The sequence below is a fragment of the Dasypus novemcinctus genome, chromosome 17, assembly GCF_030445035.2.
Source record: "Dasypus novemcinctus isolate mDasNov1 chromosome 17, mDasNov1.1.hap2, whole genome shotgun sequence".
In the NCBI taxonomy this organism is placed as follows: Eukaryota; Metazoa; Chordata; class Mammalia; order Cingulata; family Dasypodidae; genus Dasypus; species Dasypus novemcinctus.
Window position 1 is genome coordinate 68,173,824 of NC_080689.1, and position 143,371 is coordinate 68,317,194.

The 143,371-nt window shown below is 48.0% G+C and overlaps 1 protein-coding gene across 3 annotated transcripts; it reads left to right on the top strand.

The window, feature by feature from the left end:
- The first annotated feature begins 26,957 nt into the window (after positions 1–26,957).
- HK2 (hexokinase 2) lies at positions 26,958–95,855 on the top strand. Of its 3 annotated transcripts, none has more exons than XM_004464337.4 (18): positions 26,958–27,487; positions 48,160–48,322; positions 61,437–61,585; positions 70,465–70,584; positions 70,923–71,018; positions 71,661–71,760; positions 72,116–72,299; positions 76,063–76,218; positions 77,863–78,096; positions 79,715–80,019; positions 81,534–81,682; positions 81,839–81,958; positions 86,252–86,347; positions 86,816–86,915; positions 87,002–87,185; positions 88,739–88,894; positions 90,426–90,659; positions 93,376–95,855. In XM_004464337.4, exons 1-18 carry the CDS (start codon positions 27,425–27,427, stop codon positions 93,518–93,520), a joined length of 2,754 nt encoding a protein of 917 aa, XP_004464394.1. In that variant the 5' UTR covers positions 26,958–27,424; the 3' UTR covers positions 93,521–95,855. The 3 variants fall into 3 exon arrangements, with proteins under 3 accessions (XP_004464394.1, XP_071065038.1, XP_071065037.1); XM_071208937.1 differs by lacking the exon at positions 26,958–27,487 and adding an exon at positions 38,133–38,229; XM_071208936.1 differs by lacking the exon at positions 26,958–27,487 and adding an exon at positions 38,479–38,552.
- The last annotated feature ends 47,516 nt before the right edge of the window (positions 95,856–143,371 follow it).

Below are 143,371 nucleotides of genomic sequence, written 5' to 3' on the forward strand. Positions count from 1 at the left end.
AATCTCCTACCACCTGTCACCTCAGCCACTCTCAAGCCCCAATTTTCAACCCTTCCTCCTTACCCTTTTGTTCCAACTGCTCTGCCAGTCTCCACCTCTCGATCAGCCTAGCCAATGACTGCCTTCACTGCTATACTTCATTTCAAATATTTATTGAGCCATGTGATGAGAGCATAAGGATGATAAGACTCAGTTCTTGTCCCTCAAGGAGCCCAAAGCCTTTTAGAGGGACGTAGACAAATATACTACAAGTGATGAGTACAATGATGAAGTGAGTATTGCAGGTAAGCAGTGTTTGCTCTATTTGCAGATACGAGATTTGATACGGATCTCTTAAATCCACCATGAGATCAAGGACTTTCAATCTGGATATAGAGGGGATCGACCTCATTGTTGAAGTTGTCCAGGATAACACAAAACATGGGTTGGACAAAAAGTTGACAACGGAACTGCGTTTTAAAGAATAAATAGTCATTAGGGAGGTGATGTTGGGAGAAGCGGACAGGCTGTTCCAAGTTGGAGTGTGGGTTGACAGGGCAGCCTGTGGGGTGAGTCAAGAATCGGCGAAGGCCTGGTGCATCAGGAATTTTTGTTACTCAGGTGGAAAGGTGAGGAAAGCAGCATGAGAGATTCTGGAGTTCCATGAAGCAACATGTATCCATCTACTATTTCCAGGTACTGAAGGTGTGTGAGTGTTGGGGGAGAGAGGAGTGAACAGGTGGGTGGGACACACACACACACACACAGTGGGGATCTCCATGGGCTGGGCGGATCGTAGATGGTTTTGTCAGTCGTAGTTATACAGACCTCTGTGTTGGGGGTTGGAGACCAGGGTGGAAAGAAAGGATAGCAGAGAGAAAGGTGTGGTCATAGCGTAAACAAAGTTTCAAAGAAGGCTCTTAGGAGCTGGAGGTTTCCACTACACTGGGAAGAGATTTTGTGTTGGGAAGGAGACACAGGGAGAGAGATGAGCACAAACTAAAGTATTGTGCTCTTGGTCTTGGGAACACTGAGGCCTGGTAAGAGCAGTCTCTCATGTGTGTGGATAGGAGATACGGGTGTAAGGACAGAAGGTGGAATGTAGAGCTCCAAAGGGTGGGGGGAGGAGCAGGGAATGATACAATAGTAGGAAGGGCTTTGAAGTTTATCATTCAGACTAGTGCATTTCAAAAAAGTTTCAAAAAATAATCTTCCCAGAAGCCCCATATATCAAACATATAAAAGTGACCTTCAGGTTGGCCCCATTTGAAAGCCCCTGCTGAAGGCCATGGGGATCCAAGGAAGTTTTGAACTCTGAGGGCCACGTAGGATATGAACTGGAGGGAGAAGATGGAGGCTGGGAGCAGGATTAGATTTCTACCACGTGTTGAAGCAAAATGGCAGGTGACATCTGAGGGTTCAGCCTTCCTCTTCCTCTTAAAGCTCCATGGGCCCAGCTGCTTCTGATCTCAGCTGTAGGCTGGAGGGTTCATTTCTTTCCAGGCTCAGCTACTCTGGTCTCTTCACAAGGTCAGCTATAGACCATCAGGCTCATTTCTCTTCCCTGGGCCACAAGATCGAAGTACATTCCCTTCTGTGTCTGTGGCTCTCTCTCTCTTCCTCTGTGTGTATCTTATTCTGTGTTCTCCTTGAGTGATTGCCTGTTCATATAGCCCACAAAAAGGGGTGGGCACTCATACTGAGTTGCCCTAATGATGTGAATGAATCAAAGCCCTAATCTTGAGTTAATAAAAAAGTGAAACCTCTGAATTTAATACAAAGGTTATCACGCCCAGGGGAACACACCAGTTTGCAAACATAATCAATATGTCTTTTTTGGAATTCATAAATAATATCAAACTGCCACAAGGAACTTTGGGTTGTCTCTATGTGGCTAGTTTAATGACCCTTTACTGATCAAATCTTCAAGCAACTTTAAATTCTTAACTCAAAATCTTCGAGTCCCTTATTAGCTTGAAATTTTGTAACACTGGACCAATGCTATTTACTTGAATTCAAATTCTGAACTTAAGAAGCGTATGGGGGAAAAAAAAAAGAAATAATAAAGAGGTGCATGAGGGCATTCAGAAACTCTCCTAAAGAAAGTTCTCAAGTTTGAGAAAAATAAATGGCAAACAAATTGCTTTGCAGAAAGGAGTTGTAAAATGTGGCAACCTGGACTGAAGGGTTACACTCTGGTCCCTTCATATGAGGATAAGTTGTCACAGCAGCCATGAAGGCAGGGCCAGGAACTTAGTTCCTTCCAGCTAGTACTCTAAAGAGGGGTCTACCTTGAGATCCTTTAAGGGATCTCAAGTGGATGCTGCATGTTGTTGCATTGACCCAGCCCTGAACTTGAGTGAAACTAACCTTGTTTCCATTATAATGAATGATTTAAGCAGAGATCATTACCCCTACCAAAGGCAACTGGTACAGACTGGACATTATGGAGCCCAATTCATTGTGAGGCGGCTTGGAGAGAAACTTAGCTTAGTACACGGAACCCACATTGGATGAGACAAACAAGCCCAACCAAATCCTCTCTTTTGGGGAGTATAAATATCAGATCCACAGAGAGATGTTGGCACATCTTCAGCAAACAAAGCTGTTATTGTTTCGGTTCTTCTTGAGAAGAACTATCCAAATCCAGGATACACTGAGAACCAGACAAGTTGCAGAATAGAAGAGTAAACAGGTCCTGCATGCTCTCACATTTCTTCATTCCAATTTATCCTTGAAATATTGTCAAGTGACATTATTAGGCCCTAGAACAATTCAAAGGCCCTTCAAATGAAGTGCTAACAGTCCCAGTGTTAGAGATAAAAAGCTGGAGAAGGAATCGAGGGTTCCCACATGCGGTAGAGCCGAGATCTTTGGAGAAGAGTCACTGTGCTCTAGCCCAGGACATCACATATAGTAAGTTGGTCAAACATCCACTGGGAAGGACAGAAAGTGAGCTTCACTCTCTACTGCCAAAGACAGAGGGGAAGACTTGCTCCCAGCAACTCCAGAAAAAACATTATTTGGTGTGGTCCACAATGTCTGAGAGATTTGCAAAATTTTAAGCACTTTAGAAACTAAAGCTTCTTTCTCCACATTCCTTCACAAGGTGATCGCATTCTTTCCTATTGCTTTAAATACAACCTCTTTGCTGACGATTCCTAAGTTTTATCTCCGCCAGATTTCTGATATGAACAAAAAGCCATATATCCAGCTGCCTACTTGTCATCTCCACTTGGATTATCCTAGGGATTTCAATTTACCAGGTCTAAAATGGAACTACAGATCTACCCACTTAACCAATTCATCCCTGAATTCCCCTGTTCCAATAAATGATACTGTTTATTTATTTAAGCCAGAAACCTGGAGTCATTCTTCTTCGCCCCTCACATCCAATCTACCAACAAGTGCTGTCAGTTCTCTCTCCAAATTGTGTCTTGATTTCATGATTTAAGAAAAAAATACATTGGACTCACCCTCTTAGTGCCCTTCAGAGTCTTCCAATTGGACTTTATTAGAATAAAAAGCTCCCCCTTCCTCTTACGGATGTCCAGATTCTGCACGAATCTGTGCCTCAGTTCATGCCCACTTCTCCTTGTGCTGTCCCTTCTCTGTCCTCAGTCGCTGGTCTCGTGCAAGAGTCTTCCTGTCCCGGTGCCTTCGGCACACTCTTCTCTCAGAAGGCTCCTTGGGCCCCTGCTCTGCCTGGCTGGCATCTGGGGACGCCTTCTGCATTGTTTCACATGGGTAATGGCCCTGGAGCCGTGCATCAATGCAGTCCTCTTTCACGACTACACAACCTAAAATAGGCTACGGCAGGCCTCTCTCGCTCAGACCACAACATTTATTTTTTTCTCCCTCAGAGCATGTTTCAAAAATTTTATTACTTATTTATATGGGTTTTTACTTTTTAAATGTCTGTCTCCTGCTTAGACGGTAAGCTCCATGAAGGTAAGGTGGTGTTTGTCTCGTTAACCACTGTACCTCTGGGCCTGATACCGCGCTGGGCATACGAGGTACTTGATACATTCCTGTTGGATGAATGAATGAATGCATGAATGAGTGAATGAATGCATAAATGTGTGAATGAATGACTATCTACAAGGCGAGGGCAGCAGTCTTTCCCTTCACTTCTGTAAACGACAGGGTTGGCCGAGGAGGAATTAAGCAGCAGGACACCAATACAGAAAGAAGGAAAGGCCGGTGGGCACCGCACATCCGGTGCTTCTTTGAGCTTCTCTTCTATCCAGGCTCTTAGAACAGAAGGTGGGTCGTTTTCTAACGGCGGATAAACATCAACACACTGAAATTACCCCAGTATGAGCTCAGCCTGTGCAGTGCTTGCTGAAAGCCTGATCTCTTCATATGGTCACCAGACACAAACTGAGGAGAGAGGGTGTTCTCGCCCGCCACGCTGAACCCCTGCTTTTCTCTCTCCTCCCACCCTCGCTCCACATCCAGGAGTTCTTTGCCCTTTCAAGCTGCCTCTGCCTGGAATAGTCCATGGCTCCCTCCCTCCATGCTGCCGCTACCTTCCGGGCCCATCCCTTCCGCTAGAGCTCCCCAGCCTCCTGGGGGGGGGCCCTCCTCTGTGCTGTTGCCCACGCTCCACCTCTACTGTGCCTCCCCCCGCACCCCCCCCCCCCCCGCCCCGTCCTGGCACAGGCCGGGCACAGAATAGCTGTACCATCAGTGCTCATTGAAGAAAGGAGAAGAAATGCTGCACCCGGCTTTGGGGCTGCATGGGTCCCCCTGGGCTCATTTTATTTATTTTGGGGTTCCCTTCTCTAGGCCCATAAGTCAGCCCTTCCTCTTTCTCCTAAGCTCCAGTGTGCCTGCTGGGTCGGCAGCCCTCCGCTCGGGCTGTCCTTCCGGTCCCGTTGACGGCCTGGCTGCAGAGCTCACCCCTTGCCTGCCTCCAGCCCAGGCTCTCACTGCCGCCCGGTCATCCTGGGACCTGCCGCCCAGTCTCTGAGGCTATCTGTAGCTCAACTCGAAGCAGAGCCATTTCTCCTGCTGTGGTTGGAGAAGGGAGGCATTACTCCATCACGAGGTAGCTGGAAAAGCCCTATCTCAGGCTGAAAACAGACTCCTTTCTCTATAGTCTCTTTCAACTTCCTTTTTAAACTTCCACCTTTACTGGGTGTTTGCACATACAGGCAACAGAAATGAAAATTATAGTTCGGTGGGTACCAAAGTTACTGCTGGAAAAACTATGATAGCATTTTATGTATTCATTGTTATGATTTTAAATTTTATTATATTATGTAATGATGCACATGCTATAAAATTCAGTGGGTACAAAAGGTACACAGGAAATGTTAAGTCTCTCTCCCATGCCCCCATTGTCCCCACTTCCTCTCTCTAGGCGGAGGTTCTTGTAGATCCTTCTGAAGGATCTTCGATATATTTACAAATGTGTATACATTTTTACCTCCGTTTTCCTTGCCCAGCTCTTCCATTGTTCTGTACCTTGTCCTTTTCTCTGAACAATAGGTTCAGTATCAATAACCAAAAAGCTTTCTGATTTTTTATGGCCATGTAGTATTCCATTATTTGGACAAATCAGAATCTACATAAATAAAACGACATATGTAATTTCATGTCTATGCAAAGTATGCTTGTGAATAGATTTCGAGAAATAAAGGAATTTCGCAGAGATTGTCAAAATTGCCCCCTGCAGTAATTTATGAGCGTGTGTGTTTGCATACATCTGTGTTAGTATAGTTTATAAAAACTTTTGATCCTTGTCAACTTGTGAGTTTAAAAATTAGGTGTCATTGCAATTTTAATTTGCCTATTTCTTATGATGAGCAATCTCAAGTGTATTTTCATATGTTTAGAATATTTGTATTTCCTTTTCTATGAACTCCTCTTATTCTTTTCCATTTTGAATGGGGTGATGCTCTTTTTTAAATTGATTTGTAAAAGTCTTATATTATTATTTATATTTGTTTATCATAGGTTTTTGTCTTGAGGAATTAAAAAATTAATGTAGCAAAAGTCATCCTTCCTTTAAGGCATTGGATTTTTGTGTTATGCTTAAAAAGATTTTCTCAGAGGTTACTACAAAAATCATCCTATGGGTTTTTTTTCCTAATAATTAAAAAATTTTTTACAAGTAAATTTTGTTATAAGTAGTAAGATAAGAATCCAAATTAATATTTCTTCCCAGATGGTCATGCTGATGTTCCATCATCATGTACTGGTTAATCCCACTTTTCCACCTTCAACATATACTAAACACTTATCTGTCTCTGGGTCAGTTTCTGGGCTTTTTACTCTGCCCCATTGGTATGTCTAATTAGGTCTGGCTGCATGTTTTAAACTCTTTAACTTCTTCCATCGTTATGTCAAAAGGGTTACAACAGTACTTTTGGCTAGTGTTGGTGCTATTGGTATATGGCAAAGCTAACTGGACCATATGGTGACTGATTTCTTAACTCTGGTTTAGATAACCCTTCATTCAGCCCAGGGCCAATTACTCCCAAACAGGCTCTGACACTGAAGGACCACTCGGTCAGGCAGTCTAGAATCCTGCTATCATTTAAGCCCCACAACCATTCTATGAGATAGTCTGTTCCTTGGGCTATTTTCAAACAGAGACTCATAGAGGTTGGTTCAAATAAGGGGCATATTGTATTCCTGCATCATTAGAGGAGTTATTAATCTCAGCCACCTTGTCAAGATAAGTATATATATAAATAACAGCTTGAAGCTTTTTGTGGATGCTTTTGGACCTAATCCATTCCTGTGGCTGTGGGACCCTTTGATTGGATTGGATGCAATTGGGGGGCCTTTGATTAGATTGCTTCAGTGAGGCGTGACCCAGGATGGGTCTTGGTCCTCTTGCTGAAGTCCTTTATAAAAGGAGGACTGAAAGCAGAGACACAGAGGAACCCTGAGAGGCTGAGAGAGAGGTCCCAGAGGCCAGAGGCTGGAATCAGTGGAGCACAGAGGCACAGGGAGAGGCCCTGGAGAGGCTGAGAGGGAGACCTGGAAGAGAGGGGAGAGATGAGTCACGTGTCTGAGTGCCTACAGCCAACCTCTGTTGAAACAGCATTTCTGATGGTTCTTTGATTTGGACAGTTTCACAGACTCAGAAATGTAAGCTTTTAAGCTAATAATTTCTTATTATAAAATCCAACACACTTCTGGTATATTGCTTCCAGCAGTTTTTACCAACTAAAACAGTATATTGCATATCACATCATTTATGTAACATACGCATAGGAAAGTAATTTTACAAGGTTGAAGGCATGCATCTTTAAGGACCTATATCAAACATGTTAGAGTACTGACCTTTGATAAGCATGCAGGTATGATGGATTGAATTGTGGCCCCCAAAAGATATGTTGAAGTCCTCACCTTCAGTACATGTGAACTTATTTGGAAATAGGGACTTTGCAGATGTAATCAAGTTAAAAGAGCTCATACTGAATTAGGGTAGGTCCTAATCCAGTATGACTGGTATTCTTAAAAGCAAAGAAGAGACACCACAAGACTTTGGAGGCATAGAATGGAGTGATGCATCTATAAGCCAGGGAAAGCCAAAGATTCCTGGGGCCACCAGAAGCTGGAAAAAGCAAGGAAGGTTTCTTCCCTAGAGCCTTTGTTGAGAGCATGATCCCATCCAATTTTCTGATTTTGGGCTTCAGACCTCCAGAACTGTGTGTGAATGAATTTTTATTTGAGGTCATCCAGTTTGTGGCGATTTGTTATGGCAGCTCTAGCAAACTAATACAAAGGGTAAAATAAAAAAAATGAAGAGTAATTGAAAAACCAGGTGGCATACTTGGCCCAGTGGTTAGGGCGTCCATCTACCACATGGGAGGTCTGCGGTTCAAACCCCGGGCCTCCTTGACCCATGCGGAGCTGGCCCATGTGCAGTGCTGATGCGCGCAAGGAGTGCCCTGCCACGCAGGGGTGTCCCCCATGTAGGGAAGCCCCACGCACAAAGAGTGCACCCATAAGGAGAGCCGCCCAGCACGAAAGAAAGTGCAGCCTGCCCAGGAATGGTGCTGCACACACGGAGAGCTGACACAACAAGATGATGCAACAAAAAGAAACACAGATTCCCATGCCGCTGACAACAACAGAAGTGGACAAAGAAGAAGATGCAGCAAATAGACACAGAGAACAGACAACCGGGGCATGGGGGCGGGGGAGAAGGAGAGAAAAATAAATATATAAAACTTAAAAAAAAAAAAAAAGGAAAACCAATAGGGGGGCCTTATGGGCCAGATGTGTACCAGAATCTGCTTTTAAACAAGATCCCCAGGTGATCTGAATAAACACACATTACAATTTGAGAAGCTCTGCTCTGGAACATAGTTTGGAAGTGAAGGTTGCTTAGGATCCCTGCAGTTCACCTTTCTCAGCTGGCTCTTTGGTGTTCCACAGCAGAAGTTTGTGATTCCCATTCTGATTCTCTACCTTTAACATAACTTAGTTTTTTCCTTTTGTCTCTCCTTCTCACCATGTGTTTCCACTTTGCCTCTGCTATACTAACTGCCTGACCCCCTCTTTGTAACTACCCAGAAGGCATATATATATATATGCAAGTGTGAAGCTTTGGGTAGAGGTCTGGGGTCCTTGATTATAGATAATGGTGGAAACCCTGATACTAGATCAGATCATCGGAAGAATATGTTAGGTGAGAAAAGTCAGGACTGAGGCTTGGGAGAATACCAAGATTCTGGAAGTCTCCCCTTGAAGAAGACAAGGAAATGCCAGCAAAGTGGAAGAAGTATAGGGGGTTGGATATCTGGAAGCCAAGGGTGAAAGAGTTTCATGAAGGAAGGGCTGCTTGACAAGGGAGTGTAGACTTGAGGGTATTTGTGTGTTTGATATTATTTGAACTAGAATAAAGCTCTAAGGAATCAAGGAGCTTTTGTCTCATTCATTGCTATGTTTCTAGCACTTGATAAATACCTGCTAAATGGTGGATGCATAAATGACTGAATGAATGTTAAATGTAGGAAAGAGGACTGAGAACGTCCAATGGATTTGTTGAGGTGTTCATTAGTTATGGTCATCTCAGTGAGAGCAGTTCCATGGAGCGATGAGGGTAAAGGTTAAATTCAGAGTGCAGCTGGTAGAGGAGACAGTACCAGGCAGGAAGTGAAGTTTGAATACACCTCTTAGTTATTTTTGTAAGGATAGGAGAGATTTGAGTAAGTTTGTGGAGTAAAGGGAAGGAAGGAGTCAGTAGAGAGGGAGTGAAGAGTATAAGAAAGTGAGTGGTAACTGATAGTGTAAGATCTGAGAGTTGGTTGGAAAGGAAAGGATCAAGAGGCTGCTCTTTGGAAAGCAGGAAGGCTCTCTCTTCCTCTTCTATGTGACTCTAAGTCACACGATGAGCAGTGTTGGTCTTGTTTTCCACCACATCCTTGGCACCCAGCTTAGTTTGCTAAGGGCTGCCCATGTAATATACCAGAAATGTGTTGGCTTTTATAATGGGAATTTATTAGTTAAAAGCTTGCAGTTCTGAGGCTGTGAAGGTGTCCAAATCAAGGTATCATCAAGAGATGTTGTCTCAACAAGTTGTAGCTGTAGGCAATCGGGCACATGGTGATGCCATCTAAAGATGCTTTCTCTGGGAGCTACAGCTGTGGGGATAAAGCACATGCCAGGGCACAATGCCTGTCCACTCATCTCTCCCCTATCATTTCGTTAGTCTTGAGCTTCTCTGTGGGGGCCTCTTTTGAGGGCCTCTTTTCATACCTTTGTGCTCCACTGATTCCAGGCAGGCTTCTTTCAGTGCCTCTTCTACTTTTTTCCTGTGTGTCTGTGCTTTCAGTCCTCTCTTTATAAAGGATGCCGGCGAGAGGGCCAAGACCCACCCTGGGTCAGTCCTCACTGAGGCAATCCAATTAAAGTCCCCCAACTGAATCCAATCCAATCAAAGGGTCCCACACTCACAGGAATGGGTTAGTTCCAAGAATATGATCCTTTCTGGGATCCACAAAAAGCCCCAAATTGTCACAGCACCCACAGTAGATGCTCAATAATGTTTGTTGAATGAATGAACTCAAAGACAGGAGAAAAAGAAGTGAGGATATATATGGATGCAGACATTTTAGGGGATGGGTGGGAGATTACAGGAGTTCATATCTATTGGCCTCAATTTTCTAAATAGGGTTGAAGGCAAAACTGCTGAGAGTAGGAGGTCAAGAGTTGGGAGATGAGTGAAGGTATTGAAGAGAGTTGTAGATGATTGGATAGTTCCTGTGGGTAATAGGAGAGGAAGCTGACCAAACACAAGGAATATTGATGGGCATTGCTGTGGGCCCTATCAAAAAGAGCCAATTAAGTTACCCATTAGGCACAATGAGTGCCATGATACTCTTAGGGACCCATAAAAATGTCTTAATTACTTTTAAATCATAAGAAAAAAATGAATTTACTCAATATTGGATTGCACTCATTTGTATATCAATGTAGTCATAAAATATATTTTTAATATGTTCTTATGGAGGAAGGGACCCATAAAGGCAAAATGCCTAGGGCCCATGGAAAGCCTCATGCAGCACTTTGACCAAGGAGGAAGACTGTGAATTTGGCAACTAATTTTCCCCCTTAGATTCAGTAGAGGGATAGAGGTTCATAGGAACTGAGGGTGCTTGTTAACCATAGGTCCAAGCAGCATCTATGGGCTCCAGGTTGGGAAATGAGACGAAAGACTTAACAGAAGCAGGCTTAAGGTTGGGAAAAGGTGAGTGTGGTCAAGGACTGGAGGTCTGCCTGAGGTGGAAAGCAGTTGTCATGGGAGAAAGATCATGTCCGAGCTGGAAGAGAGGAGGCAGTGGTCATCAGAGCTTAGACTGCAAAAGGGAAGCAGTTCTGAGTGGCCAAAAAGTACAAGATGCAGCCTTAGAGAGGGTGATCAGAGCCCAAAGAAGGTGAAGGTCACTGGATTTGAGAGGGCCAGGAAGCCATGAGGCCAGGGTGTTTTGGTTGTCCATAGGGTCACTGAAGTCTCCCAGGATTCAGTAGGATTCAGAAAAGATAGGACAACTATGATCCAGGTGCCCAAGTCTGCAGGAGAAGAGGAGGCATGACCAGTATGTCACTCAAATGGGGAGCCTCAGGTGACTGGATGGAGGGCATGGGTCTTAAGGAGGTGGGGATTCTACTCAAGGAGAGAAGGAGTGTCAGGCACAGGAATGGCAATCTCACCTCCTGGCCCTCAGGTCCGACGTGTGTGGGAGGGGAAACCTCTGCGGGAGAGTCAAGTTGAGGACAGGCCAAGAGGTGAAGGACACATTCTGTGGAGGAGACGGGGATGCAGAGAACTCCTTGACACAAAAAAATGGGGCTCCAGAAGGCACACCGTAGATACTGGAATTGAAATAGGGAAGTAGAAAATTAGGTAAAGGAGAAGAAATCCGGGAGCAATATTGGGAAGAGAGGTAGGAGGAAACATGACTGGAGGGGAGCCAGGATTTTGGATATTGTATCAGTCAGGATAAGAGAGATTATTCTGCAGTATCAAATGACCCCCCCCCCCCCAAGTCTCAGTGATTTAAAACCCTGAAGTTATTTCTTGCTTATACTGCTTGTCTATTACAGGATGATGGGGACTCGTCTATGTTATCATCACTCAGGGAACCGGGTGAAGAAGGCTCTGTCTCTGTGCTTCCATGATATCCAGGCTCGATTTTAAAAAAATGCACTGGCTCAAATTTTCACTGGCCAAAGCAAGTCAGATGACCACATCTAACTTTAAAGGGACAAGCTTATGCAATCTAACCATGAACTCAGAGGAAGAACTGGAAATATCTGGTGCATAGAACTAATGATTACCACAGGAAGTGACTACAGCTTGTAGAGATGTGAGCCATAGAATGAATTAACTGACTTAAAGTTTTAGAACAGAACTCTGGGATAAAATCATGTTGGAATGGAATCCAACTGATGCCCACAGGGGATGACAGAATCCTGATGATACTAGTGGCCTACATCTGTTACGTAAGCTCGAGTTGGTCCTCAACACCCGTTTAAAGGTTTAGCAATTAGAGATGTGCACGTACATGCATGATTCCTTGGAAGCATGTGAACAAAACTCTTTGCCCTAAAAAATTGGTCTTTGTAGTTAATGGTTTTGTTTTCAGGCCAAAGAGATACTGGGTAAAGAACTGTCTCAGCAAAAGACAAAAAACAGGGGTGTATTGTTATTCTGGAAGTTTTAACTGATACTTTAAACCTAACTCTCCAAACTCCCATGTCTCCTTGAGATAATCACCCAATGTTGCAAATGGGAGCAGACAACTCCACATTTCCCTGAAGGCTAAAATCCTACCAATTGTAATGTCACTCACCGATAAAGATTTGGAGAAGCAATTTTGTAATGCTCTTGGACTGACCCATTTGTCCATTGCCATGTTGAATGCCAGGCTTCTAGTTCTGCAGAACTATAAATATTAAATAATGTTGGCGTTACTGGGTTCTGGGACTATAGGTCCGTACACAAAATTGCGATCAGACCACCAGTCTTTCAATTCCCCATCTGGGTTACCCTGCAGGAGGCAGATACTGGACGCCAACTTCAGTGAAATAACAACGTAGTGGCATTGTTGGCTGCCTACCACATTCCTTCTTCTTCCTAAATAAACATGATTTTGCTGGGGAATCCACCAAATGACTGAGGGGAAGGTGGCCCTGTCCTCAGCTCCAGCGGTAGGCTCTGTTTAGTCTAGGCCAGATTATCTCAGTCCTGGCATTATTGACATTTTGGGTTGGATAATTCTTTGTTGTCGGGGACTGATCTGTGCATTGTAGCACATTTACCAGCATCCCCGGCCTCGACCCACTAGATGTTGGTAGCATCTCGCCAGTTGTAACAACCGACATTATCTCCAGATAGCGCCGATGTCTCCTGGGAGGCAAAGTCAACCCTGAATGAGAACCACTAGTGGAAGCCAACCACAAGAATCTATTCCTCTTCCCAGGTAAGTGATTGAAGAACGGGCAGGTGACAATGTGGTTGAGACTGAAGGGAGATAAAGTTGCTGGGGAATTTCAGGAAAAGTTTTTATTCCTCACAAGAAAAAGACCCAGGAGAAGACAGTCTCTTTCTCCTTCCTTGGACTTTGTTGTTTGTAGATGAAACCTGGACGTGCTGTAGCCGTCTTGCCACCAGCTGGAAGACAAGGCCAACTCGGGGAGTAAAACAGAGCCAAGTTATTCTCAGAGAGGTAGGGCTGGAGCCCCAATGTGCTGGCCTGGAGCCTGGCCCACTGTTGGGCTGCTTTTTATTTGAAACAACAAATACCCTTATTGTTAGAGCCAGAGTATTCTGTTACTTGCATGTGAAACCATCCTAACTGAAGTCACAGGGAGAGAGTGGCACAAAGAGAGATAGATCCGGGCTGCCAGAGTGGCCACAAGCAGGGCCTTTACTCATTTTTGTGGGGACAAGTATTGCTGCTGTCCCTTCTCATCCTCTTCCTATTTCTTTGTTAAAAATAAACTTTATTTTTGGAACAGTTTTAGGTATACAGAAAAATTTCACAGAAAGTAAAAAGAGTTCCCATATAACTTGTCCCCTACACTCATAGTTCCCCATCTATCTATCTATCTATCTATCTATCTATCTATCTATCTATCTATCTATCTATCTATCTATCTTTCTGTCTATCTAATAAAGCTCCTCTGGGCTATTCTTCATATCCCCCATTTAGCACATTCTCTCATTCTCTCTCTCTCACCAGTCCCAACAGGTTTTATTTTTCTCTCTTTCTTTTTTTATTAGAGAAGTTGTAGGTTTATAGAAAAGTCATGCATAAAATATTTAAAATACAGAGTTCCCATATGCCACTCCTATAATTTAACACCTTGCATTAGTGTGAAATATTTATTACAATTCATGAAAGAACATATTTATAATTGTACTATTAATTACAGTCCTTCGTTTACAGTCGGGTTCACTGTGTTGTACAGTCCTATGGTTTTTTAAAAAATTTTTATTCCAGTAACATGTACATTGTAAAATTTCTCCACTTAACCACATTCACATATATAATTCAGTGGTGTTAATTTTATTCACAATATTGTGCTTCCATCACCAACATCCATTACCAAAATTTTACGATCAATCCAAATAGAAACACCCCATTCCCTGGTAACCTATACTCCAGATTCTGACTCTAAGAGTTTGCTTGTTTTAATTATTTTATATCAGTGAGATCATATAATATTTGTCCCTTTGTGTTTGGCTTATTTCACTTGATACGATGTCATCCACGTCGTATTTATCAGAAAGGCTTCCTTTTTTGAGCTGAATGTTACATTGTACATATAATCCCCATTTTATTTATCCATTCATCATTTGGATGGATACAGGTTCCATCTTTTGGTAATTGTGAATTATGTCACTATGAACATCAGTGTGCAAATATCTGTTCAAGTCCCTGTTTTAAATTATTTTGGGTACTGTTTTAGTTTGCCAAAAGACTGCTGATGCAAGGTACAAGAAATCTGTTGGCTTTTATAAAGGGCATTTATTTGGGGCAAAAGCTTACAGCTCCAAGGGCATAAACAGTCCAAACTGAGGCACCATAAGAGGTGCTTTCTCACCAAAGTCATCTGCCACGTATTGAAGCAAGATGGCGGGCGATCTCTGTCTGGTCTCTGCCTTCCCTGCTTGGCTTCTTCTCTCAGGCTCAGCTGCCCCACTTTCTTCCCAATTTCAGCTTCAAGCTGGCCTAGGGCTTGTCTGTTTCCAGGCCTTCTATATCAGTCTCAGCTGTTCTGCTCTCTTCCCAGGTTCAGCGGGAAGCCATCAGGCACACAGTAGGACTGGTCTCCTCTCCCTGCTCCATGGCCCAGCCTACTGGGGGGCTTTGTGCTTAAGGAATCATCTCTCTCACATTGCTTATCAAACAATCCTAGCTCCCTTTTCCCTCTTGTCTTCCTGCCCCTGTGAACTCACTTACATCAGACCCAGCAAGGGGGTGGGGACTCAACCTGAGTCTGCCTCACTGACTGAACCCAATCAAAAGCCCTAAAGCAATCTTATCAAGTAATCTAATCAAAGGCCCCTCAACTGAATTTAATACAATCAAAGGGTATCACACCCAGAGGAATAAATTAGTTTACAAACATAATCTTCCTTTTTTGGTATTCATAAAATAATCTCAAACTGCCACAGGTATATACCTAGAAGTGGGATTGAGAGATCATGTGGTAAATCTATACTCAACTTTCTGAGGAACTGCCAAACTGTCTTCCACAGTGGTTGCACCATTTTACTTTCCCACCAGCAATGAACAGTGTCCCTATTTCTCCACACCCTCTTCAACACTTGTCCTTTTCTATTGAAAAAAAAAAAAATGCCATTCTAGTGGGTATGAAATGGTATCTCATTGTGGTTTTGATTTGAATTTCCCTAATAACTAAAGATGCTGCACATCTTTTCATAAGGTTTTGGCCATTTGTATATCATCTTAGGAGACATCTCTATTCAAGTCTTTTGCCCATTTTTAAAATTTGGGTCATTTGTCTTTTTATTATTGAGTTGTAGGATTTCTTTATATGTTTTGGGTATTAAACACTTTTTGGATATGTGGTTTCCAAATATTTTCTCCCATTCAGTAGGTTGTCTTTTCATTTCCATGATAAAGTCCTTTCAGATGCAAAAATGTTTAATTTTTATGAGATCCCATTTATCTATTTTTATTCTTTTGCTACTTGTGCTTTGGGTATAAAGTCTAAGAAACCATTGCCTAACACGAAATCCTGAAGATGCTTCTCTATGTTTTCTTCTAGGCTTTTTAGAGTTCTGGTTCTTATATTTAGGTCTTTGATCCATTTTGAATTAATATTTATATATGGTGTGAGAAAGGGATTCCCCTTTCATTCTTTTGCATAAGCATATCCTGTTCTTCCAGCACCACTTGTTAAAGAGACTAATCTTTCCCAATTGAGTTGGCCTGGCAACCTTGTCAAAAATCAATGGGCCAGGAGTGGGTATAGCTCAGTGGTTAAGTGCCTTCTTCTGTGTACGAGGTCCCAGGTTCAATCCCTGGACCTCATTAGAAAAATCAACTGGCTGTAGATGTGAAGGTCTCTTTCTGACCTCTCAATTTAATCCCATTGGTCTATATATCTGTTCTTGTGATGGTACCACATTGTTTTGACTACTGTAGTTTTGCAATAAGTTAAAGACAGGACCTGTGGGTACTCTAACTTTGTTCTTCTTTTTCCAAATGTTTGGATATTCTGGGCCCCTTACCCTTCCAAGTAAATTTGATGATTTGCATTTCCATTTTTGCAAAAAAGGCTGTTGGAATTTTGATTAGGATTGCAGTGAATCTGTAAATCACTTTGGGTAGAATCAACATCCCAACAATATTTAGTCTTCCAATCCATGAGCATGGAATGTCTTTCATTTATTTAGGTCTTCTTTGATTTTTTTTTGGCAGTTTTGTAGTTTTCCATGCATAAACCCTTTATATCTGTGATGGTTAGGCTAATTTGTCAAGTCAGCCAGGTAATGGTACCCAGTTGTTTGGTCAAGCAAGCACTGGCTTAATTGAAAGACAAGAGCATTTCATGGACTTTAATCATCAATAAGTTGATTGCATAGATGACTGATTACATCTACAATCAGCTGAGGAGATCACCATCAGCAATGAGTGACTTTTCATCCCATCAATTGGAGGTCTTAAAAGGAGAAGTGATTTCAGCATCTAGAGAGAGAATTCCCATATCTACTTCAGACAGCCAGTGTCTCCTGGGGAACTCAGTCAGGACCTTTATCAGAGTCCCTGGCTTGCAGCCTGACTTATGGAATTTGAACTTATGTATCCTCATGGTCGCCAGAGAAAATTTTATAAAATCTCATACTATTTATAATTATCTCCTGCCAGTTCTGTTTCCCTAAGGAACCCAGACAAATACTGCATCCTTGGTTAAATTTATTCCTAGATATTTGATTCTTTTAATTGTATAATAAATGGAATTTTTTCTTGATTTCTTCCTCAGATTGTTCATTACTAGTGTATAGATTTACTACTAACTTTTGTGTGTTGATCTTGTATGCCACCACTTTGCTGGCTAGAACTTCTAGTACAATGTTGAATAACAGTGGTGACAGTGGGCATCTTTGTCTTGTTCCACATATTAGAGGCAAAACTTTAAGTTTTTTACCATTGCGTATAATGTTAGCAGTGGATTTCTCCTATTATTAACATCTTGCATTCTTGTGGTTACATTTGCTATAATTGATGAATGAGTATTGATATTTTACTAGAAACTAAAGTCCATAGTTTAAGATTCACTCTTTCTGTTGTACACTTCTGTGGTTTTGCTTTTAACATTTTATTTTGAAATAATTTCAAACTTACAGGACAGTTGCAAAAATAATACAAACCCCATGCAGAGAACACCAACAGACCCCACCCCCAGATATCCAGATCCACTAATTTTAATATTTTTCCTCCCTTTTCTGTATCATTTGCTCTCTTTTCCTCTGTCACACACACTCTCTCCCTTTCTTTCTCTTTTTCTACCTACCTACTACTTACTTACCTATCTATCTTCTGAACATTTGGGAGCATGATGCACACATCAGATTCCTTGAATGCATAATTCTTCCATGTCCATTTCCTATGAACAAGGATATTCACTTATGTAATCACTTTAAGCACAGTTATCAGATAAGTTCAAGAAGTTTAACATTGATATAAAATGCACATTTTACATTCCAGTTTTTCCATGTCTCAATAATGTCCTTTTGATCTTTTTCTCATTCATTCTTAGATCCCATCCAGTATCATGTATTGCATTTAATTGTCATTATCACTTTAATTTCTTTTTATTTTTTAAATTGTGGAACCTTATATACAATATATTCAAACACACATAAGATAAATCTTCCCATTTCAGCCCCTTTCAAGCATACCATTCAGTGAGACTGATCACCTTCACAGGATTACCTATCCTTACCACCATCAATTACTATAATTTTCCCTTCCCCTCAAACAGAAACTTATTACTCATTTTGCATTAATTCCCCATTACCCCTGCCCTCCACCCCTGGTAACCTATATTCTACTTTCTGTCTCTATGAGTTTGTGTAGTCTCTGATATTTACTTTGTGGTGACCATGGCACTTTAACACTCTAAATCTATAACAATCTCATTTGTTTTGATATCAACTTAACAACTCAAGAGCATACATGTTATTATACTCCTCCATGCCCTGTCTTTGTATAGTTCTCTCTCTCTCTTTCCCTCTCTCTCTCCCCCCTTCCCCTCCCCCACCCTGGTTGTCTGTTCTGTGTGTCTATTTGTTGTGTCTTCTTCTTTGTCTGCTTCTGTTGTTGTCAGCGGAACAGGAATCTGTGTTTCCTTTTTTGCTGCGTCATCTTGCTGCGTCAGCTCTCTGTGTGTGCGGCGCCATTCCTGGGCAGGCAGCACCTTCCTTTGCGCTGGGCGGCTCTCCTTATGGGGCGCACTCCTTGCGCGTGGGGCTCCCCTATGTGGGGGACACGCCTGCGTGGCTCAGCACTCCTTGCGCGCATCAGCACTGCACATGGGCCAGCTCCACATGGGTCAAGGAGGCCAGGGGTTTGAACCGTGGACCTCCCATGTGGTAGATGGACGCCCTAACCACTGGGCCAAGTCCGCCTCCTTTGTATAGTTCTTGTCACAAATTTCATATTGATATATTATGGGCCCCAAATTATTAATTTATCATTACATTTTATGCCTTTGCCTTTTTGATCCTGGAGGAAGCAAAAAGTGGAATTACAAACTAAAAGTACAATAGTACTTGAATTCATATTTACCATGTCATTCTTTATAAGAGATCCTTATTTCTCCATGTAGTGTCAGTCAATTGTCTAGTGCCCTTTCCTTTCAACCTATAGAATTCCATTTCTTGTAGGGCCAGTCTAGTGGTGATAAAGTCCACCAGGTTTTGTTTATCTGGGATTATCTTCATTCCTCCCTCATTTTTGAATAATGTTTTTGCCAGATACAGAATTTTTGGTTGGAAATTCTTTGCTTTCAAGTACTTTAAATATGTCTTCCCACTGACTACTAGCTTCCATGGTTACTGATAAGAAATCAGCACTTCATCTCATTGAGTCTCCCTTCTATATAACATGTTGTTTCTCCCTTACAGCTTTCAGAGTTCTCTCTTTATCTTGGAATTTAACAGTATGATTATAACATCATGTGTAATGGGTTTATTTGGGTTGTTGAGTGTCTTGGCTGTGTATATTCATGTCTTTCATTAAATTTGGGAAGTTTTCAGCCATATTTCTTTGTATATTCTCTCTGCCCCTTTCTCTCTTTTTTCTTTTTGCTTTTTCTGGGACTCCCACAACACAAATATTGATATGCTTGATGGAATCTCACAGGTTCTTCAGGCTCTGATCACTTTTCTTCATTCCTTCATCTTTCCACTCCTCAGACAGGGTACTTTCAATAGTCATCTCTTCAAGTTCACTGATTCTTTCTTTGGCCAGCTCTAGTCTGTTGCTGAACCCCCAGGGAATTTTAAATTTCTATTATTGCCAGCTGGGGCACCCTGCTTTTTTTTTTTTTTTTTAATTTCCAAAGTTTTTTCTTCCTTTTTTTTTTTTTTTTAAAATCTAGTTGTATCATTGTCTTTTTGGTGCATCACTCACCACACAGGAACCTGTGCCTCTCCGTGCTCTATGGGGGCCTCCATGCAGGTCTGGGATGCCTTTTTTCTTTCCTTTTTTAATCAGAAGTTCCCAGGGATCAAACCTGGGTCCTCCATATGGTAAATGGGGGCTCAACTGCTTGAGCCACAGCTGCTTCCCCAAAGTTTTTTTTTTTTTAACTTTATTTTGTACATTTAATAATTGAGAATATAAACAATTAAAAACTAAAAAGAAAGCAGTTGAATAAAAACATACACTTCTCAATTAAATGTCCTGGATATGTATACATTTTTTAATCATACAATATGTTACATGATATATTTGGTTCATAGTAATGCAATCATACAGAATTTGTCCTTTTGTGTCTGGCTTTTCTTGCTCAACATACTGTCCTCCAGGGTCATCCATGTTGTCTTATGCTTTATGACTTCATTTCTTCTTACAGCTGCATAGTATTCCATCATGAGAATACACCACAGTTTGTTTATCCATTCATCTGTTGATGGACACCTGGGCTATTTCCAATTTTTGGCAGTTATAAATAATGTTACTGTGAACATCTGTGTGCAGATGTCTGTTCGTGTCACTGCTCTCAGCTCTTCTGGGTATATACCCAGTAGTGGTATTGCAGAGTTATGTGGCAAATCTATATTTAGCTTCTTTAGGAAGTGCCAAACAGTCCTCCGCAGTGGCTGTACCATTCTGCATTCCCACCCACAGTGAAGAAGTGTTCCTATCTCTCCACATCCTCTCCGACACTTGTAGTTCTCTGTCTTTTTAGTAGTGGCCATTCTGATAGGCGCAAGACTGCTTTTAAGTGACTTTTTTCTTGATTTAGCACTTGACCTGTTACATTGTATGGATATGGTATAATTTATCTAATCAATCCTCAAATGTTAGGTTTTAGGTTGGTTGTGATCTTGCTATGACAAATGATACCACAGTGAGTAATCTTACTGAATAATTGTACTGGGTATACCTTACACAAGCAGTGGGTATCCCTGTAAGATAAACGAGATTGCTGGGTCGAAGGGCCATTGTTCATGGAATTGATGTATACTGCCATATTGGCCTCAAGGATGGTGTGTTCTCTTCCCAACGATGTGGTGGTAGAAAGATGGCCCTAGTAATGTGAGTTAACATTGCTTGATTTTTACCAAACTGATGGGTGAAAAAAGGTGTATCCATATATTTTAAATGTGCGTTTTCCCTTATTCTGAAAGAGGTTAATCATCTTTTCATGTATCATATAGCCATTTGTTCCTTTCTTATAAACTCTCTGTCTGTATCCTTTCCCTGAAGGTGGCTGGACTTTCTTTTTCTTATTAGTTTGAGGAAGCTCTTTATGTCGGAAAAAAAAAAAAAACTAGCCTCTTACATCTGATATATATTTTTGGCTAGGTTGACTTTTGACTTTGCTTAATATACTTTTATTTATTTTATGACATTTAAGTTTTTAGTCTTTCTTAGAAAGGGCTTACCAGTCTGATATTAAAACAGCAAATAAAAAGCCTTTTACTGGGGAGTAGAAGTTGCTCAAGCTGTTTAGCACCTGCTTCCCACATGAGAGGTCCTGGGTTTGGTCCCCTGTGCCTCCTAAAAACAAACAATATGCAAACAAGTGAAAACACCAACTCTGTGGAGATGATGTGGCTCAGTGGTTGAGCACTGGTTTTCCACATAAGAGGTTCCGGCTTCAGTCCCCAGCCTGGTACCTTAGAAAAACAACAACTTTTACATAGAATTGGCATGTTTATTTTTTAAAACCCTTTATTTTTAATTGGTTTTGCATTTAAAGTTTATAGAAGTTTAACCCAAGAAGAACTGAAATTCATGAAGCAAATCCCCCTAACACATTGCAGTCTTCTTTGGAGTTCATTGGTCACTTAAGTTCCTAGGCATTTTGTCTTTTTTTGGTCTCTATTATTGTGGAGGAAAAATACCACTAATGTTTGTTGATTATTTATATGGCATCAGGAATTTTGAAAGTCCTGCAGGTGATTCTGAAACAGTGGATATACAAAGGGCAGGAAGGGGAGTGCAGTGGGGGTGATTTGGTGTAATATAGGAAGGAGTATTTTGTCAGACATGGTTTAGAATTGCCTGCCCATGGTGATATGGAAAAAGCAGAGGTTTTATTATTGTTTATAAATTCTCTACAGTGAGGCATCCCCTTGTTTTCTGCCTCTGGGGCCAGCTGCCCCATCCCTTAGTACACCGCCATGTCTAAGGACCTTTTTATTTTTATTTTTTCTTTGCTCATTGTCTGCTCATTGTTTTTGCTTATTGTCTGTTTTGTTTTCTCTTTAGGAGGCACTGGGAACCAAACCTTGGACCTCCCATGTGGGAGGCAGGCTTTCAACTGCTTGAGCCACATGCGCTCCCCTAAGGGCTTTTTAAACTTTGCAATGCAGCACATTCAGTGACTGTTGGGTGTGATAGGGTCGGTCAAACTTTGAGACTGCCCAGTCCCTTTGAGCACCCTTCTTATGTTTTAGGGAATTCTCCATGTGATGACTCTTGACTTCCCAGACCCACTTGCTCGGCATCCCTTGCAGCTAGGGCATAGGCACGTGACCCAGGCTCTGCTAACCTGCCACAAGATGCAGTATGGAAGCAAACGCTGTGAAGAGGAGGTGCAGTGCAGAATTCCTTCAGGCAGCGGTGCCGAGAGGATCCAGTTGTCAGTGGCAACTGCAGCATGTCCTGGCTGTGGCATCTCATGCCTAGCATTGTGACTGTGGGCTAAGACACCTGAGCCTGTGATTTGGGCAACAGCGTCTCCACTGGCACAGTCTGATGGTCTAACCTGGGCATCATTCTTGACTGGTTAGCCTCTGAGGCTGATTCTCCAGCCCTCCTGGAGATCCTCCCACCAACCTAACATTCTTCAATAAACCCCTTTTCTGCTTAAACTAGTTGGGTGAGTTCTGTTTGCAGCTCAGAACTCTGATAAAATGGGGTGGCTGTGTATCCTCATGGCTTCCATTTTTCTATTTTAACTGCTTTTTCATGGTTTTCTTTTTCAGTTCCTCCCAATTCATACACTATCATGGCACTGTGAAGCACAAAAGATTCTCTAGACCATTATGGTCCAATACTAAGGACAACTGAGAGCCAAGGTATGGTGGGTTCAAGCTGTATGGACCCAGAAAACATGTTCCTAAGTCTAGTCCATTCCTGTGCTTGTGAACCTGTTGTAAGTAGGACTTTTTGATGGTTACTTTAGTTAAGGTGTGTCCCACCTCAATTAGGATGGGTCTTAATCCTGTTACTGGAGTCCTTTATAAACAGAATGAGTAGAGAGAGAGAGAGAGAGAGAGAGAGACAGACAGACAGACAGACAGACAGACAGAACCAAGAAGCTGAAATTAATGAAGCCCAGAAGAGAAGGGAGAGACCACCAGGTGCTGCCACGCGCTTTGCCTTGGTGACAGGGAGCCGAGGCTCTCCGGCAGCCCATCTCCTGGGAGAAAGCATCACCTTGATAATGGCTTGATATGGATATTTTCTCAGCCCCAAAGCTATTAAGCAGATTCATTCCCATTGTTCAAGCCGAACCATTTCATGGTATTTGCTTTAAGCAGCCTGAGAAACTGAAACACAAGGGGTTGTAAGTATTTCCATTCCGGGCAGGCCCGCCACAGCCTTATCATCATTCCATCACTTATGCTGGAAAATTTGATTAATCCTAAGGAGGAAAAGGAGTGTTTGGCAGAGGAGGTATTTCACAGCAGCGGGCTCTTCCCAGGACAGCTTTGTGAAGCCTAACGGCCAGCCTCAGGTCAGTCCTACCTGGGACGGTGCCAGCCTGATGTCAGATGCGAAGGCTGGCGTTTGCACCCGCCAGACACCCCTTGACAGAGCCCTGACCTGCAGCTGTCTCCTCCAAAATGCCGTTGTGCATCTTGACACAGACAGACTTGCCCTTTAATTACAGACTTTCCTACTCTGTAATAATTGTGTGACGTGTTGGTTTTATATCTCTTACTAAATGGTTAATCCCTGAGGGGCAACCGCCCCATCTTGAGTTTCTTTCACATTTCTCATGGCACAGAGCAGAGCGCCCTGAATCTGATAAGCTTTTAACAAATATTTGTTGATTGATTCCTCCCTGGAAGCTGTGGCGTGGAAACCAGGCGGAATGTCTCATCCCTCTTCAACGTGTGTGTGTGTGTGTGAGAGAGAAAGAGATAGAGAGCCATCTGAGATACACATTAAAGTCCAGAGCATGGAGTTCGGAGCCAGAAAAGTTGAAGAACGAGTTTCAGCCTTTTGTGGTAATCTGCGCTTGGTTTGTCTAGAATAATCGGGGTTTATGAAAATATCTCCTCCAAGCCCACAGGAGATAACACGTCCTTCAAGCACCTTGTGGGTATTGCTGGTCCACATGAAATTGACGGGAAGACGTGCAGAGCAGGAGACAGTCCTAAAATAGTGTGTGGAGAGGGGACTACAGCTGACATGCCCTGCTGGTTCTGGTCCTGCCTGCTGGGGCCCCGGGGGTTGGGTAGCAATTGCTACTGGGTTTCCAAGTGTTTCCGGGCAGCAGGCATGCTCACCTTCACCCCACCCCTGGCCAATCCCATCAACCCCACTTCAGACCTCCATAAATCTCATGAACCCATGGCCAGACCCGCTGGCCTTCTCTCCCCTTCGTTCAGGTCCTCACCTCATCATCCAGCTTCTGCCTCTCCCTGCAGGCCCATTTCTTTCCCCTTTTCCTTTCCTTTCTTCCCTGCTCTTCTGTTCTCTTCACTTCTCTTCCTTCTCTGACCTCTTCCCCACCCACTACATGGAAAGCAGTTATTGCCTGAAAGAAAAGTAAATCTGATCACATAACTTCTACCTGTAAAGAACCTCTGTTGATCCAGCATCCATTGGAATCTAAGCCCCCTCTTGATATAGATGTGGAGTGGACACAACCATTCCAGGGTCCGCAGGATGGAGGAATAGAGTATGGATTAGAGTGGACTTACTGATATTCTATTCATGAACTATTGTGATTAGTAATAGAAGAAAAAGTGGCATTGGTGTGGAGAAAGTGGCCATGGTAGCTGCTGGGTTAGGGAGTGGGAAGAAGAGATGACATATGGGGGCATTTTCAGGACTTGGAGTTGTCCTGGGTGGTGCTGGGGGGACAGTTACCGGTCATTGTATGTCCTCCCATGCCCACTGGGTGGACTGTGGGAGAGCGTGGGCTATGGTGTGGACCATTGACTATGAGGTGCAGCGGTGCTCAGAAATGTATTCACCAAGTGCAATGAATGTCTCATGATGATGGAGGAGGTTGTTATGGGGGGAGGAGTGGGGTGAGGGGGTTGGGGGAGTATATCGGGACCTCCTATTTTTTTAATGTAACATTAAAAAAACAAATAAAGACAAAAAATTAAAAAAAAAAGAACCTCTGTTGGATACCTAAATCTATATATTGATGGCATAACTATACTGAAAGAGGGGAGACCAGCTAGGAGGCTGTTGTGCTTAATATTTAAGCTCTCCTGCGTTTTTCTAGTACTACAGACATGCTGTGGACATGGAGAGAAGTGGTGCAGATACAGGGCTGCTTTATGGGTAGAACTGACTGCTTGCTGGCGGGCCGACCGGACATGAGGGTGAGTGGGTAGAAGGAATCAAAGATGACAGGGTGGTGGCTGGGGATGCCACTTTGCTGAGATGGCTGGGAAAGGACGAGATGTGGGAAAAAGGTCAGGTTCCATTTTGGACATGGGAAGTGTGAGATGCTGGTTACTTCCCAGCAGTTGGAGATGGAAGTCCGGAGCTCCAGGAGAGCTCCTCCCTATAGATTTACTTTGGCGAGTCATCGAGTCAGTGGTGAATGGATGATATAACAGTCACGGGGCTGGGAAGGGTCATGCAGGGAAGGGAGTGTAAATAGGTGAGAGATGAGGGTGGAGGATGGCTTGAGGCTAATCCAGCACTCAGGAGGGAGGTTAGAGGGAAGCCAGGAGAGTGGGGCTTCCTGAGAGCTGGAGTAAGGCAAGAGCAGAGGAAATCAGAGGAGAATACAGGGCGTGGCAATATGGCAGTCACTGTGGTGACCAGGACAAAAGCAGTCTGGGGCGCAAGCTTGACTGGAGCCAGGGAAGGAGGGCTGAGCATGTGTAGGTGGCGAGGGTGCATAGCTTTCAAGCGGTGCCAAGAGCCTGGATCATGGGTTTTGACACTGTTTCTTCTGTTTACCTCTATATTCTTATTTTCCAACAAGGAGCTTGTGGAATAATAGTAAAATCCATACACACTGCAGACAGCACCCCACTGATTATGAGATAAAGATGCACTGCTCAGGAGAACAGATCTGTATCTTCTCTTTGTGGCCACTCCAACGCCGGGCTTGTCCTTGGGCACAGTGCACCAGTCCTGTGCCTGCTGGAGTCATTTTGTTATTCTTGACAGCTTCCACCACATATATAAATTTGGAGTCTAGTGCCAGGCACTAGCTGTGGTTGGGCCCCACTCCTCTCCCTAGGCCACCCTGCCCCATCCCACACATATCCGGAAACACACACTTACATGCTTCTCCATCCAGTTTCACTCACGCGTCTGTCCTACAAGCCGCAGCCAATGCTTCTTTCCCGCCCTCTGTTTCCCTGGCCCCGAGAGAGGCAGGATAGGATAATGGGAAGGACTGCGCCTCTAAGGCAAAGGGACCTGGGTTCCTCTCCCCATCTGCCACTTAAATGTGTGACCATGGGCAAGTCTGTTCGTGGCTCTGTGCCTCAGTTTCCTTATCTGCAAGATGGGGTTAATCAAACCCCTTCGCATCAGTGTTGTGAGGGTTGGATGGGCCGAGGGTCGTCACGCCCAGTATAGATTCAGCAGCAGCTACCGCGGCTCACTTTGCATCAACGGACCCGCAGAGCCCAAAGAGGTGAGAACGAGGATGCTTCAGCAGTGGGGGGCCCCCCTCACAGGAACCGGGCATGCGCGACATCGTCTCTCTCCCCGTCCAGGGCGTCCGCTGGGCCAGTCACCTGCCTTTCCAGTTTCCCCACCCCCGGAGTCCGTGCTCACGCGCCCCCCACCCATGGCGGAGCCTGACGCGGCGGTCGCTCACGCGCCTTTCCGCCCCGGCCGCCCGCCACGGACCACACGTCCCATCTCCGCCGCCCGGCCCCGCCTCCCGCCCCCGGCGCGCCCCTCCAGCCGGCCGGCTCGGGTGTCTGGGCGGCCGCACCCGCGGGCTGTGCGCGCCCATTGGCTGTGCGGCGGCGGCGGGCCGCCCGCGGGCGCACACACCCTCCCGGCGCAGCCAATGGGCGCGCGCGCGTCACCCGCCGGGCGGCCCGCGAGCCGGCGGCCCCTCAATAAGCCACATTGTTGCACGAAACTCCAGCTCAGGAGAGTCCCCGGGCCGCTGCAGTCACAGTCGTAAGCACCGCCGTGTGGCCCAGCCGAGAAGATCCGTGGGTGAGAGCATCGCGCGTGGACCAAGAGCCCGAGAAGCCCGATCGCCGCAGCGGAGCCGAGCTGCGGTTCTTCCCAAGTTGAGCCTCAGTGATCCAGTGTCTCAAGTTACGAGCCTTGACCGTGGGGCAGCCGGACACGTCTCCCGGAGTGATATTGGGCTCCTACTCCCAGAAACCAGTTTCTAGAAACCCGAGGGCCCCCCAGCCGGGCGCGCCATCACCGTTAGTCTTCTTTGTGCGCTGCCGGGAACTCCCCGCTCCGGGCCGGGCCTCCGGAGTCGCGGTCCCCGAGCGGTTCCACCACGCCGCAGGCTTCCCCAGCACACGCTCCAGCTCCGGTTTCCCCACTGGGCGCCGTCGGGCAGCGGCAGCATGATCGCCTCGCATCTCCTCGCCTACTTCTTCACCGAGCTCAACCACGACCAAGTGCAGAAGGTAAAGGAGCGCGGGCGGGCGCGGCGGCTCGCCTCGGACCCGGCTGCCCCGGCCTCCCGGCGGGGACCGGCCGCGGGGACCCGCCTTTTCCCCACTGCTGGGCCGGGGGCACGGAAAGCGTTTGAGCTGCGGGGAACCCCTTTAGCGTGAGAAGCCACGTCCGCTCGCAGGCGTGTGCGCGCGGGGCTTGCGCGCCGCCGGGCTCCCAACCTCGCTTGTCACCCTGCGCGCTCCCTTTTTTTTTTTTTTTCCCCCCCAGGAGGGGCGGGTCACCCGGCACGTAGTCAGTGACTGCCGGGCCCACGTGGGAGAGGCTCCTCTCCCGCAGCCGAGTTCCGGAGAGAGCACGTGGGGAGAATCGTGGCTGGGGGAGGGGGCTCGGCTGCCGCGTGGGGGCTGCCCGGGGCCTCCCACGCCTCCGGGCCGCAGTTCCGAGATGTGCGGGTCCCCTGGAGATTGCTCGCGGCCTTGGGGAGGTGGGCTGGGGTGGGGTGGGGGTGGGGAAGCGGGCCCGGGAAGGAGCCGCGGAGGGACGCCAGGACGCCGCGCACCGCACGCCTTCCCCGGAACGGAGGCGCCGCGCGGGGCGAACTTCTCCCTGCAACCCCGCCTGCGCTCGCCCAGCCTGGCGTCCCGGGGGACCCCAGCACCCCAAGCTGGGGGCGGGTTTGGGGCATTACTTTCTGGTTTGCTTCTAAAAGTTACACGGGGAGGACACCAATTTCCCCTTTCCCTTCCCGGATTCTTTGAAAATTTCGTTCCGAAAACGAGCTTCTGCCTGCCCTAGGCCTCGACTGGTGTGCTCACCTCGCTCTCGGCAGGCGCCCTGCGGCCGGGTCTTTTACACAAGAAAGAGCCTCGGCCGGGGCCGGGGCCGGGGGCGTCCCCCGCGGGGGTCTCCGGGGGTGGGGGTGGGGCCCGGCCGCTCCGGGGAGAATTGGATTTCGGGATTGGCTCCTAGCCGGGGAGCCGCGGCTTGGATTTGAGGGGGGCGGGTAACGCTTGGCAATGACTGCGGGGTTGCTCAGTTACATTCTTGAAATTGCAGTGTCTTGTGGGAACGCATTTTGGGGGTAATGTCTAGACGTCGTTCGGTGGGGCGACCTGCTCCGACTGCCACGCCGGGGTCCTGAGAGCAAAAAGGAAATGGGGAAGACGGTCATCTCTTGGCAAGTCCTAAAAACAACGTGCGAGGGCTCTGACTCTAGGGGAGCTCTTGTCAGTTGGCCTGCCCGGGACGTTTTCACTCGTTTACAAATTTACTCTCCCGGAGTCTGGAGGAAGGAGGGCGGGACAGGAACCGTGCAATGGAATGAGGGCTGTCTCTCTGGTCCTGCTGTGGGAAGAAAATTCCTTAGCCAGGGTATCTGGAGATGAGTTCGAATCCCTGTCCAGTCGTTTCTTAGCCGCCAGACCCTGGGTAAGCCACTTTTTGCCTCTGCAGACCCAGGATTTCTGCCTTAGAAAGTGTGACGATTAAGGGTATCAATGCTTACACCTCTTTCCTATACGCTTTTCATCTCTACACTTGGAGCCCCAGTTCTTCTGTGAAGGTCTGGGGGACATTTGGGTGTATTTCCTCTAAACTACCCATGGGGGCAGAATTGAATCAGGCCTTTGATTCTAGGCTTAGGTGAGCGCCGCTCGATGCCATTTGCAGTTACCTGGGAGAGATTCAGAAAGGGGAGTATCTTGGAAGCACCTTTTCCAAGGACGGCAGGAGAGGAGGGTGATGCATGTGCTTAATTGTGGAGTCATAAGGAAAGACCTGGTCTGAACTCCTGAAGTGCCTGGTGGTGGTGTCGCCTGGGCTGTGTTCTGGGCCTGGAAGGCTTAGCCCCATGGGGATGGCTTGTCACCTGAGGGACAGGGCCCCTCTTTGGTGCCATTAGCATGAGCCCATAGACACTTTGGAACTCGAGCAAACACAGGTAGCACCTACTGTGTACCAGGCACTGTTCTAAGCTGTTCACATTCTATTAGCTCATTGACCTTTGCAACAACTCTATGAAGTAGATACAGTTATCGTCAGTGTTTTACAGGTAAAGAAACCGAGGCACCGAGAAGCCCAAGGCTTTTCTGTTGCAGTTGGAAATTGAAACCACACCATGCTCTTGACCGCACACCTTTTGGGAACATTGGTGGGCTCCATCCAGGCCGGTGGGTGGGTCCGCGTGTGCATTGGCAGCACCCCACACCCAGAAATGGAACTGGCCCCCCTCTTGGCCAGATTAACGGCACTAGCATATTCTGGTCATTCTGGCTGGGCGCCCTAGACTCGCCCTGACGTACCCCAGACGGCTCCGAACAGGTTTTCCTGTTTCCTGTCTCTGTCTGGAGCCGTGTTGGATCATTTTAGAAGCCTCAAAGCTCTGCATTGGCCACTGACCGGCCCTAAACCAAACCCCACATCTCAGCCTCATCTTCCTTACTCCATCCTTTCATCCCCCTAGATGTCACACTTGCTCACACTGTGTCCTTTTGCCCCTGTCCCTTTTCGTGATCCTGCACACACTCTCTGGTTCTTTCAGCCGAAAGGCCGCCGCCTCTCTCCAGCTTTCGTCTGCCTCCTCTCTGCCTCTTTGTGCCCCCATTACGGTGCTTGACCTTCCATGGCATTTGTTTCATTCTGCTGTCCGGAAGAGTTTTCAGTTTTCAATTTGGGCTCTATTTTAGGTTCCTAGGCTGCTCAAAACAATACCATGAAATGGTCCGGCTTAAGCAATAGGAGTTTATTTGTTCATGGGTAGAGTCCAGGAAAATGTCCAAATCATGGCGATGCTTTCTCCCCAAAGACTGGCTGCTGGAGATCCTTGTCTCCTCTGCCACATGACACCTTGTCTCCTCTGCCACATGACAAGGCATGTGGTGGCGTCTGCTCGTCTCTCCCTTCTCTTCCTGGTTTCATTGATTTCAGTTTCTTGGTTTCCATGGCCTCTTCTGTATTCATCGCATTTATAAAGGACTCCAGTAAGTGGATGAAGAACCGTCATGAATGAGCTGGGTCACACCTTAACTGAAGTACCTTCATCAAAAGGTCCTACTTACAAGGGGTTTGCGTCCACAGGAATGGGTTAGATTTGAGAACCTGCTTTTCTGGGATACATCCAGCTCCCGCCACCACAGGCTCTTCCTCAGGGGGCGGGGGGGCGGGGCTGTCCCATTCACTTCTGTAACCGTGATTTCTGACCACTGGTGAGTTGCTCAGTGAGAGCAAAATTGAAGGCGAGGAACCTTCTGGATAAAGCAGCAGAGCAAGGGCTGCAGGGAGTGGGGGAGGGTGGGAGGCAGCTGGGGGGAGGGTGAATTCTGGGCTGAAGGAATGGATGGACAGACGAATGGACGCTGAGAGGAGAAAGCCAGTGAGCCAGCCTGTCCTCCAGCTGTCTCGATGCTTTACGACCTGGACCTGCGTGTGGAGAGACAGAGACTCTTTTCATGAATTACAGTGTAATTCACACACGAGGTAGAGGAGTTTTGTCTCAGGGATGAAATTGAAATATCAGGGTTAGTCGTAGATATGAAGTGTACACCCCTTCTTTTAGCCCTAGACCAAATTGCTTGAACACACGTAGACTAGTGGTATTTTCCCTTCCATCCTAGCAGGCTGATTACCCCCTTAGGCATAGGGTCCCTGAGAGTCAAGATAGACAAGAATTTAAATGCTTTTTGAGAACCTGCTGTGGGTACAAGGCTGGCTGGGTTCTAGTGGAAAATGGAAAGAGGCCTTTCACTTGTCTGGGGAGATAAGGTGCCTGAGAAAAGGTAATTTACAGACACTAGAGTGGTATATAATTAACCTGGTCTGTAGCAGTCAAAAGAAGGCATGTCACCATGGGTTGGTGGGGAGCTAGGGGCCTGATGGGAGCTTGATTGATAATGTTTCTAGTACTGATGTTTTGAGGGCTATGTACTCTAATTAAGAATTTAAGTTCCTGAAATAAACTACAGATTAACACGTAAGTAAGATTAGCTTTGATGGGATTGGTTTTCCCTGGGTTAGCTGGCAATTGGTGGGAACAACTTGTCTCATTTGTTTAGCGCGTAAGGTCTTAGTCCCTTTTCTGCTCAGAAATGACAACTGAGGAGGGGCGGGGGTGGCTCAGTGCTTGAGTGTAGGCTTTCCATGTGAGAGGTCCGGGGTTCAACCCCCGAGCCCCCCCGCCCGCCCCCGTACCTCCAAAAAAATAAAGACAACCGATGGTGGGAACATTCTGTAGCTTTTGCTAACCATCCAGTTGTTTTATATAGCCAATTTCAGGGCACACTAAAGAAGCACTTTACCCCTGATTGAATTAGAATTCTCTCAGAGACTCAGCCAAAGCCAACTTTAACTTTTTTTTTTTAAACATCACTTTTCGGGGTGGAACTTTTCCAGAGCCCTGGAACTTTTCCGTGGGCCCTTGTCCAGGGACGATCAGAGCAACACAAACCACAATTTTCACACAAAAAAATCTGGCTTCTGAGTAAGGAGATTGATGTACTACTGAAAGAACTCAGGAGCCCTAGAAAACTGGCCTCCTTTGTTCATGGACTTCGGGTTTGAAAGCTCTTGATAAGAGGTTCCTCATTATCACTGTTTGGTTTGTTTTCCAGCCCTGTGTTGTCTGCCTTTGCCTGGCCAGGGCAGGGGGTGGGGTGGGGACTCAATCCCCCCCAAGTTCACAGTGTGCGTCTTAACACCCCCCTCCACACTTCTTGCCTTTGCTGGCTTCTAAAGCAGGGTTTCTCAACGCGCCGCTATTGACATTTTGACATATTGATCATTCTTTGTGAGGGGCTAGTCTCAGCTTATCACGAAGAGCAAGAATTTCCACCCTATCCAAGTTTACAAGGGCAAAGTCTCTTTTTAAATATTCCTTTGGCTATCAGCCGGGTGCGATTTGGCCCCCCACAGTGGAATTTGGCATTGCCTGGAGGTGTTTTTTTTTTTGGCGGTACAGGGGATTGAACCTGGGACCTCGTACCTGGGAAGCAGGCGCTCAACCACTGAGCTACACCCGCTCTGCTGGAGGCATTTTTGATTGTCACAAGGAGGGTGGGGGGGTTTGCCAACAGCATCTAGTGGGGGAGTCTGGGGGTGCTGCTAAATATCCTCCAGTGCACAGGACAGAACCACATTCCGCCCCGCTTCCAACAGCAACAAGGAATTGTAGAAGTAGTGCAGAAGTTGAGAAACCCTGCTTTAGAAAAACACGGTCCCCCTTTCCCCACCCCCAGAAGTCAAGGGCTCATGGTCTGACAGCTGGTTTGTAGCCACATCAGGGGACAGCCCTGGTGAGATGGCCTTTTACAGAAGAGCCGTTTGAGGCAAGGTCTCCCTAATATCCTGCAGGCACCAGAGTCTCAGCCCGTGGTCTCTGAAGGAAGGGCCGGTTTCCAGGGGCAGGAGCCAGTTGCTCTTTTTTTCTCTGTCCTAAACCAAAAAAAAAAAAAAAATGTGGGCAGTGCCCGCTGCCCAGGAGACCAGTGGGAGAGAAGTCTGCTCAGTTGTCCCCGGAGGCTCTTTCCTTGGCCGTGCTGGGGTTTCCACGGAGGCCGGCATCAGCCTGGCTTCTGATCGAGGCTGGTGTGGAAGCTGGGGAGAGGAGAGGAGCCGGTGACACCCCCGAGGGACGGTGCCGCAGGCCATGGACAGGCTGCGTGGCTGCGGGGGCGGCGAGCATGCCGGCTTTAGAGCCAGCCCCCCTCGGCTTGAACCCCGGCTTGCCACGTACGGAGCCATCCAAACACGGGCCAGTTACTTAGCCTCAGCTTCTCCCTCTTGTGAAACATGGAGAAATGTTCAGATAACACCTTAGTAGGATGGTTGTCAGGATTAAAGAGAAAGAGTTACTGTATGTGCAGCTCTTGGAGCTGTGTCTGGCACAGAGTCCATGTTTTATGTGTTCAATAGGACTCTGCAGAAAGGAGGGCGCATCCTTAGAGGTCCTGTCGCAGTCGCCAGCTGGACTTGGACCTGGATAACTTCCAGGGGCTTCTTTTCGGGCATGTGTGTTCAGGCCCGCTGGTGCTCTCTGTCTTGTCGGGAGGGTTTAGATCAGAGGAGAAGAGAGCTCCTGAAGCTGGGGGAGAAGGATGTGTGCTCGCTGCCCTCGCCAGCTTCTCACACTTTCTCTCCCCTGCACGTAGGAAACCCCCCCTTGAGCTCTCCCTCCACCTCGTTATCCCTTTGGCCCTCCAAGCAGCCTGATGGTTTGCCAGGCACCGTGACAAGTACTGGCCTGAACGACAACAAGGTATTGGCCACACGGTTTCAGAGGCTAAAAATCCAAGTCAAGGCGTCGGCAGGGCCATTCTCTCTCCCGGAAGTCTAGGGTCTGGCCCTGGCTTGCCCACAGCCCTTGGGGTTCCGAGGCTAGTCCCTACCTCCCGTCCTGGCCCTTTCTCCTCCTGTCTGCTCTTTCGGTTCTGCTGACTTCCCGGCGTCTGGACCCTCTCTTGACTTTCTCTCCCTTCCTAAAGCTTCCGGCCCTAGGGATCCAGGCCCATTCTGATGGTCGGGCCACACCACAATAGGATCTTCCAAGATTCTGCCCAAAAACGAGCCCTCACCCTAACTGCCCGGCCTCTCCCTAGGGCGTTCGCGCCCACGGGAAGGAGGGGGAAGAGGAAGAACGGGCCTTTGTTGGGGCACCTACTTGGGTCTCCCTGTTGTACCTAGTGCACGCTGAGCCCTGAGAGACCCAGCTGCACGGGACGATCACCATGAGTCCCACCCAACTCGCTGTCACCCGAGAAGCTGCCACACCCCCTCCCCGGTGGGTTTGGTTCCCATTTACTTCTGGAGTTTCCCGTGAAGGGACCTGGCCCTTCTGAGCAGGTCGAATGCTTCTCCCGTCCCCCCGTTCCTTTGCCACACCGGGTGGAGGTTCCCCAGCCATCCTGGGCCCCAGCAGAGAGTTCTTTGTCCCTCCTCCGCCGGCCCTGGGCTCTGCGTGGTCCTCCCTGCTGACACGGGGGTGCCCGGGGCTCTTGACAAAGTCACAGGGCAGGGGGGTGAGGGCAGGTAGCGCAGTGGTTGAGCACCTGCTTCCCATGTATGAGGGCCTGGCTTCCATCCCTGGGACCCCCTTAAAAAAAAAGCCTGAAAGCCTCATCCCAGTGGAACCCCCACTTTCCCCCTCCAGGTGCTCAGCCCGCCTCGGCTTATCTACACCAAGTCAGGAGGGGGGACTGGAGCCAGGTGGAGTCACGTGCCTTGAATTGCTGCGGTAGATTAGGGCAGTCCTGCGCTAGGTGCTTTTGTCCACATAGTTCCCTGCCATTCTCTCCCGGGAGGGACCGATCTTGATAATAACTTTTTTTTTTAAAAGGCTTATTTATTTATTTATATATTTATAACCCCCCCCCCCCCGCCCCGCCTGTTGTCTGCTTCTCTGTGTCCATTTGCTGTGTGTTCTTCTGTGACCGCTTCCATTCTTATCAGCGGCACGGGAATCTGTGTTTCTTTTCGTTGTGTCATCTTGTTGTGTCAGCTCTCCGTGTGTGCAGCACCATTCCTGGGCAGGCTGCACTTTCTTTCGTGCTGGGCGGCTCTCCTTGCGGGGCGCACTCCTTGCGCGTGGGGCTCCCCTACGCAAGGGAGACCCCTGCGTGGCACGGCACTCCTTGCGCGCATCAGCACTGCGCATGGGCCAGCTCCACACGGGTCAAGGAGGCCCAGGGTTTGAACCCTGGACCTCCCATGTGGTAGGCGGGCGCTCTATCGGTTGGGCCAAGTCCGCTTCCCGATAATAACTTTTTTTAATCTCAGAGTTAAGGAGAAGAGTGAATCAGAGCTCTGGTGAGAACCTGACCCTGGGGAAGCTTGCCCCACCCCCCAGCCTTCCTGCCTCTTCTCACCCAGGCCCAGCATTCCTGGCCTGGAGGTGGTGGCCACTGTCCTTAAAAGGCTGGATTCCCGACCTCTTCCTCCTGGCATCCCCCGTCATCTGATAAAGGGAGGAATGAGGCCAGATAAGCCACACCAGCCACTGTAATTAGGGTGAAGTGAAGGCATTCACTGCTGCCCATGTTCCTTCTTTCCTATTCCAGAGACTTCCTCCTCCTCTTCCTGTTTCCTCCCCCAATTTCCCGTGACCCCGCCCCCTCCACGAAGCCCTGCAGCCGTGCCCCATCAGCTCCTTCTCCCCCTCGCCTCCCAAGGGGCCTCCCAAACGGGCACAGGACTAAGTGCCGTCCGTTCTTGGTTTCATGCTGTACCTAGAGTAAGTCAGGTCAGCCTCAAGCAGCCCTCCGGGGTAGGCTCACTTATTACTATCCGTTGTTCAGAGGAGGACGCTGAGGCACAGAAGCGGTCAGGGACTTGCCCGTGGGCACATGTCAGCAAGTGGCAGAGCCAGGATTCAGAGCCGGGCAGTCTGGCTCCAGGGTCCGTACCCCGACCCTGGCAGGGGAGATGGCCAGGCTCATGGGGTCGTGAGCCACGTGCCAGAGCTGGAAGGGACCTTTGTGATCACCTGTCCAAACCCTTCGTTTGACAGACGAGGAGACCAGATGCTTTGTGCTCAGGGACCCCAGCCCAAGGGGGCTTCTGCTCCCAAGCTGGATGCCAGGTTCCTGGATTCTCTCCCCCTCCAGGGTCCCTCACCATTCAGCTGTGGGTTGCCCAGGAACAAAGGCAGGATTGGCTCTGCGGCCTGTGCGTAGGAAGACACTGTAATTTATCATCGGAACTTGCGACATCTCTCAGAGTGAAAGGAGCGCTGTCAATGGTTACACTGCCAGGAGTGGGTGTAGCTCAGCGGTTGAGCACCTGCTTCACATGTACAGGGTCCCAAGTTCAATCCCCCGTGCCTCCTAAAGAATCAAAGTTACACCGCCTCCATGGGTGTACACGGAGGTCTTCCAGGGCAAACTGGGACACGTGGTCGTCCTGCCGATGGTGACGGCACAGGCCTGGGGTGTTGGCTGCGGGGTGGGTGGGGCAGGGAAGAGCTGGGGCTCAATGTGGTGCAGAGGCACAGGCCACAGGGCTTGGTTCAGGGGTGGATGGTTGGCGGTCGACAGACGACAGATGTGGGGTAGTTCAGGTGCCACTGTGGGGCAAGAGGCCGAGGGACAGGTCGTGCTCCCTGGCATGGGGCTCTCCAGGAGATGGTGGAGCCTGACCCCCAGGGACCTTGGGTAGTAGGCAAGGGCACCCAGGTGGATGGCGAGGAGGCCGCACAGCTGCCAGGACCCCGGCCGTGGGGGCGCGCCTCTGAAGAGCAAGGCTAGAGGTGGAGCACCTGGTCAGTCTGGAGTAGCCAGCTCTTCCCCTTCACTCGCCCCACGCGTCACTGTGGCCCTCCCGTAACCCCTTACATGTAACCATGAGGCGACAATTCTTGAGTACTGAGAGAGCTGCTGGCATTACAAAATTAAGACAGGTGTCTGAAGCAGGTGGCTTTAGTTCTCTAGGACCAGAGGGAACAAGTGATGCAAGGTGTCATAAGTGCATCAGTGGGAAGTGGATGTGGCTCAAGTGTTTGGGCTCCCACCTACCACATGGGAGGGCCCGGGTTTGGCTTTATGGTGCCTCCTAAGAAGATGAGCAAGACAGCGAGCTGATGCGACAGGCTGGCGTGGCGAGCGGATGCAACAAGATGACTCAACAAGAGACACAAGGAGGAAAACATAATGAGAGACTCAACAAAGCAGGGAGTGGAGGTGGCTCAAGCAATTTGGCACCTCCTTCTTGCATGTGATGTCTCTGGTGCCTCCTAAAAGGAAGATGAGCACACAATGAACAGACACAGAGAGGGCAAACAATGGGTGGGGAGAGAGATAAGCAAATAAATAAAATAAATCTTAAAGAAAAACAATTGCATCGGCATCACTGGCTGGGAGATTTGGGGATGGCATCTGGGGAAAGGGTTTTTGTGCTGGGCCCTGAAGGGTGGGTGGGAATTTGGTAAGCCAGAGAACGAGAACATTCTAGGCTGGCAGATGGCTGGTAAGCTTACAGCTTTCTAACAATTTCAAACCCAACAACCCTCATCAGATTTGTCCTGCACTGAGGTGCGGTTTAAGTGCTTGTCAGTCTGTATTTTATTACGCTCTGCCCTTACCCTCAGTTTGTGACACTCGCTGCCATAGTCGAGCCCCTTGCGGGCAAAGACTGGCACCTCCTCTCTCCCAGCATCCTCAGCGCCTCGTCCTGGCACCCAGTCGGTGCTCAGTCAAGTTCTGTTGGCAAATGAGCTGTGCCAGGGTCCCCACAGCTGGGACATAGCATTCCTCCGCCCTGCCGTGCCACCGTCGGCACTGACTGTCTGAGGACACCCGTGTACCAAGTGCCTGTCTCCTGGGCCCTGACAGGTGCTGCTGCCCGAGGTCTGTCTAGCTGTAACTCGATGCAGCTGTAAGCGAGAACTGGACGAACAGGAAACCCCGTGACTCACAACGGGGCAACCGGATCCGGAGCGGTGGCCACGGGCCTCCCTGGCTGGTGCCACGCCCACCTGGCCTCAGCGACGAGCGGCCGTGAGGACACTGCGCCTCCGAGCTGAATTCCCCGGAGTGGGGGGGCTGCACGGGAGGGGTCGCCTGTCCCGCTGGGGCAAGCCTTGGGGGGGATCTGTTGTTTTGGGCCAGGATCGCTGATCTGCACTGTGATTTCCTCCCCGACTCTTTTTTATCAGAAACATCTGGCCTCGCCTTGGCAACTTGACCGGATATTGCTGCTTTCCACAGGCCTGGGCCCTCCCAGGTGGAGTCTGTGAGGGTGTAGCTATGGATGAGGTCACCGGCCGCAGGTAACCGGCTTCCCCAGGTGCAGCACACCTGCGCCTCAGGTCTGGGCATCCGGCCGGCCACCGGATGTTGTGGGTCCTGCCAGGGCACAAGTCTGTGGTTCGGGGAAGCGTCTCCAAGCCTCTGTCGCCTCGCTGGAGATCTGCGGCCCCACGAGGGCAAACGAATAATGCAAACGCATGAAGTCCTCTGGACCCTGGTGCAAGCCCGTGTCGGTCCATGGAGTCCCCGGTGGGCTGCGTGTGGCTGATCATAAATCAGGGAGGATTGCCCCTTCGGGTTTTCACCTCTTTCTGACCATGCCTCGTGGGTAGACTAGGGCCGGGTAAGTCCTGCCTTCTTTTCCCTACATTAAAAACAAAACAAAACTGCAGTGTCATGCAAATACAAAACTGAACACCACTCAGATCCAATACCGGGCTGTCCCCAGCACCAGCGGCACTTTGGGCACAAACAGCCCCCCAGCCCCCTGCCCACTGTCCTGACGCGCCACAGCACCGATCAGCGCAGTCTGTTTTTGTACTTACTGTAAAAGACCTCGTTTTTGTCTGGCTCCTTGCATCACACTGTGAGATTCATCCATGTTGTGGTACCTGGTGGTAGCATCCCCCCCACCTTGTTTTTTATTTATTTTTTTAAATTTATTCCCCCCCCCAGTTGTCTGCTCTGTGTCCATTCACTGTGTGTTCTTCTGTGACCACTTCTATTCTTATCAGCGGCACCAGAAATCTGTATCTCTTTTTGCTGTGCCATCTTGGGTTGCGTCAGCTCTCCGTGTGTGTGGTGCCACTCCTGGGCAGGCTGCACTTTCTTTCGCGCTGGGCGGCTCTCCTTATGGGGCACACTCCTTGCGTGTGGGGCTCCCCTTGCGGGGACACCCCTGCGTGGCACGGCACTCCTTGCACGCATCAGCACTGCCCATGGACCAGCTCCACACGGGTCAAGGAGTGCCAGGATTTGAACCGGGGACCTCCCATGTGGTAGGTGGACGCCCTATCCATTGGGCCAAGTCCCCTTCCCTCCCCCACCTTGTTTTGATGCCACTTTTATTAACAGAACAGATGAGACAGTTGTCTGTCAAGACCTTTGCTTCAAGAGGGCACGGTGCTTCCTAAGTGACTTTTGAGGAGGCCTGTTTGGAACCTTGGACTAATACATGGGTGGCCTGATTGTGTCTTCAGGATAAGAACATGAGGGTGAAGACAGCTGAAATTCAATCACATGGTCTGCTTGGGGTCTGGAATAAGCTATTAGTAAAAGGATGAAAAGATGAGCTAGTGTCTCTCCAGCGCTGCCCTGGAATGTGTTCTAGACATTAAATCAGACCTATCCAAAGACTGGAGAAAGTGAACCTGGCTGAGCCTCCTGTATCCTTGGCCCTGATTCTTACTTTTTCTTATCTGGTTTCGTCACTTGAATTGACCTCTTCACCAGGTTGGTATGTCTTATACCAGGTGAGGATTTGCTCATTCATGTTTGTTGTTCATTTCCTGCCTGCTTACTAAAGGGATTTGGCGATTTTATTCAGCTTTCAGTAAAAAGGTTTCTAGGACAAGAGTCATGGATTGGGCAAGGATGGTTACCAGAAAACTTTGACTCAGGATAGCTAATAGGAGTTGAGTACAGAACTCTGAGCTTCCTGGTAGCCAAGGCAAAAAAGGAAGCACTCCATGAATCATTCATCTTAATCTCATTGACCTGTAGCAAAAAGCACAGGGTGTCTGGGCTGCCAGACTTTTCTTCTGGCACTAAATGCTACAAGAAATTGGCCGGCTACAGAAGGGTCAGTGAATGACACAGCAGCCTGACCCAGTGGTATATTCTTTCTGGTCCTTTTCTTGGTCTCAAGTAAAACTGAAGGATTAAACTGTACTAATACTGAGGCATTTCAGTAGGGAGCGAACAGTGTAGTGAGGTGAGTAGCTTCGCAATGCTTGGAATTTATAACCTCATTCCAGGATCTTGAACTTGAATTCATAACCTCTTTCTAGGACCTGGGACATGCCCATGACTTCCAAGCATTTTTACTTTCTCTTCACTCCAGTACTGAGACAGCTCAGCCCAGAAGGCTGTCTTCCCATTGCTGGTCTCCCAGGTCCTTCACCTGTGACACTGCTGGTGACCGCCTGCCTTGTGCTCCTCTTAGCACCAAGAGCCATCTCCAGTCATTCCAGAGGCATTTATTGGTTTACAGTATAAACCAGGTCCTGTGCTAGCTTGTACACTCCTAGAGAGCAGGCATCTTGGTTTCTTTTTGAATTATGTTTCTTCTGTATACTATAGCATCATATTATTAGTGGTCCATAAACGCCATGTAAAATGGGATGAGATGAGGTCACAGCACTGATCAGGGATTCGGGTTGAATCTTGTAGATTTAGAAGTTCAAATTTAAGGAATCTCATAGCTTTAAAAGCTGAAATTTCAGTTTCTTTTTTTTTTCTTTTTCTTCTTTTCTCTGATTAATCCTTTATCTATTTATTTATTACATTTTTATTGTCTTTTTTTTTTAAAAAGATGTATCACAAAAAATGTTACCTTAAAAAATATAAGAGGTTCCCATATACCTCCCCCCCAAACATGTCCCACATCAACAACCGTTCATCTGTAAGGCACATTCATTGCATTTGGTGAATACATTTTGGAGCACTGCTGCACTGCAGGGATTACAGTTTACATTTTAGTCTACACACTCCCCAGTGCATTCAGTGGGTTATGGCAGGATATATAATGTCCAGCATCTATCCCTGCATTATCATTCAGGACAATTCCAAGTCCTGAAAATGCCCCCACATCACATCTCTTTTTCCCTCTCCCTGCCCTCAGCAACTCCTGTGGCCACTGTCTCCACATCAATGATACAATTTCTTCCATTGTTAGAGTCACAATAATTCTATAGTAGAACACCAGTAAATCCACGCTAATCCACAATTTACTCCTCCATCCTTTGGACCCTGGGATGGCGATGTCCACTCTACCTCTAAATCGAGAGGGGGCTTAGATCCCACTTGCCTGATGGATGTGATTCTCCTGCTTGCAATTGTAGGCACTCTCGGTTCCCTGGTGTAGTTGACCATCTACTACTAGCTGTTCTTTTGCCTTTTAAACCTTTTAAGGTACCCAAGGTAGGATTCATAATACTTGACAAATTGTCAAGAGTTAGAATATTGCTCTCTGTAGGCTAAGTAGTCTGATTGGGGCCGGTTTCCCACTGAGACCACATAGGGCAGCCTCAGAACCCAGGCTGTGGCCCCAGCCAGGACCCCTCGTGGCTTGCGAGGGGAGCTGGGCAATTCAGGACCCGCGGGTTGTCACCGATTGTTTCTGACAGTAGAGGAAGGCATCTGGGGCAAGGCTGTTCCCTGATGGGCCTCAGTTTCTCCGCGCTCCCTTCCAGCCTTTCCCTCTGGGGCTTCCCCATACCTGGACAGAGCCCGGGCCACCACGGTGCCACACTTTGAAGAGGGGCCTCTCTAGGGTGACCTTTTGCTCCCTCCATTCTTTCTATGGGCACAGTTTCGATGGCCCAGGTCCCCCTCTTGAGTCCTGGAGCTCTGGAGGAGAGAGGGGTGCTGAAGGGGACGTCTTCCCTACTGGGTGTTATTTCATAAAGGGTTTGGGGTTAATTTCTCTTTAGGGCTTCCTGCCCCCACCCCCCAGCTCTGTAGAGGAAGTGGGTGTGTCAGATGGAGGGGTGTATTACGGGAACCAAAATCTCCCAGTGAGGAAGTTCTCCTTGTGTGGGGGGCGCCCGTATGCGGGGGACACCCCTGCGTGGCAGGGCACTCCTTGCGCACATCAGCACTGTGCGTGGGCCAGCTCCACACGAGTCAGGAGGCCCTGGATTTGAACCCTGGACCTCCCATGTGGTAGGCGGACACCCTGTCCGTTGGGCCAAATTCGCTTCCCAGGGAGGAAGTCCTAATCTCTGCAGCTTGCTAAATACATTTCCTCTGAAACCACTCTCTCTCTCTCTCTCTCCACTCACCCTTGCCGTCCCTCAGCCAGGCTTTGCCCCTGCCTGCTGCTGGTGCTTGGAATGTCCTCTCTCCCCCTAAAAGAGATTTAAAAGAGAAGCGGCTGGTTGAGATAGACCACATGCCCGTAACAGAAAGAGGGGGCAAGTCTCTGCTTTGTTACTTAGTGTGACTAAGCAGGGTTAGGAAATGTCTTTGTCCTCAGAGGGTGCCACTGGCAGAGGAGCCTAGAAGAAGAGAGGAGGAGTGGGAAGAAGGGGCGGGCGTAGAGCTGTATGTGCTTCCCCTCGCTTAGGCCAGGGACTCGCCTTTATAGTCGTCCCTTTTTAGAGGAAGGGCACTCAAGTTCACCGCCACACACTGTCAAAGTGCTGGACCCAGATTTTTTTTTCCATTATTTAGAGTCTAAATACTTTATTTGTCTTTGTTCTTGAATCCATGTAGACAAGACCTTCCATAGTTAATACATTGTGTTACCTCTGTACAAGTGGGAAAAAATTGTTTACCATTTTTAGACTAATATGGCTGTTAATTTCTGTACAATGCCAACTCAGCATGGTACAGTTGGGATACATTTTCCAAAGCTGACAGCACAGCTGAAGTTTCCAAAAATTCAAATTATATATATATATATTTATATAAAAAGGCCAATAGCAGTATGTTATGCATCAATAACAGCAAGAGGCTTTCCAGGTTCTGCAGTCATCTGAACAAAATTATAGAGAAATCCAGCACACTCCATTAAAAAAGAAAAAAAGTAAAAAACAAAAATCCCAGAAAATAACGAGGTCTGTTGCTGTTACGGTACCTGACACCATTTTTTTTTTTTTAAGCTTCTCGGTCATCATCTGGAAAGAAAACATGCCAGAATTACATCATTAAAAATCGGTCTAATATAACATGGTCACTACTATGTATCATAAAGCTACAAGATATTTTACATTCACAGAGGTATGAGATAATGATAGACCCAGATTTGAACACAGATTTTTCTGGTGCCCAAGCCCACACTTCATGACCCCCAGCTATGAAATGAGGCTTGTTGGCTTGGATGATTCTCCTTTGATAGTTTCCAACAACTTAAATTTGTCCCCAACAAGCGTCACCAGGTTTGTTTTTCCAAACGCCCAGTGCCCTGGATCGACACAGGGTTATTTTACAGGAACACACTTGGTCTAGCCTCTTAATTAACTGTTGACTTTCCAAGAGCCGGGGCAGAAAATTGGCAGAACGCCCTGCAGCAGTGATACCAGAACATTACAGCATGGCCAGCATGGCCGCGCTGTGGACCCTGGAGGTACCAGGGGAGAGAAAAATGTTTGCACCCCTGACCCGAGAAGTGTTCTTTTGGTTAGTTTGGAGAATTCTGATTGTTTTTATTTTTTTAAAAGATCTATCTATCTATCTATCTATCTATCTATCTATCTATCTATCTATCTATCTATCTATCTATCTCTCTCTCTCTCTCTCTCCCCTTCCCCCCCTACCCCGTTTGTCTGTTCTTTGTGTCTATTTGCTGCATCTTCTTTGTCCGCTTCTGTTGTTGTCAGCTGCATGGGAATCTGTGTGTCTTTTTGTTGCATCATCTTGTTGTGTCAGCTCTCCGTGTGTGCGGCGCCATTCCTGGGCAGGCTGCACTTTCTTTCGTGCTGGGCGGCTCTCCTTACGGGGCACACTCCTTGCGCATGGGGCTCCCCTACGCGGGGGACACCCCTGTGTGGCAGGACACTCCTTGTGCACCTCAGCACTGCGCATGGGCCAGCTCCACACGGGTCAAGGAGGCCCGGGGTTTGAACCACAGACCTCCCATGTGGTGGACGGACGCCCTAACCACTGGGCCAAGTCCCCCGCCCTGATTGTTTTTAAAAAGCTCCTTAATGTGATTCTAATGTCTAGTCAAATTTAGAGACTGTTAACGACAAGTGGGATAATGAGGATGAGGCAGAAGTTATCAGAAAGCAGATTTTTTTCCTCCTCTGAGTTGGCTCACTCGTTTGTTTTTGCTCATGGTCTGCTTGTTTATTTTCTTTAGGAGGTGTTGGGAACTGTACTGGGGACCTCCCATGTGGGAGGCAGGTGCTTAGCTGTTGAACGACATCTGCTCCCTCAGAAAGCAGATTTTGTCTCAGATTGAGGAAAAGCCTTCTAGTACCAGAGTTGGTCAACCAGGGAACTTAGAGGAGTAGGGAGCCTCTCATGCTTGGAGGCATTCAAGCCAAGGCCAGGTGACCACCTCTTGGAGTAAAAGGGGTGAGCTCGTGTGCTGGCTGTGCTCAGGGAGCTTTTGAACTAGTTGCCCCAAGGCCCTTTCCTTTGCTAAGGTTCTGTGAATACTTTTTTAGCGCGAGTTCCATTGCCCTGTATACATTTGGTATCTCCTGAATGACTTTCTCCTATGACTTTGCTTCCTCTCGGCTGCCCTGTGGGTGAAAGTTGGGAGGAGTGCAAAAAAGTGCCTTACTTCCCTCCTGGTCCAGGAAAGGGGCCTGTGTGTGGAGTCTGCGCTGATTTCCACCTTCCTACTTCCCTTGGCCACCATTCGCCCAACACAGTTGTGCCTTGGGGGGACCTTGGTGGGCTGAGTTTAGGAAGCTGTGACATTAAGTGATTCACGATCCCTTCCTGGGTAGCCCTAATAAGCGCTGGGTGGATAGACCGTAGTACCGAGGTGCCATACACCCCCTGAGTTCTGAGAGTTCAGAGAGCTCAGCGGTGGAAGAATGCAATGTGTTAGCCTTGCATTTTTCACGGCTGTCCCATACCCTTTCTCTTCATCTCCTCCTGTGGGGAGGAGAGGACACCAAGAGCTGGGAGATGTCCAAGAAACCACAGACCTGGGAGTGCCCTGGCCACACTCAGGACCCCAGGGCTGGCTTCGGGGCAGACAGACCTTGGCACCTCTGCCCCTCACCACCCACATGGCCTGTAGACAATGCAGGGATTTTGCAAAAAGACGGTGGCGATCAAGTCAGCAAAGCCATAGGATGCTGTCTGCCAGGTAAGAAATGCTCGACAAATGTCTCTTAGCCAGTGTATAGCTATCATCATGGCCATGGTTTCCTTCTGTCATTGAACCCTTGAAAGATAATTTTTTAAAAAAGATTTATTTTTTTTATTTATTTCTCTCCCCTTCCCACCGCCCCCCCCCCCCCCGGTTGTCTGTTCTCTGTGTCTTATTTGCTGCGTGTTCTTTGTCTGCTTCTGTTGTTGTCAGTGGCACGGGCATCTGTGTTTATTTTTGTTGCATCATCTTGCTGTGTCAGCTCTCCGTGTGGGCGGCACCATTCCTGGGCAGGCTGCACTTTCTTTCCCGCTGGGCGGCTCTCCTTGCGGGGTGCACTCCTTGCGTGTGGGGCTCTCCTATGTGGGGGACACCCCCACGTGACACGGCACTCCTTGCGCGCATCAGCACTGCACATGGGCCAGCTCCACATGGGTCAAGGAGGCCCAGGGTTTGAACCACGGACCTCCCTTGTGGTAGACGGATGCCCTAACCACTGGGCCAAGTCTGCTTCCCCCTTGAAAGATAATTATAATCTATTGCACAAAGAGCAACAAGCAAAGATGACCATTTAACTTGTTCCCTTCCTTGAGGATTAAGTACTTACAGAGAAGGCATGATGGTTTAGTTTCCTGGCTGCTAAATGGAATGGATTAGAGTTAAGAACATGTTTTTCAGGGGTTCAGACAGCTTCGAACCACCACATGTGGCAAGGCACGTGGTGGCCTCTCCTGGTTCCTCCCTTCTGCCTGGCGCCTTTGCTGTTATTATAGTAACTCAGGCAGAGCATCTCGGGCTGTTCCCAGGCACGGCTTGCCATTGGCCTCTGGTCTGGGGGGACCTGGACTTTGCCCTTTAGAAGTGACCCATGGAAGTCCCGGGGTAGCCTTCCTGGGTCGACCGAGGTGTCATTGGATCTGGAGTGGGGTGGGGCCCCAGGGTCATCCACAAGACTGTGGATTTGTCTCCCGCTTCACCACTCGGGAGGGAGTTTGTCTGGTGTGGGGCTGAAGCTGCCCCTTTTACTTCCTGGGGAGCACCCTGGTTCCCTGTCTCATTGGAAGCCGAGGCTGGTAGCACCCCAGGCCCACCGGGAAGGGCAGTGGGCTCAAGGGAAGGGCAGTGGGCTCAAGGCGAGGGAGGCGCCCAGAGCCTGAAACCCAACAGAATGGGCCTTTGGATTCTTCTAGATTTAGGCTGATAGACCTACATAGTCTGAGGTAGCTTTTTAACAAATGCTAGCAAAAAGGGAGTTCTGGAAAATCCTCATTTCCGCAAATTCCAAACCAAACATGACAAGCCAGCCTGGTTTCTCCCCGGACAGGGGAGGGCATGGAGAAGAGGCGGGAGGCCTGCTTGGCAGGAGGAAGTCACGTTGCCCTTTCTCCACTCCTCTGTCCTTCCCCACCTGCGCACGGGTTTGTCTGTCGAGATAGTTGTAGAAATGAAACACTTGGCAACGGTGCAGAGAGCTTTTTGCTGCTTTACCGCCAACTGTCCTTTGTCTTGCTTACAGCTGCTTCCAGTATTTTCCCCCAGACTGATCTTTCATCTTCGGGGATTGTAGAAAAAGATGAAAGACTAATAATGGTCAGGATCTCCGGAATGATCTCCGGAAGGCCAGTCTTAAAGGCCAGGCCCAAAGAGCAGGATTTGCCCCAGACTCCGGAGCGAGTTAGCATAAGGCCTGGAAAAGAGAAAATGTGAATAAGGGGACTCTTTTTTTTTTTTTTTTGTCACAAAGCTGGGCATTGGTTTTGTTCTCTTGATGGATTAAACACTTCTCCTTCCACTGGAAATCCTAGGCTGCAAGTTCAGTTAAAATTATTTTTTAAGACAACCTGACAAAAATGCTGGAAAATAGAATAGACTTTACTGTGAAAGAGTGCATTTGTTTGGGAAAGCTGGCAGTTAAATTTCATGGTCCTTTGTGAGAGTGGGCAAGGCCAAGGATATACTTGTGTTTCCCAAAGAAATGGCAGTGGGTAGTACTCACCCGCCAAGCTTTGCCCTTGGGAATCGTGGCGTCTGGGAGCTGGGAAGGGCAGTGCCCATTCCAGTCCCTGAGTTTGCAAACGAGGCAGGGAGGTCCGTGGAGCTCACACCTTGACAGGGGGGGCTCCTCGTTGTTCCCTGTCCCCCCTCTTGGCCGGCAGCCTCCTCGCTGCTGGAAACAGCGGTGTTGTGGAAACCTGTGTGCCTCCTTGGGTGGGTTTCCATTAGATCTTTTCCTGATAGGGGAAAACTGGGAATATCCCTGGCCAAGGCAGACCGGAGCTTCCCCACGGGAATCTGAGAAGGGCTCTTGATACTTCTCCTTCTCTTAGTGTTAGATTTGGGAAAAGCTCGTGTAGATTTATGTTGGAAGCTTAGAGCCCTGTTATGTGGCAGACCCTGTGCTGCGTCCAGGGGTGAGCAAATAGACGTGGTTCGTGCCCTGGGTGTTTACGGGGTTTGTTTTAATGGGAAGCCCCTGGAAAGTTTTGAGCAGGGGAATAGCAGAGTCTGGCTGGGGGTATAAAATGATGGAAGAGGTCATAGACTCAGAGAGGGTATAAACCCAGGCAAGAGGCAATGCTTGCTTGGGCTGGGGAGAGGGGTGTTGGAGTTGACTGACTGGCCACCAGGTCTGGGGGGGAACGAGACGGTGAGTCAGTGATGGCCAGGTTCAGTGGAGGCGTCACAGGCAATTGCCCTTGACCCGTCTGAACAGAACTTTTCTTTTCCCTAAGATGCCGTGGTTGTGAACATTCCCCAGTCACGCCAGAAATAAAATATATCCATGCTTACCCTTTTAAATGAATTCTGTCCTACATCTTTATTAAGTGGCCTTTCATAGTCTTCCGTACAAAACAGACTTTATCTTTTGCGGGGCCGAGTGAGGTTCCGTGATCCAAGCCTGTTATGGAATGTCCTTAGCCTGGAGGCCTCAGCTCTCTTCTCTTCCCTCTCCCAGGTCGACCAGTATCTCTATGACATGCGTCTCTCGGATGAGACCCTCCTGGACATCTCTCAGCGGTTCCGCAGGGAGATGGAGAAAGGGCTGGGGGCCACCACCCACCCCACTGCCTCGGTGAAGATGCTGCCCACCTTCGTGAGGTCGACTCCAGATGGGACAGGTACCACACCTGTGGGGGTGGCTCTGGGCCCTCCTTTCCTACGGAGGGCAATTTGGGTGGTTGCGTTCAGGGACCCAAAGGACTGGGCATCTGTGAAGCTTCTTTGATTTCAAGCCCCAGGAGCCTACAGCCCTGGCTACTGCAAGCAGGTAGGGAGCTTAGGGAGGATGGAGGGCAGCTCACGGACAGGCAGGAAGCGTGGGAAAGCGGGCAGCCTCGGGGGGCAAGGCAGAAGTACCTCTTTTGCCAGCCCAGTAGGGCCCGCTGCTGGGCGTGTGCCTGCCAGCCGCCTATTTTCCATCCATGTGCAGAGAAAGGCTGCTTGGCTCAGCTTGGCCAGACCAGGCACACCCTGAGATTGCACCCGGGGATGGAGGTGACAGTAAATGAGCCTCAAGATGGACACAGCCATAGCCAGGCCCACTGTGTGCCTACAGCGTCTGGCCCATTCCCTAGGCATGCTGGAGAACCGTAGAGTGCAGAGGGCCCCATATTGTTTCCTGGACCCAGGAAAAAAGAAGGTTGGAGTTCAAATAAACTTGGGAAAAGGGGAAGAACTGCAGTGCAGCTTAGAGTACTAAAGGCTCTGGAGGCCTGCCATAAAGAACCCGTGACGCTTTGCTGGATCCCCTTGTTGGGATGTGGAATCCTGATTTCATGGCACACCACCCAGCAAGTGATTTACTCAAACTGGAGAAATGGGTCAAGGTGGAGATTAACCTTGGAGAGATGGGCCAGGGCTAGATCGCAGGCGGCCTTGCAGGCAAGCCTAAAATGTAGGATCCTTCTTCTGTAGGCCCCGGGGAGCAATGGAATGTTTCTGTGGGATGCGAGCAGAACTCTTGGGTGACGTGCATCATCGGCCGTGTGTGTGGAGAGCATGGGGCGTGGCACAGGCCGTGGCCCTGCGGGTGGGATGTGGTGGGCAAGGAAGCGAAAAGATTCAAAGGTGATGGCAAGATGTTGAGCCCAGCTCCCTGCACGGGGCGATGTCCCCAGAGAAGGGGAAGTTGTCGCCGAGCTTTCACATGGCTTATTTTAATCCTCAGAAGCACTCCCCATTGAGAGATGAGGTGCCGTTAGGTGCTGTGAGGGGTGATGGGCTATGGGCCAGCCACCCACACCTATTAGGCAGGAAAGAGAGGTCAAGTGGCGCTGTCAGGGCCATGGAAGAAACAGGAAGCCCGGAGTTCAAGTTCAAGACCCCGAGGCCTTGACTCACAGAGCTGACTGGTCACCAGGGAGACATCTGCAGGGAGGTCATGGGGTGGGAGCTGGAGCAGGGCAAGGGAGAGGATTTGTTCCTGTGCCCACCTGCCTTCCCTGCCTGCCTGAGGGCCTCCGGGGTTAGGGACATCTGGTTTGTCTAACAGACTCGGGGTGGCTCTAAAATAAGCCCGTGCTTGCTGAAGCCTAACCTAGCGTCGAGGGTCCCCTCGTTCAGGATTGTTCTCTGTGTGTCTCAGCCCTTCGAAGAGCCCTGGGAGGTGACGGCCTCCACGAGTTCTTGGGGTATCCCTCGTGGTGACCCCACATTGGCAGGTTTTCCATACCTCCCACTCCCTGTGATTGATAGCCACACCTGTTTCTGTTGTTTCTATTTGACTTTCTGATAAAATTACCAGCTCCCTAAGGCCAGGGCCCTTGTCTTGATTCCACACAGCACCAGAAGGTACCTGGATATTCACAAAATAGTATTCTGAGTGCCTTGTCGTAATTCTATAACTGTGGTACAAATTTTATCCACATTTTTAGACGAAGAGTTTGAGGCTTGGGTGGTCAGATGATTTTCCCCAAGGTCCCACAGCTCACGGGAGGCTGAGTCCAGGTTCAAGCTCAGGCCTTGAGATGACACCGACGCCGGAGTACGGAGCTCGTGCTCAGCCAAATGATTTGGAACTGGGTTGGGGCTGGTTGTTGAGCCTGCATTGCAGGCAGGTGGACACTTCCACTGGGGACACCTAAGCATGGGGCAGGCATTGTGAATTCTCGCGGCTCTCCTGAGAGCGGAGGTGCAGGGGCCCCTCTCTGCCGCCCGAAGCTCCCTGGGTGCTGCCCTGTCTGGTCGCCGAGCCTCCTGCCCTGACCTCGGGCTGGAGCCCCAGGAGCCCATCATCCTCCCGCCCCCCCTGCCCAAGGTTGGCACAAGCAAGGGGATTCTTTCGCTCTTGATAAATCTTGACTCGTCTGACTCAGGGCAGGGAGCCGGGGGTGACTCCTCTAGCCCTTTGGGGCAGGAGGGCCAGGGGCGAGACCTGGCTGCCTGACCTCCTTCTCCCGTAGGAGCTGGGAGATTTTACACGCCATCTGTCATGCCCGGGTTGCCTCAAATGCTCCAGTGTAAATGGAGATGGCGTGTGAGAGGAATGCTGTGCATGGGGTTTTAGTCACTCGAGCAAAGCAGGTGCAGCCTAGAGCAGGGAAGCTCAGAGTGCAGGAAGCCCAGTATCCGGCCTGCCGCCCTCGCTGGGGGTAGGTGGGCCGGTCCTCACCCCGGCTCTGGGGCACCGTTCTCAGATCAAAACAAGGGGTTTGAGCCAGCAGTCCCGGTCTATTCTGCACAACTGCACACATATGAGAACTAGTATGCTGTCTGCTTACGTCCCAAAATTTCTCTGAAATACAGTAACAGGAGAAAAAACTACTCTGTGTCCGTCAGTTGGACACTAGCCAGTTAATGTTAATATGCTAGAGCCTTCTGCAGCCCGTTCTAAAGCATGAGGTAGAATAGTATGTGGCACATGATTTTGTTTTGCAAAACAGTAAAATGTATTCATATCCATATTCCTGCCTCTGTGAATCCATATCTGTATGTCTAGGTATATAGAGTCTCAAGGCCTTTATAAGTGAATGATTAGTTGTTTTCCTCAGACATAGGGTTGGAGATAGCTAGTAAGGTTGAAAATATGTCTATGCAACAATGCAGCAATTCTACTACCAACTATATAACCTGAAGAAATCCCAAATGAGCCAAGGATATATATCCAAAGATGTTCTCAGCAGTGTTGCTTATAATGACAGCATATGGGGAACAGTCAATGTCTGCACTTTAAGTAAATGAACATCCAGCTATGTTACTATGGATACATCTGAAACGCAATGAATTAAAAAGTTGTGGAAGAACGTATACTTCAGAGTTGATGTAAGTTAAAAAAAAAAAAACAACAGCACACCTCAAAGCAATGTTCGACATTGTTTATATACAGTCACATAGACACTGTATTAGAATGATTAGGATACGAGCTGGAAAAGACACAGGAAATAAAGGATAGCGGTTGCTCCTGGGAAAGGCAAGGGAAAATGGAACTGGGCGGGGGACTAGGAAGGAATTGAATGTATGAAGTGGTCAACGTTCAGGCTTTGAATTTTTTTTTTTTTGTTGTGGTCATGAATTGGTGCAATGTGGCAATGAGGACTGGTGGATCTTAGCCTATCAAGAACTAAAATTCTCCCTCAGGCAAGGGCTGCTGGGAGACTGCAGACTCCTGCCCCTCCCCTGGCTGCTGCCTTGCCTTGCATGGCCCCGGGGACCCCTGCTGGGGTATCTGCCCCTGGCTGAGCCCACTAGCTTGGATCCTGGTGTTTGGGCTTCTCACAGAAGGCTCCAGCTCCAGCTCCAGGGGTGGCTATTCAGTGTTGGCTTCCTTGGAACCCTAAACCCCTCATGTTTCTTTCCATCGTTTCTTCTCAAACCTGGGACATTAGACCTCAGGTCTGGTAGAGACCTCATCCTTAAACCAGTAGTTTCCTAACTTTCTAACTTTCTCACAGCAAGCAACACATACATATAACGCAACTGAAACAAGTTTCAGGAATCAGTGTTTATTCTTCAATGTGATGCTGTCGGAGCATTTCTCTTCTCTTCTTCGAATAAGCTGATTGTGAGGACCTGTTTTAAATTTTTTTCCGCTTGTACTTTGAAAACCACAGCCTTAACTGATCCTCACCCAGTCTTGCGTTGGACAGGTATTTGTAAAATTGACTACTTTTTGCCAGGGATGAAGTTCATAGTTTCAGGACAGCGAGGGGTCAGGGTCAGTCCTAGGTTTGAGTGGGTTTGCATTCCAGTGGTGTGATTTGAAGCAATTCACTTAGGCTCTGATCCTCCATTGTCTCATTTATTTAAAGAGGTAACATCAGGGGTTGATTTTCTGTGGCTTTAAGGAAAATTGAGCATGTGGCCTTCTCCTGTGTGCTAGATAGCTCCTGTGCAGTCACAGACCCTTGCCAGCAAAAGCTAAGCACGCTCAGGACACCTTTCGCCAAGAGAAAAGGGGGGTGAGCTTCCCAGGTCCTTTCTTTTGGAGGAGGTTGGAGAGAAGGGAGCAGGTGTGAGGCCTTTCGGTTTTAGTTTCCTGGGTGCTATATCCAGTATCTTGCAATGGGTTGGTTTAAACAACCAGACTCTTGGCTCACAGTTTTGAGACTAGAAGTCCAAAAATCAAGGCAAGGCCAAGGCAGTGCTTTCCCCTGGGGGACTGAGGCCTTCTGGGGTTGGCTGCCGGAGCACCTTGGCCCTTGGCTTTTCTGTCTCAAGGCAACGCACATGGCGGCCTCTCCTGGCTTCTCCTCTCTTTTACAGCGTTTGGCTGCTTCCTATGGCTTCTCTCTGTGGTCTTCTCTCCATGACCTCCAGTAACAGGATTCAGACCCATCCTGGTTGAGGCCACACCTTCACTGAAGTAGCCTCATCAAAGGTCCTATTTACCCTGGGTTCATACCCACAGGAGTGGATTACTATTTAAGGACGTTTTCCCGAGAACCACCAGAGGTGGAGAGTGGTGAAAGTCCTAACTCTTATACAGATAAGATAAGCCCCAGTTTATCTGATTATAATCTGAGTCCTGGTAGAAAATGTGGGAGTGTTGGCCATCCATTTACGATGAAGGCCTTATTATCCTCAAGGAAAATTACCTTCCCAGATTTATGAGTTTTCTGTTGGAAAGAAGGGGAGGCGGGGATTTTCTACAGCCTTTGGGCCACTGGGATGGGAGGCATTCAAGGCTGGTTCTAAAATACCTGCATTTTACAGATAACATGAGATATATATATTTACACAAAATCGTATAAGGATTACCCAGATAGTTAAATTTGATGTCATCCAGGGGATCTAGAAAAAAGCCCCCTATTTTTTTCTAACAGTGTTTAAAAATTGAAAGAATTGTACAGTGAGCATCTGGATTCTACACTGTTATTTTACTGTATTTCCTTTATCGCATCAGTTCATCTTGCTAGTTTTTATTTTCATGCACTTCAAATATGACTTTGTGCCATTAAAAATGAGAAGTTTGAGGAGCGGGTATAGCTCAGTGGTTGAGACTCTGGTTTGCATTTACAAGGTCCTGGGTTCAATCCCGGGATCCTCCTAAGGAAAGAAAAAAGCATGTAAACAATAGTCAGAAGTAAGCAGAGGTAGCTATGCTAAGAACTCACCAAGTAGACTAAGGTAACAAAGAGAGGAGCTTAATTACAAGTCAACTGAAAATTGGCCAACGTTCCAGCAGCAAGTTCTGATTCAGAAACAAAGCAGCTTCTTGGTCTTTATCGCCCTCATTGTCTTGGCCAGATTGCTTAGGTATAACTATAACTTAGAGCAGAGTGAGATGAAGGCTTTTTGACACTTCTCTCACATGTTCCTGAATTGTAAGTTATTTTCCCAGGTGAATATAGCTGCACTGTCTAGGCAGGCTTAAAACTCCCTGGAGATCTGGGAGTGATGACGATGATGCTGATGTTTAAAAATGATATGCTTGTTAAATGACAGGTACTGTGCTAGTCAGTGTCTTTGGACTCCCTTATTAATTCTTACAGTGACTGGATGGTAGGCACTGTGATCCCATTTTAGAGAAAAAGAAATTAGATTTAGGAAGATTAGGCAACTTGCCCAAAGTTGCATAGCAAGCAAGTGGTAGTGTTGGGATTTGAACCCAGGCAGTTGTGTGCCAGCACCTGGGTCCTTAACTCCCCAACCAGTTGCACATTTTAGGACCTCCCCAGGCTCCCCACTGCTAGCACAATGCGCTAATTATTCTGGTAACCCAGGCCCGGCTGTTGGGTTTGTTCAGCTGAGCCCATTCTCCTGGGCTTGGGTCTAGCACTGGTAGCAGTACGCTAAGCTACCTTGAGCCCTTTGAAGAGTAAAAATTGTCTTCGTGGAGATAAGGCTTCCATAGATGAAACTATTAGAGAATGATACCAGGTCACAGAACACCAACACATAATATGATAAAGGGAGAGCAGCTGGTGATAGGCGAGGTTGCAGGGAGGCTGGTAAAACCCTGAAAGAAGCCCTTATCTTGGTTGCTCAGCATTATATCAACAGATATGCGGATATGGATATCAACAGTTAGTACACCGGCTAGTTAATAAGTGGACTTACGGGGTGCCTGCAATATAAACGGTATAAACGGGAGATTATATTGATGGAAAGTGTCCATATGGTCGCTGGCGTTTATTAAACATTTGCATGTGCCAGGCACTGCCTAACACCTTACTCATTCCTCGCGTTGAATCCCGACAAAAGCTGTGTGTGTCCGTCTGTCCGTCCGTCCGTCCATCCGTCCATCTGTCCGTGTCCTGGGTTTGAGGGCTAATGCTGACTACAGAAGAGGTTGTTGCTGTCCTCTATTCACAAACGATGGCAACTGAGCATGAGATTTCTCCTAGTCTACCTGAAGTCACATGGCTCATACATGTTTGAACCCAGGTCTGCCTGCCTGAGAAGCTTAACCTTCTCAACTGCTGCACAGTATTGAAACAGTCTTATTTTAATCGTTTGAACATTGTGTCTCCTCTATGGGGCTAGTGTAACATCTTTCTAGGACTGACACATATTGTGAGCTTAAGAAATGTTTCCTGAATAAGTGAATCAGGCTGGTGCTTTCTGGGAGCTTTGGGGGAGACTTCCCAAAGGGTTTCACGTGCCTTAGGCCCCCTCTCTGCAGTGTGAGCAGCTCAACTTTTATCTATTGCAGTATTCGGCAAATCAGTATGGGCGGTGGGGAGAGCCTCCCGGTGCTGCAAATGGCTTGAAAGCCAGTGATGTGGAAGGTGAGATCAGCCCATTCCTTGGCGTGCCAGCCACTCGCTTTAACAGTGTGTCTCGGTACCTTTAAGAACATGGGGTTATTTCTCTATGGCTGAACTGAGACAGGCGGAGCATTGGATCGGAGAAGGGGGGATCCTGGAGCTTAAAAGGAGGCTGCCGGGTGTGGTGGTGCGCGGGGGAGCCACGCTTAAGGATGACCCATGCCAGCCAAAGGTCATCTTGGTGGACTGCCTGCCCAGAACCTGGAGATCCATCTTTCTGAATCCTTCCTCTCAACTGCAGTACAAGCCACGCATCCGTAGGGAAGCTCACGGTGCCGTGCCAGAAGGCACTTGAAAACTCAAGGATGAATGAGGATAAATAAAGTCCCCCCCCGACCTTGGCGCCACTCCTTGAAGGAAGATTGGAATGTTCCACGCAGTCACCTGGGCCAGCGAAAATCCTCCCACTATTAGAGGGTAGTAGGTTCCTTTGGGAGCACTGAATAACGAAAACACAGCCAGTGCAGGAATTCCTTTGGAATCTACTCACGTGGGTCTTTACCCTACCAAGTTCAAGGCCGCCTGCCTGCAGGCATGGAAGGAAGGAAGGTAGGAAGGCTGGAAGCCACTCTTGAAATAGTGATTTCTGAACTTTTTAGTTACGGAGCCCACACCCAGCTTGAAACCAAGTGAAATCTGACGTAGAACCCCACTCACCAAGCCGGTAAAAGCAGGCACCGGAAATAGACTGGAAGGTGGGTGGGCCTTAGTTGGCCCCCCTCGACCCTCGGCCAAGGGCAGACCTCGTGGCGGGGATCCGCAGGACTCTGGAGACGCGGCGTAAAAGCCACTTGTTTAAACAAAGCGCCCCTGGAGCCTAGGGCCCTGAGGAAGTGTGACCGCCCCCGTCACTGCCAGCCTGAGCCTGTCCCAGGACCCCGCCACTTCTGTACACAGTTGCCTGGAAGAACGGGTACTGCTGCTCAAAAAGAAAAACAAGACAAAATGGTTTGCAAGGCGCTCTCGGAGGCCTGGCTGGCCACTCCGACGCCTGATGGGAGGAACAGGTGGCAATCTATTTTAATTATTGGCAAGTACCTAATCACTGAAAATAGACCCTGTTGGCAATTCCCCCAAATACGTGGATATTGTCAGGTACCTGCCACCTGTTAACACGTGATTTTAACACTGCCAGAGCTGTGACCTGTTCAACTAAGTTACTGTTGTCACATCAACCAGAATGACATTGACTGTCATGCCCAGGTGGTGACCCTGGGCCATTTTAGGCTCCTCGGCCTTTTCCCGACAGGTGAAATTGAAACGCCTTTATCTTGCTGACCTTATGTATCTGATAAGTGCCCATCCTGAAAGCGTGGCCTTGTAATAGTGCAGGGTGGGAAGTGAGTCACAGAGCAAACTCTGCCAGAGGCGAGGACTCGATTCTTAACTGCTGGGCGCTCTGCTTGGAGGGTGGCACAGCTCGGTACTCCCATGCTCGTTCCTTTTCGCTGTGGGCCAAGTACCACTTCTGCGTCCCTTTTTTCTTTTAGTAAGGGTTGGTACCCCTTCTTTTGTCTATTTTGGGAGAGAGAGCTTTTACTTAGGAGGACCTTCATGAGAGAGGAATTGGAGTGCCCAGTAGGGCGGGAACAGAGGTTTGGTAAAATTCCATGAGATGGCACCCCTAAAAAAGCCCGACCTTGGCAAGCTTTGGCAGGCCCCGATTACTCTGGAGAAAGGTGTGCCACTGCCCACTCAGGCTGCAAGGTTGGGTCTGAGGGTCCCAGGCTGTCCCAGGAGCCGGGGTGAGGGTGGGAGTGGGCTGCAGGTCCCGATAAAGGTGAGGGCATCTCTTTCTCACTTTATGGCTGTACGTTTCCTCCCCAGATGCTGCATCAGGTTATCCTGGGCTTCTGGGAAGCAGGGCCACGGAGACGTGGATGTGGCACGGTGGGACACCCAGATGGACTTGGGGTCAAACCTCGGGCCTCGCTCGCCCAGCACGACCTTAACCGGGTGACTCAACCCCTGCCACAGCATTGCATCCTCCGGCGCCCAGCCCGGCTTGGGGACTGCGGTCACTGCTGGGCTTATGCTCTGGGCGTTGTTAGTGGACAATTCCTTATTTGAAGCTTTATAAACTTCCCGTGGGTCTTCTCCTGGCTCACTGCAACAAATGTGCTGGAAGACCCAATCTTGGTTTGAGTTACTTGACCTGAGTTTTTTGTTTTTTGTCTGTAAAATTGGAATTGTAATCCTCTATCTAACAGAGTTGTCGTGGATTAATGAGATGACGTTCAGAAAGTGCCTTACACTGAGAAAACAGTAGTGTCTCTTCTGTGAATCTACAGGTTGTTTGGTGCCTTCCATTTCCTAAATCTCCCGCACACCTGCCTCTGTCTTTTCATTGTTTTATGATAATCCAGATGGGAGGGAGAAGGTCTGAACTCTGCCCCTGAGACAAGAGCAATGAAGACAGGGTACTGGGTTTCGTTTTTCAAAAAAGTCTCATAAAAAAATAGAAGTTAAATGCGGTGTTTTGTTTTTGATCTTTCAAGCAAACCCATGGCAAAGTGTTGCTTCCTTTATTTTTAGCTGTAGAGGTACCCACGTTTAGGAGGAAGTGGAGAGATTTAGAAAGGGTGGTGAACTAATATAACCTTTTATTCTTCAAGAGTGTTAGGGACACAACATAAAACCCAGATAACATAAAAATTTAACATGTCTCCATGGCAAAAATACCACAAAAAAACTTAAAAGGCAGAGATTCAACTGGGAAAACAATTGCAAATATACAACTGACAAAGCTATTTTCCCTAATGGAGAGAAAACACTTTTTAGACTGTTAATAATGAACATTAAAATAAGTAGACAAAAGACATGGACAGATAATTCACAGAAAAGGATACTTAAGTTTATACAAATTATAGAAACCAAGTGGTATTGGTCAAGGTTCTGCAGAGAAACATATATTTCTTAATATTTACATATGCATATATGTTTATATATAAGGTTTTTTAAAAAAAGATTTATTTATTTACTCCCCCCTTCCTCCTGTTGTCTGCTCTCTCTGTCCATTCGCTGTGTTGTTCTGTGTCTGCTTGGATTCTTGTCAGCGGCACCGGGAATCTGTGTCTCCACCTGATGGAGCCATGCCCCTCCAGTGAATCCAGCAGGGCTGGCTTTGGAGAATACCCAGGCAGCCCTCCCCCGCCCGCCCCCCAAAGGCAGCCTCACCCCCTCCAGCCCTCCGGGTAGCCAATCCAGCGGATCCCCCTTCAAGCCCTCCAGGTAGCCGATCCAGCGGATCCCCCTCAAGCCCTCTGGGTAGCCGATCCAGCGGATCCCCCCTTAAGCCTTCCGCGTAGCCGATCCAGCGGATCCCCCCTCAAGCCCTCCGGGTAGCCGATCCAGCGGATCCCCCCTTAAGCCTTCCGCGTAGCCGATCCAGCAGATCCCCCCTCAAGCCCTCCGGGTAGCCGATCCAGCGGATCCCCCCTTAAGCCCTCCGGGTAGCCAATCCAGCAGATCCCCCCTCAAGCCCTCCGGGTAGCCGATCCAGCGGATCCCCCCTCAAGCCCTCTGGGTAGCCGATCCAGCGGATCGCGTGTGTTCTGAGCTTGAGTGCTGACGCAGGCAGTTCATCTTTGAGTTTCTGTTCCTCCCCCATGACGACCACCATGTGGCTTTTCCTACAGTCTGGACAAGGACCCATTACCAGGGACGGCTCGGAACCAGGGTTCCTGGAGAAGCGGTCCGTGGCCCTGAGGGGACCACCCCACACGGGGCTGCGTTTTCCTGACTGGCCCTGTATCTGGGGAGGGAATGGGCACTTAGCGCCCCCGAGGAGGAATGCTGCAGGCGCTGGCCTCAGGGCTCTTCTCGGACAGGTTTCTGCAGTCTCCCTGCTGTTCCCGGTTTGACTTCTCAGCAGTCAGAGAAGCAGCCCCAACGTCAGGACTGCGTGCCTCGAGGGAAAGCCGGGGTGGGAGAACCTCGTCCTCACCGAGCGTGTCCTGAGTTGCGAGCGTGTCCTGAGTTGTGGGCGCTGTGCGGGCGCCGGGCGCAGCCCATCTAACTGTTGTCCTCACAGCCCTCCTGCGCCGTACCTCGTTGAGAGGTGCGGCGGGTGAGGCCCAGGCGCCTCCGCTAGAAAGCGGCCAGGCTGGTGGGTCACCCCGTCAGACCGCAGCCGGCGCGGAGCAGGTCCCCGCGGAGTCTCCCGTGGGTGCTGTCGGCCTGGTTCCCTTTTTGGATTCTAGGGACTGTGCTTAGAGCCAGGCGGATGTGGCTTTTCTCAGCACCAGAGCTGACTGAGTACAGAACCAACCCCTGAAGCTCCTTTAGGAGCCGTTTCCAGACCCTGCCTCCCCGTCGGTGGAATGACCTGGAAACGGCCCTGTGTCCTTCGGAAGGTGCGGCTGGCGGGAGGGGGAGCTGCCGTGGGGTTGGGCCGCCGTCCCCCAGCCCTGGCCTCACCGGCTGGCCTGTGGCTCTGGTTCTGGGCTCTGAGCTACTTGGGCCAGATGCATCCAGAGACACACAGTGGAGCCCTCGCCTGTGGCCCACGGCGCTGCTGTCTGGTTGGCACCATTGGATTCCTGGGGGGAAGGAACCACGTCTTTACCCGTGGCATGTGAAGATCTTCACCCCGTTGTGTCTGTGGCACGTTTCTGGGGTCCCCTCTTCCCCCCACCCTGTGGCTTCTTTGAGTGGAGCCGCTGTGGGGCTGAGTCTTCTCTTACACAGTCTGGGGTCGGTGTTCTCTCACGTTCTAAACAACCAAGGCTGCTGTTGGTGGGGGGCACCTACCTGCTTGGCTTTTTGGCCCTAAGACCTCTTAGTTAAGAGCACCACTCTGTTATGTGACCCTCTCACCCAGCCATGATAGGCCCTCGCCATCACAGAGCGTAAACACTACCCAATTTTTTTTTTTTGAGGTACTGGGGCTGGGGATTGAACCCTGGACCTCATATGTGGGAAGCTGGCGCTCCACCACCGAGCCACAGGGGCTCTTGTGAGTTGGTTTTTCCATTTGTTTGCTTGCTTGTTTTGTTTTTAGGAGGTACCAGAAACCGAACCCGGGACCTGCCATATGGGAAGCAGGCGCTCAACCGCCCGAGCCACATTCGCTTCCCACAAAGTAAATTTTGCACAGTGATTGCAGTCTGGCAGGCGGCCCAGGGGCCCACAGGCCCGAAGCAGCAGGCTGGATGAGCTGAGGGTGTGGAGAGCAAAACGGACGCGCTGACTCTTGGCGCAGGGCTTGATATGCCTATGATTAGATCGCTAGCCCTTGCCGCCTGCTCTAAGGAAATGGTTCTGTGAGGAGGTGAGCGGCCGCAGCCTAGGAGAGATCCTGTCAGGCCGAATGTCTCACTACTTGGGTGGATTATAAAAGCAATCTAGGGGGCTGATGTAGCTCGGTGGTTGAGTGCCCGCTTCCCGTGGACAAGGCCCCAGGTTCGATTGCGGGTAGCTCCAAAAGTTAAAAAAAAAGCAGTCTTAAAAGTGCTTGGCCTGAAGCTTTTTTTTTTTTAATTTAAAAAAAAATTTTATTTCTCTCCCCTTTCCCCCCGCCCCCCCAGTCATCTGCTCCCTGTGTCCACCTGCTGTGCACCCCTCTGTGACCGCCTCCATCCCTATCAGGGGCGCCGGGAATCTGTGTTTCCCCCCTCTTGGGTCATTGTGCTGAGACAGCCCCCCTCCCTCAGTGCCTGGGTCTCCCAGGCAGGCTGCACCTTCCTTCGCGCTGGGCGGCTCTCCCCACGGAGGGGCTCCACACGCTGCGTGCACTCCTTGAGCACATCAGCACTGCGCATCGGCCAGCTCTGCACCGGTCAAGGAGGCCCGGGGTTTGAACCGTGGACCTCCCATGTGGTAGACAAACGCCCTAACCACTGGGCCAAGTCCGCTTCCCAGCCTTACCCTTTGATAATACAGAAAGCTGTGCAGGAAATGGGAAGCCCCAGCGCCCCCTCACCTTCACCGAGGAAGGCCCGGGATTTTTTGTCCTGGTCTCTGTGACACGGTTTCGCCTTGTCCTCTTTCCTGAGGCTGACAGCGGCCCTTCCTTTCTCCGCAGAAGACGGAGAGTTCCTGGCCCTGGACCTCGGAGGGACCAACTTCCGTGTGCTTTGGGTGAGAGTGACGGACAACGGGCTGCAGAAGGTGGAGATGGAGAACCAGATCTACGCCATCCCCGAGGACATCATGCGCGGTAGCGGCACCCAGGTACGGCTCCTCTGGGCCCAGCACGGGTGCTCTCCTCCTGGTGGGAGGCGCTGATGCACCTGACCGCTGCCCCGTGCGCCCCCTGGAGGCTGGGCAGGGTGGGCTCCGTAGGGGGTCGCTGGGCGCAGGGCGGGGCGTGGGCGGGTGAGGCACCCCGGTTGGATGTGCTGCGCCGTGGGGGTGGGGAGGCTTTCCCTGTGCCCTCCCTTTTGAGGTCATTGAGGAAAAGTCCGCGGTCAGAGGATCGGCCGCCCTCCTAGGACGCGCTCGTTCGTGGCGCCACACACTGGCAAGTTGTAGAACCCGCGGTGCCGGTGCCGGATGAACGCTGCGGGGGGCGCCCCGCCTGCCCCTGGCTGCTCTGCAGCTCCCTCTGGCTGCCTGTTGCAGTATTGCATGAAAATGGAGCAGCCGCTGCGCCTTTCCCCTTACTTGCTCTTCCCTTCCCCACCGTCTGAAACAGGAGAGGTTCTGCTCCCAGGGGCAGGGGAGCCTATTGAGGAAACACTAAAACGCAGTGTCCGTCCACCTGGCCCTGCAGCAGGCACCACGTGCTTTGGCATTGACCCTGAGTCAATGGTCAGCAGGGAGCATGCCTGTCACCCCCGTGTCTCAGTGGCTTTTCTAGAGCTCTGTCGTACACCCAGATGTCCCCCAAAGAAGTCCAAGTAAAAATCTCCCCAGTCATGGCCAGGAAGAACGAGCCATGATGGAACTGCCCCAGAAACCATCTCCAGATGTGCCCCGAGCACCTACTGATTCCAGCTGGGAACCAGAGTCCTGGCCCTTCCCCTCAAAGGCCCAGCTGACACACACTCACACGCTGCAGAGAGCGGCGAAGTCGTGTCGAAGAGGCTGTGCGGGCATCCAGAGAATTCCAGAGGAGCTGAGGCTCGGCGGTGCACACCATGTGTGAATGTCCTCATTGCACCCGTGGAGGTGCCGCGTCGCGTCGCGTATCTCCTCATTATAGATGCGGAGTTGGGCTTCGAAAGATGGGGAGTGGGGGCGCTGAGCCCGACGGAGATGACCAAAGCCTGCGCTTGCCTGCGCCCAGGGGGTCCCCTCTGCTGTGCAGCCCCGGGTCCTGCCCGCCGCTGCTCCCAGGGCAGGAGGGGCTGCCTGGAGTGGCGGGCGCTGCTGCAGACGCGCGCTCAATGGGGCAGGTCCTTGGAGGGACTCTCCCTCTCACACATTCTGGCAGGAGAGTCCCCCACAGAGGACTCCTCCCTGTGGCACCCTAGGGCGTGGGTCCAGCCATTTCTCAGCTCTTGGATGCCCAGGGAAATTGGCATCCCCTTCCACCTACTCTACAGAAGACGGCCTGGGGCCGAGAGGGAGGCATTCGTTCTGCACCTTCTAGGCTGGGTGCTTAGGGCACAAAGAGGAGTAAGAGAAAAGTCCTGCCATCCAGGTGCCTGCAGCCCACCAACAGGCGAGCGATCCTAGAAGCTGTTCCTGGAAACGTGGGGTGCATGGGGCTGGCCCTGGGCTTTAGCCCTGGCTGTCCCAGTCCAAGGTGGACCCCCCAGGCTCCCAGGCCCCTGTGCTTTCTACCACATCAGGCCGTCCCCATGAAAGGAATTTCCAGCTGGGAGTGGAGCAGGAAGGGGAGATAATTTTAGACCCTCTATTTGCCCTTGAGGGTGGCCCTGAGGGTCAGCCTGTTTTCCTGCTTTTAAATGCTGTGGCTGGGACAGAAAGATCAGGTCCCTGGGACTTGGGCATTTTCACTCTACCAAGGTGGTCACATGGCTCTGGTTCAATGTCAGGGAGGACAGGGGGGCTCTTGCACCATGTCCCTTAGCCTGCAGCTTGTTCCTCTTTCGGAGGAACCTTGAGGAGGCGGGAGAACCTGTGGCCAGGCTGTCTAGCCGTGTGATTCTGGCCAGAGCCTCGGTTTGTTCATCTGTAAAGAGGGATAAGAGTGCCGAGTTCCAAAGCCTGCAGCGTGTGTCAGAGTCCTTAGCCCAGTGCCCGGCACCTAATCTGGCGTGGTTACTGCGCCTCCACGGCGGTTTTGCCCGTCTGTCTAATTGCTGCTGCTTATTTACTCTGCTCTTCAGCAGTTACATGGTTCCCGCCGTGGAGATTCCCATTGCAACCTTCCCACCCCCTACCCCTGCCCGCCCCAGATTACAAATATTTGACAACCAAATCAACAAAACGAAACCAAAATTAAAACAATAGAGTAACTAAAAAGTCTGGTGGTTGGGCCTGAAAAAGACTGGCTGATGTGAGTTCCTTATTTCGTTTCCCTGTCCCCAGGCGACATGGTGATGTGTGTTAAGTGGGCTTTTAAGTTTAATGAGCACACGCCGTGTACTTCCATCCCACTCCACTGCCTTTTTTTTTTTTTTAAATTTATTTTAATTCCCCTCCCCTCCCCCGGTTGTCTGTTTTCTGTGTCTCTTTGCTGCGTCTTGTTTCTTTGTCCGCTTCTGTTTTCGTCAGCGGCACGGGAAGTGTGGGTGGCGCCATTCCTCGGCAGGCTGCTCCCTCCTTCGCGCTGGGCGGCTCTCCTTATGGGTGCACTCCTTGCGCATGGGGCTCCCCTATGCGGGGGACACCCCTGTGTGGCACGGCACTCCTTGCGCGCATCAGCACTGCGCATGGGCCAGCTCCACGCGGGTCAAGGAGGCCCGGGGCTTGAACCGCGGGCCTCCCATACTCCACTGCCTTAACCGTGTGGCGAGCCCAGGTTCCACACCCACACACCCTGCACCTGTGCTTCCCTGAGCCGGGGACGGGCTCGGGGCTCCTTCAGGCAGTGACCCCGTGCCTCTGCCAGTCAAGGCAGATTGAAGAGCCCAAGGAATCCATTTCACACGTTCAAGTTCTGAGCGAAGTTCTGCTTGAGAAACCTACTTTAAAATCTCTGAAACCTGCACACGTGTGTGTGCACATTTATTTGTCCTTAAAATACACATGCCCCTTGACCCAGTAATTTCACTCCAAGAATGTAACCGAAGGAACTAATTGAGCAAGAATACAAAGATTTCTACAGAAGGCTGTTCCTTGTAACCTAGGGTCCAAAAATTGGGAATAGGTTGAATAAATGATTTGTCTATGAAATTTAATTCTACAGAGCCATTAAGTCTGATGCTATGGAAATTATATAACTTGGGAAAATATGTATGATATGCTGTTTAAGAAGTATGTATGGTTATGTGTATATAAAATTCTGGAAATTAGAGTGACTGTATCTGGGAAAAAATCTCTGAAATAGAGGATATAAAGAAAATTACTTTTGTTCTCCATAAAATGCATGAACAAAATGTCTTACTCTTAATTAAATTCTTAAAAAAATCTATGCGACCCACCTGGAAGAAACTATAAAACTACTGGCTTAGTAAAAAGGATTTGGGCAGACTAAAATTAAATAAAATTAAATAAATAAAAGGATATGGACAGATGGAAAAAATGCACTATAAAAATGAAACAAAAAATATGGAAGAAAAGATCGGTATATATTTCACTGTAAGAAGGGGAAGAATATGTTATGCATAAAGGCAACAGCAAACATTTAGGAAAAACTCAAAATGTATCAAAGGCAAAAGGGAAAAGGCAGCCAACTCAATGGAAGAAAATACTTGGAAATCACCTATCCAATAAGGGTTTAATATCCATGACATATAAACAGGTCCTACAATCCACTAATAAAAAGACAACCTGATTAAAAAATGGGCAAAAGACTTAATAGACATTTGTCCAAAGAAGAAATAGAATGACAAAAAAAAAACCCAAAAAACCAAACATGAAAAAATGTTCAACCTCACTAGCAATTAGGAAATGCAATTCAAAGCCACGAGTTAATCATTTCATACCTATTAGAATGGCCGCTATTAAAAAGACAGAACTACAAGTGTCGGAGAGGATGTGGAGAGATGGGAACACTTAGTCACTGTTGGTGGGAATGTAGAATGGTACAGCCACTGTGGAGGACTGGCAGCTCCTATGGAAATGAAGTAGAGACTTGTCATGTGAAGCCAGCAATACCACTACCAGGTATATATCCAGAAGAACTATGAACAGACGTCCACACACTGATGTTCATAGCAGCGTTATTCACGATTACCAAAAGTTGGAAACAACCGAAGTGTCCATCAACCAATGAATGGGTAAACAAGTTGTGGTCTATACGTATGATTGAATATTATTCAGCGGTAAGAAATGAAGTCGTGAAGCATATGACAACATGGATGAGCTTGGAGGACATGATGTTGAGTGCAGCAAGCCAGACACAAAAGGACAAATATTGAGTGATTTCACTATTCTGAACTAATTATATTGTGCAAACTCATGGAATTAATAATTAGAATATGGGTCATCAGAAAATAGACTGGAAAGCTGAGGTTTAATCTGTGCAGAATTGGTAAAAAGGTAGTTTGTAAATCTCTAGAAATGAATAGAAATGGTGAAAGCACATCATAGCAGTGTTACTGTATGAGTATGATAGTGGTTGAAAGGGAAAGTCTAAGAACCTGTATATAAGGAAAGCTAGGGAAAGTCTAAGAACCTGTATATAAGGAAAGCTAAATAATGTAAAATGGGACTTTGTAGCACAGGGAACCCTCATCTGAAAAATGAGTATGGGTAACATTGTATATGTAAGACTGTTTCTCTTTGAAACAGAACAAATGCATGTTAATGGTACAATATGGTAATATCAGGGAGATATTTGGGCAAAAGTACAATCAAAGCAAACTATGGGCATAGTGTACAGTAATATATTAATAATAGTACATCATGGTAAAGAAAAAAAAGAAATTATGCTTAGTGAAAGAAACTAGATAAGATTCTACATATTGCTTGACTCCATCTATACAAAATATAAATACAAATAAGTTAGAGAGATGGAAATAGAATAGCAAATAGCAGTTACACATGGCAGGGATTGAGAGGTGACTACCAAGGGGTAGATTTTTATTTTTGAAGTAACGAAAGCACTCCAGTATTGATTGGAGTGATGAGTGCACAACTCTGTGATTTTACCAAATGCCGTTGCTTGTACACTTTGGGTGGATTGTCTGCTTTATGAATACATTTCAATAAAATTTATTTAAGAAAAAAGACTGGAAGGAAATTCATATTGGCTTTTTTAGTGGTAGAGTTATTGGTGCTTTTCCCCCTATATTTTCCAATTTTTTTTTTGTCTTTAGGTATCATTTTTTTTCACTTCTAATTATCTTTTACTTAAGGATAAAATAAAAAATAAGGTATGAAGTACATACAATCCATATGCATATATTTATTGCAAATACTTAAAATTCTTATGTAAAATGATATCTCTATATTTGTGAAAAAATACGACTTTTTAAATGGTATTGGCACCAACTCTTCTGTACATATCTTCAGTTCCAAGGCAAAAAGACACAAAAGTTTAGCATTTGGGGAGCTCAACTGGTTGAGTGCCTGTTTCCCACGTACAAGGTCCCAGGTTTGATCCCTGGTACCTCCTAAAAACAAACAAATGAAAAACCAACTCTCACTGGGGAGTGGATGTAGCTCAGTGGTTGAGTACCTGTTTCCCGTGTTTGAGGTCCTGGGTTCAATTCCTGGTACCTTCTTAAAAAAAAAAGTTTAGCATTTACCAAACTCATCTGTAGGTATCACTCTTTTAATTAGAGGAAAACAAATGCATTTCAGAAAAATGAAATTTAGTTAAAACCAAGACCAAATCACTAAACCTTAAACTTGCAAAATTTATGAAGAGCTGTGAAGCTGGCCAGTGTGGGTCCATGGGCAAACTGACTTCTACGTGCTTCTGTGCTGTTAACTTCCACTTAGAGCAGTGAATTACAAACTTTAATAGCCTCACTCCAGAATTTTAAAGTGTTTACCATGGGAAGGAAAGCAAGCAGATCTCAGTCCATTAAGGAAAATGAAACCTTTGTAACTTCATAAAGTGATGCCCTTTGAGCCTTTTTTATGGCCCGGGGATGTTAGCTCTTTCTCCCACCATCTTACTCTTCAGGTCTTCAGTTCACAAAAAAAGAGAGATCCTTCCACTTCAAGGAAGCAGATGGTCTTCTGTTCCCTACTTTTGTAGAGGTTCATCTAACTCAGAATGTTCCGATAGAACGTACTACAGATCCAGTGGAATTGTTTCCTCTATCTGCCCTTTCCTGTATGGTTGGTATCCACTAGCCACCTGGGGCCGCTGAGCCCTTGAAATGTGGTTTGTGTGACTGTGGAGCAGAATTTTTCATTTTTAAAAATTCCGGTTAATTTAAGTAGCCACAGATGGCTAGTGGCTTCTGTCTTCAGTAGCACAGCACTTAAGGCCTTCTCTGTGCCCCTGTTTTTTCTCTGCCTCCCATATTGGAAGCACAATTGGAAAGGAGAAGTGGTCAGAGCTTGGGTAAGGGCAACTGTTTGCTTTTCTCCCTTCTAAGGGCACCCTATCTCTGATGATTGTCCTTATCTGTTTGCATAGCTTCTCCCACTTCCCTTTTTTGGGTAAAAAGAATTATTTGTACTAAAGATCATTATGACTAGAATACCAGGAAGAAGATCCTGGGAATTTGTTTAACTATATTGCATCTTGTCTCCCATCAACTTCCCAGGAAAGGAGCAGAGCCTGCTGAATGTCTATCTAGAAATCACATTTGCATTTTAAAATACTTCTGCTCAGGGGAGTTGGCACAGTGCACTGGTGTCCTCTCTTAGCGAGAGGCCCCTGTAGTTGCCCAAGACCATGCTTTGGGAACCCCTGATTTCATGGGACCTTCTTTGCTTCTGCCTGGAGAGGAAAAGGAGTGTTGCCCCTCACTGCCACCCACTTGGCTTTTTAGATTTTGCCCCCATGGTCAGGCTGGCCTTTGGAGACTGCTCTGCCTCCTTGGCCTCTGCTAGCTTTTTGTACCGGAATGCCCGTGGCCTGAGCTTCCAAGCATCCCTCGGGTGGCCCCTTTCCTGAAGTGGTTGAGCTGGCAAGAAGGAAGGCAGGGAGTTGTGGCTTGGGGGCTGACTGAAAACCCTGGATTACTGTGAGTGCAGTTTATGCTAATGGGTGTTAGCGGCCTTAGGTGTTAACTGTCCCTTCAGCATAATCACAGGTGTGAGGCTGCCCATCCACAAAATCCTCTTTATTCTTCAGCCCTCTTTATAGATTCGCTGGTGTTCCATTTTGAAGTTAGCAATCAAAGGTGACTGCTTCATAGGCAAATGACGGAATAGAAGATACAACATTGTATCTGACAATGAGATTGATAGAATCTCAAAAAATGCCTGCAAATCAACAAGAAGCAAAGTAATGACCCTCAGAGAAAAATGGGTGAAGGATATGAACAGCCAATTTGAAGAATAGAAGAGCAGAAAATGTCAATTTATATCTACTAGGCTGCTGAAAACTGGGAAGCTGTAGGAACCTTCATTGTAGCCATGTGGCTATAAATCTGTCATTACTTAGTAAATGCAGTATTTGCCTATGATTCAACAATTCCATTCCTGCATATGTTCCAAAGACATTCTCACAGAAGGTCATGGGGGTATATATGGAAAAGTTCACTGTAGCATTATAAATCATGATGGGGAGTTGAAAGCAGGGGTGTCCATGGTGGGGGAAAGTGGATAGATAAAAATCTGTTGGATGCCCAGTGGTTAGGGCGTCTGTCAACCACTTGGGAGGTCCGTGGTTCAAACCCCAGGCCTCCTTAACCCGTGTGGAGCTGGTCCATGCGCAGTGCTGATGCGCACAAGGAGTGCCCTGCCACGCAGGGGTGTCCCCCGCGTAGGGGAGCCCCATGCACAAGGAGTGCGCCCCATAAGGAGAGCCGCCCAGCGGGAAAGAAAGTGCAGCCTGCCCAGCAGTGGCGCCGCACACACGGAGAGCTGACACAGCAAGATGACGCAACCAAAAGAAACACTGATTCCTGTGCCGCTGACAACAGAAGCGGACGAAGAACGCTCAGCAAATGGACACAGAGAACAGACAACCGGGGCTGGGGGGAGGGGAGAGAAATAAATAAATAAATCTTAAAAAAAAAATCTGTTGGACATAAACCATAGAGAATTCTGCAAAAGATAGATGAGACTGTTAAAAGAAGGAACAATCTTAACATGATGCTAAAAGAAAAAAAGAAGAAAATACTTTACCCAATAGCATTTAGATAACTTTAAAAAATGCATGCATCCTCATATACTGTTGGTGGAAATGTAAAATGGTGCCGCTGCTGTAGAAAACAGTTTGGCATGTCCTCAGAAAGTTAAGTATAGAATTACCATATGACCCGGCGATCCCAATTTTGGGTATTTACCCCAAAGAATTGAAAGCAGGGGCTTGGGTAGATGTTTGTACACCAGTGTTCATAGCAGCATTATTCAAAGTAGCCAAAAAGTGGAAGGAAACAAAACAAAACAAAGGTAACTGCTTTGAATTGCCCCCCCACAAGAGACTCGGTTTTCTAGAATGGTGTTAAAATACAAGACAAAGGTGGCTTATTTTTGTGAAGATCTCCCCCATCACAAGAAACATGGCTGCTAAAACACTTCTTGGCAGTAAGATACTCTGTCCTTTCTGGTAAGATTCTCAGCTGTGCAGCCATGTCGGGGAGTTTCTAGCAGGGTGGCCAAGGCACGTCCTGTACCTGGGGCACGCCATGACTTTCTGATCATCTTTGGCCATGGTTTCCCCTGCCTCACGGTTATTTTGACAGTGGTTTGAATAAATGATTTAAGTGGAAGACAGCATTTAATGAGCACTAATTAGTGCTAAGTACTTAACCCTTTCAAGGTTTCCAGGTGAGGAAATGGAGACTTCAGAGGGGACATGTCTCTGGTACCCACTTGACTGGCTCTTTCCCAGCCAAGAGTCCGTGCTCTTGATTTCTATGCTCATCTGCCTCACTGCTCATCTCCCTTTTGTGTGCCCGTAGCTGTTTGACCACATCGCCGAATGCCTGGCTAACTTCATGGAGAAACTACAAATCAAGGACAAGAAGCTCCCCTTGGGTTTCACCTTCTCCTTCCCCTGCCACCAGACTAAACTAGACGAGGTAAGATGGGTTCTTCAGGAACTCGCCTCAACTAAGTGTTGTGATGAAGATGCTGGGGAGCTCATGTCTTTGGGTGGCCGATGTTGGTCGACGTGAGGGTAAAGGCATGTTCTGACAGTTGCATGACTTGCTCTGTCCTGCAGGAGTCATCCGTTTAATCTCCTTTACTGGTCCCTGATGGGGCCCAGGTTTCGAGGCTGGCCAGCCAGGAAGCAACAGGCCAGTGCAGTCCTGAGTTGAGCCTAGCCCGGTGGCAGTGGCCTGAGCCAATGGCTTCTTGCTTCAGGAGTGTCATCTGAGGAGCGGGCATCGACGCTCTTTTCTTGGTCCTTTTCCAGAGTTTCCTGGTCTCGTGGACCAAGGGGTTCAAGTCCAGCGGCGTGGAGGGCAGAGACGTGGTGACTCTGATCCGGGAGGCCATCCGCAGGAGAGGGGTACGTGGTGGCGTGCACGGCGGCGTCAGCGGGGCCGGTGCACGGGGCCTGCCGGGTCTTCTCCATCTCCCGGGTCCTCTCTCAAGTCTTTCCCTGTCTGCCCTTAACATTGGCAGGAGGAACTTTTACGGCTCTTCTAAGGAGAGAGTGCCTTTCTTTCTTCCCCTGCTCTGCTTGTACGTGGTCAGATGCCTTTGGGGTTTTCAGATGACCCCAGTGGATAAATATTCTTAGCCCTGGTGCCAAAAAAATTCCTTTTAGTCAGTCCTTAACCTGAAGAAGACTTGAAGGTCACTGTTGAGTGAGGAGGTAGGGACAACGTTGACTTCAGGATGAAATGGCAGAGAGGACAAGATTCAGCTCCTATCACAGGAGGAGCTATTGGGAGGAAGGAAGAGAAAGAGGAGAAGACAGGAGTGTCTGCTCAGTGCAGTGATGGCTCCAAACAGGACTTCAGGGGCAAGTGTCAGGAACTCAGGGATGTCCTCCACGGGTACGTCCACAGAGCTGGACCCAGGCCTCGGCTCTCACGGCCTCTGGTTCTGAACGGGCGGCCCGCAGACGCTGCTGGGTGCTGTGCTGCTCTTTCTCTCCACCTCGCGGGGGTGGACAGTCAGGGCGCTCCCTCTCATCCCCCCCCAGGACTTCGAGATTGACATTGTGGCCGTGGTGAATGACACGGTGGGGACCATGATGACGTGCGGCTACGACGACCAGAACTGTGAGATCGGTCTCATCGTGGGTGAGTGGGCGCCGGCCAGTGGGTGGGGGTGGAGGGCGAGGAGGGATCCGTGGCCTGGCCGTTCCTTTGTCCATGGGAAGATAAACGGTGCATTCTCCTTGGGAGGCTGGGATGCACGGGAAATTCTGCCAACCTCCCCCTTCCAGAAGCTTCTGTGACGGGGACGAGGGGTGGGAAGAAAGTGCTCCGTGCCTATGAGGGCCGCGGGCAGGTCATGCCCTGTCGAGGGGTGCTCCGTTTGCTTGAGGAGCGGATCATGCCTGAAGGTTTCTGGGGGTCTGCAGTGGAGGTCCCGGCCATTGGGGGGGGCAGAGGTTGGAACAGGTGGGTCCTGAGCAGCCCCTTGCTTTGCCAGGCACGGGCAGCAACGCCTGCTACATGGAGGAGATGCGCCACATCGGCACGGTGGAGGGCGACGAGGGGCGCATGTGCATCAACATGGAGTGGGGCGCCTTCGGGGACGACGGCACGCTCAACGACGTTCGCACCGAGTTTGACCGGGAGATCGACATGGGCTCGCTGAACCCGGGGAAGCAACTGTGAGCAGCTGTTCCCACCCCCCACCCCCGTGGGTGGGTGGGGGCGTGTGACCAGGGTCCCGGGCTGGTTCTTGTGCTTTTCTCTACAGTCTTACACCCCCAGAGCAGGGCGGAGAAGGACCCTTACTGGTTCTGGGAACGTTGCAGTGGTTACATATATTGTGACTCCAGGTTGCCAGGGGGGACCTAAAAAGAGAGAGCAAGGAGCAGTCGTTTTGGAAGGGTCATGTGCAGGGTCTAACCGAGTAGCCCCACTCTTTCTATCTCCTATTTGTAAATTGCCTGTAGAAATAGTTTAGGAACCACATAAGAAAAGCCAGGTTAAGCTGGTGAAGATGAGGGGTTCTGAAATCTCCTGTAGAAGCTGCCACCCTCTCTACTGCCCAGGGGACAAGGCTATGGCAAATTGGCCTCTAATTACGACTCAGACACTCTGAGCGAGGCTGGAATTTTTATCAATGCACAATAAATTGATTTATTTTACATAAAAGGAAAAACTGGCCATTCATGAAAAATCCAGTAGAGAACAGTTCTTGTGCTTTAAGTTGGGGCTCAAAAGCAGAAGCTGCTTATTAGTGAAACCTCAGTAGAAAGACACTTTTAAAAGAACACATTTGGCATGAAAGCTCTGATATAAATTCCGTAATGAAATATTTACCATGCCATTTTATCCGTAGAAAAAACCTTGGCCTCCTTCCCTGGACCCTGTAGTTGGGGGGTGGTGGGGGTGGATTGGGGCTCCCTCTCGCCCTCTGAATGCTATACCCATACATAGCACAATGAGTATGTGCTCTACTCAGAGCATTTTGGACTCTAAATGCTATCCTCTCCAGCCTGGCCAGACTTGAGGTTTAGTAACTTTTGACTCTTACCAAACATTCTTTCACTCCCACAAACATTTGCCACATGTTGCTGTTGAAGATCTTGAAACGGGTTGCCGCAAGCTCTGAAGACAATTGCAGAACATTTTGAGCAATGCAGCACCTCTGTGTGTCGTCTTATTCTTCTCCAGCCTGAGTTTTAGGAAAGGCTTTTGCTTAGCCCTCCGCTTGGAGAGGAGACATCCAAGCCTGTGGAGCAGGTCAGCGGTGGCCAGCCTTTTTCTTTACAGGGAGAGTTCTTGCTAATTCAAAGCATGGCTTGCTTAAGTCAACGGTTTCCCTCACGTGTTGAGACGTGAGTCTGTTTACTTGTAACTTTCTTAGGAAGGTACTGGTCACTGGTGGTGGCTGCCTCGGGTGGTGAGAGGTGTGTGCCAGCCTCCATTCCTGACCCACACCCACCCAAAGCAGTCCGAGGAGCCGTACGCCCTTCGAGGTGTTAAAAGACAAAATTGCCAGCTGGGCCCTGTCAGCACCCCACTGGCTGATCCTTAGACAAAAAAAGGTTGGGGGACAGACACCGACTTGTTCCTGGTAGCCCTGAAGACATTACAGCCCCCCCCCCCCACTTTATCTATTTCTAGATAAAGTATTAGTTTTAAAACTATTTAAAAATACTTCCAATGTTAAAAATGGTTTTAAAAACTGGAATAAAAATTTACAGAACCATCCACACTTCAGAGCCCAACTGTCCTTGCTCCCCCGTCTCCCAAAGAACTAGCTTTGTGACGTGTTCAGGTGGGAAAAAAATGCCAAGGCAGATATGCCAGTGTCTAAGCCGCCCTGTTTAAGCAGGGCTGCTGGTGCTGGTGCCCAAACATTTTAAATGCACCCTCTGCTCATGTGGCTGGTGGGTAAACACTTTAAATGCACCCTCTGCGCATGTGGCCATGCCAAAACACTTTAACTACACCCTTCGTTCACGCAGCTGGTGCTGGTGCCTAAAGACTTTAAATACACCCTCTGCTCTTGTGGCTGGTGCCTAAAGACTTTAAATACACCCTCTGTTCATGTAGCTGGTGCTGGTACCTAAACACTTTATTATTATTATTTTTTAATTTCTCTCCCCTTTTCCCCCTCCCCTAGTTGTCTGCTCTCTGTGTCCACTTCCATCCTTATCAGCGGCACCGGATCTGTGTTTTCTTTTTTTGTTAAGTCATCTTCCTTGTGTCAGCTCTCTGTGTGTGCTGCACCATTCCTGGGAAGGCTGCACTTTCTTTTCGCACTGGGCGGCTCTCCTTACGGGGTGCACTCCTTGCGCGTGGGGCTCCCCTATGCGGGGGACACCCCTGTGTGGCAGGGCACTCCTTGCGCACATCAGCACTGCACATGGGCCAGCTGCACACGGGTCAAGGAGGCTCAGGGTTTGAACTGCGGACCTCCCATGTAGTAGGTGGATGCCCTAACCACTGGGCCAAGTCTGCTTCCCCTAAACACTTGAAATACACCCACTGCTCTTGTGGTTGGTGCTGGTGCCTAAACATTTTGTTTCTTATTTTATTTTTTTTGGTATCAGGGCCGGGGTTTGAACCCGTGACCTCGTATGTGGTCTCATTCCTCACTGGTGTGAGCTACACTGGCTCCAGCTAAACATTTTAAACATACCCTCTGCTCAGGCAGTTTGCCAGCTCTCCCTTTAGCTCTGACTCTGCAGGACGTGGCCATGGGGCCTTGGTTCCTTTGAAGATTGCACGGTGTGAAGGCCGAGTCCCTTCCGTGCTCCGGCTCTGAGCCTCCTCTCCCTGACAGCCCATTCTAGTTAGTTTGGCAGGCCCAGGTTGCCTCCCCTCTAGCCTTTCTGAAATAACAAAAAATGGGCCTCTTGGCCAAATAGAACTGCCAAGGCATGGTTTCCCCTGTCACCTATTCCTAGCCAGAAAAACAGATTCTACAGCAAAACAGTGTCACCTAGTGGTGACTCAAATAAAATACCCACTGCCCTCTGCGTTCTGCAGGAACGTCCCACGTCTCACCCCCAGATTCCGGGCACCCTTTGACTTTTAGAGACCCTTCTCCTCTGTCCCAACTGCCCTTCTAATCTTGCCCCATCACGTCCTGCTCTGGGTTGTTTATTTTCACACTGTTTTCTCTGGGGGGTGGGGGGAGCTGGGCCTCTCCCCCAATTTAAGCAGATTGACCTGTTCGTCTTATAAGTAAATATTGGGGTTCTGCATAGGATTTAAACTTTTTTTTTATTGTGGTAATGTACAGACAACATAACATATCCCATTTCAACTACTTTCAGGTGTACAATTCAGTGGGGTGTACAATTCAGTGGTGTTATAGCCCCAATATTGTATTACCATCATCACCATCCTTTACCACAACTTTTCCATCACCCCAAACAGAAATTCTGTCCCCATTAAACAGTAATTCCCTATTCCCCACCCTGCCCCTTCTCCTAGTTCCCTGTCCTTTTCTTTCTGACTCTAACAATTTCTGTATTCTAGTTATTTCATATCAGTGAGATTATAGAATATTTGTCCTTTTGTGTCTGGCTTATTTTGCTCAACACAGCACCTTCGAGGTTCAGCCATGTAGCATCTACATAGGATTTTATTTTTAAAAAGTATTTCTTAGCTAGAAAAAATGTTTTAAAAATCACTGCTCTACAAGTAACTTTAAAAATCAGGCTGTTCCAGAAGGTTCCGCACTCCCTGGGTATTTAGCTTGGCTGCCGAGAGGCCCAGTCTCTGTGGCCCCAAGGCCCACCCACTCTGCACAGACCACCCCAGGCCCCCCGACACTGCCAGCCCCCCGAGCTCTTCTCCCCCCATCTCATTCCTCGCCTGCGCTGTGCAAGTTAACCCTTAACTTTGCTCCAGCCTCCAACATTTGTTGATGTGACACACGAGCTCTTTTCTTTCTGTATCTCCCTGCAGATTTGAGAAGATGATCAGTGGGATGTACATGGGGGAAATCGTGAGGCTTATCCTGGTGAAGATGGCCAAGGAGGATCTGCTCTTTGGGGGGAAGCTCACCCCGGAGCTCCTGATCACGGGGCGCTTCGAGACCAAAGATGTTTCAGATATTGAAGGGTAAGCTTCCAGCTCTGCCGCCTGCCTGCTCCCTGGGTCCTCGGGAGGGTGGCCAGGTGGTTAGGGAAGGAGGAGAGGGCACCAGCCCTTGACCCTTCAACTGTAGACCACAAGAAGGCCTCTTGCCTTCCCAGACAGTGACCGATAGCAAAGCCGCACACGGCGCGGGGCACCCCCGGCCCCAGATGCAGGGACGCGGCTGTTGCGCTCGGGTCGCTGCCTGCGGCGGAGGGTTTGGTCACGGGCCCTGGCACTGGACTATGCTTCAGTGCCCGATGCTCCCAGGGAGCCCTGTGGTCACTCGTTTGCCTCTCCCTCCTTTTCCTACTGGCTGTTCTCAAAGACGACTCTGGTCTGTCCCCGGTTTCATAAAAGGAAAACAGGTCCTGGGTTGAAGAGACTTACCATCGAGGTCAGATTCCCAGAGCTGAGGGTGGTTTTCACAGACGGGCAGGGTGGTGTGGGCATGGCCTGGTGTTTGTTTTTCAACGACCACTACCCAAAGAGCTGGACCTGGTTTTCTGTTCTTGAGAGCTTCTCCTGGAAGGCTGGAGCTTCTCCTGGAGGCTGAGCTGCTCCTGGAAGGCTGAGCTCCTATTGTAGACTGAGTGGTCCTAATGCTTTAGGGATCAGTGGGGAGAGAGGCAGTGGTTTTGTTGCTTCTGGAAGCAGCAAGACAGTTCAAATGATAGACTTTGCCTGGTTACTTGCTAACCCCCTGAGGGGAGGTATGTCCTCAGATTGGGAGGCATTTAGCACCCCTAAGAAATGCTGAGGTCAGGGCTCCAGCTGTACTCCTCCTCAGACGCGTGTTACAGCAGCGCCCTCGCTGCTGGGAAGGGCCCACCAACCAGCCCTTCAGAGTAGCACTGGGCCCTCACCCCTCGTGTCCTTCTCACCCGGTGAACCAGAGGCTGATGATCTGTGATGCCCAGGGGAGGAGTGGGGGGAGACTCGTGACTGTGTCATGTGGGGGAGATGGTGGGGGGGGGTAGATTCCTGTGTCATGGGGGGAAGTTGGTAGGGAGGAGGGGGTGAGATTCCTGTGTCATGGGGGAGAGATGGTAGGGAGGAGGGGGTGAGATTCCTGTGTCATGGGGGAGAGATGGTAGGGAGGAGGGGGGGGTAGATTCCTGTGTCATGGGGGGAAGTTGGTAGGGAGGAGGGGGTGAGATTCCTGTGTCATGGGGGGAAGATAACCGACTATGTCATGGTGGGGATGGTGGGGACCATGTTTAGGTCCTGAGGTTCAGAGACTCTCTTTCTCCCGCTCTCATCCCCCAAAAAGCAAACATACTCAACACACACACAACTGGGTGTGTAGCACCAAGCCAGGGCCTGTCATCACATAGCACATGCATAAGAAATATTAGTTGTTTTAAATAGGGAAAATATTCATAGAAGGGCACCTGGAGGGGCAGGCTGCGGCTGCTCTGTGTGTGTGTGTGTGTGTGTGTGTAAGTGGGTGTGTCGCCTGGGAGAGGAGCCTGGGGTCTGGCCATGTTGCATTTCGCCTCCTCCCTGTTGTCCTGCCACCGCGGTGGGCCGAGCAGCGCACTGGGTGCCCCCTCGGGAGACGGGTGGTCGGGAGCCGAGGGCCTCCCGCCAGCCTCGTGCCCAGGCGCCCCCTTCCCGCCTCCGCAGGGAGAAGGATGGCATCCGCAAGGCCCGCGAGGTCCTGACGCGCCTGGGCCTGGCCCCGTCGCAGGAGGACTGTGTGGCCACCCACCGCATCTGCCAGATCGTGTCCACGCGCTCGGCCAGCCTGTGCGCGGCCTCGCTGGCGGCCGTGCTGCGGCGCCTCAAGGAGAACAAGAACGAGGAGCGGCTGCGCTCCACCATCGGGGTGGACGGCTCCGTCTACAAGAAGCACCCCCAGTGAGTCGGCGGTCCGGGGGGCATGACGGGCTCCGAGCTGCTGGGGACCCTGACGTGCTTGCGGCTCGGCCCCGTTTTGCATTCCGGGGCTGCGGTGGGCCGTGGGTTTGAGGGTCCTTGTAAACGACCAAGAGCCTGGCTGGGCAGGGGGGCCCTGGGAGGTGCCTCATGGCGTGGCAGGAGGTGGCGCTGCAGAGCTCCCCCTGCCGCTAGGCCCCCTTTTTGGCACCCCTTCCACGGGAGTTAGTGTTTCTCTTTCCACTCTGCGTGGGCTCTCGGGTGGTCCCCGCCCCTCGGGTGCTGAGTTTTCCGCTGCTGGCCGCCAGCCCCTTTGGCTCACCTCCGTGTTCAATTGACCCTGCCTGCGAGTTTTGACCCCCAGGCTCCTATGCACCCAAATATTAGAATTTCCCCTGGAGCCTGGACAAAGTCCCCTTTCCCTCATCTGAGCGCCTTTTTATTTTTAAAGATTTATTTTTTATTTATTTGTCCCTTTCCCCCCCCATTGTCTGCTCTCTGTCAACGTTCACTGTGTGTTCTTCTGTGTCTGCTTCTTTTCTCAGCAGCACCGGGAATCTGTGTTTCTTTTTGTTGCATCATCTTACTGTGTCAGCTCTCTGTGTGGGCGGCGCCATTCCTGGGCAGGCTGCACTTTCTTTCGCGCTGGGCGCCTCCTTACGGGGAGCACTCCTTGCACATGGGGCTCCGCTACGTGGGGACACCCCTGCGTGGCATGGCACTCCTTGTGCGCATCAGCACTGTGCGTGGGCCAGCTCTACATGGGTCAGGAGGCCCGGGGTTTGAACCCTGGATCTCCCCTGTGGTAGGCAGATGCTCTTCGTTGAGCCACATCCGCTTCCCGTCATCTGGGCGCCTTTGTTAACGTAATTGGCCAATGCGGAAGGTGCCAGCCCCGGGATAGCCCGGCCTCCCGGCCCAGTGCTGCAGACACGTTCACGTTCTCACGCATCACCCGGGGATGGTTAAGGAGGCAGGTTCCGGCGCAGAAGGCCTGGTGGAGCCTGGAAGCTGGGTTTCTATCAACCCTGGTGCTGCCACCGCCGCCGGCCCAGCGCCACCCTTGGAGGAGCCAGGCCCCAGGGACCCTGGCTCAGAGAGGCCACCGCCGAGCCTGTTGTCTCTAGCGGCACAGCCATCGTTGGGGTCATTGGCAGAAACTGTCCCAAAAGAGGAAAGTCTGGAAGACGAGGAATTCTCCTTTTTCTAGTTGGGGCCGGGCAGAAAGGCTCTCTAATGAAATGTGAGCAGGAGGTGGCATTCTTGGGTCACTCCGGTGCAAGGAAGCCAGCGGCGCCCGTGGCAGAAGGAGCCGTGGCCTGCAACTGGCGAGGGAAGGTCTGTGTAACTTCAGGCTGGGGAGAGTGGCTTCTGAGAAGGGTCTTTTCCTTACACGGGGGCGAAGACCCCAGCCAGAGCCGTCACGGTCGACTATCTGGACTTTGCTCGGGACCCCGTCCTTGGGAAGGACAGGGAACGGGTGTCCGGGCCAGCGTCTGCTCCTGCGGGGCCCTCCCGCATTGGGGTCAAAGCAAGCGACCCCGTCCCCTTACCCCCCCAACGGGTGAACCCCCATCTCCTCCCATCCCGGCAACTGCAGCTTCGCCAAGCGTCTCCACAAGACCGTGCGGCGCCTGGTGCCCGACTGCGACGTCCGCTTCCTCCGCTCCGAGGACGGCAGCGGCAAGGGGGCGGCGATGGTGACCGCCGTGGCCTACCGGCTGGCTGACCAGCACCGAGCCCGCCAGGAGACCCTGGAGTCCCTGCAGCTGAGCCACGAGCAGCTGCTGGAGGTGAAGAGGAGGATGAAGGTGGAGATGGAGCGGGGCCTGAGCAAGGAGACGCACCCCAGCGCCCCCGTCAAGATGCTGCCCACCTACGTGTGCGCCACCCCCGACGGCACAGGTACGTGGCGGGGTGCTCACGCGCCCTCCGTTCTGGGGCTGATGCCCTGGGGGGACTCCCTGAGCCTGGGCTTTGGGCACTTGGACAAGAAGGTGCCTTACGGGGAGTTCGAGTGCTCCGTCAGCTCGGCCGAGGCAGTCCCCCACTAAAATTTGAAAAATGGGGAGCTGCTGTGGCTCAAGCAGTTGAGCTCCCACCTCCCACACGGGAGGTCCCGGGTTCGGTTTCCGGTACCTCCTGGAAAAACAAAAACAAGCAAACTGAATGAGAAAAAAGAAAGCCACTTAGGGAAGCCAATGTGGCTCAGCGATTGAGTGCTGGCTTCCCACATATGAGGTCCCGGATTGGGGAAAAAAAAATTGAACAATAATTGTCAGTGCTCAGAATACTGGCTAAATACTAGTACTTTTCTAAGCACGTTTGCTTCATCTTTGTTGATTGTTCACAAAGATTAAATGCTAGTTTTATTTATTAACAAACTGGTATGTTTGGCAGAAATCAGAGGCACGGAGATGTTAAGAAACCTGCGTAAGGTCACACAGCCAGAAAATGTCAGCACTGGGATTCAAGCCCAGGAATTGTAGTTCCAGAGCCAGCTCTTTTACAATGACCAAATTGGTATGGGTCCAGGAATTGTAGGCTCTGGTCTACAGGCCAAATCCAGCCCATCACCCATTTTTATAAATAAAGTTTTATCGGTACACAGCCGTGTTCATTCATGTGCCTCTCTTTGTGACTGGTGCACACACATAACTGCCACAGAGGCAAGTTATTGCAACCAACACTGTTTGACTAAGAGGTTTACTCTCCAGCCCTTTATAGAAGAAGATTGCTAATCGATGGGTACATCTTCCAACATAAGGAATTTCTCCCAATTTAGAGAATAACGGCCTGTGAGCAGGCCGGGCAGTTAGGTCCGTACAGCTTCTAGAGTTGACCCTGGGATTTGGATCCCACTCTGCTCTGTTCTGGTGTGTGACCCTGCACAGAGTTGACCCTGGGATTTGGATCCCACTCTGCTCTGTTCTGGTGTGTGACCCTGCATAAGCGACTCAACGTAGCTTCGGGGAGCGAGAGGTTTCAGTTATCCACAAAAGGGTTAAGTGCCTGACCCCTTGTCACTACCCAGCAGATTGGGGGTGGGAGGTGTTGCTCGATTTTGTTTCATTTCCTGAAAGAGTTGGGACCTGCTGTTCCGTGTCGATTCTAGAACCTAGTATTAGGTGGCATTTGGTGGAGAGTGAGTGGAGTACGTGAAAATCTCAGCGCGACGCTCCCAGCACTCCCTGTGTGGGCAGAGCTCACTTGCCCTCAGCTCGTGTGAGAATCACTGAGGACTGGCGGTGGGCCCGGGATGCAGCCCGTTAGGGGCGATCACAGCCCCTCACCCCGGAGGCGGTCAGGGCTCCAGGGAGAGCCCCCCCCCCAGCAGCAGAAGGTGCTGTAGACGCTGACACTCGCAGCCGTGCTGTGGTGACACCCCAAGTCATCACCTTCCCGGGTTTATTTCCCAGAAAAAGGCGACTTCCTGGCCTTGGACCTCGGGGGAACGAATTTCCGGGTCCTGCTGGTGCGCGTGCGCAACGGGAAGCGGCGCGGCGTGGAGATGCACAACAAGATCTACTCCATCCCGCAGGAGGTCATGCACGGCACGGGCGACGAGGTGAGGCCGCCGGCGCCCGGGAGCCCGGTCCTGCCCGGCCCGCGGCCCTCAGGCTTGTGCCTGAGCTCACCTCGCTCCTGGGGGGAGGCCTGGGGCCAGGGGACTGGACGCAGCCGGCCCCAGGGCCCCGCTCAGCACCCTCGCCTCTGCCTGCAGCTCTTCGACCACATCGTGCAGTGCATCGCCGACTTCCTGGAGTACATGGGCATGAAGGGCGTGTCACTGCCGCTGGGTTTCACCTTCTCCTTCCCCTGCCAGCAGAACAGCCTGGACCAGGTAATGGCACCCCCCGGGGGCCGCTCCCGGGGGCTTTATTGACTAGCGAGGACCTGGAGTTTGGAGCAGGGGAGAAAGTTGAGCTGAGAGGAGAGGAGGAAGGGCACGTGTGACCAGTGGGGAGGTGGCCCGGCTCAAACAGTCTTTGGGACGACGATGATGATGGTGACACTAAAATCCAAATATCAGCAGCTGGCAAGAGTTTTGAGCACCTGTGCTATGCCAGAGGCTCTGCTAGACTTCCAGGGAGCATTATTTCATTTAGTCCTCACAGCAACCATAGACAGTAGGTGTTGGTATATCCATTTTACAGAAAGGCAAATAGGGTCTACAGGGGCACCAAGGACCCTGCCCCAGACCACCTAGCTTGAGGGAGTGGCCGAGGCATGATGTGAGTTCAGGTTTGCTATCAGCTGGGCTGACACTCTTTTTTTTCCCTCTTTTCTATCTGGTTGCATCACCGTATTTTTGGTGTGTTGTTGCACTGCACGGGGGCCATGCAGGTCTGGGATGACTTTTTTCTTTTTTTTACCGGGAGGTACCGGGAATCAAACCCAGGACCTCCATATGGTAAACGGGAGCTCAGTTGCTTGAGCCACAGCCGCTTCCCAGGGCTGACCCTTGATTCTCCTCTCCCGCTCCCCAGGCCCTGGCTTTCATTCCATCTCCTGTTGTCTGGCTGCCCTGGCTCTCGCCTGGTCTCGCCTTTGGTTTTCTTTCTCTGTCGACTTTGTGTGGGTGAATGCAGCAGGGGCTGTTGGCCTGGCACTCCCAGATGAGCCGGAGGATGGGGCTGTTGAGAAGTGGGGGGTAGAGCCTGGGAGGAGATGCTCGGGCTTGGAACTGCGTCAAGACTTGGTGTATGAGACGTCAGAATAGGCTTACAGTTGTTCCTCCATTTCTCAATCACATTTAGAAGCTACACGCAGGCTACGTGTGTGCCCCGGATGGAGCTGCCAGGTTCCAGAAAGGCATGGTTCCTGCTCTGAGATGCTTTCAGATAAACGGGGCTGGTGAAATAGCCTCAGGGAAGTAATTGCCGCTGTTGGGAATGTGGCACGGCGAGACGCGGAGGCCCAGGGGTCGTGCCGTGGGCTTTTAACTGGAGAGTGTATCCCTGGAGCAATCAGGACTCCGTGGAGGTGGTCAGGCCTGGCCAGTGTGGAGAAGGACACAGGTAGATTTAGCTCGGCCTGAACAGATGGGCCCACCCCAGTGATGGAGAGAGGCCAGCACTTCCCTGGAGCACGAACCCCTCCAGTCGCTCTACTGAGTTTCATAAATGCCTCCTGCTCTTCCTCCTCTGAGAAGTGAATTGACCTCATCAACTGTGTTTCCCAGCACCCGTTAACATTTGCTGGGACACGCTTTGGGGAATGCGGGGTTGGGGAAGGTGGCCGGGCTCCAGGGACCTTAACTGCCGCCCTGCGCCTGCGGTTCTCGATCGAGTCCAGGCCACTCCACCGCGCCCGGCTCCAGCTCACGCACAAGTGGCACCTGCTTGTTGGCGTCTCTCAGTTCCTTATACGGTCCCTTTTCCCCTGCTTGGGGCAGAAGCCTGGCTGGGTCGCTGTCTGCCACCATCGGGGGCAGCCTTCCTCCAGCTGGGCCCTCGGGCTTCCTTCTGCCTCGGCAGGGCGGGAGGGGGCGTCCACCAAGGGGGCGGGGAGTTGGGGACTTCTGAGGGACTTGAGAATGGAAGATTCCCACAAGCTCTTAATTTCTTACCTGCCTGCCTTTCTCCTGTTCCTGCCTGCAGGGATGTGTCCCCCACTCACCTGCAGTCAGCCAGCATGTGCTCTTCTGTTTAGGCTTTTTTTTTTTTAAGGAGGTACCAGGGATTGAACCTGGGACCTTGTAAATGTGAAGCAGGGACTCAGCCACAGAGCTACACCTGCCCCCCATGCTTAGGTTTTATCTTGAAGCACATGACTTCTCCCAGGGCCCTGGGGAAGCATCCAACTCCCTGGATTGGGACTTTCTATCATTGGTGGCTTTAAAAAAAATATATATATATCAATATATGAAACTTTATAAAACAATCCAGAAGGATTTTTAAATATTTATTTACCTATTTTGGACACCAGTCAGGCCACGGAGGCATAGAGAATAGGCTCCTTTCCCTTGGTTCTCACAAAACGTGCTTCTCCGGGGGGACAGGCTAACGCTTCAGTTGCCCCCATGTACCTTTCCCTTTGGCTTCTCTCTTTTTCTGATCGTTTGCCTTCATGCGTTTCTGGAAGCTGTCTTGGCTCCTCGAATGCTTCCAAATTAATCCCCTTGGTGAGAATCTTGCCCTTGTTTGTTTACCAGAAGACGACAGCAGGCTGGGAAACTGCAGACCCTTCTGCTTTGCCGTGTTCACGTCTGTGGGCATTCCTTCCAGAATAGTATCCGTTCCTGGGATGGCTCAATATTACCTTTCTTGTAGATTCCCACATATGTGGCCAAAGGAATAACTCCGTGTTTCCTTTGTTGTCATCTTGCTGGCTTACTTCAAGATGGTGGTTCTGGCCAAAAGGTTTGGTGGCCTTTTTGCTTCAAGCTTTTCCTGTGTCTGAGCACATTATTTTTTACAGTGTCAGCAGATGAGGTTTTCAAAGCCTTCGCATTTGCATTGGCTTAGCAAAGGGAATTATCAAACATGTGGATAAATATTTATGTAACGTTTAACAAAAAGACATTAGAAACAAGCTAATCTTCCAAACAGTTGGGAAAGAGCTAAATAAATTATGAGCCATTCATTGCCTGTTATCAGCTGCTAGTTTGTTGGAAGAGATTTTAGTGGCATGGTCAAAAATTCTGGGGTATGACTGGAAAAACTTCTCCCTAAGATAATATAATCTGTTACGGAGAAATACAAAAATAGAGATTAAGAAGATTATAGACATAACCCTTTGGTTTATATCCTTCCAGACTTTACCTACTAAAATCTTTTTATTACTATTTTTTTAACAAATCAATTTCATTGATACATATTAATAAAGCATACAATTCATCCAAACTGTATAATCACTGGTATTTGGTATAAATCACATAGTTGTGCATTTATCACCTCAGTCATCATTAGAGCATTCTCATTATTTCAGTAATAATAATCAAACAAACTAGCAAGAAATCTCTTCACCCCTTGATCTCTCTCTGCTTCCCCTGCTGTACATAGCTGCTATTTCTGGCTGTTCTTGCACAATTATTTATTTATGAAGCGAGATGTATTTGTATACCATACCCTACAAAAAAATCTTTTTCAACAGACACTATCTCACCTAGTTTTTCATGGCAACAAATTTATATCTCTCTCTGTTTATTGGGTAGCCATTTCTGAATTATAAGATGCCAGGCCATCTTACTTGATTTCATTCTGTAGTTTCTAAGGTTTTACAAGAAGCATGTGATATAAATCAAGAGCAAATAACATTGAAGACGGGCTCTGTACATTGGCCCTGGTGGGGTCACCCTGTCGATGGGAAGCAGCAGGTGCCGGGGAGGACGTTGAGCCCCTGGGCTAGTTCCCCCAGCTGGGGCCTCTGCTTGTCTTGTTACTAAATACTGTGGCTTGAACTTTCTTACACTTGAAAGTGCCAACTACAAAATTTTGTCAGAGACGAGAAGCTCCCTTTGATTGTTAGAGGGAGGCAGGCACGTGCTTGTCTGGATGGAGGCGGCAAATCGGGAGCCCGCGGGGGCTGCACCGCAAGGGAAAAGCGCAGGGCACTTGGCTCCCAGGAGGGGCCCGAGTGGTGGAGCGGGCAGGCCTGGGGGTGAGTCCTGCTCCGCCCCTGCCGGCGGGAGGCCTGGGGCAGGTATCCTCTCCCAGGGCAGGTTCCTCGGGAGCCCCCGTGGTCACGATAAACGTGTAAAAGCTTGCTGTGAGGAGGAAATGATGTAACACGCTTGATGAGCTTGGCTCAGTACCTGGTACCTAGTAGGTTCTCAATAAATCAGTGCGATTGGTCACTACGGGGAACTCACTAGCGAAGGCAACTGAACCTGTCATTTTATCTTATCCGTTGGAAGACTTCCAACAACAGATTTCTGTAATACATGTAGGGCTTTCTTCTTGGTAATTTGGGTAGTTTGCATCTCTCAAGGGTTTTCCTAATACTTCCTTGTCATTCTGTTGTCCTACCTGAGGGGCCCTTAGGGGATGCCCTCCCTTTTCATTCCTGGTTTATGGGTACTCGCTCTTGGGTGTCCCCCCTGGGAGGTGTGAGCTAAAGCACAGCCGGGCGCCTGGGAACGGCCCCGGGGCCCGTCGTGCTATCCTTATCCACCATCGTGTGTGGTTTTTAGAGCATCCTTCTCAAGTGGACAAAGGGCTTCAAGGCGTCCGGCTGCGAGGGCGAGGATGTGGTCACCCTGCTGAAGGAAGCGATTCACCGGCGAGAGGTGGGGACTGCGTGGCCTGGGGCCCCGTGCTAGCTCCTCCCATGCCCCAAATGGTTGTGTGTGCAGAGAGCAGGGGAAAGCCCAGAGCCTTTGCACCGACCGGGAGAAGAGTTAACTGAGCCGCTTGGCTGTGTGCTAAGCCCTGTTCTCGGCTCTCGGGTTTTGGTAGTGACCCCAACGAAGGCTTGGCCCACGTGGAGCTTACATCCTGTGAACAAATCCCCCCAGGAGCCCGTGCCAGGTGCTAGTAAGAGCTCTGAAACTTAGGGGCGAGGAGACTAGAGAGAGTGAGCGGGCAGGAGAGGGCCACTTTCAGATAGTGCAACCACGGAAGGCCTCCCAGAGGTGACATTTGAGCAGAGACCTGACCCACATTTTATGTACCAAATCGTCCTCCCCGGGAGCGTCTGGAAAGAGAACGGGTCAGGGTTCAGGTTGTAGACTGGGAATCTGCTTCCGCCCGCTCAGGAGTTTGACCTGGACGTCGTGGCCGTGGTGAACGACACGGTCGGAACGATGATGACCTGTGGCTACGAAGACCCCCGCTGCGAGGTCGGCCTCATCGTTGGTGAGTTCCCCGACCGCCCCTGTGGCGCGGCCCTGGCGGGGCGGGTGGGGAGGCGGTGCTGAGGCCTGCCCCTCTGCGGTCGGCAGGCACGGGCAGTAACGCCTGCTACATGGAGGAGATGCGGAATGTGGAGCTGGTAGAGGGCGACGAGGGGCGCATGTGCGTCAACATGGAGTGGGGCGCCTTTGGGGACAACGGGTGCCTGGACGACTTGCGCACGGAGTTCGACGTGGCCGTGGACGAGCTTTCCCTCAACCCCGGCAGGCAGAGGTAGGCGCCCAGCCCTGCTGGTGTGGGGGCAGCCGTGTGGGAGTGGGGTTTCTGCGGCGGTCTCCCGGGACGCCAGTTCTCTTGCGATGTTAGGAGTCCTCGAGGTAGGGGTTTCTCTGGAAAATGCCGGGTCAGGTCCCTTTTCCCCCTGCTGGACGGTGGGTGCCGCATCCGTCAGAGCTCAGCAGGGAAAACATCACAACTGTTATTTGCAAGGCGAATTTAGCGCGGGGGATTGGTTACACAGGTCTTAGAGGTTTAGAAGGCCCCGAGGACCGTAGAATTAGGGGATGTAGGTCATGGCTCCCACCCCAAGGACTGGGAGGACGAGCCGGAAAGTAGTGCAGATGAGGTCTGGGAGTGGAAGGAACAAGTGAACACCCCTGCCACTCCCAGGGTGAAGAAGCATCATGGAGGGGGCTGGGGGTGCAGGCAGGAACAGGAAGCTGGCAGAGGAGCAAGCAGGTCCTTTCCTGGTGGCCCGGCACGTAGCACCCTCTCTTATAGGAAGTGGGTGTGGGGCTGAGCCGAGAGGCAGACACTTAAGACCCAACGTGCTTCCCACCAGGAAGATGCTGTATGTGGCGTTTTTGAACCTGATTACTCGGGGACCATAAAGTTCTGCAGAGTACACTTTGCAGACAGTTGTCCAGAGTAGAGATCCCAACTCTTTAAAAATCTTTTAAAAATTTTTATTTACTCTCCCGGTTTGCTGCCTGTGCTTGCTGTCTGCTCTCTGTGTCCACTTGCTGCACATTCTTCTGTGTCTGCTTTCTCTTCTCATCCTCTTTCTAGGAGGTTCTGGGACTCGATCCCGGGACCTCTGATGTGGGAGAGAGGCACTCAATTGCCTGAGCCACCTCAGCCCCCCTGGTTGCGTCGCTCATTGTCTCTCCTCCGTGGCTCCCTTTTGTTGCGTCATCTTGTTGCGCCAGCTCTCTGTGGTGCGGGCCAGCTTGCCTTCACCAGGAGGCCCCAGAAACTGAACCTGGGACCCCCATGTGGTAGATGGGGGCCCAATCGCTTGAGCCACATCCACTTCCCCAAACTTTTTTTTTTAAGTTTTTAAAAAGTTCCACTCTGTAGAGCTGGAAGACCCTCCAATCATGTTGGGGTCTAGTGGACAGGCCGGGGGGGGGGGGTCTCCAGCTGCTGCTAGTTCCCTGAAAGGTAGTGACTGGGTCCAAGAGCAAGTAGGAGCGCTCAGTGAAGGGCCGAGCCCACGTGGTGTGGAGGCGTGGTGGGCATTTAGAGGGGGGGCGCGCTTTCCCGAGGGGTGGGAATAAGCCTGGGAAAGGCACTGGGCCCCGATGGTGGGGTGGGGCCGAGCCCAGGCTGCCCGAGGGCCCCAGACCCGCGCTCAGTTTCCCTGCAGGCAGGTACCGAGCCAGCGTGAGTGGACGCCGGGAATCTGCAAGGGAACGCAGCAGCGTGTCCTGCCTGCCAAGGGGTCTCTGCCCGCACCCCGCGTTCCAGGGTAGGGGGAGGCGCCTGGGCTCGTCTGTCCAGGCTAGACAGCTCCCCACCACCCTCCCGCACCTCCCGCCTCACAGGTTCGAGAAGATGATCAGCGGCATGTACTTGGGCGAGATCGTCCGCAACATCCTCATCGACTTCACCAAGCGTGGGCTGCTCTTCCGTGGCCGCATCTCCGAGCGACTCAAGACCAGGGGCATCTTCCAGACCAAGTTCCTGTCTCAGATCGAGAGGTGAGGGCCCAGGGCCTGCGCCCCCCGTCTTCTCGTGGGCAGATGCGCTGAAGGACCACGTCTCACGCACGATCAGGGCGTGGATTTTACGAAGGCCAGCCTCGTAGCGGTGGTACTTCAGGGGTTTAGGCTACCTGGGGGGCAGTAGGCGTTTTAAGGGCAAATCGTAGCATCCTCCCAGGAACTGTGTGCCCTTAAGCTAAGCTGGCACGGCCTGGGCAGAGCGGTATTGTTGGGTTTTAGACCGAATATCGAAGGTGGCGGCATAGCTGCTCTGCTCCTAGGGTGTAAGTTGAAGTACACCGAGGAAGGTAACCTGTCAAGAGCACTGAAGCTTGGCTTGGGGGGTCCTTCCCAGCGACTGGCTATGATAATAAGGCAATCACAACTGCGTGGGATTGGCACATCAGGCAGCTCAGAAACAAGCCACGCGGCCGCTCAGGGGGCCAACCCTCCCTCTCCCGGTTGAATGCTGGGAAAAGCTGCTCTCGGTTAGAATGGTGAATGTCACACACCTTAAAAATCAATACCAGGGGAGCAGGTGTGGCTCGAGTGGTTGGGCGCCCACCTCACACATGGGAGGGCCTGCCTTTGGTTTCCGGTGCCTCCTGAAAACAGAAACAAACAACAAGCGAACCAAACTAAAAAACCAACTCAGAGGAGCTGACGTGGCTCAGTGGTTGAGTGCCAGCTTCCCACATCTGAGTTCCTGGGTTCAATCCCCAGCCCTGGCACCTCAAAAAAAACAATTTATTACCAGGTTATTACTGTCAGGCACAGGGGAAGACAGGCACTCCCCAGGGAAGAGGAAGCGCCCTTCCTTAGTTCTCATGTCTGCTTATGGGCAAGCGGAGGACACCCAGGTTCTAACAGCGTTCTTTTCTACAGGGTTGTCTTTGGGTGGGCTTTCTCCTTGTGTTTTTTTAATTTTAATTTTTTAGACGGTAACCAGGATTGAACCTGGAACCTCATACATGGGAAGCAGGAACTTAATTGCTGAGCTACTCCCGCTCCACTTCTCGTAATTTTATTCACATTTGTTCATAAAGAGTGCACGAGTAGATTTCAGGCCCTCCCCCCCTGCAGTGTGGGGGTCCAAGGCAGTGCCTACTCTGCCGCCCTGTGCACAGCAGCGAGACTTTTAAAGGGCTTTGGAACGGGAACACTGCCCCCTCAGGTGTGGTCGCTGCCTTGTGCTTACTCAACAAGGGGCAGGCAGACACAGGCAGCAGCTTTGTTTTATTTCAGGACAGTTTTGCAGCAGCCGCACCCCGCCTTGCCTGGGGGAGCTGGAGCAGGGAGCTGCCTCCCGGGTCCTCGGTGGCACGAGGCGTCAGCGTGGGAGAGGGGTGCACGCGGGTGGGGTTCAGGCCCTTCGCAGGGGTGCGAGCCTTGGCGCCCAGCTCCCGGATGGCCGGGTCCCCGCGGAGCCACTCCTGATGGAGGACCCCGGCCCCCGGAGCAGGTGTGGTGAGGGGTGGCGCCCAGCCCCCCTTGGCTCGTGCCTGACCACACTCCCCTCTCCCCGCAGCGACTGCCTGGCCCTGCTGCAGGTGCGCGCCATCCTCCAGCACCTGGGGCTCGAGAGCACCTGCGACGACAGCATCATCGTCAAGGAGGTGTGCACCGTGGTGGCGCGGCGGGCGGCCCAGCTCTGCGGCGCGGGCATGGCCGCCGTGGTGGACAAGATCCGAGAGAACCGCGGGCTGGACACCCTCAAAGTGACTGTGGGCGTGGACGGGACCCTCTACAAGCTCCATCCGCAGTGAGTGCCCGGCCCCCTGCCCCCCGGCCGGCCGCCGCCGCCCGACTCTCGGCTCTCTCCTAGCTCTCCCTTCTTTTTTGTCTTAACTTACAGTGACTTGCCAGGTGTTCCAGAAAAGTGCTTATCTATGTTGGCGGTTTAATAACCAGAAGTCGACCTGTGTTTCCGCCACGCAGGCTTAGCAGCCCCTTGGAGCCTCCCCCCCAAGGGTAGCCCTAGGTTATATCAGCCCTTGGTTTTTCTTTACCCCAGACAGCTGTGGATGCATTATTTAGTGTGACTTATTTTTAGACTTGCCCTAAATTTGGATCATGCAGCATTTCTGCTGTGAGCTAGCTTCTCTCACACAGCATGTATGGTTTGGCAATACATTCGTGTTTAAGGGCGCAGTTGTAACTCATTCATTTTGAGGATTGTAGTGTGTACCTTTGAATGAGTTTCTAGTTCCAGTTTACTATTCTAGTTTATCTGTTTTACCTTTGATGGCTAGTTGGTTTGTCTCTAGATTTTTGACTGTTACAAACAGTGCTGCTATGAACATTCTAGTAAATATAGGCTGAAACTCTTGAGCATGAGTTTTTCTTCCATCTAGAAGAGGCGTTAGCAACCTATGGCCACTGCCTGCTTTTGTAAATAAAGTGTGTTTTTTTTTTTAAGATTTATTTATCTATCTCTCTCCCCTGCCCCAGCCCCAGTTGTGTGTTCTCTGTGTCTATTTGTTGCGTCGTCTTCTTTGTCTGCTTCTGTTGTTGTCAGCAGCATGGGAATCTGTGTTTCTTTTTGTTGCGTCATCTTGTTGTGTCAGCTCCCCGTGTGTGCGGCGCCATTCCTGGGCAGGCTGCACTTTCTTTCGTGCTGGGCGGCGCTCCTTTTAGAGCGCGCTCCTTGCGCATGGGGCTCCCCTATGTGAGGGCACCCCTGCATAGCAGGGCACTCCTTGCGCGCATCAGTACTGGGCATGGGCCAGCTCCACACGGGTCAAGGAGGCCTGGGGTTTGAACTGCGGACCTCCCATGTAGAGGATGCCCTAACCACTGGGCCAAGTCCACTTCCCTGTAAATAAAGTTTTTTTGGCACCTAGCCCTGCTCTTTGTTTCTGTATTGTCTATTGTTGCTTTGATGCTGCACTGGCAGAGTAGCCACAGCAGACTGTGTGGCCCACAGACTTGAAAATATCTACTCTCTGGCTTTTTATTAAAAAGTTGGCCAGCCCTGAATATAGAAGTACTGAATTCCCTGTTCTTTTTACTCTCTTCCCTCTCCTTCTCTCTCTCGTCCTCCCTTCTTCTCACCACTTATCTTTTCCCTTCTTTTTGCATATATATATTTAAGGAGGTACCAGAGATTGAACCCCAGACCTCAGACATGGGAAGCAAGCGCTCAACCACTTCTGCTACATCTGCTCCCCTGCATATGTTTTGTGTTATTTTTTAAAGATTTATTTTATTTATTTCTCCCCACCCCCTTGTCATTTGCACTTGCTGTGTCTGTTCATCTTCCTTGTTTCTTTAGGAGGCACTGGGAACTGAACCCGAGACCTCTCTGATTTGGGAGGGAGGCACCTAATCACTTGAGCCACCTCCATTTCCTGCTTTGTTGTGTCTCATCGTGTTTTTTGTCTTGTGTATCTTGTGTCAACGCTGGTCTGCTCATCACATCAGCTCGCTGTCTTGCTTGTCTTCTTCACCGGCACCGGGAACCTCTGTTCCCTGCTTTGTTGTGTCTCTCATTATGTTTTTCTTCTTGTGTCTCTTGTTATGTCAGCTTGCTGCACCTGCCTGTCACGCCAGCTTGCTGTCTTCTCTAGGAGGCACCAGGAACCAAACCAGGGACCTCCCATGTGGTAGACTGGAGTTTAATTGCTTGAGCCACATCCCTTCCTGCCTATGTTTTTCAGTAAATTATTTTGAAGCCAGGAAGTACCCTGACTCTTCCCCACTTGGTTAAAAGATCTGCCCCTGGCCTGAGCATGAAGCATGGAGAGACTCCTCCATGGAATTAGTACCTGCTCTTATGATGTTTATTTCCAGGAATTTAGAGACTAGCCTGGAGTCCACACAGTAGTGACCAGAGTGGAACTGCAGGAGACTCTAGGGCTCTTTCCTGAATATCGGTGTCCTTGTGAAAATGGACCCTCAGTCCCCGAGGAGGGTTGGGTCTGCTTTTTTTTTTTTAGGAGGCACTAGGGATTGAACCCGGGACCTTGAGCATGGAAACTTGAGTTATACCCACTCCCCAGGGGCCTGTTCTTTATGCCTTTAAAGGCCTGTCTGCGTAGATGTGGGCCCTGCCGGGAAGCCACACCCCTGGAGAGTATGAAATCAGGTGTGCACTTGGCCCTCTTCCCCAGGGCTTAGGCACAGATTCTGCGTGCCTCTGCGAGGTCCACGGGTGGCATCCGGGCAGCAGGCCTGGGCGTTCACAGGCGAGTTTTAGGACCACAATTTGCCAGATGCTCTGACGCTGGTTCTGGAGTCGAATCCCAGCTCCCCCACTCGCCAGCTGGGACACAGGCCTCCCCGGGCCTCTCTCTGGTCCGTGACACCTAGGAGGCGTGAATTACGCGGGCGCTGTCACCATCCTCGTCCTCCCCCTTTTCCTCAGTTTCCCCCATTGCTCCTTAGGGGCTCATCTCAGAGGCACCAGGTGTCTGACGATACAAAGTGTCGGTGACCGAGTGTTTTCCTTCCCCCGTGTCTTCCACCCCCCTCTTCAGCTTTGCCACAATCATGCATGACACGGTGAAGGACCTGGCTCCGAAATGTGACGTGTCTTTCCTGGAGTCGGAGGACGGCAGCGGGAAGGGAGCGGCGCTCATCACTGCCGTAGCCTGCCGCATCCGCGAGGCGGGACAGCGATAGGAGCCCCGACCCCGAAATGGGGTTTCCTCGGATCGCCCCCTGCTCCGTTGTGATTTCAGATTGTCAGGTGCCATCCCCCTGTGTCAGAACAGACGCCCTTGGCTTTTCTTTGGCAGAGAGGACCCTGACGGGCTGGCTTTCGTTGACAGCATTTAAAGTCAGGATTTTTCACAGCCCTCGCAACCATTCCCTTCGGTCCCTCTTAAAACGTCTTCAAAGATTTTTAACCTCGACTCACCCACCCTGGTCAAACGCCACGTTCCTGTATCATCTTACAGAGTGGGGGCAGCCTGCGAAGATGCAGTTGGTTGGGCTTGGAGCCTGAACTTGACGTTCTGGTTGGGGGCAGCCCCAGCCTGGACGCCTCTCCTGTCTCCTCTCAGATGCCCAGAGTTCTCCGCTCACGAAGCCTGATCCTCCTACAGGTGGAACGCTGGGGGCCGTGGAGGCCGTGGAGGTCGTGGAGGGGCAGCCACCGACGTCCACGTGGATGCCCCTCTTGAACCTCCTTATCTGCCCAGTGGCTTCCGGCAGGTGCTGTCCCCAGGGTCAAGGGAGACAGCCCCGAGCGTGGCAAGCGAAAACAAAGCCAAGAGTTGACCTGTTCTGCACATGGGCTGCTCGTTGCATCTCGTCGTGGGTGCACGGGTTGTCTAGGAGCAGTGGATCTTTCGGGGAGAGTGGGCTTTTTTTTTTTGTAAATTGTTTAACTTTTTCTTGCAAAACTGGTAACACTGTATTTTCATTTTAATTTATGTTTGAAATATATTTTGTTTTTGACATAGGTCTGCTCCTTTATCTCGGCACTGTAGGTAATGGTTGTATGTAAAGTATTTATATGTTAATTTGTTATGTATATAGATGTACAAGGGCTCGTCAGACTTGGCCTCCTCAGTAGATCAGTGTAGTTAAAGGATGGAAGATGATACTGACTAGTTACTAGAAATACCTCATTCGCCTGCGGGGAAGAGAAGGGAAACCTCTTCAGGGTGAGTGAATCTCAAAGCAGCTGCTTCTGCTCCTTCTTCCCCAATTCCCGGGTAGACAGGGGGAGGGGAGGGACAGAGCCACGGAGGCTGGGCCTGTTGGCTGAAGAAACCACAGCAACTTGCTGCTCTTTTCAGAGACTTTCCTGGGGCAATCCTGCTTGTGATGTTAACCAAAGGAAATGAGAATCATTTCAAATAGACTCATTTCTTAGAAACCTTTATTCTTCTCTTAGGCAGAGAATATTTCAAAGCTCTCTAATAAGTTTGAAGAAGCCACCAACAGATATTTTTAATTGTGTCTAATTGCTCAATCACAAACCAAAACAAAACAATGATACAAAACCTCAGGGATGGCTTTTTTTTCCTTTCATATTTGTGCCCTCTTAGGAAATTTCACTTTGGGCTTGTAAATGTTTTACAAGAAGTATTGTCCAGGTGCTCCCCCAGGCCGAGCTAGCACGTGGTTTGCAGATTGATTTGTGTGTTTTTATATACAGTATTTATTTCAAACTGCTGGAAGGGATGGGAGTGGCGTAAAACCCTCCATCACCTGCTTTACAAGAGCCTAGTTTATTCTAGAATCTGAAGGCTCACTTCTGCCCTAAAACACACCCATCACCCACCCACCCACATTAAACTTGAAGGCTACATGAGGAAGGGGGAATGACCTTGGATAAGATCGTAGAATCAAAGAGGATAAGAAACCCATGCCTCAATAGCACCCAATTTTTGCACATTTATTGGGCATATGGAGAACAGTGTCATTTGGGGAGCAAAGTGGGGTATAAGTAAGTGAAAATCATGTGTGGTACCAGGCTTGCCAGGCTGCTCCAGCAAAGCACGGAGCCTCAGGCTGCCTGCCTGTGCAGCCCTCTCCCCCTTTCCCCCAGTCTCCCATCTGTACTAATGTGATCCAAAAAAATGTGGATATCTCATAATACGTGAAAGCAGAAGGTACCTCTAGTCTTGTGTATCACTTGAAAATGCCCACCAAATAGACGTGAGTTTTCACTTTTAAGCTTGAAAGTTAGGCACTGTCTATGAAATTACACATTTTTAAAGGCAGAGATGTGTGTGTGTAGCTATTAAAGATGTGTCACCAGTTTCCAAAAAGGAAACTTGAAAAATGCTATTTGAATGTTTTGTTCCTGAATAGTCTCTTACTGATGCTGCTTTGCCTGATGTAAATAAAGTGAATCAGTCTTTGGGATATGCTGACTAGCAATCATCCCAAATCCTCAAGCACTCAGTCTAGTGAAGATGTTGTCACATGTACAATAAATAACTAGTTGAATTAACTACATGATGTTAACTGTTATTAATAAATTTTAACATTTTTCAAAATACTCAGTGTGTGGCTCAGGAGCGTTTGAAGAGTGTGGTTGTCTTTGGGGCATCTTAGTTATTCTTGGCCAGTCTGGTGAATAATTTATGGGTGTCTCGGTTTTGACTGGATGTACTTGGTGGCCAGATCTTGACCTTGGCCCCAGATAGTTCTCTTCCCAGATATCAGACCCAGTGGAACTGGCAAGTCACTTCTCAGGTTTGAGCCCCTGGATTTCCAGCATCTGAAGAACCATTGCCGCTCTATGGTTTTCTCTTTAAGTGGTTTGGCTGAGGTGTGGCATCTCAGGGGCTCTCATGTGATCCACATTCAACATATAAAGCCCTTAAACCAACATCTAAAAAACAACCTGCCTCCTCTCCCTACCAACCTTTTCCCTCTCCCCAATAAATAAAACATAAGTCTGGGAAAGAAATTCGTCAGAAGTCCCCAATGATAGCTCGTTGGCACTGCTATGAATCTGTTTGACAATAACTGAGAGGGAAGATGACCAAGGCTAAAAGGATGCAGTTCTCTGCTCGAAAGGTGTGTAGCAGGGGAAGGAAACTCTAGTGTGGGATCCCCTAATGTGGTGGAGAGACACACCAATACGAGAATGGGAAAAGCACTTTAAGCAGCAATTCACAGAAGGCATAGACATACCCCTAAAAACCTCAAACAAAATCCAACCTCACTAATGATTTAGAAACTGGAGTCAAAATTAGACCCTACTTTGCTGCCATCAAATTGACAAGATTACAGGGTATTCTTATCCATTACTGGTGGGAGTGTAAATTGGTACAACTGCTTAGGATGAAAAAAGGCATAATATACCAAAAGCATGTTTTACATAATGTGCCCTATGATTTTCTAGGCGTTTTTGCTAAGGAAATATTCATAGTTGGGAAATATTCAAAGATTTAGCTTTAAAGCAAAAAAGGGAAGCTAGCTGTCCCCATACAATGGCCTATGCACCCTATATTAGGGTCCAGTCAGGAAAACAATCCCTTTCAGTTATTTCAAACTGAGAAGCCAAACAGGATGGAGAATCAACCTAGAGATTAGCAACATCAAAAAGCCACTAATGTGAAGCAGGATGTGGCTTAAGCAGTTGGGCACCTGACTACCACCTGGGAGGTTCTGGGTTCGGTTCCTGGTGCCTCCTAAAGAAGATGAGCAAGACAATGCGCTGACATGATGGGCTGGCACAGCAAGATGACACAATGGAGAGACAGCAAGGAAACAAGGAGCAGGAAGTGGAGGTGGCTCAAGTGACTGGGTGCCTCCCTCCCACATGGGAGGTCCCGGGTTCAGTTCCTGGTGCCTCCTAAAAAGATGAGCAGACAGCAAATGGAGTGCAAACAATGGGGGGTGAGGTGGGGTGGGAAATAAAATAAATCTTAAAAAAAACCCACTAATACTGCTCCAATTGGAGGTAGTATGATGTCATGTCACCAGAGTCCAAAAGCTTGTGGTTGGGGGGCTGGTGAGGACCTGGAACCAGGTTGCAGCAAAGCCTGGAGTTCTGAACCATAGAAACTCACAACCGGCACTCCAGAAAGGTGGATGAACAGTTTTATTACCCGCGGGCCCAGAGGAGAGTCAATCTCCAAATTCTGAGCCCTGTTTTTCAGTTTTCATAGGTTTATATAGGATTTCGGGTGGGATCAGCATAACTTTTGCTCATTGGCCAATGTGTTGCTAGGTGAAATTTTGCAAGTTGGGGGTTACAGAGGCAGAGTGCAGCTGCGAGGGTGCGGGCTGGTTTACAGAAGCGGGGCGGGGGGAGGGGAGTCACTCCTTTGATCTCTTCCTACTAGGCCATGTTTTCACAGGCTGATTTACAGAAACGGGGCAGAAGTTATTCACTTGCTATTCTCCTGCAGGGCCATGCCCTCACAGACTGATTCACAGAAGTGGGTGCAGGAATGGATTGTTCGATATTTTTGCAAGGTTATGCTTTTTATTTCTCAACAACCATACAGCAGGGGTGGGGAGAGAAAGGAGAAATACCTGGGCTTCTCCTTCCCACCCTCTAGTCTTCTGCAGTGTTTCTCATTGGCAGAACCTAGCAGGAAGCCACAGGCAGAGGGAGTCTGGGGAACACACCCTGTGATCCAGAGCAAAGTAGAGGAAAGTGCAGCATGGAACTGAGCAGTTAGGAAAACAACTGATGTACATCCTGTAAAACTATTTTAAAACATGTTACAGAGGAATAATATTATATTACAATATTGCAATATATACTGCTTTATGTCAAAACTATGTTACAGAACAGTATATTGTGATCCTATTTTATTAAAAAATTATTTTGTATGACTTGAGATATAATGTGCTTCCCCGAACGTCCTTTGGCCTCACTGAATTTTGGGCACAATTGAGGCTTCCATTCCTCAGCAGCTCCCACAGGCCTCTATCAGCAGCTGCCATAGGCCTCCATCTTCTCAGCAGCTTCCCACAGGCCTCCATCTCCCCAGCAGCTCCCACAGGCCTCAGTCTCCTTGGCAGCTGCCTCAGGTTACTCCTTTGGGAGTCTGTCTGTCCGGGCACCGAGCTGGGGTCTGGGGCAGTGTTTCTGCTTCATCTGCCAGCCTCGGCCAAGGCTGCTACGCTGCTGCCAACAGCAGTTTGGGTAGCACCACCCCCCCTCCCCTACCCCTTTGGCTGTACCACACGACCTCAGGGAAGAAATGCCCTTCCTTTCCCCACGGGACTCCTAAGTGGATAGGCTCTTAATTCCCCATACACCTTTACACCACACGAGACTTCGGAAGGGACTTTTCTCAGTGTCGTCTGACTTAACACTGGCTCCTGCCAGCAGAGGCCCTAGAAGGTCCTAGAAGCCCCTGGCCTGCCCATGTTCATGGGCTTCTCCTGGCTGCCCCCGCCCCCTCCCCCAGGGGCAGCAGCCAGGGTCCCTTACTGCAGGGAAGGACCCTTTCCTTCAAAGGAATGGGCAGTGATGACAGTTTTCCCAGCTTCTGCCAAGCCCATCAAGGCTTCCTTTTTCTTGTTTTGCAGCTTTTTCTTTCATTTGGACCCCACATTCAGAAGGCTGAGTTACTCATGCTCCTCGGCTTAGGGCATAGTCGAGTCTTTGTGCCTTTGCAAGGACTCTTCTTATTTCTAAATGTCCTTATTTCCTTTTAACCTCAGTCTCGACTCACAAGTGGCAGCCACATTGTGTTTGATGTGCAACTCATTTTTGTATGAGCCTTTGTAAAACATATTTGTGTGCCTCCTTTTTTTGGGAGGTACCAGGGATTGAACCCAGGACCTTGTACGTGGGAAGCAGGCGCTCAACCACTTGAGCCACTTCTGCTCCCCGTGTGCCTCCTTTTCAAAATGTACAAACTGCAATTGGCTAATGGTCTCTTTCTGCTTGTTTTCCCTTTTTCCTTTTCACTAAGCACCATGCTTTTAAAGATCTGTAGATGCTACAGGTTGCACATCTACTTTGCTGCTTCTGGGCATGGCATTTTGTCCCCATGATAGGCACGTACCACACGTCCTCATCCCTTCTTGCAAGGTGGACCTGTGGATTGACACAAACACCATGCAGTGGGCATCTTTGCACATGTCCCTGTTTTCATCTCTGTGATGATCTATCTGAGTACATATCAGGCGCTGCCCAACTGGATCACAGGGGGTGCATTTGTTCAACCTGACTCCAAATTGCCAGGTGACTCTTGAAAGGCTGTGTCTGTCTCCACTCCCAGCAGCAGGGACTTGTGCCAACACTTGGCATTTTCCAGCTTTCTAATTTTGGTTAATTTGCTGAGTATGAAAGAAGACCTTATTGCAGTTTTCCTTTCCATTTCTCTGGTTACGATGAGTTCCAGCATGTCTTTATGTGCTTCTTAGCCTTTATGATTTCCTTGCAGTAATTGCCTGTTCATACTCTTTGCCCATGTTTTAAATGCAAGGCTGCTTCTCACCTTTCCTATGCTGATTTGCTGAGTCTCCTGTATAACCTAGATATTAGTCTTTTCTTGGCATTAGGTATTGCAGGTGTCTTCTAATCTGTGCATTTTGTTCACAGTGTCCTTTGTTTACTAGAAATCCTTTCTTTTGGTGCCATCCAAGTCACCAACCATTTTTGGTTTGTGTTATTGACCTTTCTCACCACTTGCAGTGTCTCTTCTTGATTTTACCTATAGTTTTAGCTTTTATGTTGAAGGATTAATGTAAAACCCTTACAGAGTGCATCTTTCCATATAGCATTAGGTAGAGCACCGTTCAGTTTTCTTCAAGTCATTAGTGAGTCTGTCCTTTCCCACTGGTCTGTGGCAACTTTCCTGACAAATAGGAAGTCCCCAGGCCTCTGAATCTGCCCTTGGTCTCCTGGGTTTGTCCTAGGGTCAGTAGCATCCTGCCCCCATGACCTTGGCTTTGCAGTATGTCCTGGTGTTCAGCAGGGCAAATCTCTCTTTTTCCAAATCAGCTTGACTCTTCTTGGCCCTTTATTCCTCCATGAACATTTTAGAATAAGTTTATTGACCCTGAGAAATCTAGCTGAAATTTTGATTAGTGGTGCATTGAATTGACCAATTTGGGGGTAAGAATTCCCTTTAGATTATTTACAAGAGCATAGAATGTATATTCATATAATCTTTTCTGCCTTTTGCCAGACTTTTCAAAGTTTCCTTTATAAAGGTTTTGCGAATTCCTTGTAAGTTAATCCCCAGTTTATTGTTTCTGGACAAGGCTCTTGATTTTTATTTTTTGATCACCTATTATGGGTATAGAGCAGGATTTGTCAGCCTTGGCATGATGCACATAGGGGGCTGGATAATTCTTTGGTGTGGGGTCTGTACAGTGCATTGCTGGATGTTTAGCAGCATCCTTTGACTTATTTCCATCAGATGCCAGTAGCACCCCTCCCCAAGTTGTAACAAAATGTCTTCAGAGATTGTCAAATGTCCTCTCGGGGTGAGGTGGCCAGATGAAAGAACAGGACACCAAAGTTTGTCCCAAATATTGCCTGGGACATATTTATACTAAATAATTATTTGTTGCTTATCTGACATACTAATTTAACCTGGTGTCCCACAGTTTTATTTGCTAAACTTTTCAGCCCTACCTGGTTGAGAAGTACTGGTGCAGAGAAACGTTAGACATGCTTGCATATTGATTTTGTTTCTGATACTTTGGCTGGATTTTACTATTGATTGTAATAGGTTCTTTATTCTGTTGATTTTTCCATGTCAATGATCATGCTGGCTACAAATAATGGCAGTTTTATCTCTTCCTTTCCGTTCAAGTCGCTAAAACTTTTTCCGTTTATTTTTCTTACAGCACTGGTGAGGATCTCCAGTATTCAGTTACACACAACAGCAGAAATAGTGCATTCTTGTCTCATTTCCAATCTTAAAAGGAATGCCAGATTTTTCTCCATTAAGAAAAATGCTTGCTGTAGGTTTTGTTACCAATTCAGGGAGCTTCTTTTCTTCTTTTTCTATTCCGTGTTTGCTAAGTGGTTAATTGCAAAATATGGATAGAAGTTGAACTTCATTAATTGTTTTTTCCAGCATCTATTGAAATAAATACATAGTTTTCTTCTTTAGCGTTTACTGTGATGAATAATGTTGATGCATTCTGACATAGCTTCCTCATATTCCTGGGAGAAACCATATCTGATGTTTAGTACATTTTGCATTAGTTCAACTGATATTTTATTTGGTATTTTTGCAAATTTATCCATAAGTGAAATGAGTCTGCAAGTTTTTTTCTTTGTACTGTCCCAAATTTTTTTTTAAGGTTTATTTCTTTCTCTCCCCTTCCACCCTCTTGCCGTTGTCTGCTCTCTGTGTCCATTCGCTGTGTGTTCTTCTGTGTGTGCTTGCATTCTGTGTCTCTTTTTGTTTTGTTGCATCATCTTGCTGTGTCAGCTCTCTGTGTGTGCAGCACCACTCCCGCGCAGGCTGCACTTTCTTCACATGGGGCGGCTCTCCTTACGGGGCGCACTCCTTGTGCATGGGGCTCCCCTACGCCAGGGACACCCCAGTGTGGCACGGCACTCCTTGCGCACATCAGCACTGTGCATGGGCCAGCTCATCACATAGGTCAGGAGGCCCGGGGTTTGAACCTCGGACCTCCCATGTGATAGGCAGATGCTCTATCATTTGAGCCAAATCTACTTCCCCCAATTTGGTTTTGAATCAAGATTACATTTGCTTCATAAATGCACCAAAAGGCTGGGTGGGTTTCTCTCTTTTTTTTTAATTCTCTGTAGTTTATGTGAGATGAGTATCTGTCTCTTGAAAGTTGGATGGAACACATCTGTAAAAGCATCTGGGCCTGGACTCTTCAGAGGGGAGGTAAGATGACCATTTCAATTTCTGTGATGCTTACTGGTCTTTTCAAGTATGCTGTATCTTGGCATTCATATTTCTCCAGAAGTTTATTAATAATGTCTAGATTTAAAAAAATTTTTTGGTATGATGTCTAGAATACCTTTTTTTTTAAAGATTTATTTATTAATTTATTTCTCTCCACTTCCCAACCCCCCCCCACCCCGGTTGTCTTGTTCTCTGTGTCTATTTGCCGCATCGTCTTCTTTGTCGGCTTCTGTTGTTGTCAGCAGCACAGGAATCTGTGTTTCTTTTTGTTGCATCATCTTGTTGTGTCAGCTTTCCGTGTGTGCGGTGCCATTCCTGGGCAGGCTGCACTTTCTTTCCCGCTGGGCGGCTCTCCTTACGGGGTGCACTCCTTGCACGTGGGACTCCCCTACGCAGGGGACACCCCTGCATGGCAGGGCACTCCTTGCATGCATCAGCACTGTGCATGGGCCAGCTCCACATGGGTCAAGGAGGGCCGGGGTTTGAACCGTGGATTTTCCATATGGTAGACGGATGCCCTAACCACTGGGCCAAGTCTGCTTCCCTAGAATACCTTTTTTTTAAGGACGCACCAGGGATTGAGCCTAGGACCTCAGACATGGGAAGCAGGTGCTCAACCACTGAGCTACATCCACTCTCCTCCATAATACTTTTAAACTTTTATTTTAGAAACTTTCGTATACATACAAAAGTAGCCAGATTAGACTAATGAACCACCAGGCTTCAATAGTAATCAAACTATGGGCAATCTTGTTTCATCTAGATCCCTACCCACATCCCCTTATATTATTTGGAAACAAATCTCAGACTTTGTATCATGACATTTGCAAATGCTGCAGAGTGGATCTTCAAAAGACAAGGACTCTTTTCCCAACATAGACACATGCCATTACCACCCCCCACCCCAGCCTCAGATAATAAATAATTCCTCGATATCATGACAGTTTAAACTTCCAGTTGTCTCAGAAATGCCATTTAAAAAAAAAAGTTTATCTATTTAAATTAGAATCCACATTTACAGCTTGTGATAGGCCAACCTGTCCTCTAGCCTCTCCTAAGCTTGTTTCCTGTCCAGCTCTTGCTGAAGAAATCCTGTCATTTGTCAGTTTCCCACTGATCTCATCTCTAGTTTAACATGTTCCTGTGTTGTCTGTATTTCTTGTAAATTAGTAGATGAATCTAGACTTTGGTCAGATTTAGTTTGAGTTCTTGCCCAGACTGCTTTGAAGAAGTTATTGTTCTTGAGTTATTCTTTAATCTTTGCTGTATCTGTAATTGTTGCCCCTTTTCATTCCTTCTTTCATTTAATTGTAATTTTTCTTTCTCACTCTTTTTCTTCATCAGTCTTGTCAGAATTTTATTACATTTGTTTTTCCAGAGAACAAGCTTTTGATTTTGTTAATTTTTCCACTTTTTCCTTCTCTGCTGTGCTGATTTTTGCTTTTGTTTATTTCTTTCCTTCTTTGTTTCTTGAGTTTGGCCTGTTGCTCTTCTTCCAACTTTTTGAGTTAAGTGTTTAGCTTGTCTTTGAAGTTATATAAAGTTCCCTCCATCTCCTGCTTTAAGTCCCACAGATGTTGATATGCTGTCATTTCATTGGCATTCTAAGTATGTAGTAATTTGCCATGTTTTCTTTTTTTGCTTTTTCTAAATATAATTTGCTGAATTAAAGTTGTCGGTTTACAGAAAAATCATGCAGAAACTCAGAGTTCCCATATATCCTCCTCTCCCATTATTAACACCTTGCATTAGTGTTATATGTATGGACTATAGTATAATAGAACAACTATACTATTTTTTTCATCAAGTATAACATACTTGTAGTCCATAGATTACATTAGGGTTCACTGTTTGTTGTATAATCCTATGGGTTAAAAAATTTTTTTTAATTCTAGTAACATATATAAAACCTAAAATTGCCCCTTTCAACCTTTTAAAGCTTAATATTATCTTATTTAGTCTCCAGTTAGTAGTATGTTTTCTAAACTACCCAAATTAATCAAGTCATCTGTTGTGGCCTGGTATATGGGCACAATTGCAACTCTTGTACATGTGCCTAAAAACTGTGTAATCTCTGGTGTTGGATATAGAGTTAGAGAAAGAGAGCAAGGAGGAGACATGCAGCAGGCAGAGTGATTGTGGAGACATTCCTGGGCATTAAAAGAAGTTATTTCTTTGTTTCTTAATGGTGGAATGATAGGTGACCTTTATTTTCTTTTGGACAGCAGTTCTTTTTACTGGTCTATGCCTTCAAATGTTCCACCACGAATATGCATTACTTTTATAAATAAGGAAAAAACATTAATTTAATCTCAAAAATCATATCAGAGATTTTCCGTGCCACCCACTGCCCTGGGTGGGCAAGGGCCATGGAACGGACAAGGGCTGACGTGCGCCACTGCAGGTTATCCAGGTGGTTCGGCCGCCCTGTCTGGGCCTGACGTCCTGCTGTGTAGAATGAGGGATTTAAGCTCCCACCCAGCTTGAACATTTATATGGTACCTTGTAAGCTCCACCTGTCTTGATGTGGTTACCCGAAAATCCTGGTGCCATGGGATACATCTCAGGCTCAGGTGCCAGCATCTGAGGAAACTTCCCAAACCTGGCCCCTGAGGGGGAGCCTGGTCCCAGCCTCCAGGGGGACCATCAGGAGTTGATGTGACCTTTTTCCTTCTCTTGTTTAGCCATAAACACGTTTCACTGCCCCATCATGCTCCGTTCTCTAGGCTGCAAGCCCATTTCCAGGGAAAGCAGACGTGAAACAGCCGCTCCGAGTGTTGAAATAAACAGGATTTGGTATCCTTGGCAGGGGCCCACACTTGAGGCCTGCTGAAAAGCAAACTTGTGCTCTCTGTTTAATTCAACATTTTCCTTCTTAATCAGCAGTAAGAAAAGCCAAGACCGTCCCCAGCTGCCTGCCGGCCCCGGGGACTGGGGCGGTGGGACAGCGGGGATTCTGAGCATTTCTATTTTCCTAGTTTTCAGTCGTGCCCGGAACAGCGGCACCTAGGGGGAGCCTAGGTGGCCTCAGGGGGCCAGCTCTGCCCTCCCCCCAGGTGAGGTCTCCTTCCCAAAGGGTCAAGGGACCCCTTCCTTGGCAAGTTTCCACACTCTTCTAAGCCCCAGACGGTGCCCCAAGGCCGTTTTCTGGTATTCCACAGAATGAAGAGACTGGGAAGACGGGCTGGCCACGGTGTATTATGTAATGTATGTACATTATGCACGAAACGAGTATAAAGTTGCTTCAGGTCCCTCGAATACGAGGGCTGCCCTGTGATGACACCGAAATCAAATCCAGCTCCGAGCTCTCCCTCAGGAGGGGACGGGATGGCCAGTCTATCGGGCTACCCTCTCCCTCCCCAGGGTCGCGCTTGAGTCTCGCGGGACGACTAGGTCCAGAGCCACCTGAGAACCGGCTGCTAGTCCTCAGGCCCCGGAGGCGCCCGTGCCGGGCGGGCCCCGGGCCCCAGGGGCGTGCGGGAGACGCCGGCGGGCTGGCGGCGCCCTCAGGCGGCGCTGCGACCCGGCTCGGCCAAGGCCAAGGCCGTCCCCGGGCGGCGCCGTCCCCGCCTCAGCGGCGCCCTCGTGAGGCAGCACCTGGAAGGACGGCCTCGGCGCCTAAACCCCTGAGGTCATCTCCAGGCCAAGACCCGGCCGCCGCGGGATCTTTTCCCTTTCGATTCCCGCAAACAGGCAGGTTAGCTTAAAAATCCTGATCTGTTTTTTTCCTTTGTTTCCTAAATCCTAGACAATATTCCCAGGGAGGAGGGGAAGGGAAAGGCAGGAGCAGTGGCTAAGAAAGCTTGTCCTCGCCAGAGGGTGGGCTCGGGGAGAGCAGGCGTGAGGCCGGGGAGAGCCGGGAGAACAGGCTTTGTGGCCCGCGTGTTCAGGCGCTGGCCGCACCAGGCCGGCTCCTCCGTCACCTCTTGCACCCTAGCCCTGGGAATCACTAGTGTCCCCCCGGAGAGAGCTGGCTGCCTGCAGGAGGTGGTCAGACGTCCCAAGGCCAGTTCTCAAAGACAAGGCACGGCTGTTCTTTAGGGCTACTGCAAACCTATCATTAATTTTTTCCAATCATTTTATTTTATTTGAAAATATGTTTTTAACTTATTTTTAAAAGATACATAGATCACACAAAATAAACCTATCGTTTAAATTCTCTACCCGCGGACTGTGGCGGGAGCTGAGACCCTGCTGGCTGTGGAGAAAAGGTGCACTGTGTGAAAAACGCACCTGGGTGCCCCTGGGCGAGCTTTGTTTGGCGTCCACCCGGACGCAGAGCGTTCTGTGTTCTCCTGTATTTCTGAAAACCCGGGAATGCTGACTTTTCTCCCTTTCACACTTTGTTTTGTCTATCACCGTCCCTTTCAGCTCTCTGGAATACATTTCCTTGCTGTTGGTTCAGTGCTGGAACCTGACGCGTCTCACGGATGAAGGGCACGTTGGTAGGAGATCAGGGAGGGACATTTTATCCCAGGAACCTGAGAAGGGGCAAATCTCTATAACACTCCCCATTGGCAACACGTCACCAGACCTAGTAAGGATGGGGAGTAACACTCCCCCCAAGGATAATGAGAGCCCCTCAGGCTGCTCATTGTCCCAAGTCAAATGCTAGAGCCAAGCCCTCTGTCTCTTAGGCGAGGCTCTGCCATGGTCAGAGTCAGGTGGGGAAGCCCGCCACGCGGGGCACCCTGGGTCCAGCCGTCATTGCTGCAAACGTTGCCCTTTGGAGGCCTTCTCCTTCTACAGCCCCCACAGCCTCGTGCTGCTGGCGCTTTCTTTCCCTGATCTAATCCCGTCCTGGAATCCTCTCAACCCTTCCCCTGGGGCTTCTGGAACTCCCTACTTAGCAAATTATCCCAGATGCCCAGGCTCTTCTCCACGTGTTCCCTTCACTCCCCTGCCTTTATTCACTTATTCATTCAGCCATTCACTGAACAATGATAGAGCAATTATTAGGGCCGCTGTTTTAGATGCTGGGGATGCAGCAGTGACCAAAATAGGCACCCCCCCCCCTCGCTGACATTCTAGTGGTGAGAGAAAGAACATATATATTATGCCATATGTGGTCAGTGCTATAAAGAAAAAAATCAGGGTAAGAGGACAGAGAATGAGGATGTGGGCCTGCGGCTGCTTTGTACAGGGCAGCCAAGAGAAGGCTTTCCAACAAACTGAAGCTGGAGAAGGACCTTGGGATGTGGAGAGCCATGTGGCCACGTGGGCAAGGGCTTTTCGGGCAGAGGGAAGGACAGGAGCAAGAGCCCTGAGTTGGAAGCTAAGCGTGCTTGGCATTCTGAGGGACAGCAAAGAGCCCAGGGTGCCTGGGCAGTGGGAGCAAAGGGGAGAGTGGCATGATGACATAGGAAGGTGATTGGAAGCCAGATCGTGTAAGGTGTTTCAAATATTGTGAGGCTTTGGGATTCCTTTTTCCAAGTGAAATAGGAAGCCATTGGAATGGTTTTGAGCTAAGTGGTACCAAGATCCGAGTTATGTTTTTTAAATGCGCACATTGGCTGCTGCGTCGAGAATAGTCAGAAACAGAAAAAGCAGCTATGAGGTGGTCCTGGTTTGAGTCTTTTGTGGACCCCAGAAAATCCTGTTCTTAAAGCAAACCTGCTCCTGTGCCTCTGAACCCAGCATGGATGGGACCTTTTGATCAGGTTCAGTTAAGGACCCTCTAGATTCCATCTTCTTTTTTTTCTTGGAGGTTTTATTTATTTATTTATTTATTAGATCGCTTCAGTCAAGGGCTGTTGGTTAGGCGGTGGTACCCAGGGAGGGTCTTCATCCTTTGCTGGAGTACTGTGTAAACTGAAGAGAGGGCAGAGAAAGAGTGCTGCCATTTTATGCCGCCATGGGAAACAGGACTCCAGGATGGCCTGAAGCTGCAGAAAGACAGAGAGACCCTGAGGAGAGAAGGCAGGAGGTTGGAATCAGCAGAGCAGTCCAGTGGGGAGAGATGAGCCATATGCCTGATGGCCCACACCTGAGCTGGGGGGGAAAAGTCAGGCTGGAGGAGAAGAAAGAGACTGGCCACCATTTTGCCTTGCCACATGGCAGGAGTCCAGGATTGGAGCAGCCAACCCTTGATGCAACGACATCCCTAATGATGCCTTGATTTGGACATTTTTCACAGCCTATGAACTGTAAGCTCTAACCCTAATGAATTTTCATTACAAAAGCCAATCCATTTCTGATATTTTACATTGGCAGCCTTTAGCAAACTTAAGAGGCTATTGCAATAAACCAGGGAGATGATAGAGTGAGGAGGTGGCAATGTCAGTGGTGAGATGCTGTTAGGCTCTGGATATGTTTTGAAAGTAAAGTCAACAGATTTGATGATAGAATAGAAATGGGGCATGAAAGAAAGAGAGGACCAAGGATTTTGGCCTGAGTGACTAAAAGGATGGAGTTGCCAACCCCTGAGATGGGGAAGACTGGGGGAGGAGGAGGTTTGGGGGAGATAATCAAGAGAGCTATGTTGAATCAACTCAGTAGCAACAGTCTACCCAGCACCCAGATTGGGGTCTTGAGATACCATTTCCCAGATTTGTTGATCCCAGGTCTGTGGCAGGAAATGGATGAGATGAGCCTGGAGCATCTTCTAATACTCAATTGCAAGGAAGCTATCAAAGATAATTTGGGTCCTGTCAAAATAAATACCAACTGAAAGAGTCTCCCACTTGCTAAAGATTGGAGTGTTTGAGCACCAATAGGGATAAAAACTGCAGTGGACTGGAACAGCGTGAAATATTTTTATATTTATAAGTTTTTGATGATACTAAAATTCATCTTTTAATTGGTCTCTGTTGGAGAATGATAGGCAACCAACTCATTATTTTAAAAACTGGTTGATAGAGGGAAAGAATCATTTATCCCGCCTTTCCCATACCAACTATACCTCAGGGTAAGCAAATAGTAAACAAGGGGCCATTTCTCTCTATAATGTATTCCAGCTAATGAATGAAGATGAATGATAAAAGGCAAATATCACTATTTGGCAGCCCTAATGAGGTAATGCGCCTGGGCAGTGAGCATAAGCTGTTCTTAAAGTGAAAAAAAGAGAGACAAGCAGACATTATGTGCCTCCTGATGGAAGATCCACCACCACTAATGAAGTAGTCTGCCCAAGAAATCAAACCTGAGTTTGGTTAGGCTTCTAGAATCCAATTCCCAATTTGCAGCAGTATAGCACACAATAGGGCATGGTAAACTATACCATGGACTATGATTTACTTAGTAAATTCTGAGTAAACCTGCTGGGCAAGTGACCGTTTCAACAAATAAATTGAAAAGAAAAAAGAGGCAGGAGAAGCCTATAGATTAAAAGAGACTTAAGACATATTGACCAATCACAGTGTGTACATCTTACTTGGATCCTGATTCAAACTTACAAAAAAAAAATTATGAGACAACTGAAAATTTGAGCACTAACTAATTGATGACACTAAGGAATTATATTTTATGGATGCAATAATGATATGGTGTTAATGTTTAAGAATGAGTCCTTATCTTTTAGTGATGCATACTGAGACATACACAGGCGAAATAATGCAACATATGGAATTTGCTTCAAAACAATATGGGGTGGGGATGGAGAGGCAAAATAAGGTCCGCTGTGGGGACGGAGCAAGATGGCAGCTGAGTGAACTTCCCGGTCACTAGCTCCTGCGGGTAATCGGCTGGGCGGCGTTGGAGACTCTTTGGGACCGGGCTGTTTCGGGATTTTTACTGGTCCGGAGATGTCTGGACATCGATTGGGAGGGAAGGTAACAGAGAGGATCCGTCTATGAATCATACACGGACATTCCAGCTACCTGTGGAGGATTCCCTCCTTGGGTAGGCGGAGCTGAGGCGTCTGGCACCGGGTGGCTGGGGGAGCCGGGGGAGCGGCAGCGGCCAGTGGGTGGAGCCGAGCGGAGCAGGCACAGCAGCGTGGCAGTGGGGGCGGAGCCAAGCCGGAGTGGCGGCGGCCAGGGGGGCTGAGCGGCGGCGGCTGGGGGGGGGCGGAGCCGAGCCGGCCGAGCGGCGGCAGCCGGGGGGGCGGGGCTGAGGCAGACCGAGCAGCGGCGGGGGGCGGAGCCGAGCCGGGCCGAGGGGGGGGGGCGGAGCCGAGCTGGGTTGAGTGGCAGTGGCGGTGGGGGTGGGGAGCCGAGCCGGGCCGAGCACCGAGCTGCGGCGGCCGTGGGAGCCAGGCTGAGCCCGGCGGCGGGGTTTCTGTTCTTTGTGTGTGTGTGTGTGTGTTTTTTTGTTTGTTTTTTTGTTTTGTTTTTTTTTTATCCTCTCTTTCTTGTCCCTGATCTTCTTCTTATTCTATTTTATCTTAATAATACAATAGGTCCTGCAGGAAACACCTCACATTTGATAGGTTTCCTCATCCTCCACTGCCTCATTTCTCTGTGAATAGATTAAGGCTATCTACACTACCCCCTTTCCCCTACAACTTGATATCCTCCACCATCTGCTATCTCTCCTATATCCCACACCTCCCTTTCTTTGACCCACAAAGTGTCTAAATCTTAATTTCTAATACCTTTGTTTAGTTTTCCATCTGGTATCCACCCTTGAAACTATTACCTCTCTTTTCTCTTTCCCTCTCTTATGAAAACTATAGCTTCTTAGTACATACCACATTCCTCCCATATTCAGTCATCTACCTCATTATAGGTACTTTCCTACTACTATAACTCTACACAATTTACACGATCTAACCTCCATCCTCCCAGAACTCATATTGTTGCTTTGTTAACATATATCACCAATACTACTTTACACTTTTCCCTTCCTTACACAATTGCCTTTCCCCAGCACTAATACTTTCCTTTAAAGTGAACCTAACCAGCAATAAGAAATCAGAATAAGAGGAACAAAGGGACAAAGAGAAGATATAACACTAATGCAAAAACAGCAGCTAATTAATCTCCAAGACTGGACAAAGAAGCTAAGGAACTGATTAAACCCGTCAAGAAGAAATGATGACAAAACAGCAACAAAAAAATACAAATCAAACCAGTAATCAGGAAAACATGGCTGAATCCAATCAACAAACTAAAAATCAGGAAGGGGAGCATATCTTCTCACAAGCAATGAAAGATCTCAGAACATTTATCACCGACAAATTTGATGAAGTAATGAAAGAGGTTAACAACATGAAGACAACACTTGGAGGGGAAATTGCAGACATGCGCAAAAAAAAATAACAGATATGATGGAAATGAACACCACAATTCAAGAAATCAAAAATACACTTGCAGCTAATATCAGCAGACTAGAAGAAGCAGAGCAGAGAATTAGTGATGTGGAAGACAGTACATTGGAAATCAAACAGATAGTAGAAGTGGTCAATAAAAAGGTAGAAAAAATCCAGATAGGACTTAGGGATCTGAATGATAATGCAAAACGTTCAAACATACTCATTATAGGCATTCCAGAAGGAGAAGAGAAGGGAAAGGGGTCAGAAGGAGTGTTGCAGGAAATAATGAATGAAAACTTCCCAAATCTACTGAAAGAGACAGATGTACATATCCAAGAAGCACAGCGCACTCCACTGGTCATAAACCCCAACAGGCCCACCCCAAGACATATACTTGTCAAATTATCCAATGCTCAAGACAAAGAGAAAATTCTAAAAGCAGCAAGAGAAAAGAAAAACATCACATACAAGGGAAGCTCAATTAGATTAAGTGCTGATTTCTCATCTGAAACCATGGAGGCAAGAAGGCAGTGGTATGATATAGTCAAGGTACTAAAGGAAAAAAATTTCCAACCAAGAATACTCTATCCAGCTAAACTAGCATTCAAAAATGATGGAGAGTTCAAAATATTCACAGATAAACAGAAACTGAAAGAGTATATCAACAAGAAACCTCCCCTTCAAGAAATTCTTAAGGGAGTTCTGCAGGAAGAAAGGAAAAAACAGGACAGTCAGAGATGGAGGAGAGTGTAAGAACAACAAAAAAGACAAAAATAGAAAGGGAAAATAAAATATTACAAACAAAATATAACAAACACAAATCCAACCAAAATATGGCTACCACAAATAATTCTCTGAACGTAATAACACTGAATGTCAATGGACTAAACTCACCTATCAAAAGATTCAGACTGGGACACTGGATAAGGAAATATGACCCATCTATATGCTGTCTACAAGAGACACATCTTAGACCCAGAGACTCATGGAGGTTGAAAGTGAATGGCTGGAAAACAATCATACAAGCAAACAACAACCAAAAAAAGGCAGGAGTAGCTATATTAATATCAGACAAAATAGACTTTAAATGCAAAACAATTGTGAGAGACAAAGAAGGATACTACATTTTAGTGAAAGGGACAATCTGTCAAGAAGATCGAATGATCATAAATATTTATGCTCCTAACAAGGGTGCCTCTAAATACATGAGACAAATGCTGGAAAAACTAAGTGAAAAAATAGATGCATTTACAATTATAGTGGGGGATTTTAATACACCACTATCTACTCTGGACAGAACATCTCAAAAGAGAATCACTAAAGAAACAAAACATTTGAACAGTTTATTAGAAGAGCTGGATCTAATAGACATATATAGATCATTACACCCAAACACAGCAGGATATACATTTTTCTCAAGCGCACATGGAACATTCTCCAAGATAGACCATATGCTAGGCCACAAAGAAAGGCTTAATGAATTCAGAAAGATCGAAATCATGCAAAACAATATCTCTGATCACAGTGGAGTGAAGCTGGAAATTTGCAAGGGACGGAGGCCCAGACTTCACACCACAATTTGGAAATTAAACAGCACACTCTTAGAAAAACAGTGGGTCAAAGAGGAAATCTCAAAAGAAATCAATGACTACCTTGAATCAAATGATAATGATAACACAACATACCAAAATTTATGGGATGCAGCAAAAGCAGTACTGAGAGGGAAATTTATAGCCATAAATTCACGTATCAAAAAAGAAGAAAGAGCAAAAATTGAAGAACTAACTGCTCTTTTGACGGAATTAGAAAAACAACAACAAAGTAACCCAACAGGAAGAAGAAGGAAGGAAATAACAAAGATAAGAGCAGAACTAAATGAAATAGAAAATAAGAAAGCACTTGAAAAAATAAACAAGAGCAAGAGCTGGTTTTTTGAGAAGATCAACAAAATTGACAAACCTTTAGCGAGACTAACAAAGAAAAAAAGAGAAAAGATGCAAATACACAAAATAAGAAATGAGAAAGGGGATATCACCACTGACCCCACAGAAATAAAGACTATCATAAGAGGATACTTTGAAAAACTATATTCCAACAAAAATGACAATTTAGAGTAAATGGACAAATTCCTAGAAACACATAAGCAGCCCATATTGATGAAAGAAGAAATTGAGGATCTTAACAAACCAATCATAAGCAAAGAGATAGAATCAGTCATTAAAAATCTCCCAACTAAGAAGAGCCCAGGGCCAGACGGCTTCACAGGTGAATTCTACAAAACATTCCGGAAAGAACTAACACCAATCCTGTTGAAACTATTCCAAAAAATTGAAACAGAAGGAACATTGCCGAACTCCTTCTATGAGGCCAACATTATCCTAGTACCAAAGCCAAACAAAGACACCACAAGAAAGGAAAATTACAGACCAATTTCTCTAATGAATCTGGATGCAAAAATACTTAACAAAATACTTGCTAATCGTATTCAACAACACATTAAACGAATTATACATCATGACCAAGTGGGATTTACTCCAGGTATGCAAGGATGGTTCAACATAAGAAAATCAATTAATGTGATACACCATATAAACAGATTGAAGGAAAAAAAACCACATGATTATATCTATAGATGCAGAAAAGGCATTTGACAAAATACAGCACCCCTTCTTGATAAAAACACTCCAAAAGATCGGAATACAAGGAAACTTTTTGAACATGATAAAGAGTATATATGAAAAACCTACAGCCAACATTGTTTACAATGGCGAAATCCTGAAATCCTTCCCTCTAAACTCAGGAACAAGACAAGGATGCCCACTGTCTCCGCTCCTATTTAACATTGTCTTGGAAGTACTTGCACAAGCACTGAGGCAAGAACCAGATATAAAAGGCATTCACATTGGAAGGGAAGAAGTCAAAATTTCATTATTTGCAGATGACATGATCCTATACATAGAAAACCCTGAGAGATCTACAACAGAGCTTCTAGAACTCATAAATGAGTTCAGCAAAGTCGCAGGTTATAAGATCAATGCGCAAAAATCAGTTGCATTTCTGTACACCAATAATGAGGAAGATCAGGAGGAAATCAAGAAACAAATACCATTCACAATAGTAAATAAAAAAATCAAATACTTAGGAATAAATTTAACTAAAGAGGTAAAAAACTTATACACCGAGAACTATACAAGACTGTTCAAGGAAATCAAAGAAGACCTAAATAAATGGAAGAATATTCCTTGTTCATGGATAGGAAGACTGAATATTATTAAGATGTCTATCCTACCAAAACTGATCTACACATTCAATGCAATCCCAATAAAAATCAACACAGCCTTCTTTAAGGAACTAAAAAAACTAACTATGAAATTTATTTGGAAAGGAAAGAGGCCCCGAATAGCCAAAGACATATTGAAAAAGAAAAACGAAATAGGAGGAATCACATTTCCTGACTTCAAAACATACTACAAAGCTACAGTAGTGAAAACAGCATGGTATTGGCATAAGGAGAGACACACAGACCAATGGAATCGAATTGAAAGTTCAGATATAGAACCTCAGGTATATAGCCATATAATATTCGATAAAGCCACCAAACCCTCTCAACTGGGAGAGAATGGCCTATTCAACAAATGGTGCCTGGAGAACTGGATAGCCATACGTAGAAGAATGAAAGAGGATTACCATCTCACACCTTATACAAAGATCAACTCAAGATGGATCAAAGACCTAAATATAAGAGCCAAGACCATAAAGATCTTGGAAAGAAGTGTAGGGAAACATCTACAGGACCTTGTAATAGGAAATGGCTTTATGAACTTCACACCAAAAGCATGAGCAGCAAAAGAACAAATAGATAAATGGGACTTCCTCAAAATTAAAGCCTTCTGCACCTCAAAGGAGTTTGTCAAGAAAGTAAAAAGGGAACCCACACAATGGGAGAAAATATTTGGCAACCATATATCTGATAAGAGGCTTATAACTTGCATATATAAAGAACTCATAAATCTTGAAAACAAAAAGATAAACAACCCATTTAAAAAATGGGAAAAAGATTTAAACAGACAATTCTCCAAAGAAGAAATACAAATGGCTAAAAAGCACATGAAAAAATGTTCCAAATCTCTAGCTATCAGGGAAATGCAAATCAAAACTACAATGAGATACCATCTTACTCCCATAAGATTGGCATCTATGAAAAAACCAGAAGACTACAAATGCTGGAGAGGATGTGAAGAAAGGGGAACACTCATCCACTGCTGGTGGGAATGCACAAGGATCCAACCATTCTGGAGGACAGTTTGGCGGTTTCTCAAAAAACTAACCATAGATTTGCCATATGACCCAGCAATACCACTGCTGGGTATATACCCATCAGAACTGAAAACAAGGACACAAACAGATATATGTACACCAATGTTCATAGCAGCATTATTTACTATTGCCAAAAGTTGGAATCAACCCAAATGTCCATCAACAGACGAGTGGATCAATAAAATGTGGTATATACACACAATGGAATACTACTCGGCTGTTAGAACAAATACACTACAATCACACGTGATAACATGGATGAACCTTGAGAATCTTATGTTGAGTGAAGCAACCCAGGCATTGAAGGACAAATACTGCATGACCTCAATGATATGAAATAAGCAAACTGCCTCAGAGAGCTAGACACCGGAAAAGAGGCTTACAGGAAATCAGGGGGTGGAGGAAGGATGTGAGTTAACGTCTGGAGGGGTGGAATCTGTGATGAGCTGGCGGTAAGTATGAGCACAAAGAAGGGACAAAATGGGGGCAAGGGGTTACCTTCAGGTGGGGCTTTGTGGGTCTGAGGGGGGCTGGGGATGGGCAGAGGGGTAATATTGTTCAAAAATTGGGGGAAGAGGGGGTAACATACGAACATGGGAGAGCGTCAGGTGTTCGCTGAGAACAAAATGTTGAGAAAATCGTATCAAAGTATAAGTAGGAGGGTTACCTGTTTAGGATGCTCAGGGGGTATGGTCTGATGCGGGACGGACTCAGGGCGAATAGCTGAAGGCTCATTTTGCCAAGGTGGGTTGTACCATTGGGAAGAGACCCAAGAAGTGAGAGGTGGGGTGGACCCACATCCCGGGGAGGACTAATGCCGTCAAATAGAGAGAACTGTATCTCTAGTGAGAAAGGATGGCTCCCAGGGCATTAGGGCAGTTGAGAAAGTCAGGCCCTGAATACTGCTGCAAGTATCTCTGGACATGTCCTCTCAGGAAATCAAGATTGGCTGGCGTTGTGGGCCCCAAGGGGAGGGGAAAATGGATGTGGAATGGATGGAAACAAGGTAAATATGGGGGCAAGAGAGGAGTTTTGTGAGAGTACACGAAGATGAATATAAAACATGTAATATTACTCCAAAAACATATAGGGGATGACAGACTAATAATGTAAACCATAAAGCAAAACATAGGATAACTAAAAAGAAAACTGTACAACCTAAAGTATGGACCACATAGTAAGCACAGATGTCATCTTGTTTGAAAACTATTGTCTCGGAATCTGTACATCAGTTTCAGGAAATATGATACGAACAAGTTAAGCGATTATCGCTGTGGAAGGGAAAAGGTTTTATGGTGAATCTGGGGAAGTACTGTATATTGTATATATGAATTTCGGTGATCTAAGACTCTTGTGAAGCTGACATTATGTTGGGATTGACTTTACAGGAAGTTTTGGATCACAGAGTGGTTCAACAATGGCAGCGGAGGAATACTGATATAGGATGTTATTGACAGGATATATATGGTTGACAGGGAGTCTTATACAGGGCATATGCCCAGGGTATATAGTAATGTCTAGATATACTCATAGTGGAAACAATTAAAAACAATAGCTGGGGGGGGTACTGGGCCCCTGGCCGGGGGGCCACTGTCGTGGACCCTGGGGGAGCAGCGGCAGTCCCCCAGGTGCAACGGCAAGAACCAGGAAGGAAGGAGGGCCCAACAGTGGGCTCCTGATACTTATGGCTATGCTTTTGAACCTATACACCTGCAATAAGAATAAGGCCTAGAGTAGCACTGTGCCTGGGAGTTTCCTCCTGACAGCCTTCATGTTACTCAAATGTGGCCACTCTCACAGCCAAACTCAGCATGTAGATGCAGTGCATTCCCCCCAGCGTGGGACATGACACCCGGGGATGAGCCTCCCTGGCACCGAGGGATCACTACCACATATCAGCTGAAGAGGCAACTAGAAAAGGGCCTTGAATCAAAGGTTCAACACGGATCAGCAGAATATCCCTGTCTACATATAATATCATGACTTCAAAATGCTGTTTGACCTAATGTAAGGGGGAAATGGAAAGGAGAAATGAGAATATAAGGCTATGAGTCTCTAAAAAAGAGTCTGGAGGTTGTCAGAAGGAATGCCCTTATGCACAACTGAGCAGAGTCTGAGAGACAGATAAAGTAGATACAACCCCAGGTATTGGTTCTTTTGAGGGATAAAGAGACCCACGGGTCCTATGGTCATGGCAGATGGCCCTTCTTTGGAGCTGGTGTTTCTGAGTGATGGAATTGGACTCAGAGGGGATCTCTTTTCACAAGACTTGCATGCTACTTTAATGGAATTGTAGTTGGTGCTGGGGTTTTAGATATATTTAGGGGTTTTGAATCTCCGGACTGATAATATGACACCCAGGCCCAGAGCCTCAACAGACTTCAGCTCCTACACTTTGATTTATTGGACTTACCCCACTCAGCTAACATCGAGTTGAAGAAGGTCAACCACCACACCATGGAGCCTAGAGTGTCTACAACTGAAAGCAGGAGGAGTGCATCCAGTATCCATGTGGAATCTAAGCCCCCACTTGACATAGATGTGCAATGGACACAACCAATCCAATGTCCACAGAGAAAATGTGGAATGGGTGTGGGAAGGGTGGCCATGGTGGCTGCTGGGTTTGGGGAATGGGAGGAAGAGATGAGATGTGGAGGCGTTTTCGGGACGAGGAGATGTCCTGGGTGGTGCTTCATGGACAATTACGGGACATTGTAGATCCCCCCAGGCCCACTGGATGGAACATGGGAGAGTGTGGGCTATGATGTGGACCATTGACTAGGGGTGCAGTGATGCTCAGAGATGTACTTACCAGGTGCAATGGATGTGTCACGATGATGGGAGAGAGTGTTGCTGTGGGGGGAGTGGGGGGTGGGGGCGGGGGGGTTGAATGGGACCTCATATTTTTTGAATGTAATTTTTAAAAAATAAATAAATAATTAAAAAAAAAAAAAGGTCCGCTGTGTGTTAATAATTGTTAAAACTGGGTGGTTGAGTATGGGGCAGGGGGGGAGGTGGGTTGCTATACCAGTCTGTTTTTGTGAATGTTTGAAATTCCTGGTTATACAAAGTGAAAAAAAGAGAGAGAGAGAAAAAATGAAAAAGAGAAAGGAAAGGAAGGAAGGGAGGGAGGGAGGGAGGAAGGGAGAGAAGGAGTGGTAAATTTTGGGGGTAAGGAGTATTAAATTTGAGATGCTTATCAGATATCTAGACAGATGTGTTGAGTACATGAGATGGTGATTCAGGAGAATTTAGAGGCTAGAGACAAACATTAAGGGTTCCTAAATTTATAATTGTATTAAAATCATGGAACTTGATGGTCTTGCCTAAGAAATAAGCATAAATAAGAGAAGAGAGAGTTCCACAGATTAACACATGGGAGTTTCCAAAATTGAGGGGTTGGGAAGATGGAGCAGAAAAGCAACCTGTGCCCTAATATGGCTTGAGAGATGCCTCATGGTTATTAGGAAGTGCCCTGGACAGGCTCTTTCCAGCTCTGCACTGATAAGCTTTGGGCCTAAGTCCCTCTAGTTCAACACACTGAACTCTCACTACCTGTCAGTGGTTCCTTAGGCCCTGGAGAAATGGCAGTGACATATATAAAACATATAGTCTGGTCAGGGAAACAAACCAATATATGGTATGACAGGCAGTACCAAGTGCTGTGGAGAGAAATAAAGCAGGGAGGGGGGTAGGGAAGCCTGCTCTGTGTGTGTGTGTGTGTGTGTGGTATTTTATAGCAAGTGGTCAGGTGCTCAGGGAAGTCCTTAACAAAGAAGAGATATTTGAGCAGAGACCAGTAGGATAAAGTCATTTGGTTATTACCAGGGAGAACATACCAGATAGAAGGAATTACTTGCCTTGAGGCTGGGCATGCTTGGTATCCTCAGACCAGGCAGGGGCCCAGAGCAGCTCGAGGGGAGTGACTGAGGGATAAGGTGGTGGGAGACGACCTCTGTCAGAGGTCATTGTAAAGACTCAGATGGGAAACGTGGGAGGGGTCTCAGAAGAAGATTGAGTGCTGGGTGGAGACGAAGCAAAGGCAGGGGGCAAAGGCAGAAGCAGAATGAAGAGGTGACTGCCATTATCCAGGTGAAAGATCTTTTGGTGGACGTGGTTAGAATCAGTCGGATACTAGATATTTTTGAAAGTAAAACAAATTTTGCAGTTGGATTGCAAGTGGAGAAGGAATGAAAGAGAGGAGTTGAGGAGGGCCCTTAGAGCTGTTCTCAAGTATTTTGGTTGTTTTCTTCTTCTAACACATAGAAGGCTTGCATTTCCCACCCTCCTCTAAGTTAGGCTGTGGTAGCCTGACTTACTTGGGACAACAAAATGTGAGCAGAGCAGATGTGTGTGGCTTCGGGACAGAATTATTTAACTCTGAGTGTTAAGACCTGCAACATGTCAAAGAATGTGGAAACATTTGTGAACATGACGCCTTCATCAGCTTGGATTTCTCAATGTACGATGCATAGAATCTTCTGCCAACCAAGGTCGCATAGGAACAAAAATCCCAAACATTTGTTACATTAATTCACTCAGATATGGGGGTCCTTTGTTACTGTAGAACAATCTAATTTGTTCTAGAAAATATGATTACAGGAATGAAAGGTTTTTGTCCTGAGCAACTGGAAGAGGGTTTTTTCATCTTTTGAGGTGGGAAAGAAGGTGAAAAACAAATTTCGGGGACGGGGGGGATGAGGAGATCACTTTTGGACATGCCAAGTCTGAGATGCTTATTAGACATCCAAGTCTGGTTGAGTTGGTGGTTGGATATATGGGCTACATGGGGCTGGAAATGTACTTTGGAGAGCTGTAAAACATAAGGCCAGGTAAGATCACCAGGTAATGGGTGCAGGTAAAGAGAGACGCTTAAGGCATTGGAGAGAAGAGACTGAGGATTTGGTCAACTGTGTCAAATGCTGCTGACAGGTCACTGAAGGTGAGAATGGACCACTGACCTTTGCATTTGCAGTGCGGAGTGATTAGTTACCTCAACAAGAGCAAATCTGGTGGAGTTGCAGGGATGAAATTCTGGTCGAGGTGGGATTAAGAAAGAATGCGAGACGGGCGGTGGACTTGGCCCAGTGGTTAGGGCGTCCATCTACCACATGGAAGGTCTGCGGTACAAACCCCGGGCCTCCTTGACCCGTGTGGAGCTGGCCATGTGCAGTGCTGATGCGCGCAAGGAGTGCCGTGCCACGCAAGGGTGTCCCCTGCATTGGGGAGCCCCAAGAGCAAGGAGTGCCCTGTAAGCAGAGCCGCCCAGCGCGAAAGAAAGTGCAGCCTGCCCAGGAATGGCGCCGCACACACGGAGAGCTGACACAAGATGACACAACAAAAAGAAACACAGATTCCTGAGCTGCTGACAACAACAGAAGCAGAAAAAGAATACGGAGCAAAGAGAGAACAGACGACGGGGGTGGGGGTGGGGGTGGGGGTGGGGGGGTGTGGATCGGGACGGGGGACAGGACACAAATAAATCTTAAAAAAAAAAGAAGAAAGAATGAAAGAATCTTTATCTCTCCACTTGTCACCTGAGTTTAACACAGAGCAATCACTTTTTAAAAATTATTTAAAAAAATTTTCCCATTTTAACCACTTTCAAGGATACAATTCAGCGATATTAATTCAGTGGTGTTATGCTACTATCATCACCACCCATTACCCAAACTTTCCCATCATCACTAAATAGTGAATAAAATAGAAGACAGACTCAGCTCCCATCCCCAACGCACGCGGCCATCCCCGCAGTTCTCGAAGTGGCCCCCAGGCGGCGCCCGCCCCGCGCACGGCGCGACTCGGCGGGGCCCGCAGATGCTGTGGATGGACCTGCCGCGGGAGTGTGGGGTGCGTCGCCTCCCTGCGCTCTTGGCCTCCCCGCAGATATTTTAGGAATGTTAATTAGTGAGTGGAGGTGGGGGCCGGGATACCGCCTTCCTGAGCCTCTTGAGCGTTGTTTAAGCCTTGGATGCTAACAAATGGAGAAGTCTCATCTTTTGCTGATGACTGCTGCTACCCGCACACGCAGATTTTCATTTTTCTGTCCTAGTAACGACACCAGCAAGTGCGTCGCTTGCCCGGCACACTCACTAGGTGTCATGTATTTTATAGGGAGGGCGCTCAGGTACAGAGGGGAAGTAACCTGGCCAGAACTGTTCTCCTAGCCCGTAGCCTGGGTCTGGCTGGGACTCAGGTAGTCTGGCCCCAGAGTCTGCAGGCACCTGGCTGCCCTCTGGCCAGGTGGAGTAGTCAGGGAGCTGTCCTGACATCCAATGTCCAGCCAGCCCGACCACACTGATTTAGCTTCTACTATGAGACAGGCACCTTGCTTTGTGCTGGGGTGAGCAGGTGAAGGGGAGAAAGTGTCAACCTTTCAGGAGTCTCCAGGGTGCCAGGCAAGGCCAAAGGGTTGGGAGTGCCATCGGGTTAGTGACAAGGACACGCAGCGGTGTCCTTGGGAGTGGCAGTGGGAAGGGTGTTGCCGGCCTTTTCCTTGCCCTCCCAGAGGGTGCATCCATTCTTGGGTATCCCATTCTTGTTATTGGCTGCCTTTTGGACCCGCTGGTGTGCCAGCCTTGATGCTGGAAATCTGCCGCAGCCCCAATTTCTCCAGGGCTCAGGAACCCCCCCATCCAGATTTGTCCTTGAGACCCCTACTTCCCTGATCCTGCTTACTTAGATTTCTGAGTATCAGGAGCTTTGATTGTCATTGTGTTCCACTTGTGTTTTAGTTTGCCTAAGGTTGCCCAAGCAATATACCAGGAATAGGTTGGCTTTCATAATGGAATTTATTAGGGTAAAAGCTTATGGTTCCTATTAGGCTGGCTGCTATTACAAGGTCGGAAAACTGTAAATGTTGGAGGATGTGGATAGATAGAAACACTTAGTCACTGTTGGTGGGAATGTAGAATGGCACAGCCACTGTGGAGGACTGTTTGGCAGTTCCTAAGGAAGTTGATTATAGACTTGCCATGTGACCCAACATACCATTACTAGGTTTATACCTGGAGGAACTAAGAGCAGAGACACGAGCAGACATCTGCATACTGATGTTCATAGTGGCATTATATTCACAAATGCTGAAATTTGGAAATACTCCAAATGTTCATCAACCGATGAATGGATAAACAAATTGTAGTGCATACACACAATAGAATATTATGCAGTGGTAAGAAGAAATGAAATCGTGAAGCATATCACAACATGGATGAAACTGGAGGACATTATATTGAGTGAAGCAAACCAGACACAAAAGGACAAATACTGTATGATTGTGCTATTATGAACTAAATATATTGTGTAAACTCATGGAGTTAATAACTAGAATATAAGTCACCTGAAAATAGAATGAAGGTAGTGAATGGAAAGCTGAGGTTTAATCTGTGCAGAATTGGTATAAAGGTTGTAAATCTTTGGAAATGAAGAGAAATAGTGAAAGCATATCATGGTGTTTGTAAATAGCAGTGCCATTGTATGGGTATGACAGTGGTTGAAAAGGAAAGTCTAAAGTCACATATATTACTAGAAGGAAAGCTAAAAACTGTAACATGGGATGGTATAAGATAGTAAAACCCATGTAAAACATGAATATGGGTGATACTGCATATATAAGACTGCTTTTACAATATATAAATACTAGAGAGAAGGAAAAGAATAGTAGCTATGTATGGCAAGCATAGAGAAATTGAGAAGTGATGAGTTTTGTTTATGTTTTGTTTATTATTTTTATTATTGGAATAATGAAAGTCCTCTAAGAATGACTGAAGTGATGAATTCACAAATACGTGATTATACCAAATACCATTGATTGTACCCTTTGGATGGATTTATGCATTTGTACTTTATTAATTTGTACCAATACAATTGATTTATTAAAAACTACCTGTTACAGGATAAGAATATTACAGATCAATGTATTCAGTAACTTAGTTGTAAAAATTTTTAGCAGCATTTTAGCAAATCAATCCATCAATATATAAAAAGGCTAATAAAATATGATCAAATAGAGTTTATCCTAAGGTGGGGGGGAAACTTACAGTTCCAAGGCTGTGAAAATGTGCAGATCAAGTCAACATCGAGAGATGCTGTGTCACCAAGTTAGAGCTGTGGGTGATCAGGCCCATGGCAGGGCAAAATGGCGGCCCTGCCTTCCATGCCTTCCACCCTCTCCAGGCTCACTTTCTCCCCCAGCTCAGCTGTGGGCAATCAGGCACATGGCTCATCTCTGACCTTTCCTCTGAGCCTCATTTCTTTCAGCTTTGAGCTGTCCATGGGCCCAGCCTCTCGGGGGCATCTTATTCCATGTCTCTGCGCCCCACTGATTCAGGCCTCTGGCCTCTGAGACTTCTTCTGTCTCTGAGGCTTTTACTCCTTTGTATAAAGAACTCCAGTAAGAGGATTAAGACATGAATGAGGTGGGCCACATTTTAAGATCTTACTTACCAGAAGATCCTACTTACAATGGGTCCACAGATGCAGGAATGGGTTAATATTAAGAACATAAGTTTCTGGGGTCCAGAAAAGATTCAGACCAGCACAACTTGCTTATTAATTAGCCAGTTAGATGTACCTCCCCCGTTCTCCCCTTGCTTCCCCATCCCTGAGCTGGCTCTGTCATCACCAGCACACCTGGCCGCACCTTCCTCTAAGCTCTGACTTCTGAGGCCCCAGCCCAGCCCCCTTCTGAAATCATCGACACCCAAGCTCCCTTGCCTTCTGACTTGATTGCACTTCCACTTCCTCTCCAACTAGTGGTATCTGTAAGGCCTGCAGGCTCGAGACTCTTTCCTTTTCTTCTAATGCATCAGTTCCCTGCTGGGTTTGCTTCCTTCCCCACCCATCCTAGACACCATGGCCTTGACTGAGTTATTTAGTCTCTCTGCCTCAGTTTCCTCATGGAGATATAAGAGCAACTACCTTATACCTCATAGGGTTGGTTGAAGAGTGTGGTGGGTTGAAGCTGTATGTACTCCCCAAAAACACGTTCTTAAATTGAATCCATCCCTGTGGGTCTGAACCCATTATAAGTAGGACTTTGGATGAGGCTACTTCAGGTAGGGTATGGCCTGCCTCAGTGAGGATGGGACTTGATCCTATTACTGGAGTCCTTTCTTTGTGGAGTGAAATTCAGACAGAGGGAGAGAAAGCCACAGAGTGACTGGCCAGAAGCTGGACATCAACAGAACCTGAAGAGAAGGGAGACCAGTGAGATACCACTATGTGCCTTGCCATGTGATGAGCTGAGGACCTGGGGTTGTCTGTGGCCAGCCCCAGAACATCACAATCTTTGGGAAGAGAGCATCGCCTTGACGATGCCTTGATTTGGACTTTTTCCCAGCCTCAAACCATGAGCACATAAATTCCCATAGTCTATACCCATTTCATGGTATTTGCTTAAGCAGCCCAAGAGACTAGACCACCACCAGTGTGACAGCCATTGGGTCCACAGAAGATGAGGATCTGTGCCATCACTGATCCCCCTCAAATGCCCTCTCCTCAGCCACACAAGTGATTGGATCTGGATGTCAAGGGAGAGGACAGAGGGCAGGGAAGGAGCCAGCAGGTTGCTGAGCACTCGCTCTGGCTAAGCATTGTCTAGACATTTCCATGCATTTTTGGGTCAGTCTAATCCTTTGGGAGGGGTAGTTTCCCCATCTTATAATTTTACAAATGAGGGAACAGGCTCAGAAAGGTTACGTGGCTTGCTGAGGTCACACTGGAAGTGGCAGGCTTAGTCCTATGAAGGCTTTCCCTCTTATCTCTTGCTTTCCCAAAGGGCCAGAGCTAGGTCTCGACACTGATACATTAACTGGGTCCAGCCCTTGCAGTGTCCCTCTTCTCCCCACCCATCACTCCAGAGGGAAGTTTAACCTCAACCTCAGAACCTCAGAGGTTGACACTTCCATTTGCTAATCATGAAAACGACCCAACTTTCAAGAGGAACATTGATTTGGCCATTTCTCTGGCAATTCCTTCTTACCTGAACTGCATCTTTCCACTTCTTTGGGAAGGAATGAGAAAGGGGATTTCACCCCCCACCACTTAGCACTTGCCCACTGAAGTATCTCCCACCATTTCTTCCCCCTTTTGACGCCTGCCCTGTCCTGGCCACAGCTGGGCCCACGTCTCACCCCTCACAGTGTGCTTTTGCTGTCCCATTCCCAAAGAAAGTGTGAGTGGGTTTTCTGAGGATCTTAGAAATGAGAGCACCGGCTGGATGTTTGGTGATGTTCAGAAATTCTTGTTATTTTATGTGTATTAAAGATATGAGGTCAATTTTCAGACCCATCTTTTAGAGATCTACACTGAGATATTAATAGATGAAACAAAATGACATTTTGATTTGCCTTAAAATAATAGAGGAGGGATGGGTGGGTGGGAGTTTTGACTAAAACAGAATTGGCTCTGAGTTGAGGATTGCTGACCCTTGGCAATGGGTTCCTGGAGATTCGCGGTACTAGTCCATCTACTTTGGTATGCTTGAAATTCTCTATAGTAAGAAGTTAAAAAGAAATCAGCCTTAAAATGGTGGACAGTGGACTCGGGCTCTGAGAGTATGAAAGTGGGTGGTGCGTGGATGGAGCTGGGAAGAGGCCTGAAATGTGTGTGTGCACCAAGATGGAGCCACATGCTGTTTCTACCTTTTTAGAATTAAATTGTAACCCACTTCTCCCAGGGCCCAGTGTCTGTCCCTGCCCTGCTGGAATCCCTGGCATCTTGAATGTGGCTTGAATGGAGCACCCAGGACATCTGTCCGAGGACGGCATATGGGCTGGCCTGCCTGGGTGTGCCGCTCTGGCCCCTTCCCTTGCCTTCTGCTGCTTCCTGCCCTGCAGAGGGGTGCTGGCCTGGGCTGGGGTCCTGGTTCAGTCCTGCTGGGGCTGGGTGAGAAGCTGTGGTCTGTATGCCGCCCAGCATCAGTCCTTCCTCCAGGTCATGCTTGGGGACCCGGGGCCCGGAATTCCCCGCCCAAATGCCACAGCCCTTCTGGGTCTGTCCTGCACGTGAGGCGTTCACCCAGGCCACAGTGGCTACTTTCAGGGGGCCTTTGGATGGAACTTGGACATGCAGCCTGGCAGGCATGTTCAGTGCCTGCTGGGAGGAGGTGGGGGTGGGAGGAGAAGGTGGGAAGATGGGCCAACTGCCTCCCTTTATACTCCTGCAAATGACGGGCCCAGGGGCTGGGCCAGGGTCCATTTGGAAAGGAGAAAATACTGCTCATTCTTTCCTACTGAGTTACCTCTTTCTCTACCCTTCCCTTCCTCTAGTTTGGATTGAAAGCCTTCTTGCAGTAAACAGACCAATCAACAAATGAACCAAAAAGCAATACCTCCATATGAGGCAGACACAGTCCATACACCCCAGAATTGAGCATTCAGCAGGCCACCCATCAAGGTGCTTTTGAAGGGATGTGCTTGATAAGAGGTTTGGGGAAGGACTAGCCTTGATGGGGACAGACAGGAATGACTCTGTCTCTGGCAGGAAGGGGAGACCCTGGGCAGAGGGCAGGGGTGTTTAAAGGACAAAGCTCACCTCAGCCAGGATTTTGAAGGCATCTCCCTCGAGGGCAAGGGCTTCCAAGCTATAGTTTACTGCAGAACCTCCTCTTCCAATGTAAGCTTCCCTGGAAAGACAAATTGTTATGGAGGTATTCTGGCTGAAACAGGGTTGGGGGGCAGGGCTACCAGTTGGCTTCTTGGTGACCTGCTCACCTGTGCCCGAGGAACAAATAGAAAACGCCCAGATCTAGGGAAATGCCCAGGTCTGGTGGGGGAAGCCCAGGACCAAGGGCCCAGGTGCTCCAGACCCAGGGAGCCGGAGCTCAGGGCCAACGGGGGAGTGGAGATGCTGGACTCTTGGGGCCAGCTCCCTGTCTCCTCACCTGGCAATGCCAGAACACATAGCCTTGTAGCTGCCCAGCTGGTTAGCTCCCCATGATACCGTTACCTGCCTTTAAACAAGGTAAGATGAGAAAGCTCTTTGCAAAGGGTAAAGAACTAAGTAAATATTCGATGGTTTGCACCAGTGAAAGGGCAGGTGTGAGCGTTGGTGCCCAGGTGTTCTATCTCAAGGTTTACCTTTATCATCTTGTTTAGATTCCCTGTGCTGTGTCTCAGCTCAGACCTCTGTCCCTTTCATGCTGGACTCCATGATGTGGGGGCTCTGCAAACCCCCTTAATCTCCATGGCCAGCTGGCTCCACTTTGGGCTTGGCTAAGGAATGCCAAAAGGGGGTTGCAAGGCAGAGGGAGAAGATGGGACTTGCTCCTTCCTATCTGCTTCTTGCTCCTCCGAGCATCACCGCAGTGGTGACTCTTCACCTTCAGGACAGTTCATTCCAGTTGCAGTTGGTTCCACTTTCCAGGTGTTTTCCCCACACCCCCGGTACCAACCTCAGGCACTAGGCAGTCCCCCTCCTGGGAGGTCCGGGTCCCAGCTCGGTGGGGCCTCTCCTCCAAGCATCTGAATGATCAGAATCCCACTCTCTTCTCCTCGGTCACAGCCCCAGAGGCGGAGCTGCTTCCTGCAGTTACTCTGTGTTTATCTTGATAATCACTTTTTAAAAAGAGGTGTAAAATGTTTCATTTGTAAATAGTGACCTTCTAAATATGTATCCACACATTCCAAAACCCAGAACACTCTGTATACTTTTAAAAACACATGTAATTTTTGCCAATATTAGATATTATTGTACAGAAAACCAAACCAAACAAACACCTGATAGGACAAATACTGATAGGATGTCAGAACATTGTAGAAGAGAAGAAAAATATTTGAGAAACAAATTTCTTATAGCTATTTATCAAGAGAAAAATATATACAATTTATTTATTCTGTGAGATAAAAATATGCCATAGACATTACAAGTTTAGAAGAGTGTCATGAATATGCCAGCAGTTTACAGCCTACTTTGTGCACCCAAAAAATTTCATTTTATACTGAGCCTCTGAAGTGTCAGTACCAGAAATTTAAGTACCAAATGAAGAGTGAATCTCGTTCAAAATGCTGATTACGTTTGCCTCTTTAGCCTCCAATACCCGCTTAACCGATTGCCCGTATTAAATTCTCTCTGTTAAAATAACTGGTGTGACTCCTGATTTCCTAACTAGACCTGACACTCACCTCAACAGGCCTTGCCCAGGAAGCAGATCAAGGTGACTTCTCAGGGTGCACCCTTGCCTTGCCGGGCTGCTCCAAGAAGCCTGGTCTCAGAAATCCTGCTAGCAGCTCCAATGAATCAACCTCTTTGGTACAGGAACTCTCTTGACACTGGAAGAGTCTAATCTAAAGCAACATTTACCAACAAACTAACTCCAGGAGGGAGGATTTAATTTGAGAAAGACAGCAGGGGGCATAAATCTTTTCATCCCAATCAAAGCTGTCAGAGCCTGTTAGCTTCAGAGCCCGACAGGTGGCCCCAAAGCTGCAGTCCACCCAGCAGCTGGCCTGTCACCAAGGAAACCACACATCAGAGCAGAAAGTGGTGAGCAGAGCCCCCAGGAGCCAGCCTGAAGCGCACTCATTTGACATGTTTGTCATTATTAACGCTGCCAAAGAGCAGCATGTCTTGCAAAAATGATTCTCTCAAACGTCCCCCACCCCAGTCCCCCTGCCTTGTTTCCCAGATCAAGAATATGCCCCCCTTTGAGACAGACAGGTGCTGGCAGGCATGACGCACAAGGAGGGCCACTTGCTCCCTTCACAACACAGGAGGTGGACTGTGCGCTGAACTGGCGCCAGAATGAACATCCCCGGGCACCCCCCCCTGCCTGCCCAGGCCCCAGTGTCTTCCGGTCATCTAGGCCCCTTACTGGTGGTCATTAAGACCCCCTCCCCCCTAAAACAGTCCCAGGACATCCTGCTCCTCAGCTGTCCGTCCCTTTATCTGAACTGATGTCTGATGTCCCCACCCTGTAAATGATTAAAGAAATTCACATTTTATTAATGACCGATGACTTCAAAGGTGACAAGAAGATGCATTCACCCATTTAATCATTCCACAAATATCCCTTGTGCGCCAGGCACTAGGCTGCACATTGAGATTAATAATAATCATTTAGTGGTGGATGGGGTCGAATGACCCTTGGGATGGTCAGGCGGCCATTCTGAGGAAGGGACAGATCAGCTGTGTTCTAGTAATATTGCTATGTAACAAACCACCCTGAAACTTCGTGGCTTAGAACAACGACAGTTATTATTTTGCTCATGAATTTGCCATTGAGGCAGGGCTCAGAGGGGATAGTGTGTCTCCACTCCACCTAGAGCCACCTGGGGCAAGTTGAAGGCTGGGCACTGGAGTCACCTGAGAGGGCTTGCTCACTCACAGCTCTAGTGGCTGATGCTGGCTCTGGCAGGGACCTCAGCTGGGGCTGTCAATCAAAACACCAACAAGTGGCCACTCCGTGTGGCTGCGTGGCTTGCGTTGCAGCTGGCCAGGTTCCCAGGGCCAGCCTCCCAGGAAAGAGATCCAGGTGGGAGCTGGAGCATCTTTTTTTTCCTAATCTCCACCCCCACCTCCTCACCCCAGATGGCTCCCTTGTCTGTCTGCTCATTGTGGTGTCTGCTTGTCTTCTTTGGGAGGCACTGGAACCAAACACAGGACCTTCCATGTGGGAGGTGGGCATGCAACTGCTTGAGCCACATCCACTCCCCGGAGCATCTTTTTTTAATCTAGTCATAGAAGTTACATGGAATCTCTTCTGTAGCATTTTGTTTATTAGAACAGAGTCACCAAGGCTGGACCATATCTGAAGGGAGAGGAATTAGACTCCACCTTTTGATGGGATAATGTCAAAGAAATTGTAGACATGTTTTAAAACCACTTGTATTAGTCAGCCAAAGGGGTGCTGATGCAAAATACCAGAGATCTGTGGGCATTATAAATGGAATTTATTTGGGGTAGGAGCTTGCAGTTACCAGACCATAAAGTGTAAGTTATTTCCCTCACCAAAGTCTATTTTCACATGTTGGAGCAAGATGGCTGCTGATGTCTGTGAAGGTTCAGGCTTCCTGGGTTCCTCTGGGCTCAGCTCCTTTGTTTCCTCCACAAGGTCAGCTGTAGACTGTGAGGCTCTCTAGGCTTTGCCTCTCTCCACAAGGTCAGCTGTAGACTGTCAGGTGAATGGCTCTGTCTCTTTCCCGGGGGCTCAAGCTTAAGACTTTGGCATCAAACTCCAACATGAAAACTGCAACATCAGAAACCCTCAGCTCTGTCCTTTGCCATGTCTTTTATCTGTGAGTCCCCAGCCACCAAGGGGTGGGGACTCAACACTCTAATCATAACTCAATCATGCTCAGGTACAGATCAGATTACAAACATAACCCAATGTCTATTTTTGGAATTCATAACCATATCAAACTGCTATACCACCTAAGCTATGACTTAAAGAAGAAACTAGCAGGAGAGTGTTCCAGGTGTAGGGAACAGCATGTGAGGTGCCAGAGACAGGTAAAAGCACGATGTGCACAAGGAAATGAAAGACCAGTGGTGAGCAGGAGGAAGATGGATGAGACAGGTTTTGAGGTGGACAGAAGCCATATCAGGCGGTTCTAGGACTTTGGGTTTGATTCTGGGTGCAGTGCAGGGCATTGGAGGATTTAGGCAGGGGCTTGGTAGCTTTAGAGTCACATCTTGAAATGATTGCTCCGGCTGCTCTGCAGAGGTGAGATGGGAATGGGGAAAACCAGCCAGGACACTCCTGGAGTGGTCCTGAGGATGGACTAGGATGCTCCCAGTGGAGATGAAGAGAGACTTGAGGAATGGCAGGAACGACTGAAAGGACTTCTGAACAGAGAAGATGTGAGTAAGGTAAAGGAAGATAACAAAAGGGCTTTCTGGTTTCATGCTGGAGTGTCTATTTGGCTAGTGGAGCCATCTCCATTGATGAGAAGAGTAGGGGAGGAACTCACTGAAATGAGTGAAAGGTAAAATCCAGGGTTTGTTTAAAAACATCTAAGTCAGACATTTGTGACATTGCAAGGAATAGACACTTGGATATGTGGGCTTGGAAGTCAGTGGAGAGTTTGGGGGTAGAAATATAAAGTTGGGGATTATCAGCCTATAGATGGTATATTAATCAGCCAGAGGGGTGCTGAGGCAAAGTAACAGAATGCTGTTGGCTTTTATAAAGTGCATTTATTTGAGGTAGAAGCTTACAGTTACCAGGGTCTGAAGAGTCCAACTCAAGGTACCATAAGAGGTACTTTCTCACCCAAAGTCTGTTGCCACATGTTGAACCTTCTGAATCTAATACAATATAATGCACCCAGAGGAATAGACCAGTTTACAAACACAATCAGTATTTCTTTTTGGAATTCATCATAATATCAAACTTCCATAGAGGGTATTTTAAGTCATAGCTCTGGGTGAGATCACCTGGGGAGAATCTAGAATGAGCAAAAGAAATGTGAAGATTGAGCCCTGGAAAGGGTTGCAAGCAAAGGAGACTGAGAAGGAGTGGTCAGAGAGAAAGGAAGGAAACTAGGGCATTGAATGTGATGGAAACCATGGAAAAAGAGGTTCTGGAAAGAGCGAATTGGGAAAGAAAGTTTCCAGCAGCCCCAAGAGCAGTAGGTATACAAGTCTGAATGGCCATTTGGCTAGGTGTTCCCAGCTACCCTTTTTGCGGGGCAGGGGCAGCTTGGTGTCTGGAATCAGAAAGACACAAGCATCTGATTTTCTTGCTGCCTTGTCTTTTTAACACCGGTGGTTGGTTGGTTGGTTTTTCTTATTCCGCGCCCCCCCACCTCCATTGTCTGCTCTCTGTGTCCATTCGCTATATGTTCTTCTGTGTCTGTTGTATTCTCATGGCGGCACCAGGAACACATCCTGGGACCTTCTGGAGGGGGAGAGAGGTGATCATTCTCTTACTCTACTTTAGCTCCCTAGTTTGCTGTATCTCTTCTCTGTGTCCCCTTTCTGTTGTGTCATCTTGCTGTGTCAGCTCTCTGTGCGGGTGGCACCACTCTTGGGCAGTCTGATCTCCTGCACGGGGCTGCACTCCTTGCATGAGGGCACCCCTGTGTGGGGCAGCACTCCTTGCACGTGGCAGCACTCCATGTGGGCCAGCTCATCACATGGGCCAGCAGGCCCTGGGTATCGAACCCTGGACCTCCTATATGGTAGGTGGAAACTCTATCCATTGAGCCATATCTGCTTCCCTCAACACTGGTGATTAAGATCATTCATTCAATCCCATTGGGCAGCTCTGTTTATAGGTTCATTTGAGGATTAGGTTCTATAGCAAAGAGAAAATGAGGAGCACATCAGGTGAGTTTGTGGGAGACGATGCCATTTGCCTCCTGATCTTAGACAATGAATTGCCCAAAGAGATGGAGTGGGCAGAAAACCAGATCAGTGATCTTATTTAATCCTCCCCAAAGGCTTTTTTTCTTCCTTTTTTTTTAGGAAGCACTGAACCCAGGACCTCACACGTGGAAGGGAGGTGCCCAATGACTTGAGCCACCTTCGCTTCCTAAAAGGGTTTTTAAAACTTCTTCTTGGCCTTTTCCTTACCACAACTGTAATTAATTAACTAAATAATTAATTGTTAGTATTGACTTAAATGATATCTTCCCCATGAGAAGGCAGGGACCATGTACTTCTTATTTCCTTGTTATCCCTAGAGCCTGGCCTGGTGCCTCTCCCATGACAGACACTAAATAAATACTTGTCAAATGAATGAATGACTAATAAATCAGTAACATGGTGCATATTGTGCATATGAAAAGTATAATTAATAATCACCATCCAGAGACACAAATGACACTTCATTAACTATAATTAGTAGATAGTGGACTGGGATCAAATGACCTGTACCAACCTTCAGGAACAAAATGCACTAGGAGATGCTTAAGTCAATGAAGAGGGTCATATTTGTCTGATTTTTCTCTAGTGTCTTCTCCCTAATTAGGATCAGAGATTTGCCAATCCACGTCCTGTTCTTTTCCTGTAAATCAATGCTTTCAAAGTCAGCTGCCAGGTACAAAGCTTAGAGGAGTTTTAGAGAGAAAGTCTGTTTGCCAGAGGGAGCGTGGGGATAGCAGGGGATGAGCGTTTGGCTGCCTAGTGCGAGACCTCACAGCGACACGCTACCTCGGCCCAGGAACCGGTCTCTGCCCTTCAGGTTAGAAACCAGATCTGGCAAGACACGGAGCACAGATCCATCTCTCAGCTTCAGCTCCAATTAACTCAGCTCAGGCAGCTGATGCATGAAACCAGAACATCAATACATTGACTCGCAAGAGGACTGGAACCACCTCTGTGTCTGGAATGCTTGTCTTCATGTGGCTTGCAAATTGTTTCACCGAAGATGGACCTCCAGGGAGGGCAAATTATCAGAAGTTTGCTTAGTGAGCATGGAATCTAAAAGAGGGGAGTGAGCTAGATGGTTCAAAGGCTTGATGCCACTAAGTTGGGAATGCCTGCAACTGCCATTTTCACTGTAGGAATGGTCTGACCAATGGCATCAGAATCTTCAAAGCTTCTGGCTAAGGGGCTGTCTCTAGTGGGTGTTTCTTAAATGGGTTTTGCTGATGTTCATCATCATGATGCTCCTTTTTCTTTGGTTTCAAGGCCAACCAAACCTGCTTTGACTATTGGCTCAGCCTTGCCAACCTATTCTGTCTCTTTGAGATGACTTTGTTCATCTCTGCTCTGATTTTACTTTTAGAGTTAAGTCTCAGAGAATAATCTTCTTTCTTTAATTTACACATACTCGAGGGAGGTCTTATTGAAGTCTTTAATAACCAAATAAGTGATTGACTTCTTGTAATTCTTATTTCATTCCAAACAGATACCTGAGGACACTTATTGGGGACCATTTGTCCCACCTTTGTCCTATGCCTGAACTACATATTTTGTCCATTTATAGATAGACTTCACCTTAGTTACCACTTATTTATTTTTTAAATTGGTTCATTTGTTAATTTTTCTGGAGGTACAAGTTTACATGAGGTTAGTGCAAATGGCAATAAAGGACAATTATGGGACAGAGTGCTTTTCTTTCCAGAACAGTACACCCTGCTAAGGTCATCTCTAAATTATATAGACCTACCAAAAATGGTCTTGGTTGAACATCTGGCTCTTTTTCAGCCAGCAAAAAGATAGTTTGTTGGCCAATGGTTTTAAGTGAACTCAAGCAAAATTCTCTCTTACTCTGTGTCTTTTGTAATTTTCTTCAGCTCTGAAACACACTATCCAAATCAGACTCATTCTCTAGAGTCTGGATACTCACCTTGAAATTTTCTCTAGCATCCTCCTTCATCTACCATCTCACCCTTTTCTGGATCTTTCCAGCATTCAGATTTTGCCCCATAGAATCCACTGCCTTGACTTGCTTTCCAATTATCTCCTTTTCAACTCTTATCTTGGGCAAATTGTAAAACTGCAGTGCCAAGATCATTTTTCCTTTCCTTGTTCACCCCATAGCACTGGCTTGACTAAAGCAGACAGCCAGTTTTCCAACAATGCCTGCAAACTTGAGCCTATAGAGGTCCTGGGCGGTGCTAAGATAGGGATGCCTGAAGACTCAAGGAGCTACTCTGAGAACACTTCATCAAAAGGGAATGTTTTAACCAGTATTTTGAAAGCTTGATAAAAGAGCCTGCTCCCATAGAATTCATTATTTTCTCTTAAGCATGTAGGACTGTCCATGTTTTTCTAAAATGAGTAGACATTGCAATTGGTCAATGAACTATATATCAGAAGTTCTCAGGGGACGTGGAAATCATGGCGTGTTAGAACTGGGAGAAACTAGGGATAGTCTAGTCCCACCCAGGTTTATTCCATAAGCATTGGTTTTCTGTTATGTGCCAGGCATTGTACTGGGACTTGGAGATAGAGAGGAATGGTGGAGTTCTTGCATTTAGGAGTGTTTGTTTTCTTATAGAGATTCCCAAAGACATGGCTCACAGGCTCTACAGGGCTATTTAAAATTGAGTTGTCAGTAAAAAGCCCAGATTTCCAGACTCTCTTCAAAAATTGGAACATGGGGGAATCTGGATTTGTATTCCCCATGGCTTCATCATTAGTAACAGGGGTTAGCAACTTTTTTCTGTAAAGGACCAGATAGTGAATATAGTTTAAGCTTTGTAGGCCATAATGTCTCTATCACAATTACTCAAATCTGGCTTTTAGTGCAAAAGCAGCCATAGATAACACATAAGTGAATGGGTCTGGTTGTACTCCAATAAAATTTTACTTACAAAAATAGGCAATAGGCCTATTTACTATCTGGTCCTTTACAGAAAAAAGTTGCTAACCCCTGGTAATCTTTCGCCCCAGGCTGCTTTGATGAAGTTGTTTCTTATACTGCTTTAGCTGTTCACAAGCTGCTTCCATTTGCAGAGTGCAGAGCAAGCTCTGGGAGGGCAAGCCAAAGATGAGTTCCCTTGTAAACTCTTTCAGGTTGCCCCCTACCCCACCCTTCACAGATTGACACTAACTTTTAGGCACTGCAGTATGTACATAAGGGTTACTCTGCCCCCTCTAGAACAGGGCCAAGGGCCCACAATGAGAGCATAGGCTGCTCCACACCGTGTTGGGGAGGGGTGATGGGACAGTGACCAGCAAGAGTGCCGGAAGAATCTCCTGCCATTCCCTCCACCCCAGATGGCTCCCTTATCTGTCTGCACATCTGCTTGCTGTGTCTGCCCATTATCTCTGCTCATTGTGTCTACTTATTGCTTCTGCTCATTATGTCTGGTCGTTGTCTCTGCTAGTCTTCTTTAGGAGGCACTGGGAACTAAACCTGGGACCTCCCACATGGGAGGCGGATGCCCAACCACTCGAGCCTCTTCTGCTCCCCTCCTACCATCTTTAATGCTATGTTTTCTTAATTTGGCACTTGCCCAGATACTGCAACCCTTTAACCCTTTTCCAGAGTTTTGAAGAAGATTCTGTGGGGAACGGCCTCCTGCATCATCTTACTCTGTCATCCTCATTGATCAGAGCTCATATATCCTAGTTTTTAATGCCATACACAAACTTCTATAAAACATTTATATTTGTAAATTTGCAATGTGGCATTGTAACAATAGCAGTTTTTTCCTTCTAATTAATCATTTTAATAATTAAAAATCAAGCTTGGTAGGACTTCATTCTAGCCCTTTTTAAAGTTACTTTTAATTATCTATGTGTGAGAAATTAATTTAATGTTTTCCCCCCAGTTAGACCATAAGCTCCAAAAGGCAGAGCTAAGTGTTTCATTTCCAACATTGCACCATGCCTGGCATGATGCTAAACTCAGTCTGTGCTCAATAATTGTTTGTGGAAAAAATAACTGGCTTAGTTCAGTGGCTTTTGATTTTTACATATTTTAACTGCATTTTAAAAGTTAGATTTATCAAGGGATAATTTGCATATGGTAATCAGCCTATTTATTGTACAGTTTTATGTGTTTTGACAGTTGTGTAACCACCAAGCTCTAGCAGTTTTGATCTGCAGGAGACACAAAGGTAATTGCTAAAGGGTCTGTCAGTGCTGATGACATGGGGTAGAAATTGGAATTTTTATAAAATAGATTCTAGCAAAACTTTATAAATAAATGTATTGGGGAAAAAGCTGTTATCATATAGTGATTAACTGTTTTAGTGGAAACAGACTCAGGGACTCATCTATTCCAATGCTCTCCTTTTTATTTATTTGTTCTCTCCCCTAAGGAGGCACAGGGGATTGAACCCAGGACCTCATACGCAGGAAGCAGATGCTCAGCCAGGTGAGCTACATCCACTCCCCAAACCCTCTCATTTTGTAGATGAAGGTTAAACAACTTGCCCAAGGTGAGTGGCAAGTGGAGCACAGGAGTTCATATCTTTTAATCTCTAGTCCTAAAGTCTCTCCCTTTCAGAACGTGGGCTCTGAATTGTTCAATGATCTGTGGAGCTGAACATTTATTTCTGATTTTCGAGTGATTGTTACTGGACCTACAAATAATGGCGTGCCTGCATGCCTGCACCTCCACTGAGTGCCCCTGCATATGGAAGAAGGCCATGGAATCCTGGGATCCCTGGCTCAAGTGACCTCCCTTTTTGAGATCTTTGGCTCTTCCTTGACATACGCCAATTAAAAAGTCTGTTTGGAAGCACAAAACTCTTCTGGCTTGGTGAAGATCATACTTTGAATGCTAACCTTCCTAACAGATTGTTGACTGGAAAGATTTGGAAGCTTGGTTTTATCAAGTATATGGATAGGAAGTGATTAAAAAGCAACCCATTTTAGCCATAGCTGTTCCATGAGGAAGCTGGAGAACCTTTGTGAGTGAGGCAGAGAGGCCAGACCAGACCCCAAAACACCACTGGGCTAGGTGTAGCCCTCCTCTCTCTCCTCTGTCCCTTGCAGGATAACCAAGTCCCAAACACAGATGACAAGGGTGTGGAAGGCAGTGTGTCAAGGAGTGGGGGTGGCTGCAGAGGTGGAGGAAAGAATAAGCCAAAAACGTTGTCCTTCAGTTTCTTTTTTTTAAGATTTAATTTATTTATTTCTCTCCCCTTCCCCCCATTTTCTGCTCTCTACGTCCATTTGCTGTGTGTTCTTCTGCATCCACTTTGCATTATCCGGTAGCACTGGGAAACCCCATCTCTTTTTTGTTGCATCATCTTGCTGTGTCAACTTTCCGTGTGTGCAGTGCCACTCCTGGGCGGGCTGCACTTTTTTCACATGGAGCTGCACTTCTTGTGTGTGGGGCACCCCTACGTGGGGGCGCCCCTGCATGGCAGGCACTCCTTACATGTGGCAGCTCTGCGCATGGGCCAACTTACAACACGGTTTGGGAGGCCCTGGGGATCGAACCCTGGACCCTCCATACGGTAGACAGACGCTCTATCAGTTGAGCCACCTCTGCTTCCCTGTCCTTTGGCTTTCACCTCCATGAACTTGAAAGCCTTCCATTCAAACTGCTTCCTCTAGTCCTTTTAGTGTCATCATAACAGTCCAGAGAACATATTATCTTAACAGTGTTTGCAAAGTATCTTTTCTTTTTTGAAGAATGCCTTAAGTAGAACCAATTTCTCCCTCTGTCCACTATTCCCTATTCCCAAATAACGCTGCTGCTGCTTTTCCTAAAAAACAGGTTAAAACTCCTGCCACTGTACCAGGCCTGTTATTAGAAGGCATTAGTCCAGCCACTTCTCAAAAGACTGGGGGCAGGTGCCTCTCCAAGATTTTAGCATTTGCTAAGAGCCAAATAGAAACCGATGCAGTTAGAGCAATAGAAAGATAGTAGAAATCGCCTTTATTTTGAGTGGAGGCCTGGAATCCACCACTTTGTGAATTAGCAGAGCAGTCCCAGGCCAACGTGGACCAGCCTGGGCCAGTTGGAGTGAAGAAGCAATAAACAAGGATCTCAGGCATAATCTGCAAGTGTTGGCCTCCCAGGCTGTAATATATAGTTAATAGGCGCTTGCAGGCATGCTCTCTGATTATGGTGAAACCGTCCAATTTGGCTACAGTTTTGCAAGCCTTTGGGGCCAGGCTGGAAAATCAACTGGAGCAATTTACTGTTTAATGGTAAAGCTTCTTAATTATAAAAGTTTCTTGTGTGCCTAGAGGCTTGAGGCTAGCGGTGAGACCCTAAATGGTGCTTAGTGCCCTGGCCCTCTCTGCTGGGGCTTGCTGACTTGGAGAGATCTCCCCAGAAAACGGGGAACTGCCTTCAGTGGCTCTCAACCCTGGGAAATCAATCAAGTGGGAAGCCTGTAGGCTCCTTAGTTCAAAGGAAAAGACCCCCTTTGCCTTAGTAGTGGAGAAGGTTAGCTTCCTCACACTGTGTTTTGCTTTTTTTTTTTTACTGCACTCAGTTTTTCTTTCTCTTTAGCACATGATTTTTATCTATCCAGTAAATTGATTTAGCTAATATTACTTTCTTTAAATTTTTTGCCTATTTTTATATTTTAAATCTCTGCTTTTTAATCTCTCATAGTTTATATTATTCTTAACGTTCATTCTGCTTCTTAATCACATTTATCTTAATGCCATGGCAATCATATAATTTTGTTTTCAGTACGTTCACTTAATTAACTTCATCTCTTTACGCATAAGGCTTTAGCTGGCTTTGACTGTAATTTTATGAGAGTGGGAGGATTGTGGAGAGGGCCCCTGGCTATAGGTACAGAGAGGAAATCTCTTGTCCTTGATGAGGGCTCTTCAGCAACCCAAAGTAATTCACACAGTTTTTTCCTTTCACTAACCCCCCTTGGATTTGTAACTTAGTAGGTCCTCAGGCCTAGGAAAATGATGTCCACATCAGCTGATGACTACTGGAACTTTCAGCAGCATCTTGCTTCATGTTTGGGCTGGGGAGGGAAGGGGGTAAATAGGAAGAGACTGATGCAGCCTGAGGAGGGAGAGGGCAGGGGGAGGCAGGTTTAGTGGGACTGGCAATTAGTGGAGGTACTCAGGTTTGCAGTCCTGGAGTTCATGGTATAGTGACTGTGAATTTGCTCATAATTAAAGCTGGCAAGGGAGTCCTTACCCTAGGCAATGAGAGAGAGTGAAAACAATGGAATAAGCAAGAGGGGACTCAATGCAACGAGAGTCCTGTGCTGCGCTCGAGAGTCCTGTGCTGCCCTCGTGCTACCTGGAATGATGGAGGGACTCCCAGTGGGGTCTACTGGGTCCAGGTTTCCCCTGGAAGGCAGAATCAAGCTTAGTATGGACCTCTGGGGAAGTCAGGTCTTCTCATGGAAAGAGGAGATGGGACAATGGTCCCCAGGCTGGCAGCAGAAGGAGCTCTCATTTCTGGCTGGGCCTTGACGTGACTGTGGGTGGGTGAGGCTGGAAAGCAGCCCTGCAGCGGGCCTTGAGCTGAAGATGGGTAAATAGCACTCTGTAAACCAGATGACCCAGTATTATGACATTCCCTGTCATTATTTCCCAAGGTTGGTTATCCCTAAGGCTTTATAAAGCCTGTTTGGGCCTTGACTGGGTAGTGCTATTCTTAAAAGAGTATTTCTCAAAGTGGGTCTGTAAATGGGTTCTTGAACGAGTGAATGTTCCACAAGAGTTTTCAAGTTTTGTGTTTTTGTTCTGAAAGTAATTTTATAAAAATACATTTAAAATATTCTGTCACATTATTTCAGTGTCAGAGGATGAGTTTGTGTTTATCATCACGTCAAAGCCAACCAAAGGACAGAAAACATCATGGCACGCAATGGGAATCAAGATTTTGCAGAAAGCTTGAGTAGAGAAAATGGTTGGGAAATCGAGCAAATTCCTGGCCTAAAGGTAGTATTTTAGCTTCCTAGACTGCTGAGAGCAGATACCATTAAACAATGGCAATTTTATTAGCTGAGTGTTTTATTTTTTAATTTTTAGCAGGTACCAGGGATTGAAGCCAGGACCTCATATAGGTGAAGCAGCTACATTGCTGAGAAAAATGTCCAAATCACAGCATCATCAGGTGATCTGGGCTCCTCTGCCACATGGCAAGGCCTCTTGTGAGAAACACTTGTCTTCTTACTCAGAAAGTTGGTACAGCTTCTTATTATTAGCTTAAATCAGAGAAAAGGATTGTTTTGAACTGGACTTTCTGTCTTTATAGGAAATTCCTGAATTGTTTCAAAATGACCAGAAGAACAACTAAAACAGACTCCACCTCTAAGAGCAATGCTAATGGGAAGTCAAGCTTTATTCAGAGTATGTGTGGACTTCTCTGATGTATAGGTTTTCTTTCTTTTGGGAAAAGCATTTATAATGGTTAATGAATCTCATCCCCATTTGGTCACCAGGACTGCCCTCATGTGCTTAAGTTCTTCTTTAGCTCTTTTGCTGAAGGACTTGGCCTCCAGGATGACATGCTTTGGGTGCATTCCTCTCCCGGGAACATTGTAGCAGCCCAACTGTACCCCACCAGAGATGGCGGCTGCTCGTTTCAGCAACACTGATCTTTGTCTGCTTCACCAAAGAAAGGTGTACGTTATATTGAGGACAACAGTCAGGCTGTAGTTCTGGTTCTCCTTCAAGTGGTATTACTTCATATGGATCTTCCCAAGACAACTTAGGTGATATTCATCAAAATCGGTCCTATGCTGATGGCATGCATCATGAGTTCAGCCTTCTGGGGCCTTCCATTACTGGAAAAGGTGGCATGAGTGTGTCTCTGAGACCCCGAAATTTCCTGGGTTACCTTAGCAGGTAAGTCTTGGCAGACTCACGATTGGCGGGGGGGCACTGCAAAAGAACTTGCACAGGTGTTCTATATGAACAATTTGAAAATTAAATCTGATGAAAAAATCATCACAACATCCTAAATATTCTCCAGGAATTAGGCTTAATTTACAAAGTGCTGCTGATTGTAATCAGTGATGGGATAATTAATGATATTTAACCATGTTTATTGGCTAAATCATTCCATACATGAGTTTAATTCATAACTGAAATGCTATGGTAACTTTCATTCATGTGAAAGAGACCAAGAGGATCTCATCTCTTTTAAGCACTTGTTAAAGACCACGTATAGCCCACAATCCATTACTTCCTGAGAAGAAGAAAATCCAACTCTCTAATCTACGATACTAAAAAGTAATCTATGGAAGATTATTTAGGGAGTTTTGGGCCCTTCATGACTGCTACTCCTGGCAGCTCATAAACTGTCCCAAAGGCTACCAGTCCCAAAGATTAGAGGGTAGGGCAAGTTCAATGCTGTTTCATGGCAAGTTCAAACTTATCAGTTTCCTTTGAGAGAAGAAGGCTAAATGATTGAGAGGAAATGATCCAAAGGTGTCATTACTAGTATCTAATTTTCAGGTTAAAGTTTTTTTTCTCTTTAGGAGGTACCAGGACCTCGTACATGTGAAGCAGGTGCTTAACCATCGAGTTACACCTGCTGTCCAGGTTTAAAAATTTTATAAAAGATATTTACCATTCTTTAAAGTTTTAACATTCCCTGCAGTTAAATAAAACAGAACAATTACACAGACTATAAATTAATTGCCCAAGGCAGTGATTCTAAAGATTGAGGGGGTGGTACCTCCCGATGGGAATGACTAGAAACTTTGGCATTTTCAAAGAGCACTACTTTCAAGGCTTCCACAAGTATGTGAGGCTGGGATTTAATGGAAGGTGAGAAAAGCTTTCCAGGCAGAACAGCTGAAGAGCTGGAGACAAAAGCTGTGTGGCTAGAGAGCAGAGAGGAGGGGGATGTGGGGTGATGGGGCTGGGGTGGAAAGGTGGGGGGAGAGGGGTTGGCTAGAAGGATCCTGAACACGCAGAGCCTGTTGACCACATTGAGTTTGTCATTTCAGTCAGAACTGGGGGAAACGACCTGAAACGCTGCCTAAACAATTCCTTTAGACATGGAATTGAGTAAGGGGAATCTTTTCCTTTTTATCTTTTGTTCTCCTTTTTCTTTTTCTCCATATGCTTTCCGCTTGACTTTTTTTTTTAGGTTTAGTTTTTAAAAATCAATTTTATTGATACATATTAATAAAAGCATACAATTCATCCAAGGTATACAGTCAATGGTATTTGCTATAATCACATAGTTGTGCATTCATCACTTCAATTGTTAGAGCATTTTCATTATTTCAATGATAATAATAATAATAATAAACACAAAAAAACAAACAAGAAAATTCCTCACCTCTCAAACTCTCTATGCTTCCCCCTCTGTACATAGCTGCTGTTTCTGGCTATTCTATCCAAAGTGACTATATTAGGCTGACTTTTAAGTACATAAGCATTCCTGTA

Coding starts and splice junctions, on each gene's coding strand:
- HK2 (XM_004464337.4), top strand. CDS start 27,425: ATGATCGCCTCGCATCTCCTCGCCTACTTCTTCACCGAGCTCAACCAC. Junction 70,585..70,922: donor ACCAGACTAAACTAGACGAG/GTAAGATGGGTT, acceptor GTCCTTTTCCAG/AGTTTCCTGGTCTCGTGGAC. Junction 80,020..81,533: donor CGCCACCCCCGACGGCACAG/GTACGTGGCGGG, acceptor TTTATTTCCCAG/AAAAAGGCGACTTCCTGGCC.